The sequence below is a fragment of the Mya arenaria genome, chromosome 16 (genome assembly GCF_026914265.1).
Source record: "Mya arenaria isolate MELC-2E11 chromosome 16, ASM2691426v1".
NCBI lineage: Eukaryota > Metazoa > Mollusca > Bivalvia > Myida > Myidae > Mya > Mya arenaria.
In genome coordinates this window covers 1,277,645-1,399,612 of record NC_069137.1, presented here as the reverse complement: position 1 = coordinate 1,399,612, position 121,968 = coordinate 1,277,645, and the positions used below count along the sequence as shown (strand labels likewise).

The window sequence follows — 121,968 nt, the reverse complement described above, 5'->3', positions numbered from 1 at the left end:
ATGTACGGGATTGGAATACGGACCCCGTACACGGATGAATGTACGGACATTTTACGGGATCGACAGGGATGGTAGGGTTTGACCGTGTTAGACACAGATGATAAGAAATAACAAATACATGCTGTTGTTTATGAAACATTATTTATAGACATAGGAAAAACTACTATTTATATAAATTCATAAAATTTAAAAATAGCATGTTTGAGTAATCAATGTTAAATGTCGTTTATAATGTTGTTTGATTAAAATTCTACTGTCTTGTTAAACAACAACTTATACAGGCTGTTAAAACAAACATCCAGAAAACATTACACAACTAATATGAGTTCCATTCCGCGATTTCTTGGCTTCAGGCATTTGGTCAAATTGCGCACGGACATCAGGTCACTGAAAATAAGAAATTATACAGAACAAGCTTATGGCTTACAGACATTTGAAATGCAGATTTGATATAATACAGCAATATGGAAAAATCATCACCATGAAGTTAGAAAACACGTGATAGAAAAACCATTAGAAAATGTGACACAACATAAATATGTCTAAGTTTATACTTGTTAAAGATGCACTCGCAAAGCATTAAAAACTGTAATCCTCGGCAGTTTTTAGCAATTTACTGTGATCTTTGTGCTTGAAGGAATTTATACAAAAGTTAGCTAAATCTGAGACAAAATATTTTATATCAAAACGGTCAATCTGAGAGAGTGCAGCTCTAAACAATTAAACCAGTCCATTCCCAGATGTGATGATAATACATAAACATAAATCTGTGTTGTACATGACATTTCTATAAAATATCGTCAATGTATGCAAACTAATATTTAATCAAAGTAAATTCAATACATAGCTCGTTAAGGCATATATATTTATTATTTTGTTTCCCCTCAAAATTGTACCAGCGAGCCCAAAATTGTCTAATGTCAAAATGTCAAACCTTTTAGATTGCCATCTTTATTCTGATGTGCATTTATTCTACTTAAAAAATATTTTAAGCTCACAATGCTGTACCTTAATTAAGATAAAAAAACGCATTTCATCAGAATTATAGTTTATCCGTTTGTAAAATGGTTCACGTTAGAATTATAAATACCAATTCAATTATATAAATGAAACAAAGGCATTGATAACAAAGTCAGCAGATGAGACAAAACTTTAAAAAAATGTTAAAATTGCCAATCTTTGAATTGCATCTTTAAAGAGCATCTTTATTTCAACTCCCTCATTCCAATGGGAGGATTAGGGTATACTGCTTTCAATGAAAGGGAAGTTTATAATAGGAATCAACCTAAACTTTTAAGGAATTTGAAAAATGAAATGAATAAACATATGAAGAGAAAAGATGACGAGTTTCAAAACATACAGAGAACCCTTGAAGCCCGCTTTTTAAATCAGAGCATAACAATTGATGGACATATTCGAGCACAGAAAGAAAACGTGAGTGATGTTATGAATGATGTTATTATAGAAAAAACGCACAAACAAATCAACTGACAATTGATTTTGAAAATGCGCAAAGAAGTTTGGTTGAATATTTTACAAATCAAACTAAAGCGCTGGACTATAAATTTGAAAGACAGTCAGACGATATAGGCGAACTAAACAGTGATGTACGTAATGAAAGGGAACAACTAGAAGGTAACTTCTGTGACGTACAAAAATCACTTAACAAAGCGATAGATGATACCAAAGAGGAAACGAAGAAAACAACGTTCAATCTACAGAATACGCTCAATGAGAATTTAGAAACCATGCAAAGTGAAGTGAATTTGCGACTCACAAACGAGTAAAACATAATGAACTCAACAATTGGTTCAATTGAGGGAGGTTTGCAAGATTACAAGTTGTCATGTGATTCGATTTGGTCGGATGTCAGCAATCTAGAGTGAGTCAAATATACATTGGGAGCCTTTTCTATGTCCCTATCTCGCATAGCCTGCATAAAATCCTACCTTATTCATATGTACTATCACCTAGGTCTAGGTCTCTGATACATGGTGACATAGGTCGCTTTGGTCCCGTTTCTCGTTTTAAGGTTTTTGCACCATAACATGTTATCAATAATAGGCAAATAGGAATTGGGAGCCTTTTCCATGTACGTATCTCGCATAGCCTGCCTAAAAACCTAGGTTATTCATATATACTATCAACTGTGACTAGGTCAAGGCTACATGGTGACATATGTCGATATGGTCCCCTTGCTTGTTTTAATGTTTCCGTGCCATTACCAGTAAAAGAATATGTGGCAAATAGACATTGGGGGTCTATTCCATGTTCCTCTACCGCAAAGCCTGTCTAAAATCCTAGGTTATTCACAAATACTATTACCTAGGCCTAGTCCTCGGCTACACGATGGCATAGGTCGCTATGATCTCCATGCTCATTTTGAGGTTTCCGCAACATAGTTACTCCATTTTATGCGATAAATAGTCATTTGGAACCTTTTTCATCTCATTATTTCGCCTATTCGGCCTGAAATCCTACGAAATGTTCTATCACCTATGGTCATGTTTTGGCTATACGGTAACATAGATCGCTATGGTCCCATCGCTGATTTTAAGGTTTCCCTTGTATATGAGTTAGTGACTATATGGCAAATAGCCATTATGTGCCTATATTCAAATACGGCATTGGCGGCCTAAAATCCTAGGTTATTCACATGCAACTTTTACCTATGGTTAGGTCTTGCCCCCACAGTGTAATAGGTGTCATATCCAAGAATAAGAGACTCTTAATACTACTAGTATACTGATCTGACAATATATGGAGATACGGTGCTAGCACCTCATCACCGCGGTGACATGGTGATACGGTACTACGGTGCTAACTTCACGCATATCGTACAACACAAACAATCTTAGGGGTTAGATTTATCATTATCAAACATCTGATCAGGAGCCAATAAAATGGTTGATTTGTTTAACGAAAATCAATGATCGGCAACTCAATCTGCTGCCATCAGTAATAAAAAATATAAGGGAACCGTGAAATTGGACACCGGGTAATAAGGTAAAAGATCAGGATATAGTATCGCCCCGAGACGTACGTTCCTTACATTGAATGATGTAAATTCATGTTCAGTGATCTAGTTTTAGGCTACTTGAAAACAAGGTTGAGTATACAAATATTTCAGGCGTTCAATCGTGATTTTAAAGGTAACGACTTAGCGTAAATGCCAAGCAGCAGAAAAGAGTTTTCCCTGTATGCTGTACTGTACATTAGAGTGTAAATTAACCATACATATATTTCTAGGGTACTTAAAAAGTAGTTTATTTACGGCACGCGTATTTTTACAAAATGCGATATCTTTTTTAATTCATACAGCCATTTCATTGGATACTGAGATTCAATTTAACACGATTAAGAATTTTGCAGACACCAAATGATATTACGTATGAACGTAATGAAGAAATGTGCACTTTAACATGTTAAACTAATTAGCTCACAAGCGTATGAATTTGATCCAGTCGGCGACCTAGCTGATTTGTTGTCGTTTCCATAAACCGCGTGGGATCATTTCAGCATGTGCGCGTGACGTACTACTGTATCCACGGGTTTCAAGAAACATCCCGAGCACCTGGTGTCATATGAATCGTGAGTACAAGTCTTTCTGATACCTTGTACTGAGCCTATACTTATTAACTGGAAATTTCGCATTTTAGGTAACAATTTTTCATCATATAAAGACACTACAGGCTGGTGTGTTAAACTCCGCATAAGTTTTCTTAGGACTCCAATTCAAGTTTTTACTGAAACCAAACCTGTATATTGTAAAGACAGAAGCTTTGATTTGAATTATTTGTTCATTTCATTTTTTGATATGATTGAGTGTATGGGAATTTCGTGATATAGCCGACATCTTTCGTTTGACTATCCTTCTAAAATATTTGAAACCTTGTAGCAGTTACTTTTGCGTTATATCATGCGTGTTCTAATTATTAGACATTCCATTTAGATACGAGCTTATCTACAGTGTCTGTGTGCAGGCCACGTTTGTCATGATGAAAGGTAAAATGTTCATTTTATTACTTTGTCTCTTATTATTTTCTTTAACAATGCTTTTATGTTATTCGTAATTGTGTCAATTTACAAAAGTTAGATGTGTTACAAAGTATAATTACCGCTTTATTATTTGATAATAATACATGTACATGTAATCCATCTGTTTCAGTTTTTGCATGGTTTCTACTTCTGATGTTTTGTGTTTCCACTGGTATGTAGTTCATATATTCATTTACTAAAAGTTTTGTCTTAAATAACTAGATGTATTCCTTGCATATTGATAATTTCATTGAACATCATACGATAGTGAGAGAGCTGAAATTCAACAAACATTTCTTGTTTTATGTGAATTTGTTTATAGAGATAACATAATTGCATTGACAATTTGAACGTAAACATAAATTCATAACAACACGAGATTAATTTTTAAAATCATTTAATACTATTGTATTATTTATCAATTTGAAGTGGTTAAACCTTTCATATTTCGTTCATTTTCAGATGGACTACAATGTTTTAACTGTCAACAAGCCGGCGATGTCAAAGATTGCAACACCGTCGAAAACTGCACTGAACACCAGGTACAAACTAATTTTGCTCTTTTAAATGCTTAAGATACACAAAAAGGCAATTCTTTAGTGACGCTTTGTCACAGATTGTAATGAATATCAGGTACGAACTACCTTTTTAAAGGCGCACAATATACGCTAATGCAACAAAAAAACATATTTGAGTGTAATATCATATTTATCACATTTGACTTTTATGATCAACATGACTAAGGCATAGATCAAAACAATATTAGAGACGAATATTCCCCAGTTAAAAAGCGCCAAATTAACTATCTCTAATATTTTTATCTGTACATAAAGCATGTGCATGTTTTGTTTGGTTCAATTACATGTAATTGAAATGAGTTGAACATGATAATTCATCAAAATTAAACATTATTTGTTGCAACAACCATTAGTGTGCGTCTTTAAACTCTGAAGAAAACTATGCATCTGCATATTTATATGCGCTTCGTTGAAATTTGGTATGAAACGCCTGTTTGAAACTGTATATTGAATTAATTTAGTTATTAATAACAAATAAAGTTATTAATCGTACATTTTTTGTCAAAGTAAAAGTAGAAAATGTTTTGAAACACAGCAAATCATTGTGAAAAGGTGAAGATCTGTTTTTGTAATTCCCTATACATTATAACACAAAACAAGTCGATGAACTTTCTGAGCACAAACCAATTCCTATAATTTATAATAGAAAGCTATATTCTTCCAAATGATTATTTTCAAAACCGGCTCAAAACAAATGGATTGACAAATGACAACATGGGATAAGCTTCGGGGTTTTTCTTCCTACTGGGGCATTTAGCATCGAAAAGCCACAGCCAGCAGTGTATTATTCTATATACTCGCATATCAGTGTTGTTTTAACGGTGCCCTTTAATAAATGATATAATAGTATTAAAGTTACAAGCAACTGTAACACCACTTTCATAAATATGATAACAGATAAATAAGTGAATAAAATGCTAATGAAAAATCTTTATGAAAATAAATACATATGAGAAAAAGAGATTTAAATTTATTTTAAAGTATTTTAAAAAGCATATCGCAAAAATGACCGCCCAATAGCTCAGTGGTAGAGGGTTTTCTTCGGGTGCGGAAGGTCGTTGGACCAACACTGGCAGCGTCAAACCGAAAGACGTTAAAATGTTGTACCATTAGCCACCTTGGGTAGCGCTCGCCATTAAGCCTAAGTCACACATTCAGGATATTTACTGCCGTCCTTGATAGGACCATTTCCGATTAAAATGTGTCAAAAGTCTGATCAAGATCCTGTGAATCGTGGCTGGAAATAAAACTTTTATTGAAATTTGTAAAAACTTTTATTTAATCACGACAACATATTGTTCAGGAGGCGTCCCGATCCAGCCGTTTCCAGCAGAATTCGTCCCGATTATTCCGTTCTAAATCCGATTCTGATCCGATTTGTATCTTTGTCATGGTAAAAAATGACCGAATCTGTCACGACATAGTCACGATTGTAATCCGACTAGACAAAATCGGCTGAGTTTCCCGAATGTTACGGGACGCACCTAATTGTCGGGAGTGCTTGGCCGACCTCTCCGGACCATTCCCGATCCGTGGGACACTGTTACGAACATATACGACTGCGTTCAAACAATGATAAGACATTCCAGATCATTGATGATTGTTATCTGACATTTTCGCTTTTCGTGTCGTAGCGCTGTCTGATCTCAAACGGGAGCCATAATCGGCACTGTGTGAACGCCGCATTAAGAGGATATTATTCTGGAAAAGGTGTTCACAATACTATATAAACCGAGGTTTTAAAGCAAGTTTTATTTCGTGTATGGGTGCTTTACACCGAGCAAGTTACAGCACCAATATGTCTCTTCGTAAAGTGATAGCTAGGGTATCGCACATCATTGGCTTCATTCACTCTAGTTGTCAGTTATTATTTATTGATAACAAGTAATTCTATTAGCTTCACCTATCTTAAATCGAATCAAGAGCAATATTGATAACCAGTCCTGATGGCGTCAGTGCGGGGTCAAGCCATAATGCAGCCAATAGCAGTTGTTAAACTCAAACAAACAAAGCGTATCACAATATATCATATCACACTGATATAAATATATATCATATCATGATGTTGCGGGTCTTGTGTATCGTAATATACATCGCAATACGTTCTTTCGTTCAAACTGTACATTCACTGGACAAGAGGTGTTTAATTATAACCGATAAATTAATGTACACTTTTTGTTTTTATCAAATTTCGTTTGTCATTCATATTTCATAGGAACTGTTAATTTTACAAACTAATTCAATGCGCCCTTTGATGCTTCGTAACAATGGTATTTCTAGTAGATACACATATAATGTCATTGTCATTATACAAAGACAATGTTTTAGATACGTTACGAAGTCTTCTTTGTGCACAGTTGTTCCATCAAATGGACACATATTTCCGTACCAGTTTCTGCCCATGGCGTTTTGCAATAATGCCAAAATTGATAAACATGTTTTTGTTTCAGTCATGTCTTCTACAAGTAACGCCCTCGACTAACGGACATCTGTACACGATGTCTTGTGCCGATAACCAGGTTATATTTCAGCATAGATTCTCACTCATTGTAATTTACATTTTCTTACAGCATATATACATACATTTTTCCTAAGGTTTGTAAATTCAAATAGTGTATTTCATTATTTTCAATTGTGGGTAAAATATGAAACCCTACTGCTTATCATTTTGAATTCTGTGTAGTGATTAATCCATTCAGGCACATCACTTTATAATGTTTCCACTTTTAGTGCTACCGAAAATAGAAGTATAAACTACTTTGATAAATTGGTATATAACACTCTTCAGACAATATGCTTTGTATTGTAAACATACCTCTGCCTAAATTGATAAAACTGTAACAGCGATGCGCTGGGCCAAGTGGTGGATCTTTATTTGTGGGGAGATCAGCAGAACAAGCTTCCAAGAGGCAGACAGATCATTGCCAGGAATGCTGTTCGAATGATTTATGCAACCAAGGACTTTGCAACCACACAAAACGTAATTCCTTTTCATATGTTATGATTTCATAACGCATTTAATTCAAACATACATGAAAATTGTGAGTTCGTATACTCAACTCAAAATTTAACTTTTAAGTTCGAAAACTAATTGGTTAGTGTTTTTTTTTTAAATTTCAGTTTACATTAATGCACGTGTCATATTGAAGAGTATTTTCTGTGTTTTCGTTTACCAATAATATTCATATTAGAAGTCACCATGCGAAGAGAAGCGCGTGGATAAATTACAACAATACTTTTATACACTATACACGTATGCTTCTTATTGCACGGTAAGCTTGAACAACTTGACATTTGATTGAAACTACGTTAAAACACACTCACTACGCCCAACCCTTTAAATTGAGATCATAGCTCTCATTTTAAGTAACCCTGTAAGTGGTTACAACACCGTCAAGGGAGAGAACGTAATTTCGTTTCATGCAAACATTAAGTGAGAAAAATGTTTCATGGCTTCAAAGTATGATACAAATCACATTCCAAACTGAAAGACGCGTGATCATTAGCGATTCTTAGACCTAAAAACGTATCCTCTCAAGGCTAAACAATTGTACAGAAGTTTGTTTGTATTTCACTAAAATGTTGGTAATGTGCTTGCAATAAACATAATGGGGTTAAAGTACAAAAATTCGGCCTGGAAACATGTACAGTCGAGTAATAACGACGAAGTTTAAAAAATAGGAATATATACATGCAAGTACAGTTACAACATGCACAGATATGCCGTATTTGCCGAGAAAATACGAAAAACTGTGGATAAAATGAACACGTCTATTTGTAAACATTGCCTCCTAAGCCACAATCTGTTTAACAACTTTTTTATCTTTAAAGTTATGATACCAAACTAAGATGTCGATCGAAGAATATGATTTTCGTCACATACTGTACGCATGCATTTTTCAAAATTTAAAGAAATAGTCCACTTACCTGGCAAAAGTTGGTACCAGAATCGGTACTTTTCATTATAAATCCGATATTTTGTTTTCCATGAAACATTTTTCTCACTTCATTGTTTGCTTGAAACGAAATTACGTCCTCCCCCTTGACTTACAACTTAAGCTCAAATGTATAGGTCCACTTGAACTAGCCAATAAAATCGTAGCTTTAAACAACGCTCGAAAGAACGTCGCGGTTACAAAGGCAAATTTCAGAAGGGTTGACTCTAACAGCCCGAAGCCAAAAATTGAGCTTCTGGTGCAAAATTGCACTGCAAACGTGACTTCGTTTAACTAATTGATAAGTTTGTCTTCATCGGTTAAACAAGTGAATATGTAAAATATTGAATATTTATATAGAGAAACAATTCAAATTATGCTGATTATTGTTTAAAAGCGGGATCATTGTTGGCGATAGTTTGTGTTCTGCTTAAATACCTATACAGCTTATTAATTGCCAGATCTGGGCAGTACTTTAGCTTAACTGGGCTGTAAGAGCAATTTCGCCAATGGGACGTATCATTAAATTAGACCAAGTAGAGATTCAGCTTGCCAGAGCATTTTGTTTCTATTCAATTGCTGATGTCTAAGATATAAAAATACTACACTATAAAAAGTTCAATGTAACTGTGACTTTCCTCGCATTTCCGTACATTAAAAACAAACACAAACACACTTCAGTACGAATTTGGGAAATATAAGCTACCTCAAAGTTTAAACTAAGTCCCACCACATGTCTCCAAAATGATTAATGCATGACATTTTAGGCACACACAGTGATAGTGGCTCTCTTCATCATTATTAATGGTGATACAGTTTTTTATATTGGAAGTTATAAGTTTTTAGACCATAATCTGCTTTGACACATCTGATCAAGATTGAAAGAGTGGTGAAACCATGAAACTTTAAATGATGTCCAATGCATGATAGTTTGCTACTTTACTTCACAATATTTTCCCCCTTAACATTGGAATTAATCCCATTACATTTACGGCAAAAGTTCCATTTAGTTGCCCGTTGGAATTGGAAACAAGTTGCATATTCATTTATTTAAGTTAAGATTTATTTCCTTTGACGATAAAAGTAGTATTAACATTTTATGTTTTTAAAGTTGTTATTGTTGTAAATGGTGAAATAAGGTTTGCCAAATTGGCAAACCTAAACGGGAAACTGTTTACAGCTACTGCATGTATGGACAGCCCGAAAGTCGATTGTGCCTTGATGTCCTCTCTGTTCAACGTCTGTGGTGACATTCAACATGCCAAGCTCGTCTGTCCAAAGCATTGTGGACTATGCACGTTGGGTAATCATTTTTTATCAAACACACTTAAATATGCTATAGTCAATTATTTTAGGTGATAGATTTCAACTATTGAATTTTTCGACGATTTTATTTTCCATGGTGTAGTGTAAAATCAAAATTGATTGTTAAAATATACTGTTAGTTTTACAAATGATTGTATAGAAGTAACTATAAACTAAAATTTTTATTCAATATTGTTTAATATAAACATGTCGACTGGAGACTTGTTATAATCTGTCTGTATGTCTGTCTATATGCACATGTAAAACTTTCATCTATACGTTTTGTGACTTTTATTTAATTCAAGTCCACGGTGAGTGGAGTCTTTGGGCTACATGGGGTTCATGTTCAGTCACGTGTGACATTGGAATGCAGAGGCGTGACAGGTCATGCTCCAATCCCTATCCGTCACTATATGGCGACCATTGTTTTGGGGACTCGAGAGATGATCGCGTATGCAAAGAACAGCCATGTGCTAGTAAATGTTCTTTTTTTGCGTTTATTGTTAATTGTCTCCAAATTGTTCATTTCTTCTACAATTAAACATGTCAAATCACAAATAATAATTCAAATTCTACACAAAACTACAACTCATATTTATATACCGTTCTTGTTAAAATATATATACTTTTCTACACTTTTTTTCGCTATTATGAATTGGTGTTATCATAAATATAAGTAAAACCATAACCATTTACAATTTCAACAAGTCATCGAAGGCTGGTTATAACTTTTTATATATAGCGCTCCGTATAATGCAGCATTACATGTTGTTTTTTCAAACCTGTAACAATCGTCTGCATAATTTTAAATGTATACGTCTTATTTATTTTGTTAGTTCTTTAATTAAATCTCCATATGTCAAATGCATATTTCAATATTGAACATACAAGGGCATTACACAATTGATTGTACATTTAGATGATATACTTTGCATTTATATAATAATATATTCATATAATTAAAGGCTAAGTGGTCTTGGTGCAAAGTAAAACTTCCAGTATTGTTTATTACAGGGTAATGGTAATTTAAATGATCAGCTACCTAGAAAGTTACAGTTCACAATTTCTTTAGTCTTGGATGCATTAACATTTAGGCACCATGCAAATTAAATATAGTTGTTTCAATGAATTTGAACTTCTTTTGGCGATTTGTCCAAAATGACCATTGGCAAATAAAAACGGGATCAATACAAGGTATCATCAATATTTGAGCCAGAGATAATTTTATGTAGCAGCTTTAATGTTTAGTCCTCAACGGATCACATTGAAGTAATGGTCTAATTAAGTATCTCTTTTTAGATGGTGGTTGGTCTTCGTGGCAAAGTTGGACGCCATGTTCTGTCACATGTGAAGGTGGACTGGGGATGAAGCACAGATCCTGTTCAGACCCTATGCCGTCCCTCATTGGGAAATACTGTGAGGGCATCTCCGAAATGTTTGAGATCTGCAACAACGTCCCTTGTCAAGGTATCACCTAAAAAGTTTATGTTTTCAAAAGTGTCAAATAGAGACACCTTTTGTTCAACCTCAAAGCTAGGCGGGTAGTGAGTTTCGCTATTGTTAGGTTTTTCTCTTACAACAAATCTTTTCACCAATTAATTGGGGTAGCTTTTAGAGACATGAGCATGTACAAATGAGCTCTACTGTGCTGACATCTGTCCGCAAATTATCTTAATTCTTTAATTTGACAAAGTTGCATACAATGCAGACTACGGTTAAATATGATGTTTGTGTATTTCACATATTGTAGTACTACATTTCCTATTTTTGCCCCTTTTTCATTAACAATGTAATTTTAGATCTTAAGGAAAGGGCTTTCCCATCATGGGTCGATGATATGTCATAATTGATACTAACTTTTTCTACAAGAAATTGTTTTGAATAATTGTCTATACATTTTTACCTCATTCAATTTTCTAAGAAAGAGTTTTTTCATAGCTATGAGTTGGTATTCAATATTCAACTTAAGTTTATCTTATGGTCATACATCATTAAATTCATTTACTCTATTGGTCATTTATAACAAGTAATTCGATTAGCATCAACGTTGTTAGATACCATTAAGACCTATATTGAATAACAGCTGGTGTCGTTGTCATCACGGCGTCGTTGCACATTTCTTACCTGGGTCAAAACTAAAAATACACATTCGATATTCAAATGAAGCTCGGTACACATGTAGGAAGAGACTAGACACACATTTATTGGAAGGACAATAACTATTCGGTTCAAAATTTATGTCACCATGTTCGATTGAGAAATAATAATAAGCGTTGACGTTCGGTCCGTTGAGCTCTTGTTAAAATATTAATTGGGCGTCTTATTTCTAAATAGGGAATTTCTATGTAGACTTTTAAGTATTTTTTTTAAAAACTGAATTTAAGAATGTATTTTTCATGCGTATCAATATTGGGTTGAACATTATTTTTTGTTTCCTTTTTATCTGAGACGTCCTTCAACGTCAATGTGTCAACATATTTTCAGTTTAATGTCCTACTAAATTTCACATAGACCTGTTTTTGCTAACTATTTTGTCGAAAAGAATCAAAAACGATTATTAAGTTGTTGTTTTTTCGAATTTGCTGGGCAAAAACGCAGCCCTCGGGATCATACTCGTTTGAGTTTTAAAAATTGAATGTTTTTTTCTCTTTTAAGCTTCATCGTTCAGCATCAGTGGTGCAGCAACTGTATTTTGCGATTCGCATTACATAGTTGTTCTCGATAGGATGCACTATAACTGTTCGCTTTCTTTCACAAACATCGAACACTCATCAAATGCAAACTACAATACAACGACCGGAATGTTTACCTGTACAATACCAGGATTTTATATGTTTTCTGTTTTCATTTCTCCGCGATCAAGCCTATCCTGCAATATTGTAATAAATGGTATTACAAAGATTGGAACGGTTCCAAATACAATTGTCACACTTAATGCATACATGAATTACCAAGATAAATTAAGTATCACAAACTGTGGAACGTTCCATCCAAACGAATTGTATCCCAGTGCAAAAATTACTGGCGCCTTAATATTACCAAATTGACGAACTGACAAAGTCCAGAAGCGAGACATGGTAAAAGCTGCGATGCTTATTTATTCTGTCGTGATAATTTTGTTTTTGTGCATTGTTCATTTTCCAAAAACTATTGCTATACTAAACCCTTTGGTTGTGCTTAAACTGTGTATATCTTGATATCGTTTTATTCAAATGGTTTGAACCAAGAGCAATATTTTTACAAAAGTTTGTTATAACTATAAATAGGATTTGACTACACTTTGTAAATGCATTTATATTCATTGCTTTCTTCAATCAAGTAAAGAAAATTCGGCATGTGTTTGTTAATGATTTTGTTGTTTCAACCTTCCAAATAAGGTGACCTGATGCCGACACGTTATATATATATCGTTCAATATGTTAAACACTTCAAATAAATACACACAAAAAGCTTTTTATTTGGTAGCTCAAGTTTTGAAAGATGGCTTGCGATTAGAAATGAGTGTTTTTATTAAGTGTATTCTGTTGTTTAAATGATTTTCTTCTAACACAGATATTAGTAAAATAATTTTTGAAATTGGATAAACTCTGTTGCGTTGTGTCCATTTGAAGTGCTTGACTGATATGCATAAAATGAATTCATCTACATTAGTTAAGATATCAGCCTACTTTATACGAATAACAGCTAGTTTTGCTTTGCAGATAACGTTAAAACGTTAATATTGAAACAAATACGGCAAAACGCCACGCCTACCCCACTAATATTCAAGAAATAATCTTCAAACACACACACTTTCCATTTTGCTATCGGAATTGAAAAATACCACTCTTTAGTTTCAGGTTTTGTTTAATCGTCTGTTTAATTTACGGATAAGGATTCCTATAAATTGGTTCAGCGGTATGGCACAGGCGCTGTAAAGGATACTGAATGTCCTGGCTATATAATTTGTTTTGCCATTAAAAAGGCTAGGGCAGTCCCAAACATAACACTTCGAACATACCGTATGAAGCACTTCGTATTGACATTTCACTGAACCTGATCAGTGCAATTAACGAAAACGATTTTTGAACGTACTAGCTAATACCGAACTCATATCAAAAACAAAAATTCAGCTGAATGATATAGTTTTGATCATTCATACACAATGTATCATTGGAATGAAACGACAACCACATACATTGTACAATGGTACTAAGGTTTGGGGGCTCCGATGTTCATTGTCTATTTGTCTCTTCTGTCAACAACAACTGACGGTTCTAGACATGTATAAACATGTACATGTATATTAATAGGGAAATGTCTCCATACAAACATTCATAAATTTTAACTTTTATAAATAGTATGTACTAGTATGTCTAAGACAGCTTCCAATTAAATGTAAGAATGTAAACGTTTTGCAGATGCAGATGCCTTTTCTTCTGTTAAAAGAGGCATTTAATATTGTTTAGGGTTGTGATAAATCAAAATTGTGCTTTTCGAAACAGAAAAACTACCGCATTCTATCGCTTGATTTCTAACTAAACTTGTATACAATTTCTCATACTTATTCCCAGTAGTAATTGGTTAGAACTAGTATCCTGAAACAAAACCAATTTACAATCATCTTTGAGAATAAAACATACTTTTTAAAATAAATATGGTTGAGAATCGAATGACACTATGTGTGCGTGAGAGTGTACCGTCTCCCATGCTTTGTACCGAATGTCCAATGTCCAATGTCGTGCTAACACGACATTTCTATTTTTGAATGTCCAATGTTTTGCCAGCACGACTTTCATTTTTGAATGTCCAATGTCGTGCCAACACGAGATTCATTTTTGGATGTCCAATGTTATGACAGCACGACTTTAATTTTTGTATGTTCAATGTCGTGCCAGCACGAATTTAACTTTTGAATGTCCAATTTCCAATGCCGTTATGGCACAACATTCATTTTTGAAAGTCCAATGTCTTATGTGAAACGTATGATGGCCGATTTCTGTCCTATCGTATTTTCGTTGCGAAATTACGAATATACGCTATGTGGCGTAGCTTATATGCAATTGTATTATTGTCTACCCGCCACCTGGTGTGTTTTCGCATTTTGTATGATTTAAATCATTAACATCGCAATAAGCAATAACTGCACATACCTATGTTTCAATGAGGATAGAGCTGTCTCAATCAAAGGACAATCGGTTATATCTGCACATATTGATGCTGAAATGATGGTGAAGCTGTCCAAATCATAGTGCAATATGTGAATATCACACATATTTATGCTAAAATAAGGGCAAGGTTGTCCCAATTACACTGCATTGTGCTATCATGATTTGTTAAAACGTTGACAATCAGACTCAAATCTAATTTTTCTCCAAACCATTTAACGCAGCACCAGGTTTGATCACTAGAATGCGTGCAAGATTTACGGCTTGATTACTATCCAAACTTTATATTAATTGTTATATACTCTGATATATATTACTGGAGTATTTAACGTGCGATGACAGGTTACCATTTGATTGAGAATCATCTATAAACACGTACACGTGTTCATGATTTTTTGAGCACATTGGCTTATCGTAAAAATACTTGCAAACCTGTAAAAACACTTGGATGACCTCGGCCTGCATACATAATGGATTAGTGTTCTTGAAGAACAGGCAAGCGTATGTATTTTAAGTGTCTTAATCAATGTTACACGATGCTTATTGATTGTTGTATAAAAGGCCATTTTACCATTTTTTACTTGCAAAAAGTGCAGAAATGTGTTCCCTAGTATGGATTAATTATTTGAAAGTATCACGTATATAATTCAAGAAATTGGAACTTTATATCACCTTCTTGTGATAACGTTTATAATTATATTATTCTTATGACGCCGGCGTGTAAGACATATAGGGATCCTAATCTCCGGAGTCGCCGTCCGAGTCACAGTTTCATGTACATTCTCTAACGTAAGCAGCTTATCCAATCTTTAATGAATTTGGTTACAATGTTATTAGCATAATATCTTGACTGGGGTTCTAAATAAGATATTTCACATACAATCTCAAGGGAAATAACTCCAAATGCAAAACAATACACTTCATCCTCTCTTTAACTTCAGCATGTTTATCTAGCATATACTAAACTTGATTACAAGGTTTATGTGCATGCTATCATGAGTGTTCGATCAAATGACATATTCTTTACGCTGGAGTTATGACCGTTTTATTGTCGATATGTTACAAATTTTAATTTGTCCTTTTTATAAATTGAGCATGTGTTGCCTATCTGGGCTACAATGTTTACTGGTTTAAAGAAACGAGACTACATTTATAGTAGTAAATGACAAAAAAATCACTATAATTGACAGCTATGTCAACTGGACATGCCTTGATTTGTGTGTGTGGTATCAGAGTCCGTCTTGACTTGTCTTTGGTCAATTTCGCACTCCTCAGTTTCATTTTGCTCCAATACACTGGCTTCTGCTAGTCATTATAGCGTCTGCCTGTACTTCAAAATGTTGATTGACCGTTTTGATACTACCAGTTTGTTTACTAGGTTTCTGGACATTTTTTTGATAATACTTCGGTGACCCTTGTATAGGTAGCAACTATTATACATATTATTTATTGAGCTGTATAACCAATCATCTGCAGTGATGTTTCTTATTTCATTCCATGATTGAGATGGTCTTAACTATCATTCAAGCGATTAATCTAGAAAACACTTATATTTATAACGTTCCATCAAGTTCTTCAAACGGTTAATTGATAGCCGGGCTACTACTAGGTAGGTTTTCTGTACTTTTGGTTTTGATAATCCTTCGGTCACCATGTATAGATAAAACAATAGTTTGTACATTATTTATTAAACTGTCAAAAACAATCAACATCAACTGTAGTGAATGTTCTTATTATTTATTTATTAAGATGGTCTCTGTGAGCATTCGAGCGATTAGTTTAGAACACACTTAAATGTCCAAAACGTTCCATAAAGTAAACGTTTTAGCCAGTCCAAAATGTTTCCAGATGTCAGGTTCGTGGATTCCACTTCTTAAATTTAAGAAATATAACACTTTATAAATAAAACTTTAAGTGGAAGTTTCACCTGCGTCCAAGCTCATAATTATGCCAACAATTGTCTAAATTCAAATAATGTTACAAAATATCATCTGTCAATAAATTAGATCATCTTTTGTTTAAACCCTAATCATCTACCATTCACGTGTCACTCACTGGCTAATCGCATTCGTTTCCAAAAAAACAGTATCATCAAGACACTACTGAAAGTAGGTTGTAGCCCTGTGTTAAGCCATCAACGTGGTCAAACTGTGTGAGTAATTATTTGGTAAATCCAAATAAAACAATGTCAATCACACGGTGCAGCAATGTCAGTAAAAATCCAGTGTCTACCTCATTGTGTGTTTTTGATACTTGCACGGGAGTTGACAGTGGTGCCCGGCTTATGCTATAGTTTGCGTCCACACATATGGTGTAGGTGGCATCTGGCTGGAGCCCACTTATGGTAGCCATCGTACTGTCCCCACTAACCTCCTTTTTGTGCCACAGAACAATGGGTAAGTCAGGGTTTGTAGTGTAGAACACTTCGTAGCCCTGTAGATTAAAATCACAGGATTGATATAAGATGTTTGCAATAAATTGTTTAACAAGACGAGATGAGATATCTTTGGTGAAAATGATAATGTTGATATTGTGTTTTTTTGCTGAAAATGTTTCTATTCTAATAGTTTTCTAACGACTATGAGGTGAGTTTCGAAAGCAACTACATGTTGTTTTATTCCGCACAATGACAAATAACTAAATTGTTTTCCAATTTACCTGCTATAAAAGTTCAGACAAGTACTAGAAATTTCAAATATAAACATCTACATAGTCTAACTAAATAGTTCGAAAATATACGGCCTGTTGAAGGGATTACTAACTATTAAATATTGAGTAAAAGTACACAGTTTAACTGCCATCTTTTCAAGAAGATAAGGATTCGTGATAAATGATAACAATATTTGACATTCTCTGCAAAAAAATCAATTTACTTTCTAACAGACTCCATATAGACCATACCATACCTTGTTCGTTAAAAAGTTTTAAAATGCTAAAAAGTTGATATTGAAGGAAAGCATTTAGCTAACTGAATACTTTCCACTCTTCATTTCTGCAGACAAAACTTAGTTAACACCTCAAGTATCCTAAACATATTATGGTTTAGTTACAACTCCTTGGTTCATTGAACAACAAGGTTTTATTATTTTTATGTTTATACTCCTGTTTCAATTTGTTCTGTCATTTTGTAGTATTTACGTCTAAGTGTATTAAAGTCTGAGTCATTTGCAGGATTAGTGATTAAGTGTTTTGCAGTATTTATGATTTAGGGTTTTGCAGTATTTATGTCTGAGTGATTTTGCGTATTTATGATTTAGTGATTTTGCAGAATTTATGTCCTAGTGATTTTGCAGAATTTATGTCGGAGTGATTTTGCAGTATCTATGTCAAAGTTATTTTTGCAGTATTTATGTCTAAGTGATTTTGCACTATTGATGTCTGAGTTATTTTGCAGTATTTATGTCAAAGTTATTTTGCAGTATTTATGTCTTAGTGATTTTGCACGATTTATGTCTAAGATTTTGCAGTATTTATATCCGAGTGATTTTGCAGTATTTATGTCAAAGTTATTTTTGCAGTATTTATGATCGAGTGATTTTGCACTTTTTATGTCTAAGTGATCTTGTACTATTTATGTCTGAGTGATTTTGCTGTATTTATGTCTGAGTGATTTTGCAGTGTTTATGTCTTAGCGACTTTGCAGTATTTTTGTTTTAGTGACATTGCAGTATTGATGATTCAGTGATTTGGCAGTATTTATGTATTAGCGACTTTGCAGTATTTTTGTTTTAGTGACATTGCAGTATTGATGATTTAGTGATTTTGCAGTATTTATGTCTTAGTGACTTTGGAGTATTTATGTCTTAGCGACTTTGCAGTATATATGTCTAAATGACTTTGCAGTATTGATGATTTAGTGATTTTGCAATATTTATGTCTTAGTGACGTTGCAGTATTTACGATTTAGCGATGTTGCAGTATATATGATTTAGTGATTTTGCAGTATTTCTCTCTAAGGAACTTTGCGTAACTATCTGTCAACAAATACACGTGTGAAATGAACACTCATAATAAGCCAAAGGAACTAACGTTTGAGCTAAAAGACTACATTACAAATACCTGAATGACACTATTTCGGATTTCAGGTTGCTCCCAGGAAATAAGGATGGTATATGGGCTATGGATGAGGGCTGTTACGTTTCTGGGCGCAGATCCTAGCGCTACAATAAGCAATAATTACATCAGCAATTTAATCAAACTACATAGAAAAGTAGTGTTTTCAAACAAATCATAATTATGAAACTGAAGGCTTGATCATGCAGTACAAAGGCAAAATGTATAACATAAAATCAAACATACTGTTTAAAAAAATCAAATATATTAATTAGTTTCATGATGTACAATATTTAGAAAACAGTACAATACCTGACAGAGAACATAAACTTTTATTCTTATGTATAACTGACTACAGTATAGTTACAATGATTGCCCGGGGATACCAGTTTGTCATGAGTTTGTACTCGTGCAATAGCCAACCATGAGGATATTTGAAATAGGCTTTTATCTATTAAATTGTAAATCAAATAAATTTTCGGTAAATTATAAATATCAAATTATTTTTCCGAGGTAGATTTTTTTGCGAAAAAAAACCCATAACAAATTGTTTTCAGGATACAATGGTCCAGAGAATCAATGCACTTGAACGGTGGTCACCACGACGATAATGTTATAATGAACATAAGCGATTCTTAATATATATCTTCCCCCACTTTAAATAATCATACTATCTACTCAATTCTAAAACATACTAAGACATACACAAATAAAAAACCTTTTAGTTATAAGGCAATGCATAAAATAGAAAGCGATAACTCCTATTCAGACGGATCAGCGTAGATTAGACAGTGCCATTAGTAACAAATATGATAGAACTCACGTTTTAATCAAAGTGCTTCATGGATTTGCAAGTTTTGGGTATGCCAGTTTTTACCGTGTTTCGAGGTGAATGCTATTTTATAGGATTTTATACACAAGGAAATGGATATTTTGGGGTGCTTTTATCTAAAGAGATCTACAGGGTCTTTACCCTAATATTCGTTATATATCAAGACCGAGCAGTGTAGCTAGTGCCACTTTTTACAGGTATGTAAAGCCCTGATTGCTAACACCAGAAACAGTTATTAATTAACCTTGTCTTTTTCCAGAGAGCATAATGAATCTTAATGAAATTTTATCCTGAAAATAGGCGACCTAAGTGGTTGGTGTATTGTAACTGAGTAAATGACTTAATAAACCGCAATGTGATAAATTATGTTATATCATAGAAGAAGAGACGATGATATAGAATAAAGCGAAATGCTCCAGTTACCATTACCTATGTCGTCGGTGGGAAATGGACTGCCATGGCGGTGATCGGGAGGTTGTACAATTTCAGTTTCTTCTTGCGCTAGAACTAGTGTGTACAAGGAAAGTTATTAGCAACAGCATATGTTAAACACACGTTCATATATAGACATTTACATATTGTTCATCTCTTCATACTGGTGTATGCCTTTCCATGAAGGCATCTGTCATCCATATAGTATTATCTCAATCATATTGAATTGTAGACATTAATGGCAATGAATAATAGTTTATATATTTGGGTACATATATGAGAGATCTCTAAGAGATTCGATTGGAAAATACAACAGCGCACTTGCTACGTTATAAACAGTCATGTTAAGTTATAGAACTAAGAAAGCAACAAAAGTGTATGTTGTAAATAGGATAGTTCGTGATGATATAACATCTTAATTGAAAAAGCTAATTTTCATAGTCCTTTTTGACTCAGACAGAACGTCGCTTCGAGCTCTTTGATAAATAATATCCTCTAAGTAATATTTTCATTTGAACCTACTACACATTATTTTCACTCTGCAATGGAATTGCTTGCATTCAAAATACCCCCCCCCCACACACACACACACAAATACAGACATAACTTTACCGCACACACTTAGAGAACAAATATATTCTAATGAGAAAACAAAGACTACAAAATATAAAATTCATTTTACTATAACCTGATTTTAATTGACAGGGGAAAACAGAAGAACTCAGACAGGATGCTACCTAGTCAGCCCGATTGAAGTCTATTAAAGCATATTGCCTTATTGTTTTCGACTGCGAAGGAGACACGTAAACCTTCTGACTTTGACTGCATAAACTCACTGACAATAACTAAATCAAGTAAACACAATTTTTCTTTTCTCTTGGAGTAAGTAAGTCTTGATGCTAATACTGGCCTCGATGAAGCTTCAACTTCAAATTTATTATTGATAAATATTGGGACAAGTGTGAGTTTATGCGTATATAATCTACTTTTTAAACCTTTAGTGAACTCGCTTTTCACTAACTGCTCGAAGGCAGTAATCGTATCATTTATAAATTATGCTAATTTGATGTGCAAGTGGTCTGTTTCGGTGATTGTTTTTCTCGGTCAGTGTGGTTCGGGCTCTAGCCATGTGCTTATACACAAGCAAGTCTCATGCTTTAAATGTATGTACCAGTATTGTCATGTGATTGTTGGCTTTGTCGCAGTCGATTTAGCTTTTGCATCATGGCTCTAGGACTTAGTAAATGTTTCTTGTTTTGTACTTCCCTTTCATCGCTGTATTGCCATTTCGTTCAGAGTTTATGGCTAACCCACCATAAAACAGGCAAATTGATTATTTCCCAATGACCTGTTCCATGTTTAGAGTCTTGCTGAATTAAATCTCAAAGTGTTGTTTTGACCATATGCTGTATATCAATGTCACGCTTACCACTGTAGAGATTTTTACTACAATTAGATATTACCCATAGTGTGACAAAATCAAGGTAAATTCTCTGATATTTCAACTAATAACATCGATAGGGTTTGTGTAACGGCTCATATTTAGATTTTATATTACTCCTAGTGTGACCAAATCAAGGTAGATGATCTGATATTTCCACCAATAAACGAGTTTTGAAAAAAGTTCTCCGAAGACAGGTTATTTATTATTTTATTCACACCCAAATATTAAAGTTGTTTATTCATTCAGAATACAGATCCATTCTGTTGAAACTAAAACACGTTTTGAAAGTGAATGAAGCGCAGTTGTTCCTATTAAAACTATCGATGGTTATCTCACCACTCTATTGATAAGTGATGGTATTTGTTGTATACGGAATCTGACAAAGGTGAACAACATGTGTACATTATGTAAACATTCTGGACAAAAGCCAGTTAAAGCCATTTCAACAGCTTCCGTACTTAGAATGAATTTCAGTTGTTTCAGTTTTGGTGAGTGACTTATGTGTTGCCATCTCATTTTGAAACCAGCTATCATCAAGGGATACAAAATACATCTTGTGACAGATGTCAGTGATAAATCTAGGTTAATAATAATTTAATTATTTAGTAAAATTGAATTGACTCAAAGCATACCTTTCACATAGACCATGGCTGGAAAGGAGTATGCGACCCGTACTTCATTCTCCGCCACACATTCATACTTCCCCACGTCTCTCTCTTGGGTGCTATCAATGGTCAGCGAACCATCTCCTGTGGAAAGTCATAGATATCTTGTTAAAAATGTTTACTTTCATCACAAGGTAGCTTTGTGTCAATGATTTAATTATTTATATTTGAATTATACAATGTAAAACTGACGTATAATATCTGAAATATTGCTGTAGGATAAAGCAGTGAAGAACAAGAACTTAATTTCAATGCTTCCGAAGCAATTATCTCAAACGGGGTATTAGCTGCCAGCTCTATACACATACAAGGTATTAGCTGCCAGCTCCATCCACACCCGAGGCATTACCTGCCAGCTCTATACACACCTCAAGTTATTTATTTCATGCATAACAAGTCTCAAACAGCTTAAATTGCATAACATATATTGCAATTATATACGATTAAAAACATGTAAGAAGGGTAACGGCTATCTACTACCATTGTAATTGATTCTGATCCTTGGATCAGATAGGTCGATGGGCAAGTAGTCTTTAAGCCAGTATGTGTTGGGTCGCTCCATTCCCTCCGCGCTTGCCCCACACAACAACGTGACCGGCTGGCCCTTTTCCACACTCTTGAGCTGGGGATTGATGTCTATACGAGGATACCCCTGGGGTATGGCTGAAAACATTGAGCAGAGCATTTTCATATGGTTTCCAAGGTTACATCTTTAAATATTGTGAAACATTTATTAAACCGTTTAAAAAAAAATGAAACAATAAATTCTTGTTTTCATGTCCTTACTTGTCACAGAAATACAAACATATGAACAGACTGGAAAAAGAGACAATTGCAAATAGCGTTGTTTTATTTAAACAGGCTTTTGAAATATTCGGAGAAGGGAATGCTGTACAAAATCTAGGGGAAGGGTAAGTGACTTGCGGACGGGGTGTAAGCGTTGACATGCAGTCAGCCATTTATGAATGGCGGTTTATGAATGTCTACTACGCATGAATGACAAACTAATAGCAAGCTCAATTACCCTGCTTTCAAAATGAAGCTTTTAACAAAGCAGATGAGCTTTTAATGGTATATGTTTTATATTTTAGTTTATATCTAGTTCTATCTAAAAGTATAACTAATTGAAACTATCAATGCAATAGTGCATTGTATCTTACTTTCTGGGAAAACATACTACATTACATAAATCAATCTTAAATTATTTATCAAGCTTTAAGTTGATATAAATCTCAAGTCTGTAATCATAAGTGTTATATATTTCTGTGATAGTAGGGTGTTGAGACGTTTTTCAAATTAAATTTTGCTTCAAGGGCTGTATTTCTCAGACCGGTTCACTTTTGACTGATTTACTAATCTTGCAAAACATGTTCACCAATATAAATAAACGTTCAACAATTACAATAGACGAAAATAGCTGTCATTGACCTGGTCACCATCGTAAACTGTCTGTTTGAAACTGATAGAAGCTCTTGTTTTATCTCACACATTTAAATAATGTTTTATATTTTCTGTTTATTAGAGAAGAAGACCATGAATGAAAACGAGATAAAGCAGAAAACTGGTCAAAAACGTTACAATGATAAGGTGATACATGTCACTTACTGTCGACAGATTAGACTTCTAATGATGCTTTAGCCCGAGCCTCCCCGATGTTATTTTTGGCAACACAGGTGAAATATGTATTATCTCGTGTTGATTTTGCTGCGTCGACTCGTAGGGCGGTGCCGTATGGTGTGGAGAAAACGGCATATCTGCATCGACTCATTGAGTTGATAGGTTTTCCTCCCCTCTCCCAGTGAAACGCCGGGGCTGGGTGACCAGACGCCTTTCAAAAGAAACTCACAATCCGGTTATCCGCTACCTTCATGTTCTTCGGAGCGTTCGTAATGCATGGTGCAGCTGGAACGAGAGATAAAATGTAGCATTTGCAAACTGACAATAGTTTAAATTTCAAGCAACCAAGGAATGACCAGAACGGTGACAATACAGAACCAAAGTCACCAAAATAGAGGTCAAGGTCATGATTATTAAAGTTGCTACCTGAAAACCTTTACTATTAGCAAATTGTATTGAAAACATCTAAAATATCTAGCAACCAAAGAATGACTAGCATGGTTACAATATAGATCCAAAGTCACCCAAATTATGGTCAATGTATGGTTATTAAAGCTTCTACCCGGATGAATAATAGTTACAACACTAGCAGAGTACCATTTCCCCCCATGAATCAAAACTCTTCATTGATTTAGTGTTGATGTAGAATGTTTGTAACTATTTTCTGGAACTTGATTTATTCCTTTATATGTCTGCAACATATATCAACATCAAGGTAGGTTGTGTGGATTTTCAATAACGATAGTGAACGGATGTAAGATTATTCTAATAGCCTTACGTAGGCGGAATATATTACTTTTAAGCCTAAATTAATTTCGGTAATATTTTGCTGGCAGTATTACTTTTCAGTCGACTTTAATGACATCCGTATAAAAAGTGTGACAAATGAGTTTGGAAATAATTAAATGATTAAAAACTTTCTCTAAATTATCATAAACATATTTAATCACAACCATAAATTCGCTATATTAACCAAAGCTATAGAAAGTACACTTCCTATAACATACGTTACATACCTTGCGAATACTGCAAATGTTGAAGGCTATCTTAATAAACCCACTAGGCAGATACTCTAGACAGTGGTCATGTGTTGACTGCAAATGTTGTAGGCTATCTCAATAAACCCACTAGGGAAGGACTCCAGACGTTGGTTATAGGCTGACTGCAAATGATGTAGGGCATCTCAATAAACACTCTTGGAAGGGACTCCAGACATTGGTCGTATGATGACGGCAAATGATGTAGGGCATCTCAATAAACCCTCTTGAAAGGGACTCCAGACATTGGTCGTATGATGACGGCAAATGATGTAGGGCATCTCAATAAACCCTCTTGGAAGGGACTCCAGACATTGGTCGTATGATGACGGCAAATGGTGTACGGTATCTCAATAAACCCTCTTGGGAGGGGCACTTACTACAGACATGCTACTCTCTGATTTCCCTAACTTCAGAAACAGTTTTTTTTTATCTTTTAGTAATAATCATTTTCAGACAGCGAAATGAATCTAGTTTAAAATTCTAACTTTTACTACCGTATGAAAATCATTTTCGCAAAATGGAACTACACTTATAAAAATCGGCGACCTAAGTGGTCGGTAACAGATTATTGTAGTGGCTGGTATAACTCTTCTTGTTGTCGTTTTTCGGATAACTGACTGCAAACACTGCAATGCGATTAATGATGTTTGAAGAGAGAAGCAGAGACAATGATGGCGATGATGTTTTGCCGGTATCGAATAATCGAAGAATTGGTGCGATGCACTCTAGGGCCGGATTCTATATCTTTCCGTTAATTTCATTTCTCTCTCCACTAAAACTTATTTTCCTAGTTAAACAATGGATTCACTGTAATTGACTCAGTTGAAAAAGCATGGACGCCGATAGAGCAATTTAACAAGCGGATAACGAGCAAATTATTAAAGCTATATACGGTTACCCTGGAAAATGACGAATGATGATCGCTCAGTCGCAGTTTTAAAATCAGTTATCTACATATATAGCATTTGACAATTTGTCAGAGGTGATTTTCATTTCCTTGCGATTGGCCTCAGATTGTGTTCTTAACTTCCCGTCCTTGGTACTACTAGTCATTATTGATGATTTTATGCAGTTATAGTCAAGGACTTGTATGAGTCACAAGGTTAATCAAATGTTTGTTTTTGATTGTTTTGTTGACAATATGACATAAAAGTGCTCAAACAACATGACTAACTTTATTATATTATTTCATATTTTTAAACTACTTATATGCAATAATTGTGAATTTGTTCATCAGTTCCTACTAACTAGATGCGAAATGACACTAAAATAAATCATTTTTATTCGTTTGATAGTTCAATCGACTAATTCAATTAAACAGTGGATTACCATTTCCGATTTATCGATTATGAAAGTCCTGCCGATTGCACATCAGTAACAATTAGGAACATTATATCTTTTACATCTGATTGAGAAATAAGGGGGACATTTAATGACAATAACAGAGTCAATTATGAGGAACATTAGCAGTTTAAAACATCATATTATGGCATATCGTTAAGTAAAGGCAGGAGTACGTTATGGGACAATTCTGTTAACGGATTGAGACGTGGTCTTTCTAGAAGTTACTTATACTTAGATTTCTAAGCGATTATGTTGAAATAATCTTAAATACCGCAGATTTTTATAATCAGCAATTATTTAACAAACCCTGTTCTCAAACTCAACTCAAAATCAGTGTTATTACTTATTCAGGTTGCATAGATATGCAACAAAATGAATAAAATAATGTTGTTAAGGTGAAATACCTCGTAGGATAGTTTGTTTTCTCGGGTGTTTGAATTTTTATTCTAAAGATGTTTTTTCTCGGGTCTAAGGCGTAAAATCTCGAGTTAGGTAATTGACGCTCGGCCATTTATTTTATTTTCGTCGACTAGGGGTAGTAAATATTATTCGAGAGTAAGATATTTGCCTCGACATGAATTAAAAGATATTCGCGAAATTTTGATAAACCCGCAATTTCTAATATGCCGAGGACAAGACATCTGGCGGAATGAACACGGATCCTATTGGCCACCATACATGAGGGCACGATCACACATCTACTAGGAATCACTAGTGTACTTTCAATATTTGTGTGCTATTAATTTGACACCGTCTGAAGATGCGGTAAACTATGTGCTATTAGAAGTATCTCCCTTGAGTGCTGTCACAATATAGCTCTATAGATCTATGATATAAAACAGAATACTGTTTTGAGGTTATTGGAAACGAAACATTTGGTTGAGATATTAATCAAAAGTTAAATTCATAATGTTAAATCGATATATTCACAGTGCAGCAGTTTTCTTTTCACTTTAAATAACTGAAATACCTTTAAAGATGTTGTTGCTATCTTCGACGAAGCAAATATATCCCAAAAAAGAATACAAAAATGGCAGGGGCTTATAGTGGAAATATTGTTCATTACATATCGGAGATAAGAATGTAAATAATAAGTTAACCTGACATCACAGGTGTATTATTTTTATTTATTTATTTATTCACACTTTGTTTATTAGACTGCTGACATCCGACCTAATTGAATCCAAGGGCGACTTGTAACTTTCTGACTGTTTCGTTATGATGTTGGCCATTGTTCGCTGAATGTTTCTTGTTATTTCGTCCTGCTTGGATTCGTAAGTTTTCTGTGTCATTGTAATATGTTCAAATCCTTCTGCTAACTGCATCTTAAAGTCCTCAAGTGAGTTTCTGAATTCAGTCTCAAGGTTACCTATCCTTTTCTCAAGCAATAAAACTTTAGACTCTGTTTGCATCAACACTCCATTAGCATTTGCACCTAGACATTACACTAAATACCGTGTTAATATCACACATAACATTTTTGGCTTGCACAGAGCCATGTTGAAACCAGCTTGTATGATGCGAACTCAAATCACAATTGTGACACACTGGCACTCGGATGAAATATATAATGAACCTCGCCGAGCAAACAAGACCCCAATAGAAAGTTGTACATGTTCGAAATGTATGATGTCACGGTTTCCAGGGACTAGAAACCAAAGTTTGGCGTTACGTATTCTGTAGAATCCATGTAATATTTAAGAAGTGTTTTATGAATAACTTCTTTGAGTTGTTCTCAGCCAAAAATTGATGATTTCAAGACCCTTTCTGCATGTTGTTGTTCTACACTTATATTGACTGATCGGTTAAGGAGCATGCTTGAATCAATCTCAAATATATATGCCTAATCTCGATTATGCATGCCAACTTAAGTGCCCTCTTAAGGTAATATAAGTGGGCAGTTGTAAAAAAGAACTTGAAGCACTTGATGGATTAATGTCTTACTGACATTTCGCGTCATAAACAACGCAGGCAGACCAGATATGCATCCACGTATCCTTATAATTGTATAGTGGGCTTACCGCCTAGAAACGGGCAGCGAACCTTAAGTTAACTTATGGATAAACTAGATTAGGGGTCCAACCTCAGTGACAACTCTTGGAATCCAATTCGTTTTCTTTAAAGCCTAATGTTTCCTCTATATATGAATCTTGATCATTGTATACTCTCAGTATTTACGAATTACCAGTAGCGAAACATCGCCGCTTATAAATGATTGTAATGACATCCTACAAAGTTACACCTGTCAATACGTTCGTGATGCCCATAATTGTAACGTATTAACAGAGTATTGAACACATCAGGTAAAAAACGATCACATTTCTCACATAACTATTTTAAAAAGTTTCTGAAAACTTGTGAGAGCATGTACAAAGTATTCACAAACAATGTGTTTGATATCGCACGAAAGATGTCAGTAATGTATCGTACTTATACAGATTGTAGAATAATTGTTCCCTTGCTGGACAAATTGAATCTCAATATACTTAGAACTAAAAGAAGACGGCGCTGTTGTTATTCCAAACATTCAATGGATTTCTTTGAAGACCTCTGACAACAATAAGAAGAAGCTGTGCTGCTATAAGCGTTATTTTAATTGGTTTAAACTAAATTGTTTTTCTTCAGTTTCAGTCGTTTCTTCTTAAAGTCATGCCCTCAACCAACACACACCTGTTCATGGACTGTGCAAAAATCAAAGACTAAGTTATACTTTTGAATTGATAATCACCAAACATTTATTACATTTTCGTAAGTCACAACCAAATATGAAATGAAAACTCTTTAAAAGTACAGGACAAACTTTTAGCATGCGCGCAGCGACAACAAACATTAGTATATAGCATTTTTTAACGGCAAAAAAAAAAAAAATACGCCGTGAAAACAAATCTCATATGAGAACACAGTAACTGCGACTCCTCTCAAAGCTGGATTCCCGACTATGGCAGTTGTCTTCTATAAGAATTTGTAGATCCGTCTCCTTTCGAAGCAAGTTCCCCACTCAAGCAATTGTCTTCTATAAGAATATGTAACTCCGTCTCCTTTCGAAGCGGAATTCTACTCTAGCAGTTATTTTCTTCGAGGCTATGTAACTACGTCTCCTTTCGAGGCAAGTTCCCCACTAAGGCAGTTGTCTCCTATGACTTTGTGCCGCATTATTTTTGTATATATGGCTTATGATTTTGATATCTCAATTGTTTGAAAAAAAAGATTGAATATGAAAATTTTATGTCGGAGCTAGTTTCAGTATTTTGAAGCAAGAACATTATCTTCGTGCTACATGGACGTGGGCCCACATTATTGAAATTTGTTATTTTTTTTAAGGAGTTGCATGAGCCTATAATTTTGAATAAATGGAGCCTATAATTGTTTTATGAAATCTTGAGATCCCTCGTTAATTTCTAGATTTTTGAACATTATGAAGATTTGATTTTTTTTCATGAATTATTGTTTGAAATAAAGTCTATAATTCGTTTTTTGAAATCTTGAGATCCCTCGTCAACTTCTAGATTTTCACAATTTTCGATGCATATTTTTTGTTGAAAGCATGAAATTACAATTCAGAGTTGCATTATTTTTGTACATATGGCTTATGATCGTCAGATTTAACATGTTTGAAAATAAAAAAGAAGCTTTTTCATACAATCTCATGTTTGATTTTTTAAATTTCAACACAGCAGAATTTGTGAATTTGCTATTCATGTTTTGCATTATTTTTTGTACATCTGAGTATTTTTTTTGGAAAATGAAAAATGCTGCTGACAAAATGTTGAATGTTCGTGTGATATGTATTGCGAGCCATTTTTTTTTAAGTATAACGCCAGTGGCTGTTATCTTCAAACATTAAAAGGGAAACCTAATTTTCATCGTAACCCTATTTTCGTAAATTCATCTCCATTCGAAGCGGATTTCCCTCTCTAGCAGTTGTTTTCTTCAAGACTATGTAACTTCGTCTTCTTTCGAAGCGGAATTCCAATTCTAGCAGTTGTCCTTTATAAGCCATTGTTACTTCGATTCTTTTCGAAGCGGAATTCCCCCTCTAGCAGTTGTTTTCTATGTGACCATGTATCTTCTTCTCCTTTCGGAGCGGAATAATCCCTATAGCAGTTGTTTTATTTGAGACTCCAACAGTTACTTTGTCTCCACTCGAAGCCAAATCCGCACTCTAAAAGTTGTCTACTATGAGACAATCGTAACTCCGACACAACTTGAAGGGGATTTCCGACTCTGAAAGTTGTCTTCTATGTGACTATGTAATTCCGTCTCCTTTCGACTTCCCCCTGTAGCAGTTGTCAACTAAAGAGACTTTGGTATAGTATAGTTTAATGCTTCACATTTCCAAAATTGTCCTACTTTTTACATTATATTATCTCATATATATATATATATATATATCTTGAATTTCCAAACTGTTTTGATCCTGTGTAAATGAATAAAACAAGTTTAAATCTTTTTTTTTCTATTTTCACCTTTGAGCATAAATTACAACGCATTTATCTTAATAATCATTTAATATAAAAGAGCACTAATATCCACATGTCCTTTTTATGTCTGCGTGTGTGTTTGCCTTTCAACCTGTTTGTTAAAACAGAGAGCATGTAAAATTGTTTGTTTTTTTCAGTAGGACTAACTAAGACAGGTATAAAAATTGTAAGTTATTTTGTTTTGATTTACTTTGTAAAGTTAACTGACTTACAAATTAAACATTTCTACCTTTGCCTACAAAAGAAAAAAAAACTTCCAGTCTTATTTTAAAACAAAATGCACATTAGCGTTACATTAGCCTTTAAACCTTTTAATCTACATTAAACCATTGTTTTATCATGTAACCTAAGTTAGTATATTAATTTTCCCACTCCCATTTCTAGGCATTCCACAGGGGAACACTTGTATAGACACCAACCCCCCATTGAAGATGGTGTAGAAGGGCGAGCCAGTCTCGTTGTTGTGCGGAGCAAGCTCGAAGGGTCTGGAGAGACCTAACACATACTAGTTCAAATATCACACGCCTGTCGCCTTCTCGAACCCATGACGGTGTTGTGCGGAGCAAGCGCGAAGGTTCTTGAGGGACCAAACACATGCTGGCTTAAAGATCACGTCCCCGTCGACATCTCGGACAACTGGATGTGGTTGTGCGGAGCGAGCGCCAATGGTCTGGAGAGACCCAACACATACTTACTTAAAGTTCACTTTCCCGTCGACATCTTAGACCCCACGATCAGTTAAGATGGAGGAAATAAATGTTATGTTCTTTCAATGCTTATTATTATATATGTGTGCGATTGGGGCTATTTGACACTTTCTGTGCATGAAGGAATTCTGTTGAATTTTGTAAAGAGATTGTTGCCTATAATTTTTACAAGGGAGTTAATTGCTTCCGAAGCAGTAAAATGAATTTATATCTCTTCACTCCCATATTCTGCTGATAAGTGTCGATCTTATATATAAGATTTCCATTTTAAACTTGAATTTCATTGACTTTCATTGAGATCGGTCCTTGACCATTGATAGAACTCAAGAGGGGGCATAAATGTGTGGTTGTAGACGCATGCTCCTTCCCCAGCCATTGTCTATGTGAAAGTTACACTTGGGATCATATATAGACAGTCAGAGTACAGGGGAATTCAACTTTAATATTTAGAATTATCTGTTTGCACATAGGAAAAGAAAAAAAGTGAATTCATTTAAAAAAAAGACTGATGCTTTTAAAGTTAAAACTGACTTTTATTAACTGCGTTAAAGAAGTTTCATTTCAATGCATTATGCACTTGTTTCTGGTCATGAAGCTTTATTTGAACATCGATATTATTTTTACAAATAAAACGTCTGCTTATCAAATAAATGCACAACATGCAAAAAAGTGATATCATTAAAATAGTATGTATGTACAACGTACTGGCTGCAACTTGTAGCACTTTATATCTTTGCATTTCATGTTTACCTTTAATTCAAACACCTTTTAGAGCAAAATTGCAGGGAAATAAGATAAGCACAACTTTACACCGAGCCTAATTATTATCGTATTTGAAGAAACATATCATCATTAAACCTGATAGCACAGAAATATAGCGGTAAGATGGAAACAAAACCTTACACTAGGAAGTTTTGAGCTTAATTTACTTTCAGAATCTTTATATATTTCTTTACTGAACACAATATATTTTTTTTTTGAAAATGGTGTATATGAATGCACTCTTTTTTTCGTGGAAATATCAGATAATCTTCCTTGAATTCTGCACACTTGTCTTTCATACGTTTTTTTTAAACAACATTTGGCCAAAACAGACTATACATGGAATAGATCACGGAGAAACAATCAATTTGTCTGGTAAGACTCTAATAATAGAACAGGTCATGGGGAAACAATCAGTGTTGCTTATATCAGTATGAAGTTTACATTCAGGAATAAATTATACTTATCATCAATCACATGATGAGCGTATCTAGCCAACAACCTTATTTATTATGGGGTAATATTGGTTTCACATGTGTCAGATAAGACCGTTTACATTTTAAATATAGGTACGCGCATATCAGGAAACATCAAGTGCCTCAAGTTTTCCGCCGTTGAACACTAACAAAGAATAAAGAGAGCTCTTAAGTTGACGTGCATAATCGACATTCCTTCAAACACGTTATGCAAATTGATATGTATACGTACGCGCATATCAGGAAACATCAGTTAACAAACTATCAAGTGTCTCAAGTTTTCCGCCGCTGAACACTTACAAAACATTAAGAGAGCTCTAACGTGCATAATTGAGATTTCTTCAAGCACGTTCTGTAAGTACTCAATTTATACTTACAGTCAAGTATTTGTCCACAATAAGCCGAAAAGGGGTCTAGTTGTATTACTTTGCTTGTTTACCAGTGCCTTGATTATCATGTGTTGTGTATATTTTGGTCCACGTAATGATGTGTAATGAATTGGACGTAAAGATATACCAGCTTTGAGTTGAGTTGATGCTATTTCAAATCGCCAGTGTTTGGTTTTGGTCGCCTCAAATATGTTAATAAAACAAAAGGCCAACTTACTTAAATTTGCTACGAACAAAATACGTAATTCCTTGTGTGCCGCATATCGGTTTTAGTCACAGTAAATCATAACGTAATATTTTCCTATAACATCAAACTTACTATAAGACTCTGTTTTGCTTGACGCGGTTGATGATAAATTCAGCTTGTCTGAATTTAACTCTCATATCAATAGAAGATTTCACCATGGCTGTGTGTAAGGCAAATATGCTATTTGTGATATTAACAAGTTACACTGTGCTGTTAAACCAATGCGCAAATACCAATGAGTTGTTGATGCAAACATTTTCAAAAGTGTTATTGCTTGATACAAGGATGGATAATATAGAGATAAAATTTGACACCGAATTCAGGAAGTCCCTTACAGACATAATCTCGCTTGATGAAAAAATGGACACTCTGGAGATTAAAATTGAGAACTCGCTGACAGACTTGCAGACGCAGTTAGCGGAAGGGCTGGAACGTATTGCAGAGACACAAAAAAACTGCGAACCTAAACAAGGTGGAATTACAAAAAGGATTCAGTCAACAAATCCCAACAACGTGACACAAATGGTAAAGTCCCAATACAGTGCAATAAATACTGCAATGAAGCGGGAAAAAGTGGCTTTAAGGAATTTGAAAAATAAAATGAATAAACATATGAAGACAATAGATAACGAATTTCAAAACATACAGAGAACCATTGAAGTCCGCTTTTTAAATCAGAGCATAGCAATTGAAGAACATATTCGGGCACAGAAAGAAAACGTGAGTGATGTTATGAACGATGTTATTATAGAAACAAACGCACATGCAAATCAACTGAAAATTGATTTTGAAAATGCACAAAGCAGTTTGGATGAAAGTTTTACAAATCAAACTAAAGACCTGGACTCTAAGTTTGAAAGACAGTCAGACGATATAGACGAATTTATCAGAGATTTGCGTAATGAAAGGGAACAACTAAAGGGTAATTTCGGTGACGTACAAAAATCACTTAACAATGCGATAGATGATATCAAAGAGGAAACGAAGAAAACAACGTTCAATCTACAGCAGACGCTCAATGAGAAATTAGAAACAATGCAAAGCGAGGTGAACTTGCGATTCATAAACCAGGAAGACATCATATTATCCCTGAACTCAACAATTGGTTCAACAGAGGAAAGTTTGCAAGATTACAAGTCGTCATCCGATTCGATTAGTGCCGATCTTAGCAGTCTGGATTATAGGTTTGAAAAACAGTCAGATGAATTCAGGGAATTCCAAACAAATCAGGAAAACAAAACATCATCCTTGAACTCCAGAATGAGCTCAACTGAGGGAAGTTTGCAAAGTTACAATTCGTCCTGTGATGTGATTAGATTGGATGTCAGCAATCTAGAGACCCGAGTATCCTCAATCGAAAAAGTACTTTCAGGTAAATTAACATCGTTATTTTAAATATATGATGCACAGTCTTTCATTTATTCAGTAACAACAAACGCCCATGAACAATGTACTGGGTTTTGCACATGCCGTTATTTAGGAGACTATTTCTTACTACTCCGATTGTATTTGCTTAAACGTTAAAACCAACAATCATAGCAACGATATTTCTTCTCACGTAAAATGTTAATGTTGTACTATGACTATGTCTGTTCAGATTATTAATAGAACTTCAAAGAATTCAAACATAAAATAATATGTTACGTTTAAAAATAACCTAGGGAAAGTCATTGTTATAATGCCATAAACATACACCGTTCTGTTGTGACGTTACTTTAGGAAAACATTTCCAATGGTATCCTAGAGTTTGCACCTTCTTCTAATTGTGTCAAATTATTGGCAGCGCACCAGCACATTGGGATATATGTAACAATGCCCTCAAATACGGCGGCCGATAGCGTCAATTTTCATCCGCGATACGTTCTGTCTTAATCAAAAGGACGCTGGCTGGCCAAAATCGCCGGAGCACTTTACTCCAGACTAAGGCAAATGTCGCGGTTACAAATAGGTGGATGATTGCGTCCATTAGTTCCCTTTAGATCTAACGCCTAATTTTTTAACAAAAATCGAGGAACTTAGTGACATCCTCGACATTTTAGACTATTAATTAACAGAGTCGGAAAAACAAACTAGCAATATATGTTATGCCTTACCGGGAAGCTTTTGTCACGCTTTTTTTATGCTACACGAAAGTAGTTCCTCTATTACTCACTGTACTTGCATGATACAGAATCAGAAAACGACAGTATGGTGATACGGATGTTTAAATTCGGCGTTCTGTATTTTCACTGTTGGATATGGACAGGAAATTGATAGGCATATTATAAAGACAAATAAGTGATGGTTATTTTGAACAATTTCTATTTTAAACGGGACACAAGGTATAACAAGAGCCAAATAGAGGATACGCAATTCGTATTGAATGATGAAGAATGTGATATTGCATTTATATCTAAAATACTAATTTGATGATTTACAGCGCATAATACATACAACGTTGCAATATAGCTCGCAGTTTTTCGACGTTATTCCTATATGACGTCACATCAAAAGTTAAAGTACTATATATACATGTAGTACATATTAGGGTAACCTCCTTATAGTACGGTAAACGACACAGTATTTCACTCGGGAGGGGGGAGGGGGGTAAACTAGTTTATCTGTATTACATATTTCGGTTCCCGACTTTGTACGGTAAACAAAACAGGTGCTCACCATGGTTAAACTAGTTTATTTGTAGTTTATATATATATATATATATATATATATATATATATATATATATATATATATATATATATATGAACGGTTAACGACACAGAATATCACTTGGGGTTATACTAGGATATCTTTAGTACATTTTGGGGTAACTGATTTTGAACGGTTAACGACATTTAAGTTAACTGGGAGTTAAAGTAGGACATCTGTAGTACATATTTGGGTTACCGACTTTGAACGATAAACGAAACAGGAGCACACTAGGGGTTTAAACCAGTTTATCTGTAGTGCATATTCGGATTACCGACTTTGAACGATAAACAACAAAGGAGCTCACTGGGGTTTAAACTAGTTTATATGTAGTACATTTTGGGGCTACCGCCTTTGAACGATAAAGGACACAGGAGTTCACTGTGGGTTTATACTAGTTTATCTGTGGTACATATTTGGGTTACCGACTTTCGACGGTAAAAGGTACAGGAGCACACTGTGTTATCAAACTAGTTTATTTGTAGTACATATTTTGGTAACCGACTTTGAACGGTAAACGGCACAAGTGTTCACTGGAGATGAAAGTAGGGTATCTGTAGTACGTATTGGGATAACCGCCTTTGAAGGGTAAACGAAATAGGAGCTCACTTGAATTGAAACTAATTTATCTGTTTGCACGCTGACAACAAAATTTATCAATAATTGCGCAGTTACAAATATTAGCCTGACAAATGCGCTTCTACTAGTGGACGGACAATGGGGAAACTGGCTGGGATGGACGAAGTGTGACACCCGGTGTAAGAAGGGAAACCAATTTCGAACAAGAGAATGCAACACCCCTTCCCCGCGATACGGAGGCGACAGTTGTTCCGGAGATGGAACAGAAATCCGTGGTAAAAATCATGCTGATTTTTTTAATATGACATAACAAAATAACGCATAATTGATCTTTCACATGTATTGAGCCTTCTTAAACGAACCTGACATCAGTTGATTTAATTTCAAGAAAAGAAATGACATTTGTTGTAACAACGCATTGAATCTTACTTACTGATCTATCACATCGCTTACAACACATGTGTCTTTCACATTTTTTTCGCATATTTCCAAATTGAATTTACTTGGATTGTTAACAACGTAAATCGAAGTATGTTTAAAAATAGCATCGGTATAATTATCTGTACTCAAATGATATTAAACCTGGGAAACCATAATGCGCAACAAGTACTGGGAAACTCAAATGAGACAGCAGTGTTATGTTTACCTTAATTATTTTTATTATGTAAAATGATTTATTATCGACCTCCTACTAGCTTGCATTGACAATTCAAGGTTGTCTTGGGTAATACAGTTTTTGCCGATTTTTTAACCATCTAGCGTCTAGTCCTTTAATAGTTATCAAATTCATTAAATACACTTTAAGATAGCCGCCGTGTCCCTGGTAATGGCCTTCCTGATATTTGAAAATTTCATTACATCACTTTCATGCAAATCTCCATTGCCCTTGTAAAGGTCTTCTTGGTAGATTTCAAATTCATTACATCCACTTAAACCTAGCCTATGGTGATATGCGGCCATTTCTGGTAATATTGGGTCCTTCCTTATAATATGGGAGGCGTTTTTTGTGGCGTTCCACATGATATGCGGCAGGTGTAAGAATTATGAATTGTGTGCAGGTGATAAGTGGGCGTTTCCGATGATATTGGGGACGTTGCTGGTGATAATTTTGAAAAACTGCTAACGATACATGGGCGTTGCTAGTGATCTTGTGAGGCGTTGCTGGTAAATGGGTCATTGCAAGTGATACAAGAATTTGGAAGTGATATCGGGGCGTTGAAGGTGGTGTGGGGGATTCGCTGATTATGTGAGGCGTTGCTGGTGATATGATGGGTGTTTGTTGTGATATTTTCACGTTGCTGGTAAGATGGGTGCATTTCTGGTGATAAAGGGACTTTGCTGGTGATCTTGCGGCGTTGCTGTTGGTGCAGGGACTTTGCTTGTGATACAAGTACGTTGCTGGTAAAATGGTGACAGTTCGGGTGATGGGCGTCTGTTGGGGTATTTGGGCGTTGCTGGTAACATGGGTGCATTTCTGATAATAAAGGGAAGTTGCTGGTGTTCTAAGAGCGTTGCTGGTATATGTGACATTGCAATTGATGCTGAATTAGAAAGTGATAATCTGCGTTTTTGGTACAGAGGCGTTGCTGGTTATATTGAGACGTTGTTGGTTATATGGGGGCGTTGCTGGTGAGGTGTTTGTTGTGGTGTTTTGGCGTTGCTGGTAATTGGAGGGTGGGCGTTGCAAGTGATGTTTGGTTTTTCTGGTGTTATGAGGGTGTTGCTGGTTTTATTTGGGCTTGACTGTTGATTTTTGTGCGTTGCTTGCGAGATCAGCAAGTTGTTGATGATAAGTGGGCGTTGCAAGTCCTATTGGGTCGTTGCTTGCAACAAGGAGGCGCTGTTGGTGATTTGAGGGCGTTGCTGATGTTTTGATGGGCGTTTGTGGTGATATGAAGGCGTTGTCATAGGAACCTCACATAGCGGGCGTTACAGTTCAAATGATGCCGTTGATAGTGATATGGGGAAGTTGGTGTTGATATTGAGGCGCACCATGTGGAATTAGGGCGTTGTGTGTGTTTTGAATTATATTCTATGGGACCGTTGTTGTTGAGAAAGGGCATTGAAGGTGATATGAGGACATTGATGATTATATGGGTGCGTTACTAAGGTTAAGGGTTTTTTGAAAGATATATTGGGGAATAGCTGGTGATATGGGAGAGTGGCATGTGGTACTGGATGTGGAGACGCTATAGGTGCAAAAAGGGCATTGGTGGTGATATGGAGCGTTGCTGATGATGTGTGGGCGTTGATAGGATTATTGGGGCGTTGCTGATGATATGTGGGCGTTGATAGGATTATTGGGGCGTTGCTGATAATATGTGGGCGTTGATAGGATTATTGGGGCGTTGCTGATGATATGTGGGCGTTGATAGGATTATTGGGGCGTTGCTGATAATATGTGGGCGTTGATAGGATTATTGGGGCGTTGCTAATGATATATGGGCGTTGATAGGATTATTGGGGCGTTGCTGATGATATGTGGGCGTTGATAGGATTATTGGGGCGTTGCTGATAATATGTGGGCGTTGATAGGATTATTGGGGCGTTGCTGATGATATGTGGGCGTTGATAGGATTATTGGGGCGTTGCTGATGATATGTGGGCGTTGATAGGATTATTGGGGCGTTGCTAATGATATATGGGCGTTGATAGGATTATTGGGGCGTTGCTGATGATATGTGGGCGTTGATAGGATTATTGGGGCGTTGCTGATAATATGTGGGCGTTGATAGGATTATTGGGGCGTTGCTGATAATATGTGGGCGTTGATAGGATTATTGGGGCGTTGCTAATGATATATGGGCGTTGATAGGATTATTGGGGCGTTGCTGATGATATGTGGGCGTTGATAGGATTATTGGGGCGTTGCTGATAATATGTGGGCGTTGATAGGATTATTGGGGCGTTGCTTATGATATGTGGGCGTTGATAGGATTATTGGGGCGTTGCTGATAATATGTGGGCGTTGATAGGATTATTGGGGCGTTGCTGATGATATGTGGGCGTTGATAGGATTATTGGGGCGTTGCTGATGATATGTGGGCGTTGATAGGATTATTGGGGCGTTGCTGATGATATGTGGGCGTTGATAGGATTATTGGGGCGTTGCTGATGATATGTGGGCGTTGATAGGATTATGAGGGCGTTGCGGATGATATTTGGGGGGTCACTCTGGTGATAGGAGGGCGTTGCTGGTGTTATGAAGGCGTAGCTGGTGATATGGGGGAATTGCAAGTTGGGAGCATTGCTTGTAAAATGGATGCATTACTAGGAGTATGGGGAAGCTGCAAGTAATATGGGGGCGTTGCTGATGATATGTGGGTATGATGGTGATAAGGGGTTGTTGGTGAAAAGGGGACGTAGCATTTAGGTATGCACGGATCGTTTCCATCAATGAACAGTATATATAAATTGTACTATAGAAGTCATATGATAATGCAGGTGCTGCTTGTGACGTAACATACTTGTAAACCGTTTCAATTGTGCTTCGTCCATAGTACAGTTACAGGTAATACGTTTTTGGTCTTTCAGGATCATTAAACACGTCATACTGATTCTTGAAAATTAAATTAGCCGATGATTAGAGGCGCAAATAGTAGTAAACTTACCACATTTCCTTACCAGCAGTTTCAATCAAAAGGCTTATCTTGTTTATTCACTGCAGTTCTGTAGTATTCATCAACATATTTTTCTTTCCAGCTTTTCCTGACTGTTGGGAAATAAGGCAGAACCTCGGCACTATGCCCTCTGGTGTCTATCATATCACAACATGGAAAACAAACCAGACTGCCAGTGTGTTCTGTGATATGGACACTGATCAGGGAGGCTGGACCGTGAGTGTGTATATTATAGTCCATATAGTATTTACAACTAAAAGACGATCGTTGCGTTATATATAGTATAATATTTATTCAAAAGACATCGTGGTTTTACCTCTTTTACCTTTGTAGGTGTTTCAACATCGTGTGGACGGAAGTGTGGATTTCTACCGTAACTTCTCCTCTTACGAGAATATGTTTGGATCTCTGCAGGGAGAATTCTGGTTGGGTAGGTCAGCTTAGTGATTGATATATATGTATATATATATATTATAGTATTTTTTTATTATATTATTTCGTTGAGACTGTTGATGAAATTTTGATAAAATGTTTTACCTTCGGAATCGAATATTGTCTTAACGTTCGAGATGTGTTTAAATGACGATCATCAAAAATCACATGACGTCGAAAAGAGAAGTGGATTGTTTGACAATATGGGTGCTTTATAACATATTGCTGATTTGATATAACATTGAACCGTATTAATCTTCATACATTTTTCTTCGGAGTTGTAATAGTTTCAATAAAACACATAACGAATTAATCATTAATGAGTTTACATAGGCTACAATTTACACTGACCAATATTGATTTATGGAACTGCAAAGTTAACGTTTAGTTTATATTGAATAACTCCCAATCGAGTATTATAATTATAGTGTTAAATATAACAACACATAACTTATACAAAAGGCCAATTGGCAACTAAAATATCTGATGCAGATATATATATATATATATATATATATATATATATATATATATATATATATATATATATATATATATATATATATATATATATATATATGTTTCTCAGGTCTGAAAATGATGCATGAGATGACATCCCGGAAAACACACGATTTAAGAATTGACATCACCCACGCGGATGACAGCACCGCCTTTTCCGTATACGCTGGCTTCAGTGTGGGAGCCGGGTCTAATTATACCTTACATGTAAGAGATGCACTGTCAGAAAGGGGACGTAAGTATACTTGAGAAAAGCATGGATATGTGATTTACATGAGTTTTGTGAACAGCTTTGAAAATAACGTGCTAGTATAAAACTGTGGCAAAATATCGAAGCCTTATTGTGCCGAAAAGCATTAGTAGCTAGATAATCTAATTGAATATTGGTGAAGACATTTAAGTATTGAATCAATACCAATATTTAAAAAAAAAAAACCGGTTTTAAATTTGCCAAATATTTACGTTGATAAGTCATTCCATTGGTCGCTAGCTTTATATGCAAACAGTGATTTTAATTGACATAGAACTATATTATGTGCTACTACCAAAACAATTTCAACTCAAATTTAAACCAAAAACAACTATGACCGACATAGCATTGCAATACTGATTTAACGTAAACGTCAACAATGCCACCGTCTGGTATAATAATTAACAATTTCAGTACATATACAGACAATTACCAATAATTTATTTAATCCATATATAAATGTTTAGTTGCTGTGTTTCCGAGTTGGTCTCGACAGTTTAACACTTACGCAAACGGTTCTGCCTTTACCACATTTGACCATGACAATGACGATTGGCCCGCAAGGAACTGTGCCGTTGAACACAGGGGAGCATGGTGGTACCAACGCTGCACCTATTTGTCAAACCTGAATGGCCTCTACTACAGACCCGGAACTGTTGATAGCAGCAGATGGGCTATGATATATGATGGCTACGAATCGTTAAAAACTAGCAATATGATGTTTAGACCTTCCGTGTAGCCATAATTTGACCAACATGTGTTTTTCTTATTCAATTTTAGTAAAAGTTAACACTCAATTGAGAAGTGCTGTTCACGTATGGCCAGCATATCTAGGCACATATCGTTTGATTGCTTTTTAAATAAATATTTCTTAATTATATCATATTTATATCGATATTATCGTTATGTTTTTCGAAATAATATTTCAAATATTGTAAAAAAATCGAAATTGACAGATCTATCAGTCAGTTTAGAGAAATATTATTTGACATTAGTGTGCATATCGAATTCATAAAAAGGCACAGATCGTATGATAGCTTTCTTCGGAAATTTTAAATATTGTAAAAATATCAAAATAAACAGATCTCGTATTGGTCAGTTTAGAGAAATATTATTTGACTTTTTTTGTGACACTCGCATAATGTTTGACTGAAAGTCTTGAGATTACCATAGTTTTTACGTTTGTTAATAAATGATTATATTGAAAAGTAAGCAGTGACAGGGTGTGAACAGGAAATAGCACATCGCGTGGTTAATAATGTCTGAAGTCTTGATATTATGATATGTTTTTCGAACGCTTGTTGATAAAATGACAACATAGTCTATATTTAAAGCAAGCATTGACGGTTTGTTAAAATAAAATGGAACACCGTATGGTTAATAATGCAACTTAAATATATTCATCATATTACTGTCCTTATAAAGTTCACTTACCTTTTCCCAAAAAGTGTCATACTCAGCCGGTCCATAGCATTTGTATCGCTATATTAATGAAGAAATGTGTTCTTACCGTTAATCAGCCAGAAAATAATTTATGTAAAAATGTTTTAAAATAATTTTTAAAATAGCTTGTATGTTTCTGCAGTGATAAAAATAACATTAAGATATGCTAAGATTATCACGGTTAAAGATAACATTTATTTTATTTTTACAATTGATATATGCGTAGGTTATTACGGCAACATATGTTTTTTTGGAAGCTATATATGCCATTTAAGTCACGATATTCATTATTATTTTTATTCATACATGTTTCATTATTATATTGATTCATACATGTTTCATTATTATATGTATTTATACATGCTTTAGTACTATATGTATCCATACAGGTTTCATTATTATATGTTTTCAAACATTTTTCTTTATGTATTCATACATATTTCTTTATTATATGTATTCATAGATGATTCATTATTATATGTATTCATACATGTTTCATTATTATATGTATTCATACATGCTTCATCAGTATATGTATTCAAACATGTCTCATTATTATATGTATTCCTACATGTTTCATTATCTTACAGATTTACACATGTTCATATTATATGTACTCATACAAGTTTCATTATTATATGTATTTACACATGCTTCATTATTATATGTATTTACACATGCTTCATTATTATATGTATTTACACATGCTTCATTATCATATGTAATTATACCTGCTTCATGATTATATGTATTCATACATGTTTCATTATATAATGTATTCATTCATGTTTCATTATTATATGAATTCATACATGCTTCATTATTATACGTATTCATACATGCTTCATGATTATATGTATTCATACATGCTTCATTATTATATGAATTTATACATGCTTCATTATTATATGTATTCATACATGCTTCATGATTATACGTATTCATACATGCTTCATTATTATATGAATTCATACATGCTTCATGATTATACGTATTCATACATGCTTCATGATTATATGTATTCATTCATGTTTCATTATTATATGAATTCATACATGCTTCATTATTATACGTATTCATTCATGTTTCATTATTATACGTATTCATACATGCTTCATGATTATTTGTATCCATACATGCTTCTTTATTATATGTATTCATTCATGTTTCATTATTATATGTATTCATACATGCTTCATTATTATACGTATTCATTCATGTTTCATTATTATATGTATTCATACATGCTTCGTTATTATTTGTATTCATACATGCTTTGTTATTATATATATTCATACATGCAACATTATTATATGTATTCATACATTTCATTTTAAAATTAAATGTTTTAATGCGACGCAGTCTTATGGCTTTCTATTTTGTGTTAGTACATATTGAAAACTTTCAACTTTTAGTGGTTATTATTTATTTGTGTGTACGACCTACAAAATGGGCCAGCCACTGTTTCTATCTATCACTTCGCATGATATAAATCAATAACGGCTGATTACTAAGAGAATTGTATTGGAAAACTTACGAAATACTGTTTTCTCATTGGACAAAAGAAAATGTAGACCGCTTAGCCGAGACTAAACGCTTTTTGTATCAATTATTTGGATAGAAGCTTAATTTGGGTATGTGCATTGTATTTTAGTTTTTATGCATTTAAACGTTTTTGATATTGTTAATTTTGTAAATTACGACTACATATTCGATTAGCATACATACATTGTACATTGGGAATTACATAATCTCACCATTTTGATTGACCCAACTTGTGTTGCTGCTGTATGCTTGTAAGACATTTAGTTTTGTATGCTGTTAATTGACTAATTGTCTAATAGAGATTCATTGAATCACTTTAAAACATCATATTGTATATGTATTTGTTCACATGGGCTTTATGTATGCTTTGTAAATAAATCTCGAATCTTGAATCTATAATCAAAACGAATATACGTATTGTCAATATAAGTGTGAATACTTGCACGAACACTGGACGACTGTGCATAAAAAAAGACCGCTGTAAATTGTATTTGTTCACATGTGCTATGGCCTTCTGTATGTTTGTAAGTCTTGAATGTTGAAGCTTAAATGTATAGAAAACAACTTATAAAGGTTATATTTTGTAAATATAAGTGTTCATTCTTGAAAGAACACTAGAAGACCGCTGTAAATAACGTCCTTACTACTAAGGCTGTTATAACCATGAACCATATTTGTTTACAGGGACACAAATCTATCGGAGAACCTTGGCAATGTTCCTCCGAAAACAGCCTCGGATGTATATGGATGGTGTACCCTCGATGTTGTTTTCGCAGAGAAAAGCTGCGGTGCTACAATTGACAATATTGTCGTACAGTTCGATAATTTACACTCGATGCTGTTTTCGCAGGGATATGCACGAGGTGCTACACTTGACAATTGACCATGTGTACGTCAGGGGTCGTTTCAATAAAAGTCGATTTCAGTCGTTAATTGAAATTATCTGAATGTCATAGTTTCGTTAATTTGCTAAATATTTGTGTGATTTTAACGTTAGCCAGCATTGCAAAAAAACACGAGATTAGGGAAATGGAAATATCGATTAATTGCCATTTAAGACGTTTTACAATATTTAAGTTAGTTTGTTTACATGCTAAAATAAACGACGCGTGCCGTTCATATTTTTAATAAGATTGGATGAATACTTAAGACAGTATTGTCCGACAGTTTGAGACTTTAACGGAATAATACGCATACACATTCTGACCAAAATTGGTGATGGATTGACAATACAGAGATTAGTTAATTTCTATAGTTTAAGGGCAAAAACTCTTCAGTGACTAAAGCAATGAAAGATGAAATTTCACTTAAATCTAAAAGATTCGGTATTATAGGATAAGAAATAAGGCAATTTGATTATAATAATTATTATTATTATTATTATTTTAGTAGATATTTTCCCCGCAGAAAAGTGCACGAATACTTGATGGGTGATCTAAAAGGGCAACACATCCAATTCCGCAGAGTTTTAGTTGATCTAGGTGCTGGACTCTTTGATGTGTGATCCAAGCAGGCAATATATCAAATTGTGCAGGGCTTTTGTTGTCTCTTAGTGCACGATTCTTTTAAATGTGGTCCAAACAGGCAAGATATCCAATTCTGCAGAATTTTAGTTGTCTCTAAGTGCACGACCCCTTTAAATGTGGTCCAAACAGGCAACACATCCAATTCCGCAGAGTTTTAGTTGTTATTGGGTGCTAGTCTCCATGATTGGTGTTACAAGCAGGCAATACATCCAATTTTGCAGAGCTTTTGTTGTTTCTTAGTGAACGACCCCTTTATGGGTGGTCCAAACAGGCAATACATCCAACTCCGCATAGTTTTAGCTGTCTCTATGTTCGCGACCCCTTTATGGGTGTTTCAAACAGGCAACACATCCAATTCCGCAGAGTTTTAGTTGTTTTCAAGTGCTTTACTCCTTAATCGGTTATCAAAGCAGGCAATACATCCACGTTTGCAGAGCTTTTGTTGTCTCTTAGTGCTCAACCCCTTTATGGGTGGTCCAAACAGGCAATACATACAATTCCGCATATATTTAGCTGTCTCTGAGTGCACGACCCCTTTATGGGTGGTCCAAACAGGCAATACATACAATTCCGCATATATTTAGCTGTCTCTGAGTGCACGACCCCTTTATGGGTGGTCCAAACAGGCAATACATACAATTCCGCATATATTTAGCTGTCTCTGAGTGCACGACCCCTTTATGGGTGGTCCAAACAGGCAATACATACAATTCCGCATATATTTAGCTGTCTCTGAGTGCACGACCCCTTTATGGGTGGTCCAAACAGGCAATACATACAATTCCGCATATATTTAGCTGTCTCTGAGTGCACGACCCCTTTATGGGTGGTCCAAACAGGCAATACATACAATTCCGCATATATTTAGCTGTCTCTGAGTGCACGACCCCTTTATGGGTGGTCCAAACAGGCAATACATACAATTCCGCATATATTTAGCCGTCTCTGAGTGCACGACCCCTTTATGGGTGGTCCAAACAGGCAATACATACAATTCCGCATATATTTAGCTGTCTCTGAGTGCACGACCCCTTTATGGGTGGTCCAAACAGGCAATACATACAATTCCGCATATATTTAGCTGTCTCTGAGTGCACGACCCCTTTATGGGTGGTCCAAACAGGCAATACATACAATTCCGCATATATTTAGCTGTCTCTGAGTGCACGACCCCTTTATGGGTGGTCCAAACAGGCAATACATACAATTCCGCATATATTTAGCCGTCTCTGAGTGCACGACCCCTTTATGGGTGGTCCAAACAGGCAATACATACAATTCCGCATATATTTAGCTGTCTCTGAGTGCACGACCCCTTTATGGGTGGTCCAAACAGGCAATACATACAATTCCGCATATATTTAGCTGTCTCTGAGTGCACGACCCCTTTATGGGTGGTCCAAACAGTTAATACATACAATTCCGCATATATTTAGCTGTCTCTGAGTGCACGACCCCTTTATGGGTGGTCCAAACAGGCAATACATACAATTCCGCATATATTTAGCTGTCTCTGAGTGCACGACCCCTTTATGGGTGTTCCAAACAGGCAACATAATGTCATCCATTTCCGCAGAGTTTTAGTTGTTTATAGGTGCTGGACTCCTTGATAGGTTATCCAAAAAGGCAATACATCTAATTCGACAGAGTTTTAGTTGTCTCTAAGTGCACGACTCCTGTATGGATGTTCCAAACAGGCAACGCATCCAATTCGACAGAGTTTTAGTTGTTTCTAGGTGCTGGACACCTTGATGGGTGTCCAAACAGTCAATACATCACCTTCTACAGAATTTTAGTCGTCTCGAAGTACACGACCCCTTTATGGATGTTCCAAACAGGCAACATTAAGTTGACTCTATGTGATGGACTCCTTGAAATATGATACAAGCAGGCAAAACATCCAACTACGCAGAGTTTAAGTTATCTGTAAGTGAACGACTTCTTGATTGGTAATCCAAACAAGCAGCACATCTAATTCCGCAGAGTTCAAGTTGTCACTAAGTGCTGCACATTGGTGTAAAGGCCGATCCCTAAATCATTTATTTGCAAAGGCATTTCAATTTAGCCAAAATGATTGAAACATTTGATGTCACTAGCCAAATATTGGAAACATTACAACGGACTTTCTATAGTAGACGACGTTTGTCCCTAGATGACTCGTGTTTAGTTTACTGTTATCACATTCACAACTCTGGCATTAGGGGACAAACGTTGTGAAAACAAGACAAACGACTGTATACGTCCACAAAGTTGTGGGCAAAATCATTATTATTCTATTTATTCAACAACAAAAATCGAACATTCGAATATACCTATTTTGACATTCGAATACCAAACGTTTGATCGAATATTCGCATAGTCCTTTCCATCCCTACTATTTTGTGAAACACAGTAATTAATTAAAGTAGACACATAACAATATGGCTCGAATCATTTAGATTAGCACTGAACAATACATTGAAGACAAATAAACGTTGTACACAAAGACATATATGCGGTACTCAAATAGGCACAATGCAATTGCATGTAGGCAATAATCATACATACTTAAGCACTCTCCGACAAATATAAGAAAGGTCATAAATCAGCACGCATTAACCTGGCGGATAACCACTTCCATACTGAAGGCCTAAGTCGAAAAAAGCACATTAAATCATTCATGACTATCAGCAATTCTAATAGTTATACTTAAATTTCAGTTTAAAGTTCAGGTAGAACATACGACATATATGTCAAAACGAGAAAGAAAATATGTGAAAGGGTATGAATAAAGAGGCATATTTATTCTCTAAATAAAATTAACAAATTTACCTTACCTGCTCGCATGTTTTTTTATTAAATGTATGCAATGATATGTATTCGTGTATCTGTCGAAACTCGTTATCATATTGACCAGATATAGCGTAATTGAGATTAAGTAAATACACTGTTCTCAAACGTGATTATTTTTATCGCGTTCAGTGTCGTTTATAAATGGCACTTGTGAGATGTGAAGTATATTCACGAAAGATAAGAAGAAACATACACGTCGTTTATAAAAAAACAGAGGTAAATTCGTACGAAATGATTGAATTATTTAGATAACAACCAGAACATCAAAGCAATGTTATCTGTAAACTTCTTGGTTTGAATACTTATGTGAAAAAACTACAGAAACAAGCGGTCAGTAGAATGTAAATTTACAGGGTTTACTTGCACAAACGTCACTCTTATCCCAACAATCCTAAATAAAGAAATAAACGTAGAATAATTTTATAAAAGCATGCATTTACTTGAGGAACCTTAGTGATAAAACAAATAAAAATAAACTTATAGGTAAATTCCATTTTCTTCTACGGAACACTCATATTATAAGATTTCAACCTCATACTATGCACTACGTGATTACAGTGTGTAATGAAAACCTACGCTATTTAGTTAGTTAGTCGGAACGTCGATTTAATAATTTCACATACTCGAAATTGATTTTTACTACAGCAACGTGAGATTTGCAGTTAAATATTTTCTATAAAATGTCGCTATATTACGCTTTTCGAAAACAAACCGAAAAGGAGACACCCGATGCTGCCCCAACCGTTGTTTTATGGAAAGGCTTACACATGAAACGATACAAATAAATAAAGATAAGACTATTTCTTGTGTTATAAAAACCTACGCATTTAAGTTAGTCAGTCGAAATCAGTATTTAAGTACTTTCATTCTCGAAATTGACGTGAGATTTGCAATCAAATATTTATCATAGAAGGTAGATATATGCCGTTTTCCCAAGAAATCGGGAAAGGTGACACCCGATACATCCCAAACAGTTCATTTAAAGGAAATACTTACACATGAAACGATAAAATTACATAAAGTTAAGAATATTTATAATACCATTTTCATCGCTTGATAACCTGATAATGTTTAAGCATTAACGGCAAAATTCGATGTTAAGTTGGAACTTTTAGTGTGTTCAACTTTCACGTGTACTTTATATGATGTCTTAAACAAAAAAGAAACACAGAGGAGAAACTCGACATGCTTCTTATCGAATCAAGCATTCATTTTAAAGCTTTATTAGGCAGCACTTTTGCAGAGGTTCTACAGTACTGTAACAATTTTCATCCTCTTGAAGTAGATCGACTATTTGCAAAAAAATCACTTAAACTGACGTCCCAAACATTGCCCGTCATAAAGTCACCCTATTGCGCAATTCAGATTAAAAACAAAATTAAAATTAACATTGAATTATACTACAAATGCATTTTAACAGCTTGTGATTTGACATGACTTTCTAGTAATATTAAGTATTTCAATTTAACATACATCTAAAACGGCTTAAGTTGGCGCGCTCCGTTGGAACTTGATTACTCTTATTTTACTATCTCGATGCATTCACCAAAATATATTATAGATTTGGCCTCATGATCGATATAAAGGTATACTATTAATCACTTTAATCAGAACGATAACGGATAGCCCCAAGGCAAGGCACTTCTGTATTCGCTGATAAAGGAATGAGTTAAATATTTCGCTTGCAAAATCTACTTTATAATGGAAACAGGTAAGGAAAATTTATTTTCTATACGTTTGATTTATGTTTTTACCGATATTTTTGTTTAGAATTTATTTTGACTGATTGTTGAAGTTTTATCTTAACAATAAGTATGTACATGTTCTCACCCCATTATTTGTCTTGTATTTCAAATCTTGACAAACCAAAACAAATACTTCCATAATAGTAAATACATTTCATCGAAATGTACAGCATATATAAATAATTAAGAAATATAACACACCACTGTGGGTCATATGACATCATAAGGACCAGAAAGTCAGCCCCCCAGGGTGTATATGACCCGGGGCGTTAGTGGTGTGTTATATTTCTAATGTTATACCGAACACTTTTTTACCATTTAATAATTTTGAAGCGCATTGATGTGTTTTATAGAACAAATCTAATAATGTTTGCTTTCGAAAATAATGTCGATGTGGAAATTGCAGACAGCACTCACCAGTTTTATGACGTCAGAGGTCCATATTATATAACGTCAGCGGTCCATATTATATGACGTCAGCGGTCCATATTATGTTTTGGCGAGGTCCAGACCGGCCAAAAACATGATATGGACCGCTGACGTCATAAAACTAGGATTTTTATTAAAATACATTGATAAACGGACCGACCAACTTAATATACACACAGAAGGGACACATTAATGTAAGGTATATTATTATAAAAATAATGATATTTGAACGCCATTTTAAGACTGCAATAAAATTAAGGTTTATTCTTACTCAATTTTCACAAGATAAAGTTTCGCTATCGCGTCAAAAATGGGCCAGATTTCGAATTATATGATTTCATGTGGAATGTCAATAAACTACTCGTAACGATGGAATATCGTCAATAGAAGTTTAAGTCAGAGTTATTTGCTGTGTTTGAACATGTAAAAGAAACCTCATAGTTTTTAAAGTATTGTATAATGTTATTAAAATAAGACGTGTTAGGCTTGAATAAGCGTGTTGATGGTAAAAAAAAATGTACATGTTCATTAGGATCAAACACTCCATTCAGAGCCATTAAATAGGTAGAATCGTACCTTAAAATAGGCGTGTTAGTGTTTTTTTTTTTAATATTTAATACGCAGACTCATAAGTGATTTAATAGTTATTTAAACAAATATAATATTTCGGTAAATTAATATTTTGTAAGACAATTCATGCAGCATTCTTTTAATAAATTAAGTCAATGGAAACAAGCAGCGTCCATGTACACCGCTTCAACCCTATTGATGTTGTATCCTTGTTGAAGCCAAATTTATGACAGTTAAATGTGTGAATCAAACTTTCAAGCGCATTTCACGTAAAGTCAAATTTCAAATATCCTGTAACACTTTCTTACCATTCCTAAATACACTTTTTAAATGATCTTGAATTACCTATTTATTACCTTATAATCCTGCAGTTATTTATACAATGCAACTCTCTGTTTACAAAAAAAAACAAACAATTAGCAAGTTTAACACCATGCAATTTAATTCTCGAAATGTTCAGCATCATCGGTGTACAAGTTGCCTTGCAAGACACGGTCACATTTCGCATGTTACATATTGAGATAGTTGAAAAATAAAATACGATTTAGGGCACTTCTAGTTTTGGTTAGATAAGGTGTTTATTCATTTAAATGGTGATTAATATGCCTATATATGTAAGCATTACTAATACAATTTAATTATAGCAACTAGATGATAATTATTTTCAGGTTTTCATGTCATATCCTGATAGTTAACGTAGTAAAGATATTCTAAAAGTATTATTGTGCTATGTTATTCTTCAATAAGTCGTGCCATGTGCGTCAACGTGGTAAAACAAATCCTAAAATTCCCCTTATCATATGAAGTTGATAAAGTGACATTTATACATTCCTTGCGTGTTAGCGTTTTTAAAGCCCAACACTGATAAACAAATATAGCATTTTATTTGAGATCCTTCGTACTTTAGGAATACACCGGGAGAAGCGATAAAGAAAATTAAGCTGTTAATCATGACATGACATCAGGGCTTTATAAACCTAATAACTACCCCGAGTCAGCTAACCATTTTGTTTTGTATCACTGTTGAATTGAAGCGCATTCAATGAAAGCCAAGAACAAAATCGCCAACATAAGCTGCAAAGTAAAACTTAACGGACCTGCATGTATACTTTGACGCAAAAGATTGCGAAAGGTCAAATATTGATTAAAAATCTTTCAGAAGTTTCGTTTTGAATGGCTGATTAAAAAGCGTTCATTTTCAGTATTTGACATTTTTACTAACGTGTTGTTGTTTTTTTTCGGTTAATATAAACGTATTTGAGAACAAAACTAAATATACAACAAAAACATTGTAAGCATCAGTTCCTGAGCTATTATTTGTTTGGCTAAAAAAACAATGTGTTGAATACATATTATATTCTACCTTGTATTTGAAATGGTAAGAAACGATTGTTGATTCTGAAATATATCAGATATTATATAAGTTTGTGAGGTCCGAACAATTGTTAAAGGACACCATGTATATTGTTCGTTTAATGTTTTAGTTTGCAAAGACTGTAGCATGGGTTTCAAATCCATTCGTTTTAGAAGTTGTATTTCTGGCTGAAAAAATCATACTGAACAAATTGTTTTGGCCATTTTTAAATAAGATATCCAATACTGGCGATACAAATGAGTGACGCTTTCCAAATGTCTCACCTTGTCAGCTTTATGAGGCATAACATGCAGAGAAAACATCACAATGCCCGGATTTGTTGTTTTTAGTGATGTTCACATTGATCTGGTTTTTAGACTAAATTTGGCATACATTTAAGAAAACATTACTTTCCTTTCTAAATGTGATTTAATAATATCTCGTTAAGGTGTAAGTGTCGATCAAACGAACAAGTCTGAATGGTGTGACTAGCACCTTTATCCTCATGAAATATCGGAACCTGAGCTGCATTTCCAAAATTCGAAAAATATCTTAAACTAATATAAATGATAAATATAAAGTTGCATTTTCCGAACGACTACTATTGTGTTCACACTTTTTAAAAATCTGACTACGACTTTTTACTATGCGGTCCTGATTAATTTGACATTCACAAAGTAAACATTATATTGTTTGAATAATGGAATTTAACTGTGCCTTTATGATTTGCATGCTTTATGAGTCATCAAATTGTTCAGATTTTCGCACACTTTTATAATCAATGTATTTATAAAAGGTATTGCGAAATTATGTGATAAATTGATGATTTCCTTGTGTAAATAAATGATTGAATCATAAGAAACATGATAATTAATTCGTGTTCTCTTTCGAATTGCACATAGAAATGATCATGTGTTATATCTTGTTTTATTTTTTTTAACAAAAGCTGCGTAAACATTTAATATTCGGCGATGCATGAATCATCAACATATCGTTGAAAAGCCATTGAAAATCAATTATCATGGTGAAACATGGAATTAAATACAGTGGAAGACAAAATATTCATGATTATTTTGTTTTGAATGTGATTAATATTTTAGAAGTACTGGGGTAATAACTTTTGCAAAGAGGGTATGTATCAGCATTTGTCATAATTGGGAATTGGATATAAATAGATAGATAAACTGCTTAAAAAAAGAAAAATACGTTCAATTTGTTTTTCTATTTAAATATTCCATTTCCTTGCTTTTCAATACCATACAATACTCAGGTAATTTAATAATGACAATTTGTATAAGTATATAAAGCTTGGTGTAAGTTACACATTACAAATGGAATAATTTACATATAGGGTGATGCTAACTGTATGTTATTGACAGAGGAGGGTGGCTGTATGTTACGTGCTGGTGATGTTCTTAGTATGTTACACATAGGGTATTGTTAGCTATATGTTATTGACAGGGGAGGGTGGCTGTATGTAACTTACTGGTAATGTTCTTGGTATGTTACAAATAGGATAATGTTAGCTGTATGTTATTGACAGGGGAGTGTGGCTGTATGTTACGTACCGGTGACGTTCTTGGTAGTTTACATAAAGGGAGATGCTAGCTGTATGTTATTGACAGGGGAGGATGGCTGTATATTACGTGCCGGTAATGTTCTTGTTATATTACATATAGGGTGATGCTAGCTGTGTGTTATTGACAGGGGATGGTGGCTGTATGTAACGTACCGGTGATGTTCTGGGTATGTTACATATAGGGTGATGTTAGCTGTATGTTATTGACATGGGATGATGGCTGTATGTTACGTACCGGTAATATTCTGGGTATGTTTCATATAGGGTGATGCTAGCTGTATGTTATTGACAGGGGAGGGTGGCTATATGTTACGTACAAGTGATGTTCTTGGTATGTTACATAGAGGGTAATGTTAGCTGTATGTTATTGACGGGGGAGGGAGGCTGTAGAAAAAGTACTGATGATGTTCTTGGTATGTTACATATAGGATAATGTTAGCTGTATGTTATTGACATGGGAGGATGGCTGTATGTTACGTACATGTGATGATCTTGGTATGTTACATATAGGGTAATGTCAGCTGTATGTTATTGACAGGGGATGGTAGCTGTATGTTACGTACCGGTGATGTTCTGGGTAAGTTACATATAGTGTGATGCTAACTGTATGAAATTGACAGGGGAGGGTCGCTGTATATTACGTACCGGTGATGTTCTTGGTATGTTACATATAGGGTGATGCTAGCCGTATGTTTTAAACAGGGGATGATGGCTGTATGTAACGTACCGGTGATGTTCTGGGTATGTTACATATAGGGTGATGTTAGCTGTATGTTATTGACATGGGATAATGGCTGTTTGTTACGTACTGGTGATATTCTGGGTATGTTATATATAGGGTGATGCTAGCTGTATGTTATTAGCAGGGGATGACAGCTGTATGTTCATAGTGGTGATGTTCTTGGTATGTTACATAAAGGGTGATGCTAGGTATGTGTTATTGATAGGAGATAATGGCTCTATGTTACGTACCGGTGATGTTCTTAGTATGTTACACATAGGGTGATGTTAGCTGGATGTGATTGACAGGGGAGGTCGGCTGTATATTACGTACCGGTGATTTTCTTGATAAGTTATATATAGGGTGATGCTAGCTGTATGCTATTGACAGGGGATGGTGGCTGTATGTTACGTACCGGTGATGTTCTCGGTTTGTTACATAATGGGTAATGCTAGCTGTATGTTATTGACAGGGGAAGGTGGCTGTATGTCACGTACTGGTGATGTTCTTGCTATGTTACATATAGGGTGATGCTAGTTTTATGTTCTTGACAGGGGATAATGGCTGTATGTTACGTACCGGTGATGTTCTTTTTAGTTTACATAAAGGGTGATGCTAGCTGTATGTTATTGACAGGGGAGGATGGCTGTATATTACATGCCGGTGATGTTCTTGTTATATTACATATAGGGTGATGCTAGCTGTGTGTTATTGACAGGGGATGGTGGCTGTATGTAACGTACCGGTGATGTTCTGGGTATGTTACATATAGGGTGATGTTAGCTGTATGTTATTGACATGGGATGATGGCTGTATGCTACGTACTGGTAATATTCTGTGTATGTTTCATATAGGGTGATGCTAGCTGTATGTTATTGACAGGGGAGGGTGGCTATATGTTACGTACAAGTGATGTTCTTGGTATGTTACATATAGGGTAATGTTAGCTGTATGTTATTGACGGGTGAGGGAGGCTGTAGGTAAAGTACTGATGATGTTCTTGGTATGTTACATATAGGATAATTATAGCTGTATGTTATTGACGTGGGAGGGTGGCTGTATGTTACGTACATGTGATGATCTTGGTATGTTACATATAGGGTAATGTCAGCTGTATGTTATTGACAGGGGATGATAGCTGTATGTTACGTACCGGTGATGTTCTGGGTAAGTTACATATAGTGTGATGCTAACTGTATGAAATTGACAGGGGAGGGTCGCTGTATATTACGTACCGGTGATGTTCTTGGTATGTTACATATAGGGTGATGCTAGCCGTATGTTTTAAACAGGAGATGATGGCTGTATGTAACGTACCGGTGATGTTCTGGGTATGTTACATATAGGGTGATGTTAGCTGTATGTTATTGACATGGGATAATGGCTGTTTGTTACGTACTGGTGATATTCTGGGTATGTTAGATATAGGGTGATGCTAGCTGTATGTTATTAACAGGGGATGATAGCTGTATGTTCATAGTGGTGATGTTCTTGGTATGTTACATAAAGGGTGATGCTATGTATATGTTATTGATAGGAGATAATGGCTGTATGTTACGTACCGGTGATGTTCTTAGTATGTTACACATAGGGTGATGTTAGCTGGATGTTATTGACAGGGGAGGTTGGCTGTATATAACGTACCGGTGATTTTCTTGATAAGTAATATATAGGGTGATGCTAGCTGTATGCTTTTGACAGGGGATGGTGTTTGTATGTTACGTACCGGTGATGTTCTCGGTTTGTTACATATAGGGTAATGCTAGCTGTATGTTATTGACAGGGGAAGGTGGCTGTATGTTACATACTGGTGATGTTCTTGCTATGTTACATATAGGGTGATGCTAGCTTTATGTTATTGACAGGGGATAATGGCTGTATGTTACGTACTGGTGATGTTCCTGCTATGCTACATATAGGGTGATGCTAGCTTTATGTTATTGACAGGGGATAATGGCTGTATGTAACGTACAGGTGATGTTCTGGGTAAGTTACATATAGTGTGATGCTAACTGTATGTAATTGACAGGGGAGGGTGGCTGTATGTTACGTACCGGTGATATTCTTGGTATGTTCTTGGTATGTTATATATAGGTTAATGTCAGCTGTACGTGATTGACAGGGGATGGTGGCTGTATGTTACGTGCTGGTAATGTTCTTGGTATGTTACATATAGGGTGATGCTAGCGGTATGTTATTGACAGGGGATGGTGGCTGTATGGTACGTACCGGTGATGTTCTTGGAATGTTACATATAGGGTGATGCTAGCTGTATGTTATTTGCAGGGGATAATGGCTGTATGTTACGTACTGGTGATGTTTTTGGTATATTACATATAGGGTGATGCTAGCTGTATGTCATTGAAAAAGGATGATGGTTATATGTTACGTACAAGTGATGTTCTTGGTATGTTACATACAGGGTAATGTTAGGTGTATGTTATTGACAGGGAAGGGTGGCTGTATGTTACGTACTGGTGATGTTCTTGGTATGTTACATAGAAGGTGATGCTTGCTGTGTGTTATAAACCGGGGATGATGGCTGTATGTTACGTACCGGTGATGTTCTTGGTATGTTTCATATAGTGTGATGCTAGCTGTATGTAATTGGCAGTGGAGGGTGGCTGTATGTTACGTACCGGTGATATTCTTGGTAAGTTAAATATAGGTTAATATCAGCTGTACGTGATTGACAGGGGATGGTGGCTGTATGTTACGTACTGGTGATGTTCTTGGTATGTTACATATAGGGTGATGCTAGCTGTATGTTATTGACAGGGGATGATGGCTTTAAGTTAGGTACAGGTGATATTCTGGGTATGCTACATAGGGGGTGATGCTAGCTGTATGTTATTGACAGGGGATGATGGCTGTATGTAACCTACCGATGATGTTCTGGGTATTTTACATATAGGGTGATGTTTGCTGTATGTTATTGACATGGGATGATTTCTGTATGTTACGTACTGGTGATATTCTGCGTATGTTACATATAGGGTGATGCTTGCTATATTTTATTGACAGGGGGTGATGGCTGTATGTTACGTACTGGTGATGTTCTTGGTATGTTACATATAGGGTAATGTTTGCTGTATGTTATTGACGGTGGAGGGTGGCTGTATGTAACGTACTGGTGATGTTCTTGGTATGTTACATATAGGATAATGTTAGCTTTATGTTATTGACAGGGGGTGTTGGCTGAATGTTACGTACTTGTGATGTTCTTGGTATGTTACATATAGGTAATATCAGCTGTATGGTATTGACAGGGGATGATGGCTGTATGTTACATACTGGTGATATTCTGGGTATGTTACATATTACAAGTTACGGAGCTAGTAGGTGACCCAATATGGGATATAGGGGGCAAAGGACGCCATATCTGTTTTCACGTTCAAATGTTTAACTTTTTAATCGGAATCAGAAAATAGACGTCATTTTGGTACGATATAAGTTTGGTGACCCAATATGGAAAAATATGGGGTCACCACGTGACCAGTCTCGGAGAAATCGCGTTGCGTCAATTATGTTGGAGGCATGATATAGACTGATGCTAACTGTATTTTATTTATAGGGAAATACTCGGGGTATGTTACTTACTTACCGGTCATGTCAACTTAAAAATGTCACGTCAACCTAGAATGTCACGTCAACTTGAGGATATCACATCGAAATAAGAATGCTAATCAACTTAATATTATAAGACGGTCATATCACAATACTGATCAATCCATAAAATCAAAATATATCAAATATATTGAATTTGAGCGACTGTTTCTTGAAGTTCGAAACTTCAATGAGAGATAGTAAGAATAAGTTAAACATATAAACAATATGTAACAAACTCTTTACATTGTAAAAACTTAACATATCAAGAAATATCCAGTAGTTAGCTCACTTTATTTTATTTCATTTTACAAAATGATAGACATTTACACGCAAACTAAATGGAGTTGTCGATTGTTCTCACTATAAAAAAGGATTACCTAATTGGTTTAATGATCTGTCAACTTAAACCAATATGTTACTGTCATCACAACAAATATGTGATCATTTAGTTTGGGAGCATAAGATATGGGATATCCAGAATTGAATCATTTTACATTTTACGACTATTTCAAATGAATTTCGACCAGTCTCAGGCTCACTTATTTTCAGTTTTTATGATTTTTCCGGGAAAACTAAGATAAATTTGTTCCATTATTCAGCGATGGATGATCAAATAAAACAAAATACGAACAAAAAAGTTGGTTTGCCCTTAAAAAAAGCAAAAATTGGATGTTCATTCCATACTGAGAAAAGTTATTGTTACCTTTTTTGAAATATCTTAACTGTTTAACGTTGTGTGAAAACCATCACAAGAATACAATCTGCTCTTCAAATATTTCTCTAGCAGGATATGTAATAATAAAGAAATAGAATGAATAATTGTAACATAATGACCAAATTGCATTTCCCATCTACACACACATGTATATAGCTCCCATTAAAAGAGGGAAATTAAATGAATAATTATTAACGACTGCGCTAACCGTACAGAGATAACGGTTAATTAGTATATGTTTATCTTGTTAACAAGCTTGATTTGTGTTAGTCATCCACACAATTCAACACACCTATAATATATTTCAGTCATTTCATTTAAATATTTATCTTGTAAAAGCTACATGGGAGTAAATTGCTTCTTTGATCAATTTGATTATTACATTTTCCTTGACGAGTCTTATAGCGTTCGAAAAACGGTTATAAAACATGTCGACGTTTGCTATTCAGCATTGACAATACATGTATGCCCCCACACCCTTCAATGAAGACGGGGTATATTGCTTATGCATATGTCCGTCGTTCTGTCAGTCGGTCGGTCGTTCTATCGGTCGGTCGGTCCGTCGCTAGATCAAAGCTTTTCCGAGTGATAACTCAACCATTACTGGACCCATTGTCATCAAACTTGACATGAAGGTTGGGCCTGACCATTTAATTTCCCCTTTAAATTTTAGGGGTCATCGGGTCAAAGGTCAAGGTCACAGTGACCTTGAACGCAAAAAGCTTGTCCGTCTGATAACTCGACAATGCCTGCCCCGATGGCCCTCAAACTTGACATTTGACAATTGAAAGTTGTGGTGAACAGTACATGACCTACACAAATTATGAGGTCATTGAGTCAAAGGTGAAGGTCACGACTCATATTGGTCATTAAAAGTTCGTAATATTAACTTATTCTCTGCTGATAATAGGATACATCTGCAAATATCAGTCACCGTGTGAACATGATAAAAAGCTGTGCCCACTATCCTCACACTTTGAATGGTCAAAATCTTAAAACATCCTCAAAGGCAACCAATGTCAATGTCAAAATCAGCTGTCATTTCGGTCAAAGCATAGTTTATTCAATTGTCCAAATATTCTTGACAACATGGCGCTCTGGGTCGTAATTTTATATTGTATTATATTACTGAGGTATGAACGCTGAACAAGGCTATTTCTAAGGAAATTTAGGATCACATGTGGATACGTAATGGTAATCATTTAATTGTTTCAAGCTCGTCAGGGGTATATCCTAGGATATAAATAGTTACACACATGACCAAAAGGTCAAACACATATATATTTTCTCATTAAGAGTGATAAAAGCTTGATTAGAATTCCATTCTTTCCACACATCAGAATTTATCACTGTAAATTTAATTTGTTTTCAATGAATCATCAATATGCTCTTGCTTCGCTGAGCGTTCGAATATTTATATGAAAAAGAACCGAAACGAATCAAGCAATCGAACGCCTAAATATAAACCCCGTTCATTGGCATAGATCTAGAGCCAGAAATACACAACACCATTGCGATAATCGTCTGACGTTTTGGTTTAAACATATTATGAAAATATACAAGTGACAACATATATTATATTCTAATATTTAAGAATTTGATCGAAAGCTAAAAGCTTATCAAGATCATTTTCTTCTGACGTACGTTGTGTACTCTCGTTAAGTTGTTGGGCATAAGCCGTGTGTTTTTAACATGATCTTTGTTTGAGTACTTGGCTAACGTGGTTTTTTTTTATTTCAGATTTGGAAGTTTACGAAAAAGTAAGCCAGGCAACCAATTCAATAGAATGGGGAATATGTTGAGTCGGAAGAGGAAGTCAAGAGGAAACAACAAATGTAAAGCTCGATGTAATGGGATGAACGGTTTGTATATTACATTTGTTTCGATTACTAATGTAGTCTTACATAAAATTTCAATCTTAAAATGATCTCAATCTCAATCGCCAAATCACACAGCTCAGAAAGGCAATGTATTTATAGTTCATTAGTTCCATCTCGTCATAAGGTTTCATTTTTATTTTTAAGGAAGCATAATTGGCGGATATTACCCTGATAATTATTCAGTTCAGACATATAATTCACATATTTTAATCGAATCAACGAACCTCAGTCGTATGCCTCGACATTCATTGGAAATCCTCAAGATTTTCCGTTTGTTCGGCTTCTGATCGTTTAGGGTTCCTCAATTGCTTTTTTAGAATTTTTCATTGTCAGTGTTCAAGGGATTTTGCCATTCGCATATCAATAAATCGGTACTGCTCTTTATATTATATTTCAAGAGTTAACAATGTGATGCTAAAAATAAAGGAATTTGCTTACGACACACTTGAATTATATATTATATGTTTGTTTACTTCTGGTTAATGACTAGAGCACGAATATGTATTAATTCAGGCCTTTTGCCTTTTGTTTAGTCAAAAATGTATTTCATAATAAAAAACATATAAGATACAAATAACAAGAATCTTTATTTTAAGTCGTGTATATGTACCTCAGTGAGCTTTTTCCGACAAGATTAACAAACAAACATAATGAACAGCAGGTAACCTGGATATAAAAGTAAATACTTTAAAAAAGGGTACAATATAAAAGCAATGATTTACAAAAGCCGTTCTTTAATATGTGTATGCATTTAATAACAAAAAGTAATATTAGAACACTGTATACAGTGGTAACGCCAACTAGTTTTCCCGGCTGTACGGTCAATCCACACGAGCACGGTTCCTCTAGTTGAAATAACACTGTAAAATGGTTTGTTCCTTCAAGAGAATAAAACCAAGAGTAATTGTATATATTTAAAACAGCAAGTTTAAGACGCATTATGTACATGGGAATAATAGCATGGTACATTGATGTGTAGTTGCTATTCAAGTTATAATCTCTAGCAGACTCGTCAGAATCAGACTGTCTTAGCGCATATTTTCAAATAAGTTCAGCAGTGATTTCACAAATCTATCAAGCAGAACAGACATCGTTTTCGAACGATAGGTCTCATAAAATACTATGGTTTGCAAAATAACTATATGCTGACAGTTCATGAAGTATTCAAATGAATATGAATATTTTCGCAGATAACAACAACCGTACAAACAATGACGAAGATGAAACACCGGGAGAAGAAAATGCAGATCAAGCAATAAATTCAGTCGGTGGAATTGATGAACGATCAAGTAAAATGCTTGTTTAACTGATGTATTCTGTTTCGGAAATACTGGTTAAATAATATAAATCTTGTGAGGGATCTTTCTTTGTTCGTAGACACGTTTAATTTTATCCCAGACCTGCCCATATGCAGTAAAATTGCGTAAGGACATCTCGATTATTCCGCATATGTATCTTACAATAGCGGTTTCATACAGTGAGCTCGTAAAGAAGAAAAGGAACCTAACCAATTATTCGAGCCTGTCATGTTATTACAATTTACGAATTAAAATGATTTCGAGCATCTACGCATTTTACTTCTGTCATAAAGAAAGTAATACAACTCGTCAAAATCGTTTCGATCCAAAAGTATACAAGTGGTATTCGGGTAATTTTCCTTAAAATGATAACTACGTTAAAACATTCAGCTCTTAAAGTAATAAGGCATTACCGATTTAATTACGGCGGAAAAAGCTTTAAAGATTGAGCAGTTGGACTGGGGATGTTATATTTACCAAAACAAACCATTTATAGCATCCTCATTCCTACAACCCATAACGTTAGCCTTGTATGATAATCCGTATGACTTTAAATATTCGGTAGCCTGATACCAACTTGTTAAAAACCTACAGGACAGATATCGGCACAATAACAGCTATCATAAATATCAACATATCGGAATATTCACGCATTTGTGAAAACAATAATCTGTTCATAAGTCAGTTTACTATGCGTGAGTCTGTAGTGGGGTATTTGGAAGGATTAGAAACGGGCTAAGAATAACGCTTTACATCTGTCCCAACACAAGGCATGACATGAACAGGTCATTCTGAATTTGTACAAATAACAGGATAACATAGCGCACAAAATGTAGTCCACACAAATAGTGTTTTGCAACCTCTTTAATAAGAATTTAATTAAAAATATAAATTATACATGAAAAACTTATCATAGACAGCATCAAAAAGACTAATAACACTAATTAAATCAACTAATACAACTTAAGTTCATGTTCGCCTTCAATTATGTAAATGGAATAACACTAGGCAAACGTTTGTTAAAACTGTGAGCTTGTAAATATGAAAAAAACTAACCTACGATTTGAGTATGACATTTTATTGCAATTGCCAAGGAAAGATGATTTTTTAGCGTGTTCATAAAATAATTACACTTTGTTGTACACGGAAATGATAAATTAATCATAAAAAATGATAAACCTTCTAAACATTACTCAATTAACCAAAAAAAAAACATAAATTAAACTTAAATATTTAAAAATAATAACGATAAAAAGTTAAATCGATTAAAACGTTTACAAAATATCCACGAGTTTATTTTCTCACAATATCCAATAATTCTTTCAATCGATCACAGCAGCGATCTGATAAACGGTTGTTATTAGTCCTTATAGCCTTAAAAATGTTCATTATGTACGTTTCTATGTGACATTAACGATCATTGATCATTGCAAAATATACATAACGTACAGTTTTCGTTTTAAAATATTGTCATCTTGTATGCTTCATCTAGCTAAGATTGTTTGTAATCTGTAAGACTTTTTATTATTCGTAACTATCAGATCTTTGACAAAGAGAAAAAACACTTAAATCAGCTGAGTCGTTAAAAACATATCATAAAACTACCATAGAATACTTATTATAAAAAAACAAATAAATATATACAGAATTTGTATATTTTTGTGCATTTCAGCTAAAAAATCTACCGAAATCATCGATGACAGTAAATTTCACTATCACAGAAATACACAAACAACGCCTGCTCACATTTCAGAAGATCAACGCAAAGAAAGCAGTGGGTTTGACATTTGGCAAAGAACAGTTTGTTTTGAGTGTTTATGCCAATAAGATGATTCTGTTTTCTATCAAATGTGGTTATACACATTTCCCAAACTGTAGTTATGTCGAACATATTGATTTTCTTTTACCTGAAAGGCAGATTATAATAATAAGTTACAAGAACCCAAGATAAATACCGTAAGAGAAAATACGTCTTAGAAATATATCACATATGATTGAGATGCGGAACAATGACTGTGTACATGTTATGATTGTGTTGGCGATCATAGACCACATACACTTTAAGCTTTTATATATTCAGGCGTCAACGATACATGTAACCACGAAGATTTGAAAAATACAGAATCGAAAACTGTTGATAAAACCGAAAAGGATCAATTCCGGAAAGAAAGCGATTTTTTAGACAGCCATGGTTTGTCTGTTTAAATATACATATACATTTTAATCATTGTAAAACCTAAACGTTTTAGTCTGCTACCCAAGCCTCTTACATTAATCTTTTATAATCGTAAACATTTAATATCAAATTCCATCTTATAACCAGATCGAACGTTATGTAGTACCCAAATATGACCGTACAGTTTTAGTAATTTTGTCAATAATATTATTGTCTAGTTCGAAGACTAAATATACCTAGAAATGTTACACATTACACGAGGAATCAATGGCACACGCAAAATAATACAAAGAAAGAACGAAAACAAGAAAAAGAAAAGCAAAAACACGATTTGCAAACAATTTGCATACAAAGTAACTATCCTTTTTCAAATGATATAGTAAGTAAGTAACTGCGAATGCCCTACACAGCGATGCTTTATATGTTATATCACATCAATACATTTTAATGAATACAATGGTATACAGCGGGATAAACTAGGAATTCTGAAATTCAACAAGTGAAATTTAATCGACTGTTTCAGCAGATGAAAACAATCGTGCAAACAATGACGACGATGAAACAGAAATGAAAGTCCAATTTTCTGAAGAAGACAATGCAAATCGATCAGTATCTAAGCACATTGATACACATTCAGGTAAATATGTATGTTTATTGTTTTACTCCTTTGATTAACAAGTATTTTCTATATCTTCTTTCTAGTATTCTAACTAGACCTGCGCATTGAATGACCTGGTTATGAGGTTTCTATTGTTTGAATGTTATTTAAACAACCTTGGTCATTTGACAATACCATGAGCTCATAATTAGGATATGGTACCTAACATAAAAGAGTAAATCGAGTGTGCAATTAATTGCAATGTTTAAAAGAAGATGGTTCGAGCAGATGAACGTATCACTTATATATGTTGAAAGAGCTCTCATAAGGTTAATCCTTATTTGAAGTTGTATGTATACTATTGCATTATAATGTTCTCTGAAAGTAAAATGTTTAAACCTATACAATGACTATATGTCTTCAATGTATCATAATATGAAATAAAACGTTTTTTTTTTTTGCTTCCTTTAATATTAATTTCAATTTAATTACCAGATCGAACGTCAAATCAAATGTTTACCCAATAATAAGCAAGCATTTTCAGAAGTGTTACCAAAAGTAAACCTGTCCATTTGTAACGTTTAACACACGCTGCAATGTTTAACATTACACGAAGAAACAATAGCACAGTCAAAACACAAAGAAAATATAGAAAAACAATTACAACTAAAACAACAGTATGCATACAAAGCATCACATTTCCAACTACCTACTACACAAACTGATAAATCCCAACAGGGACATGCTTTATTTGTTATACAATACTTATTTATCTCATGAAATACACTGAATTACAACGTAGCAATATACTAGCAATTCTGAAATAAACCCATGACCATTGCATCGACTTTTTCATCAGATGAAGGCAATCGTACACACAATGACGACGATGAAACAAAACTGAAAGTTCAATTACCAGAGAAAGACATTGTAGATCGATCAATATCCAGATTCTGCGAAATTGATACACATACAGGTAACTATGTATGTTAACATACTTCTATTTTTTTGAAAAAAAAAAATTCATATTCCGGAAATATCTGGTAGACCAACAGAAATTCTCTACTTGTTGACAGGTCTAGTAGTCTAACCAGAACTGCCAATGTGCAGGGAAGGACTTGGTCATGAGGTTTCTATTGCTTGTATGTGACTTCAACAAGCGTGATCAATCGGCAATGACTAAAGCTCTTAACTGAGAAATGATACTCGCTTGCATGTTTGACCTTACGAATTTGTATTCATTAAATGGCGATCAGCATAATAGATCGTGTATTCATGAAAAAATATACTCGTGCAATAACTGTTTAAGTAACATAGATGCCTTAATAAAAATCTGTGATGAGCAGATGCACTTAAACACGACTAAATTACTTGAAAATCGATTTCTCCACGAGCCGATGTTAAAATGACAGCTATGTAATCAGCGACCAAAACATTGTGTAAGGGATGTTTACATCTTTTTTTTATTTAAATACCAATAAAACAAAAAAGAGCATTAAAAAACAGAAAACAATGATTTAAGTGTAAGAGTATGAGGTTAGTTTGTTTCACTCGTGATTGTAGATAAACAAACACTATAGTTTGGCTTCTATTTTTCTATGACACTTGTGAACGAACTCTACTTCGGTTATGTTTTTCCGTAAAATATTGAGTTATATCAATTAAAGAAAAGGCAGTAAAATTACTTTCAATGAAAACTCAGGAATAATAATTTCAACATTAAGAATTTCTTTTAAAAACAAATTATTTCTGTTTAAAATTTAATCTTTTAAACCTGTAAATTACAGTCAAAATTCGTTATGTCGAAATCGTAGCGACTTCGGGAAACAATTTTAGATAACGAAAAGTCGTTGTAACCGAAATACCAAAGCGTACTACTTAACCAAAAATACTCGAACAAGGTTCTACATAACCAGAGCAGCGAGATTACAGAGTTCGACAAAGCCAGTTTCGAAATTATGTAACAATTAAGATATGATCTCAAAAATGCATATGTTTGGATAAAACGGTTTTGGAAATAAACGTAACTGACCATTTATTAGGGAAATGGCAATCCCATTTTCCAAACGATTTGTTGAAGCTGGATGATAAATTGGCTTTAATGCAATTACAATACCTCACCATACGGCATGTGAAAAACTAAGCTTGGCTTTTATCCATCTTGCAAAAGACAAGCGGATAAGACTGATAATTAACAGTTCCGGTGATTGTATATACATGTGTCATGAAACAATATATATCATGAAGTACCTCTAAATCAACTAGGAAATCCAATTTGTATCCACATTTCTTTTGTTTGCACATTCGATCTCACAAAATGCTTGAACTTAAAAATGTAAATAAAACATTAATATATGATTGTTTAAAAACTGTTTGCACTTTAAGACGAGAAAATGATATCATATAAAACACTGTTTCCACGTAAGATCGACATTATACGTTATCAGCGATTAAAATCTTTTAGCAGAGGATTATTGAAAGGGAGGATGTCTGGCAAGATAATTTATATTACCTTGAATGTTTGAATTTGAAAGAAAGAAACAGAAAAGGTGTTAATTTTAGAGTAAGATATTACCTTTATTTCACTTGTGATCAAAGAAAACTATCCAATGAAAGTTTAAAACATACGTACATTATTGGCTTCATTATTATATTTTAAATGCTATAACGTGTTTTTGTTTTCCCTGATGACTGATGACCTGAATAGGTTTAAGATGCAATCTTACTCCTAATTAACTCGTACCACAATTAATACTGTTGTTTTAATATACAAAAATGTATGAATAAATATCGAAAACAGTGGTGTTGGGAAGGTTACCGAGTTTAGTTTAGATAAAGATGCACAAAACACGGTGTCCGTACCCTAAGAGACGATAGTAGATCACATTAATGTTTTAGCACTCACCCATAATTTAATATTTTTGCGCTTTCAAATATTAAAACATGATTACAATGTTGTTACAGTTATTAAAAGTTTCCGTTAATACATAATTAAGTAAGTAGTTTATTGATTTATCATTAAAATTTATGTTTGTTATACATGTGTTTTTTTTTAATTTTGAATGCAAGTTTCACTTTAAACATCTGTTTTAATTCAAATAGTTTTCACAAACATTAGCACTAAATCAGACCTATAAAGAAAAATGTATGATCAAACATGACGTAGTACAAAAAATATTTTAAATATGACTAAGTTTAGAATTAACTAAATTATATCATTCAAATGACGTCACAATAACGCGGGAAAAGAGCTACCTGACACCATTTTCAAACGTAATATTTAAACACGTATGGCAACAATACATTTAACATATCAAAAATAAATACTTTCTAAAATGTTGATTTTCGTACGGGAACTGCTGACACATTGCAAATAATAACAAGATCAAGACTTTTCATGTATATTGTTATGCGATGAATTGCGATCCGAACATATCCGAAGATGTTCATCGGATTATAACAGCAATTGCCGAATAGCAGTTCATTTTAGGAATGGAAGTCGAGGTGTTAATATAACGAGAAAATATGTGTGTCGATATTGTGTGAATTTGGCACAGAATACTGTGAACTAAATGACACACCTTCAAGATGAACGTTTTTCATTGGTTGCTGCTTTTTTGCATCATTCTACCATAAGTTAATAGAATGATCAACACATATTTACACTCCTCAAATTCTATTGCGGTGTGGCAGCATGTTGTTGAGGTAAAACGATGTGACAGCTGTTTAATTTGTTGGTGACAATCACGAAACGTAGTGAATTGAGAATTATCTTCCATAAAAACTTGGTATATAGACGGATTCGTTGTGTCACACCTTTCACTCTGTGCCTCAGTTTATTTAGGAGATTTTATGAAGATTTGCCCGTCTAGTGTTTCTGTTGTGACACTGTCTTGACCAGAAATGTTGTAAATCACCACGAATTACTGAAAAAGAAACAAAGTGAAATACAACGATATCTACGGGCGATACCCTACTTTCGAATAAACAAATGTTGTCATCTGTAAGAGTACTTCAATTTTTCAAATTCTACCCACCAACATTGCTATGCGTCATGCTATTTAGCTACTGGTATTTATTACATACATATTTCGGTTTGACGCGGTTCGGGGTCAAAAACTGACGCTTTCACATTTGTATGGGTTGCTCTACCACTGAGCTATACATTTGACAATTTGATCGGAATTAAAAACAAAAGGAAACACATTGCTAGTTTGAAAATAAAAGAGTTTCCATTCTGCTACTTTGTTATGGCTATGTCAGAATCAAAAAATACCTTAATGCAGCCCTCTTAATATTATGACATTCATTGAACGTGTTTTCTGCTCCGTTTCTATTGATGTGATGAAAATAACAATCTGTATTATTAAGGCTCATTTAATTTTCTTTTTTTTTCTAACTGAGTTTTGACAGTATTTCCATGTTAGTGTGTAGGTTCAACATTACTGTATCGTACTGGAACCATATTTACATTTGTATGATATAAACAGTAACACTAAAGAAAGCATTAGTCATTGTTATTGAACATTGGACTTATGCTACAGAACCACGGCTTGATCGTACCTCTAAACATATTCGCCCTTTGATAGACCTTTACAAAAATCAGGGGTCAAGGTCAAATGATTATATTTGTTATACATGCTCAATAAACTGTGTTTGATTCGCACTACCATTAAATTATTTCCAATTTAAAAATAACCAAGGTATCGCGAAGTCGTTTTCTTCCATTTCAGGATGGTTGTCGGACTGTAAAGGACATGAATTTGGAGCAATTTATAAAGAAATGCCAGGTAGGAAGACCTTAACTCAAAATCAGTTTCATTTCCATGTCTTAGTAATTGTTAATTAAGCATTAATTCGTTTGTTATTAACTCGTACCATTGTACAAATTACGACCAAGACCTAATATGCATTATATAAACTGCCTCTCTGAAATATATCAACAATGTATGAAAGTAAAGTTAACGATATCTTTGTTCAATTAAGATGCACGGCGACGCTTTACAGTACAACTTGTACAGAACTACGCCTGGTTAAAAGAAGAGATGGCGGAATCCTTGGCCCGGAATGTTGCACAGACCTGTTTATCTGCGCGTCATTTAGAATATCTACAACTCAAATGCAATACACGACCACAATATGTTGGGCGTTTTCTTAAAATGGTTTGTTTATTCTTGTAGATATGTAAACAAATAATAACAAATAACATCTTATATCACCCGCATAACATATTGTTTTCAATTTGTAACACTATCTTATGATGCTATTTCATATTTTTCTCACGTTTAAGGTTCTTCGCTCTGGTAAACAACAGATAGAATACGAGTTTTTAAATGCATTGCAAACAGAAGGAGGGGAGGGTATTCAATTTGCGAAAGAAGTGAAGCAATCATCAGTTTCTAGTGAGAAAATGAAAGGTAGGCATAGCTTTGGTCGTTTATTAAATGTTGCATAAAATATCTTCTTTATATTTATAAGTTTATTATTTCTGTTGTAGCATTTGAAGAATTGCAAAGGGAGCGGACTCAGTATCATATCAGTGAAGATAGGCTGCCAAACGTCTGCTTTCATAGTTTTGAATTTGACCTTGTTAATGACCATTTCTTTTCAAGACTTCTCTTCAGCTACAAAGAACATTCCGACATTGAAGAATCCAACGCAAAAAGTTCCTTGTTTTTCGAAACATTTCGTAAATGCCAGAAACCCATCTTTGATGAATTAAAATGCATTTGCGATGCAAATGACATTTTCCTTGATGAAAAAAAACTACCAGGTATATAATTTATTTATTTGATAGACAAATAACATGCACGCAATCAGATGTGAAAAAGCCCTAAGAATAATTAATATGTTATTTTTGCAGGTTATATTTTACTTGTTAATAAAGACACAAGCAATTACATAATCCATAACGTATGTTCATTGCATGACCAACTGTCTGAGATTAGAACATTTTTGTTAAATATACAAGTGTTCCGTATAAAACATACTTATGTTATTCACATTAGTAAGGGTATCTTACAATGCGATGTAGGCCTCAGATGTTTTATTTGAACAACTTGGTAAAATACCATCACCAACATTTGTTTTTAACCAGCCATGGATAAAACTATTTACTCACTAAGATGGTAAAGGCGTAAGTCTAAAATTATGTTTTAAATGTTGTGGTATATCGAGAAGGTCTTGATTTGAGCTAAACTGCACTGACAATAAATCTGTATTTGTTTAAAGCGTTTGGCCACCTTGACTCATATTCTAACAAGAAAACTTTTTTATGTTTATACTTTAAGATACAGGGGCTAGTTCATTAACCAATACTTTAAATATACCCTTTTATTTAGGTTCATTTTTTTCATTTTTTTAGATAATAGTACAATCACTGATGTCATCATTGACGAGCCTTCTACTCCATCCTCATTACAATCAATCGGTAAGTGCATTCAAGTATTATTATTTTTTTATTGATAATTTTGAAATGTTAGAAGACCAAATAAATTGCCAAAAGTGCAGAATTAAATCTCATAATGATCTTATTTTTATGAATATGATTGAACAAAAAAAAAAAAAAATCTACGTCGAAAAATCTTCCTGGAAAAGGTTGTTTTGTACTACAGAAAAAAATGTAAGTGTTACAAAATAAAGCTGTAAAGCTATAAAAATCTACGTCGAAAAATCTTCCTGGAAAAGGTTGTTTTGTACTACAGAAAAAAATGTAAGTGTTACAAAATAACCAACTGACATCGACAAATAAAATTCCACGGACAACCCGTGTAGTAAAAACATGAATATTAAACCTGTTAAACGCAATTTAAGGGCTCATACAAGATACACAAACGTATAAGCACCGTAATGAAACCAAACAATTATTAAAATAGCTAACAAAATACACGATGGAATACCGCCTTGGGAAGGTCAGAGAAACACTGTAACAGTTCACTGTAACACTCATTTAAATGGGGTTTAACTGGTTAGTACGCGCATAACCTCACACATGTATGGTATTAATTACACCTTTGCTTTAATTGTAATTAACATACAGTTTAGTATTAGTTTTTAATATGTGTTATAACCTGCTTTTGGTTTCATATAATCGTCACGTATTTTTTGTATAGCACATGTGTAATATGGAGTTGGTCAATTCACTTTGGTCAGACAATATATCACTTCGCAACTTTGGGTACAATGTTATTGAAATAAATGCTTAATCGGTTATACATATAAATATTTTGTTTTGCTGATAATTTTTATCTTGCATAAAGTAGTTATTTTCTTTCTAAACGGTAAAAATAAAACGTTTTATTTCTTCTTAGTTTTATATACGCATTCATTAAGAAACTATTTCGGTATTTAAACAGGAATGACGTAACGGAATACAACAAAATGTATGATGTCATATATTAAGATGTGACACCATTATTATTATGGTAAACAGTAAATCATTCATGTTAAAATGTATTTCAACAATATTCATTCGTATTATAAACGGAATTAAATCGACCGAATATGAAGGTCGTTTTGAACTTGTTGTTTTGCTATTTTTCTGGGAAGAAGAATGTGATGAAACGAAATTGACATTGTTATCGTATAAAACACACTTTTATCATACTGGCGTCTCTGATTCCGTATCATGCGAATAACGTGCGCAGTCTCGAAATTACGATAGCCTTGCTAAAAAAGCGTGACAAAAAGCCTGTCAACTCTAAAATACAGAACATTATCTAGCTTTACTCACACTCCAGAAGCATGTAAATATACAGGAACTTGGTTCTTCAAAGAAACATGAGGATACGCACGAGGCAGAGTACACTTCCAATCTATCTACTAGACAACTAGTTGTTTGCCATTTTGAAGTTCATGAATTCTAGCATTATCATAAACATGAGCAGCTTGCCAATACAAATTGGAAGGTGAATTCGAGTCATCAATAGAAATAGCAAATGCCTCAGGAATTTCCCCCAATTCTGCATATAATGATAGTCAAACAATTCTACGAATGGCCATGTATCGTCTATAGGAAATTATTTAGTGAAAAATAAGGACCGTTTTTTTGTTGTTGTTTGTTTGTGCTGTGACGTCTAATAATTGTTTTCGTATTGGTGATTTGAAAATGTTGCTCTGATATAAAATTGCCTTCTTATTTTGCTCAGTAAACTGAATTCTGTAACTTCTGCCTTCGTTTCGCTGTCGTTGCCTCCGTTGACTTTAATGCTCAAAAGTATGTACGTGCAAGCCTTTCCGTATTTTGACATTTGAAAGATGGCGGTAAATTTAAATCAAATCGAAACCGAAAACTAAAAGAGGAATAATGAAATGGGCAGGTATATAATAAATGGAATATTACGATAACATGCTTTTCTTCCGAGGCCTGCATCACGTCTCGTTCGTATTCGTATCGATCTGCGGTCTCGACGGATACGTGTTTACACACCGAACTCTACGTGATACAGGTCACAAGAAACGCGACCTATCATAATATCCCTTATTTATCCAACTCATATATAAAATATATGTAAGTAAGCTGTCCAAATACTCCAAAACTTAATCGTTTCCTTATCTGGTTGAAAACAATATTTAATAACGAGTTATGACAGGTCTTACAGAAACGACAATATAGACGGCTGTGAGCCTCTTCATCGATACATACCCTTCGCGGAAGAGTCCAGGAGTCTCTTTAATGTTGTGGTGGAAACATAAACTCAGGATTCTAAAAACCTTTGTTTTGGCTTAAAAGGACGTAAAAACTGTTAAAGCAGTAACAATTTATAACATGTTTGTTCTAAATGTCACTTCAGTACAATAATGTGAATACAGCACTAACACTTTTTTCTGTCAGGAATTGAAACTATCCACGCGAACAAAGGATCGCTTGTAATGATCTTGAAACTTACGGAGGAGCACTCGCTTACAAATCTCAAAGACAAATGTGAGGATGGCAGCATCGGCGATGTCTTGATCGATCTATTACAGCGGAAAGATGTACGGGAACGACTGATTCGTGGCACGTACGATTTTAAAATGAAACTCCATGCAACTACAGAAGGTAATTACACGTGCTTGTTCATGTAAAGTACCCAACGCGTCAGTTTATTCGTAAAGCAAAATGGGATGTTTAAATTGGACATTGCATCGCAGTGTATAGCATACTGTAATTGATTACGTCGGTCAACTCTCTAATACAACAATCTAGGAACAACTCAAGATATTGTCGATGGCGTATATGACAATTGTGTTTAAAAAACGGTATCGTGATAATTGAGCTGTCATTTTTTAATCATAGGTGCTGATATGGCCTTCAAACTGAGGGGATCAAGTTGACATAAATAAACAAAGACCCTTGGTGAATTTTATATTTACAATTATAGCATGTTTGTCATCATGACAAATTTCGAATGGACCGCCACAAATTTTCTAAGTTTGGGTGAAGTACTGTTATATTTAAAAAAACAGTTGCGGTCTTTTCAGACCCAATAAATGCTAAATTCAATTAATAGTTAAAACGACTTTTAATCTGTCTGGCCAATGTCCCTTTTTATTGTGGATAAATTAAATTACTAAATGGTAGAACTTTCCCCCTAAAATACAAGATTAAACAGAGTTTTTTTTAATTATGAAATTAAATTCATATCATATGGAACAATTTTTCCTAGATTTGTTGTGGACGAAGCATTGTTTCAGCACACGGCAATTTTAGTATTCTGTGTATCTTTAGCATGTGAATTCATTGTTCAAACAGGCTTACAAAATGCATTAAAACATACTCATTATAAGATCAAAGCTTAATTTTTCTCAATGTGAAGTGTCTACCAATTTATAAATAGATAAACCTCCTTATTCGAGCAAAAAGTGTCCCTAACCACTTTTACACTTTTACAAAACTAGTAATACATAAGTGACGGTTTTAAAAAACGTATCAAAATCTAAGTTTATCAAAAACATTTAAATTATGTATTTTTTTTCAATAGAATGTGTATTTACAATCTGTTTAAAATATGTCCAAAATTAAATGAACAAGATTACTGCAAGTAAAGCTAAGCATTACATTGAGGGTATACTATTTTGGTGTTTGCTACATTTTCTCACATTTTCTGAAGCTTAATGTGAGTAATGAAAAAGTCGTGATACGAAGATATAATCAATAGTTGCATTATTGAACTGATATAACGAGTTGATATCATTAATCTGAACCAAATGACATAACGTTAATTCAGGTTCACTTGTTTTGTGATTTTTGTTACAACTAAATATTAAATGATCAATTCTGTAAGTTATAAAATAGTGTTCACCCTTAACGTAACCTGAACCCTAACCCTATCTATCACACCATTTAACTTTAATATATATATTTCAGATGCCCCCTACGTTGAAATGAAGATTGAAGGAACCATTTTTGACAAGAAAGGTATGATCAAAAGTCTCATTAAATAATTATTTAAGATTCATGTTTAGCGAATTTTATAATCGTAAATTGAAGAATAACTCTTTAATTTAAAGCTGCACTCTCACAGTTCTGCCATTTTTTCCAACTTATTTATGTTTTGTCTTAGAAAGATTTTTTTAACTTAAATTTAAGAATCTGCGATCTATTTTTTATCAACAGTCTTATTTAACTGGTTTCCATGGATTTTCGCAAATATTGACTAGTTCCAATACAAAAAATAAAAAAGCTGTTTAAACGTTCAATCTGTGCGAGTGCAGCTTTTAACTTAATCCATTACAATTTATTTAAATTTCCATTGCCTTATTCAGGGATATTCTCACATTTTTATTAAACCAAAACAATGACACAAAACGAGCAATACTCTACATGGGTAAGTGTTAAAGTGTCACTGTTGTTGACAAGTATCAGTAAGAGTCATTGTTTTCTGAGAAAGATAACACAATATTTAGATTTATTTTCACATACAGTAACAACAAGGCACAAGAATTTCATTGAGTACTCCTTCTGTGTAAACGGTATCGTTTAGGTAAATGCACTAACCCGACACACAGTGCCCGACAAACAATTTCGAGTCTCATTCAGAGCGGCACACAAGCAAATTTTATGTACTGTCAAATCATCAGTGACCAAATCACACAAGTTATATTGTAATTTGAAGACAGCGTGTCGCTGATTACGAATATTACCGCCTTACATAGGGGAGGGAATTGTGTACTGGCCTCTGATTTAATCCCAAACGCATTAATATCCCTTACACATATTAATAGATACATAACGATTAAATTTTCAAAGTCTGTATAGTCGTTTGCACGATGTATGACATACATTTCAAGTATATTATTCCAAATTTGCTTTGATTGAAACGTTCCCATGCAAATATTATGAGAACTTTCAGATCATACTTTGCAAGAAGTTTTTGAACTTCAGGTACAAAACCAGGCGTTTGGTTATCGTATTGCACATATCATGTTAGTCTATTATTCAACTCATTTTTGGCTAGGTACTTGTTACATAGACTGCATAATTGTCAGAGGAACTGTAATTCATTGAAATCAATCAGAATTCTTATATTATCAACTGTACTTAAAATGTATCCGTAGAAGTGTTTCGTGGTCTTTTCAGACCCAATAATTGCTAGGTTCACTTGTGTACAATATTCTCATTTTTTCTCTCAATGAATTGAAAGACACTTAGTTTATAGAGTGTTTCGGGGCACGCATTGTCCTCGCACAATAAAAAGGGACAATGGCCAAAAATGTTTCTCAAAGTTTTACACAGGTTCTGCTTTATTCAAATAATTGCTTAAATAAGCATTACACATTAAGACACTAACGTGCAAGAACATACATTCGCCTAATACAAATGACGCCATCACCCATAACAGGCCGTCAATATAAAAGCTGTACAGTTCAATAGGGTGATTTTAACATGGCATGTACATTTGAAAGAAGATCATGCATTGATTAGATGTCACCTGAAGCTGTATACCCACTATTTTGTCATCTTCAATACAAAGTTTCGATATATAATTTTACAAATGTTTGTGCCACATTAGCGCTACGCCATTTGTATTAATCTATCTGGAACTCAATAAGTATAATATGCCCTTGTTACATATGAAAACAAAACAGTATTCGGAAAGAATGCGTTTTGTAAAAAAAAGAATTATATAGAAACAACCAGTGTTCCGCGAGACCACACATGTCCGCCCTATTTTTGTGCAATAATTCAGTAAAGTAAGACACATTGAAAAATATCCACGTTTTATTACACGTAACAGTATTTAAATAATAATAAATAGACACAACCAGTACATTATGAAATCTTAAATGTTGTAGTTTATCATGCTATGTGTAGATATCAGTCTATTTCGTGCATTGTGGCCAAAAAACTAAACTTATTTGTCTAAATGCCTAAGTTGGCGGGTGAATGTCTATAATTTCCAGTATGCGCATCATGGTTTCATCTGTTAATAGTGTGTGGATTCTGGCGATCTTCCTTTCTTGTCCAATGTCTTTAAAAGTTCGTTTGTGTAGGACGAAAGCGTGGTCTCAGGACCGTGCGACTGCAAACTTCGTTTCCCCTCTCAAACTGATGAGCGTTCTGGGTCACCCCTTGCTTACATAAAATGAAGCATTGGTCCAAAACCAGTGTTAAACACGAAATCCCATTTGGAAGCTGCCTCAACGTTTAATTTTATCACATTTTTATTAGATTTCTACTAATAAGAAATATACGCCCATGTGTCACGGATGGAACATGAATGGTGACATAAGACGCCAATACATCCACTGTTATTGAGCGACAGTAGCGGCCTACAAAGTATTGTAAGGTTGTACGTCGTCTAGACGTAACAAAGTCTATATCGTCTGCCGTAGCACATTCAGTGTTGGGAACAGTTACCCTCACCGGATTAGGATATGTTTTGATGATGCGTCGTTGTATGCACCATTCATACCATAGAGAGTACGACGTCGCGACTGGACGTTATTTCCGGGTAGCCTGACGATGCTGTTGGTTACCTGGGTCGACATGGCACATATATTTTCTGATTCACAATGGCCGTTGGGTGCGCCCCATCCGCCTATTAAGACATTGTTTCTTGTGTTTCCAGAGTGATGTTACGCATGCCCGGAACTGCCGGGTTTTTTTCAGTTAGGGTCGGGCAATGGTTGTATCTTTGAAAAATTGAACACCTAAGCTATCAAGGAACTGTTACACTTACAAAACCCTGCTTTGTAGCTAATAAAAGTTACTAACCACAGAGGCAAGCATCCCCTTGTCATTGTATGGATTTTAGTTCAGGTTAGATACGCAAGTAGAAAATGTTTCGGCATACTCTGTCAGTGTTTCTTTGATTCCAGTGGCACATTACACACCTTTTCTTATTTGGCCACCTCTGAGTATATCATTAGTTAAAATTGTTTGCTTGCCTTGTAGCACATCTGCCTGTAACGCTGCAGTGGTGTCTTTGAAACAGTTTCATAGAAAACGGTTCGTTATGATTATCTCTAGCAGCCGTTCTGGCTAAAGTCTCTGACATCGAGCGTTTGGATTGATTAATAAGCTCATACCCCTAACCCTCGAAAACAGCAAATAACTCATGAAGGCCATTTCCTATTTCAACGTACGGTTTTTCACCTCTGCGTATTTGGACTCTTAGTTTCAGCTAAGCGCCCTCCTGATATGGAACGTTATAATGCACTTTCATAATGTCATTATACAACATTGTCTGGTAACCTCGTTGCATGCGTATTCCCGTTAATGTCTGGAACATGCCTCAAGCCAAACATTATATTGTACTCTTTATAATATATGGCCACTTGTAAAATTTCATACATATTAATCTCCTTATCGGTGTCCTTAATAAGTGGGCTATCTGGACAGTTAAGGTCGATGGATAAATTATCCGCCCTTAAACGCACAAACGGTACTTTAATCTCTGTATTATCCCTACGGGCTCAAACTCCACGGCATCACCGTTATCCATTGATATCCAAAATTATATAACAATCCACTATATTGAATTGTTAAAAAGGTTCACTATCAAACCGCCAGTTTAATATAAACAAAGAATACATTAAAAATTCAATCAAACTATACTTTTACTACAGATACGTCACTTTTACACTAGTTTATCTTCAGGTTATAGCACAATTATCAATAAAAATCCTTAGATCAATTCCTTAGAAACATGATTTAGCAAAAAATGTCTCCATAAACTCAGCGCTAGTAGCATCTCACACAATTGCATTCGAGTGGTCAAGGTCAAAGACAACAATCTTAAGAAAACTTTAAAACGGTTGTTCTTCGACATAAAACTCATTGGTAGGTTGCACTTGACTAACATGATGTGGAAAGTATGTCAACGGTTAATGTAAAGTCCAATAATTTATGAAAACATTGTCCTTACAATAACTCGAGAACTGTTTGACACCATGATATTTCAGCGGTTGATTGCCGTTGACCAGATGCCAACCAAATAAAAAGATAGGTTAGTACGTCTAAGGTCAGAGATCACATCATTCCGAAAACATTTTGTTCCTGGTTTTATTACATATGTATTAGCAGTATTTTATTGTTTTACTGCATTTGTGGTTTTATTTCTAGAGCGAATGTGCAAACATCGAACCGAGAAAGACTCAACCGCATATTCTTCCACCAACCTATCTCGAGAGCACCCACGCCACATTTGCGAAGAGCTTGAGATTTCTGATCATTTGTTGGATATCTTACATGAGAAAAATCTTGTTCCACTTGACATAGCCCGCAAACTTCGAGTAAAAGTTAACAGGAGGGATAAAATACATGAGTTGCTTCGCCATTATAACGCATGCAAGGAAAAAGGGTATGAACTATAATTGTTTTTAAACCTTGTTCCCTCTTGGGGTCAAAATAAAGTGTTACTAAAATTCGCGTGTTTCCGAACACCGCTTAAACGTGCAGCAATCTGAATCAGTACAAGGTACGTTAAGACTTAATGTCGCTTTAAATCTTTCCAAACAATTGAAGATTCAATGTCTGTTTTCCATTTTTATGTTACGGACGGAAATAGTATATTTTTGTACTCATAAAGCCGAAAGGATCGAAACCAATTAAATGTAGGTAGGTTTTGGAGGATTTGAGGGCTTAAACACTGATTATAATTAGTCTAATATATCTTAATAAATCTAACAACTTGATCTGAATTTTAATATGTATTCATGCATAAGGAATTAAACATATTAGAGAATCAAGAATTAGCGAAACAAAAAAACATAAGGAAGACATTGCGGTCTTAGTCATACCTGGTTGTTCAATGTCGCCGAATTCAGAACGCATTGGAATACATAGTTTAAAGTAGAACTGAACCGTATCTGACAACTAATTATCACATAACGGTGTAAAAGATTGATAATTGTTAAGTTTCATACACGATACTATTGGGTATAAATCATTTTCTTTAGCTTGTAGTTTTGTAACAAATTGCCAAATTACTCTTCCTCATTTTCTAAAAAAAACGACTGACTTGCTTCCTTTTGTGTTGCTGTACATAGATGCTTCCCTTGGTACTGGCTTTTGCTTTTGATTGAGAGAGTGGAGATGAAACACGAACAAGTCGTGTTTGCGATAATTCAGTAAACACATGGATTTTCCGAGTTTTTTTTAATCCAATGGCATGGTTTATCACCAAAATAACAAGTGATTTCGGAATATTGAAGTGATGTTTGTAATTTGAAATTAAAAAACAAAATAGCCGATCAATATTTTCAACCAAGCCAAACAGTTTTCAAATAACGATAATTCCTTTGTTGCTAAAGTCTGAATACATGAATAAAGAAGTGTTCTAGTTCCAGCATAATATGCAGGGACGTTTGAAGACAAGACAAAACTAATCTGCCTGCAATCAAAAATTGAGGACAATCTGCTAATGAGGATAACGTTTCTATGAAATGAAAGGCTTTCTTTATACTTCGGCTTGACTGAAGAGTAACATCCCTAAATTATAAAATAGCCATAAAATAGACGATTTGCTTGTCAAAGGTTCTGAAGGTCAACCAAATTTATTAGCAAGGTTTACAAGATATAACCTGAACAAATATTTAAAGTCATTTAGCAGAAATATCAAACGTATGCATCTAAGCAATTCGCAAAAAAAATCTAAATGTTAAATTCGCAAAGAAGCGCATATGTTGATAATTCGTAAGAACTTCATGCTGGTTTTGACAAAGGCATTTATTCTCTAGATAGAAATTTGCAAATTGGTGATAATTACTACAAACATCTGAACATGAATAGTATGCCATGAATGTACTATGCACTGGCAGTTCCAAACCAGTGCATTTGTAGTCTATGGGATGCTTTTTCACAATCTGCGATTCACAAAATCTGACAGAGATATACAAATAAATTTGAGTACAATTTGTATAAGTATATTTCTTGGCGAGTGTAAAGGAGGTTCATCCCGACCCAAGCGTAGGGTGTTTTTGCGGAAACGAGGGGTCGCAAAAAAGGCGCGGGTAGGGATGAAACGGCGTGGTATGCTCAGTTAATTGAAATACCTTGCTAGTGCTCTTTGGTAAGTTTACTTTGATGTAAAATGCAAGAGGTTTCTTGATAGGTCTTTAATTAATGGGCGAGGGGTGACATGTGTGTGTACCCATTAAAGCACATGGGGTAACTGTTAAAGTGATCATACGTTTGAGCACACTTTTTCCTCACAGATTTTCTGTTATTGTGGATTGCCTTTGATTAAATAATGATCAAATTCACTCACCTTTATTACTCTCCTTTTATCATCTAAAGTAGAGTGCAACACAGCATACCATTTAATATGCTTGCTTCAAACAGCCAAACGGAAAAAAATATAATGGAATGCTGGTAGTTCCAAATTCCTTGTATCAAAAACACTCAATGTACAAATCGTTTCAACCTGCTGTTTTCTTTTTCATACAACCTGTCCAAAGTCATCGCAAGTAATACTATGGCTATGCATTTTTAATAGTAATTCAATCCATTTCAACCAGCTGCTCTAACATACGAGCACCATTGCAAAATTTTAAGATCGTCTTCATTTCATAATCGCTTATGTTGTGCTACTGACTGATATAGAGTCTGTCATTTACGGTTTCTGCCAAGGCCTCAATTTTAAATGGCTTTTTCAAGCAAGGAAAGTAACACCAGTATGTTCATCGCAAGTTTACAGGCTGACTACATAATGGACAATTGCATATCACCATTCAAACCGACACCGAACATTATGTATGTTAAGTTCGTTTTTAATATGTTGACGATATCACAAGCCCAGAAATATCTAACATTTTCGGGAAATTAAAGCAATGCATTGTGGTAACTGGTTCGATGCATTGTGGTACTCGCTAGGCATGCGCACTATAAAAACAAAGGGAGACAACAAAGTATGCACACATTTCTAGGTCATTAATTCATCTAGCAACCATAGGATGGGCAGAACAGAGGCCGGATTCCGTGGAAACGATAGACCGTATAAACGAAAAACTTGGTGTGTTAAACTTGGACACGTTTAGTAGAAATTAAGAAATATAAATTATGGTTCAGTTTATTTTTAAAGATTAATGTAAACACGCAAAAACACTGTTATGACAATACAAAATACATACTTACAAGTTCCATTAACTTTCAAAGACTTGCCTGGACATCTTTTAACAAATAAAGGCTCGTCTTCATAATTTTACAATGACTACACAAGAAAAATATTTATATTCATACATTTTGTAAACCATCAGTGCGATGTACCTGATGGTGAATTCATTGACCGTCCTTTCAACAGAAATGAATTGAATAACACTTTCTGATTTCTCGATTGTGATAGGCAAGTGGAAGATAGTCATCAATCTTCCATTTGCATCTTGTTGCTTCAATGAGTGTGAACGCAGTGAAAAGTTTTTACAAATGAAATAATTTAATATTGAATTCACGTTTAAAAAAGTGTATGAACTAGTCGTAAACAACTGATGTCAGTAGTCATATCTATTTTATTCTACAGGAGCAGGTAGGAAATTTATAAGTTGAACTTATACCAAATGCAGACAATTTTGGTTTGGAAAGGATTTACAAATATAAATGAACTTGTGCCTTTTATGCAAAACTATAAATTATTAAATTCTTTGGAGCAGTTAAACGCGAGCTTATGTTTGATATTCGGACATATTTTATCATATCAATTGTAAAAATACAATAAGTATAAACAATAAAACACAAGAATGATAACAGAAGAATAAGTATAAAGACATCATTTAATTGGATAACAAAAAAGGATGATCGAAGTGACTCTTTAGCGGATTTTTTTTATTACATTCGATTGACTAGCAGTTACTATCCCAGACTGCCTTTTACTGTTTCTATGACCCACTTAGCGAGATGGTGTCTCCGTACTCAAAAGGCATGACAGTCATAAACTGCAGTTCGTATCCAATTTTAGACTTACATTTTAATACATTTCTAAGAAATACTGTAAATAATTTATGTGCACGCCACATTTCATTCTTTTTTTCCAGATTCAGCACCCTTTCTAAATATATACAAATGGAACGAGAGTTGAGGGGAAAAAAGGCATATCCACTTAAATTGTTTGAAGGAAAGTTTCGCACAAAATATGGTAAATTAGCAAATACTATTACTTTAAGTGGGAGCATACTGTTTCCAATATTCCAGTTAAAATTAAGCTACTGTGATCAATACGTGTCTCTTGTCCACTGTCCGTTGTCAACATCTGTCTTCGTTTTTCGAAACCACTTTGCTCAAACGTTAACAGGAACATTTAGGCATTGGTCTGTATAAACAGGTCTCAAATGGTTGCCAAGGGCAAAACGTGATCTTGGCGTCAAACTGGCCGCCTACGTACCATTTTGATAAAGACTGATAAAGATTGAAAATCTGTCTATATCACTGAATGAAGGAACGTTAAATGTTTTGAACTAACTTACGCATAACAAATGTCTATTCGTAATTAGTAAAATACTGAATGTTAAGTAGATTCCAAAACACTTCTTATACTTGAGCGTGTATTCTATATGTTAGGGCGAATGTTAGAATTTAAATTTAAATTTCGTTGGCTGCATGAATTACTTCTTGGTTTTATGTACATTTTTACAAAGTTCACATTCCTTAATTATATTACAAAACCAAAAAACGATATTGTAACAAAGAATATCTTACAATAGGCTTGATATGTTGTTGAAGTTATACATTAACGTATATCTCCTGGTAAAAAGTTGATGACGTACTGCAAACATTCGGGTTCACACCTAACCATTTCCGTTCAAGTTGTCTAATGTTTATTTTCTTTGTTTCAATCAGTTGAGGATTCCCACCTATACTGAAAGAAGATATGAAATAAAACGTAAATTTGTTTTTATCAAAGAAACAAACCTTTAGCATACGCATGTTTAATAGTAAAACAGCTATATGAATTAAATGACTTCAGATGGAAGCTGCTCTAGAATTGTTCATATAGGACTTTTTGATTCCTGGGCTTTGTCTAGTGTTGCTGAACAATCAACAGGTAAGGCTATCGTCTTCAAAGTATCAGTTCTATAAAATATAAAGACAGTGTATACTATATATTGTGGATTTATGGTGTTTTCTTCTTATTTGCGAATGATGTGGGTTCAAGTGAATTCAATTCGATATTTTTAAATACGTTTTATATTTTCAACGATGTCATCAGACCCATAACACATTGTTGATTAGTGTTGAAGTTAACGTCTCAAAACTATTCATATTGTCAAAACACTTCTCCGTTTTATCAAATATTTATTGATATTCTGCTTGCATTCAAACAATGCGATCAAAAATATTTCGGTTTTATGAATATAATGTGTGTCAGATAATTACAATACTAACAAAAAACAAACGATCAAATTCAATTATTCAAATACTGTAAGAAGTGACATAAATAAATTGTGAGGGAGACCTTTCCAAATAATGTGTCTCTTGTTTAGTGTTTAATGCCTATTCCATTTTTCTCTAATAGTGTCTTTGTTTACTGTTCCTGCAGTATTCAGGTTTTTTATATTCACCTACTGGTTACAAATAAACTTCTTTTGGAAAAAACAAGCAATCACCACAAAGTCATGTAAAATTGTTGATTGTTTCATGCATTTTGGAACCTGGAACTGTTCCTAATCGTGTAGAAAGAAAAGTATTGTTATATTTTTTAACTAAATTATGTTCACAAAAGAACTAAGCAGTGCATCAAATTATACAGTTGTAATGTTGTTGATTAATATTGAATGCTAAAATGTCGTTGTTGTTATACAGGTCGCAGTGAAACATTACAAGGAGCTGTACATTTAGTCTACTGTGAAAACGACATTTTAAGTACAAGACAATTCTTAAAATGTTTTGCCATGTCCGGATTGCAGTGTCATGCCACTGAAATGACATGTATTCAAAAGATATATTCGAATGACTCGTTTGTCATTGTGATACCTTGTAGCTCACATCATGATCATTGGCAGGAAGATGATGGTTTGTTCAATGTGCCCTACCCTTTCGAAGTCGCAGTTATTCACGATGATGAATCGAAGAACGACGCGGTCGTTGATTGGCTTAGCAAAAATGTTCGAATGCCATACAAAGTTCATCATGTAAACCTCAGCGACATGTACAACCAGACAAGTTTTGATCACTTTATTTATGGTAAAGATTGGTCAAATATTTTTTTTGATATACGTAAATGTTTTGCAAAACTGTATGGGTGCACAGAACATCACATTCATTATATTACATATTCCACTTTCAAAACGTGAAAAAACGTGATCAAACATTCGAAAACGATCAAGAGACAACTTTGAAATAGCTGTTTTTATTGAGTAAACTTAGTCGTGGCCACAGGTTACTTATTTTTGGCCTTAAGTTACTAGGTTTTGGACTTAACATACTATGTTGTGGCCTCAAGTTACTAACTTGTTTCATAAATATTAATAGTGATATTACCTTTGCGCCATCGTTCTTAAGACTGAGACTGTATACATATACATACATATACATAAAGAACTATGTAGGCAAACATTGCACGTAAAGTTTGGAAATAATTACTTAGATGAAATCAACATTTCGTTATATTTTATAAATGTTGTAAATGTGTATAGTATTTTTAGATAGTTTGTTAACATCACTTGTTTTAAACCATGTATACTCGCCTCAATTGGATGAAAAACTCTCAGTTGGTCTTTAAGGACGGTATGTGGAATACATAGTATTATACAAACTAGAGGGATAATAATGTAAATGTTTGACTAAAACTTTAAAATATTGTGTCCCTTGTGTTTACAGAACTGAACAGTTCAAAAGGACTTGATGAGCGACACGAAAACATCATTATTCGACATTTAAAAGGAAGTTATGAATATGACAACAAAATATACTCAGAGGTAGTAAAACAGGGTCTCCGATGCAGAATTGTTTCGGATATATCCGAAGAAATGCGATTTGAAGAACCGAACACGGTAAAATGTGTTGTTCTCCATCAAGGCTTTAACTCTTACAATGAAAGGCTAATGAGTAATTCAAGGAAGGTATGGCATATATTGTTAATTGACAATGACAAAATGGCTGTGAAGCACGTGCATACGATGATGATAGGTTTGCGGTACAAATTGCACGCTATCAATCTTCAGGAATTTATGTGGTCTCAAAACCCTCTGCAGCAGTTGACAGGTTTGTATTATATATTAACAACTACATCATAATATTGGATAATGTTGTTTCTCAAATCGGGTTACGTTGATAAATTGTTGCAATAAGGGTTTTTATTATTGTAAATGATTTATATAACTTACGGAACCTGACTATCTGTCTTACTTCCATTTTCCATTTCAATAAACAATATTGGAATCTTAAACAATAGGTGTTCTGCACAAGAACATATTTTCTTCAACGAGTGATAATGTAAAGTTACAATGTGCATTACAATTTAAGGTTAATGCTGCTTTAATGTATTTAGTTGTTATATGTATAACATAACGGAATGATATTCATATAGACTAAGAGAGCTATTACATTGAACGGCCAGACAAATTTGCCATGCAAAAATATCGACGTTCGCTAAATTGTTTAGTGCAGCTTTGCGACTCTCGCAACTTCTGAGTGTTTAAAAATATTCATACAGATGCCACAGATCAGCACAGACATGACATATACAAAGCAGAAATGTCACAGATGCATCAAAATGTATCATTAACAAAGGCAACACTCTTTGAAACAAAGTTACCTGGGGACTTAAATTAGTTTATAAGTGCTCTACTTCACTCTTACTACACTTATTATTCATGATTGTATACAAAAAGTATACGTCCAACTTTAGCATACATAAGCTAAAAGGCAATACAGTATGATGTAAAAATATATTTACAGTTATTTCAAGAAGTCAACAAGCAAAAACAGTGCACGAAAGAATCATACATCTAAAAAGCACCATTCAGTAATTTTAAGGTTTGACCATAGTTTGATAAGAATTTATCTCTTGAAAACAGGAGGCAAAACAAATAGAAAAAAAGAATAGAAAATAAATACTTTAAGGCATGTCAATTATCCTTTGTTGATTGTTCAAGCAAGCATACAGTATAAGCAGTACTGACTGGCATTATGTAAGAATACCGGGAATCCAAAGACTGTTAAAACGTACTAACCAGTACGATTGTTGAACCTATATATATATTTATAAAACCTTTATTTATTCCATAAAAATCAATACCAAATATACTGTTGACAGTAGTATTACAATTAATTAATATAGCAATAATGTTAAATATAGGAAATTCAAATGGTCGGTATAATATAATATCTAAAATACAGCCTTGGGATATGTGGTAGTATAATGACCGTCCAGTCTGCCCATAAGAGGAATTGACCTCGTCTATCGCGTCAGTCCATTTAAACTCTCGCGGACTGGTGGGTGTGTATTCAAGAAATATTGCACACCACTGATAATCATATGCCATTATAAAAAACGGCAATTCAGCCCACGAAAGTTTATTTGACCCGAGGCTAAAGCCGAGGTCTTTGCACCTTCGGTTGCTGAATGGCCTGTCACAAGCCGCACATTGTACTTTTATGACGTCAGCGATCAATATAATATTTTTGGCCAGGTCTGGGCCGGCCCAATTATAGAAAAGACCTCTGACGTCATAATATTTGATTTCATATTTAAATGCATTACTTCACGGACGATCGACTCAGTGTATACAAAGAAAGCACACATTTATGTAAGGTATAATATGATACTATCTGCACCTCAGTGATGTTAAATAGTGTTTAGAATGCAAATTCAACATTTGACAATATTTGAAATTGTGTTTAATAGTTATATGAAAAGCTACAGAAACAAGATACTCACATAAAACTAAGTTAAACAAATGTCTTTAAAATGTTTATTTTTTACCTCTTGAATTATTGATAAACGGAACCTGCGAGTTTTGTCAAGTTGTTTGTGACCAGTAAATGATCGCTATTGTGTTTAATATTAAGACATTTTCCGCAAAGTAATTGAATACTGGTTTAAACTAAGCGCATGCATTTTCAGTGGTAGGTCGCCGTCGCTTAATTTTGTTAATGGAAATATATCAAGACTGCACCAAAACCTATCATTGTCGTCCAAATTTAACTTATCATAGAACGATACTGTAGTGTCGCCACATTCTATACTTTTAGATATTCCGATAAGAAATAAAGACGGCACAGCTTGCGAAGTTTGCATTTGTTTTGATCTTCCATTTGTGAAATACGCCAATATTGTGTACAAAGGACTGGAAAGTATCGGGATTCGATGTATATACGCCCAAGAATTGTTTCCTGAAATGGATTGTCAACGTAATAGTGGCGTATGGCTAGAAATTGTACAGTGCAAAGATATCGAATCGGATTCGGAATATGTTAGCAAAGAACGGTTGCACGTGTGTGTGATCGACAGTGCTTCCAAAAAGGCTATCGCTCCAATCAACGATCATTCGATTTCAATATATCCTGAGGATACAAAGTGGCCTCACAAAGTGAAAGCTAGGCTTGCAGGTGTGTATATTAATGTCTTCATAATTGTCTGCTAAGTAATATAGACAATGTTTGTGTTTACAAATACAATTTATTCCATGAATAATAATGCAAACATGTAGGGGTTTTTTACTTAACAAAATTTCTTTGCAATTTTTGTCAAGATACAAGTACAGATTGGATTTGTTTTTATATATACATATGTACATTAAATTAAAAATGCAAGGAAGGTATTACGTAAGGTGTCGTCTTGTGCAGACAGTAACATTTTTCGGGATTATTAAATCATGACTTTTAAGCATTGTTTGTTAACGTCAGAAGTATTTATTTTCATATCGTCGTGCTTATGTTTGTGTTAAGCATGAACTACACGTTCTGATTTCGTTCGTTATCAGCGTCGTCGGTGTCAAAAAGTGTCTTCATGACTGATGTGTACATAAGTCATGATCGGTAGAAGTTGGTTTTTTTCAAATTTATTTACCAAAACATACATTGTAATGTTTCGCTCAGTTATTTTAAAGCTCTCCAAAACTATATTGATATAGTTCCACAAGAGATTTTATTTTTTACTGAATTTCAGTGCACGTATTTGATATTGTCTGCACGTTATCTCCAGAATAACGTGGGACTGTTTTCTTTTTGGAACGGCGCAGATTCTGAACAGCTATTTGCCTTACTGAAATGATTTTCTTCTTTTTTTTAATCGCATTTAAGATAAGTGACTATTATAATAATAAAAGTAATAATAATAAAATAATAATAATAATAATAATAATAATAATAATAATAATAATAATAATAATAATAATAATAATAATAATAATAATAATAATGATAATAATAATAATGAGAATAAGATAATATTAATAATAATAATTATTATTATTATAATAATAATAAGAATTATAATAATAACTATAATTGTAATAATACTAATATCTTAATAAAGAGGTATTTATACACACTATGACATAATTACAGATTCAACCATAAAACATCATATTTACAATGTGAACATCTATCAAAACAAATGCAATTGTTAAATCATAAAACATCTGCAGTGTACTTATTTATTGGTAAACAAGAACTATTGATGATTTTAATATAATTATTTTATACATATCATGTTTAATTAACATAACAGTTAAAGTCATTTCAATATACATAATGTACACGCCGAAATACACTCAATAAAACACAACAATTTATTAAACAACAGTAATTTCAATCTTTATCATAATAAAAATATAATATACCTTTTTGTAACTAATGATAAGCACATTTTAAGAGGTGCACTTTGTACTTATGCTTGAGTGATGGCCATCTTTTGTGTGCAGATCTCTACTTCTACATTATTTGTTATGCAGCATCATCTGATACTGTAATAAGCAGGCGCGGTATCTGACAAAAAGCTCCGATTTTAGACAGCTGACTGATGGTCATATTGGATAGATAGATAGATAGATAGATAGATAGATAGATAGATAGATAGATAGATAGATAGATAGATAGATAGATAGATAGATAGATAGATAGATGGATGGATGGATGGATGGATGGATGGATGGATGGATGGATGGATGGATGGATGGATGGATGGATGGATGGATGGATGGATGGATGGATGGATGGATGGATGGATGGAGGGATGGATCGATAGATAGATGGATCTAGATAGATAGATAGATAGATAGATAGATAGATAGATAGATAGATAGATAGATAGATAGATAGATAGATAGATAGATAGATAGATAGATAGATAGATAGATAGATAGATAGATAGATAGATAGATAGATAGATAGATAGATAGATAGATAGATAGATAGATAGATAGATAGATAGATAGATAGATAGATAGATAGATAGATAGATAGATAGATAGATAGATAGATAGATAGATAGATAGATAGATAGATAGATAGATAGATAGATAGATAGATAGATAGATAGATAGATAGATAGATAGATAGATAGATAGATAGATAGATAGATAGAGCGCGCATCAAATACCATTTTGTTTAAGATAAATGGAAATTAATTAGCTGGAAGCATTACTTATTTGAACAAATTAATGTACCGTCATTATGATTTCGCATTTGTCAATGTATGTCACCGTCTAATCACCGGTGCAATTCTTCTATACAAGTAAAAATACAAGCGGTTTCTAAATAAGTTATTCCAGCTCATGGAATACTTACTCCATAACCTTTGGGTGAGTTTGATTGATATATAGATCAACGCTCATCAGTATAATAATGATTGATAGCACAACAACTTCAGCTACATTCGACACTCATGTATGTATTCCGTGCATAGGTTTCATAAATCAGCACACTCATATATCAATTAAATTTAATTTAATTCATGAACAATAAATGATCGACATACAACCGTTTTGAGATACACACGGACTTAATATCACTTTGCTGTGATATACATAATTCACATTCAAATATCGCAGAAGTATAACATTGTTTTAACTTTTTGTGTTTTTTCTTAAACAACGTCAAAGTAGTCCCAACAATCAAAGGGAAACCTGCTTCGTCGGGACTATTCCGTCATGTATATTGATCAGTTAGTGATATTACAATACATTTGACATGTGTTTATCGTTGCAAACGTTAATCGATGAAAAGTGTACGTATATCGAACGTATATTCACTTTCTTAAGTCAGTTTAAATAACACTTTGTTTTGTATTTATCAGCCTTTCAATCATTCGAGGGACCAGGGCCTCAATATTTACAAATGGATGATTTCTGGTGAGATTACATTCCCTTATGTTATCGCATGATCATTGCTTAAGTTATCGCATGATCATTGCTTATGTTATCGCATGATCATTGCTTTAAAACTAGAGGACATTTTTCAGCAGATAAAACATAAAGATTTGTTTAAACTATTAAGCATTCTTTTTTTGAACGACTAGTTTTTATTGAACAACATACTCTGTTGTAATATAAGAAAGTGTGTGAAGATTTGAACCATGAAACAAATTTTAATTGTTATTTTTTTTAAGGAGATACAGTCCAGACTCGCTATTTCGACGTCGGATATCTCGACTTTCCGATTGTGTTGACTTCTTTCTCCGGTCCCGAATTTATTCCATCTTATTCTACATAAAATAAATCTGCTTGTGTCGATTTTTCTATCTCATTTTTTTTCGCTATGTCGACCTCCTATTTCAGTCCCTGTGGTCAAATTTCACACGTTTCCCTTGTTCATTATGGCGAACAATAGGTCGAACTAGGTGCGAAAATATTCCTGACTTGCGGCATGTCTCTAAACTACCGTGCGTATCAAAATAACAACCTGTCATAATTGGAGGTTATTTGATAAGTGTGAATAATAACAGTTGTTTGTTTATGTTTTTGATTTAAGAGACATTTAATGTACAAGAGACCTTTTTTGAAACGCACGGGGACGCAGGTGATATCATGGGAAAATTCCACAACAATGAAAGTTACGTGACGAAGATATTTATCTACACTGCATGTAGAAAGCAAACATTTTTAAACCAATTAATTGAATTGTATTAAGTAAATTTGACACAAATAAATCTTCTTTTTTCACTTTATTTTTCAATAATACGTTTCCTGTTATCACGACGGTTATATGTAACAGGACCGTTTAATTGCAGAAGTCGGACATCGGACATAAATTGAACTCAGATATGTTGGGTTTGGTAGGTTATTTTTTATAATTCGGATGTGTCGAATGTTCGTTATGTCGACTTTTTTCCCTAGGTCCCGAGAAAGTCGACTTCACGAGTTGACACTGTATATAAGCAGCAGTGAAGACGAGGAAAAGCGAACACCGGGTTGGTAAAGTTTTTGAATCATTCTTTTAACTATTCAACATGTGTATGATTGACGCGCTTACACAGGAATTTTTCAGTTCAAAGTAAGTAAAATGTTAATTTTAAAAGTTTCGTATTGTCGAGTGACCACTCAACAAATGTCAACCGATAAAATGATCAAAGCATGAATGCCAGATTGTTATCTCACTATATAGAAGTGGCCTGACTCGGCATTCCTTTGCAAGGATGTCAGCAAATGGCTTCATGTATGATTATGAATGTTGCCGTACATTCCTTTTCTACATTCAGTAATATTACGTACTATTTCAAATAATGTGTTTTATATTTCAAAGGCTTCCAATCAAGCGAGAAACCAAAGCATCAGAATTCGCCATCGGAGAAAATGTTTGCCCAATTGCGGTGAGATCACATACGTTTTTGTTAATGCGCTGTTTTGTTGAAAACTAATGTACATTTTTACACAAATAATACATAATGTTTGATTTAAACGATTAAATATCATGTCTGTTGTTTTGAACGACTTGCATTTTGATAAATAATATACTGCTATTGGTTTAAACAGTATTTATTTGATAACAAATTAACATTTACAACATACACAATATATACGATTGAGGAGAAAGCCATTGGCTTGTATGAAACCTCTTTTCTAACATACTGTTATTATACTTTACTTTATCCGTTTAAACACCAAACGAACAACAGTCGAGATGACAAAAATGTGCATTGACGTGTACAAGGCCCATAGATTTATAAGTGAAAATAAGTATTTGCCTTGATTAAAAAAGCATACAAAAACAGATGTTCTGGCATTTTCAAAATCATAAAATACATAATGCCATGTTTCGATTGTATGTGGTAAGAGATAAAACAAAAGTCCTCTGAATGTGATAGTTAGTCATATCAACAAGATACTCAGATTTTGTAAGATATTATACCGAAGAAGTAAATTATTATAGCAAAAATCAAATATGTTTAAACAAACAACAAAGGCATAACAACGAAAGTAATTGTTCGAATATATGGATTTATTCAAACACTTGCGTATCCCTCTACGTGTATTTAAATCGTGTTATGCTATTTTCTTGCCGAACAAAAATATTGTTTATTTTAGATCATTATGCTTTAAATCATGCTAAGCGTAAGTAAAGTGATTGAATGTCTGAACACCTAAACAACATTAATGTATTATATATATTTAAGGAGGCGTATCAAAAGCAAAAAACACAAGGAAACACGATCTTCTTCATCAAGTTTGTATAGTTTTTGAATCCTTTTTTAACTATTTAAATGTGTCAGGATAAACGCGCTTATAAGGATGTTTCTACTTAAACATCTTTGTTATTGTTATAAAGCGAATACGATTAAAAGCTGAATACAATTATAAACATACTATTCAAATCCTCTGTTAAAATATTTGTGCCATTACTCACGATGTCGCATTGTATAACTCTATTGTTATATGTGCCGGTTTACCGGAAGTTATCTCATTAATGAGTTTTGCCACTTAAGCAGGTGTGCCAATCATGAATAATTGTGAAACTGCTATAACTGTTGAGAAGTCAAGACAGAAATGCCATAGTTAAATGTTTCTATTGGAAGTTCCATATTGGAGATTGACTGCCAAACAAATGTCATTTGATAAAAATGATCGAATCATGAACCCCAAAACACTATCGCACTGAATGGGAGTGTCACGACTGGGCATTCCTCTACAATTGGTCTAATACACATGTACATGGTTTTGAATATTAGCCGTCCATTTTTTCTACATTTAGCATAAGTACGTATATTGAAAGCATTTCAAATACTTTGTTTTATATTCCAAAGCCTACACTTTATTTCATGAATTGACGTATCAAGGATTGACATCGAGGCGAGTGTCGGACACATCAAGGTGAGGTCAAAAATGCTTATACTAATGCACGGTTTTTGGCTTTAAGTGAGTGAACTTTTTTCCACAGTAATTACATAATGCTTGTTTTAAAAGGAGTTAGTCTCGTTTTTTTCGTGCTTACAATTAGTTTATTAACATTTTACTCTGCCATAATAATTAATACCTTATCCATTTAATCGGCCAAAACAAAGTCAAGTCGTGGTAACAAAACTGTGCCTTGACTTGTAAAAGGTCATTTGAGTAAACCAAGGTATTGGTAAAAAAAAATATTTACAACTTTCAATATTTATATAAAAAACTACCGAAGCAAGTCAAGTAGCCAAAAGTTTAAACCTAAACCCCGTTTAAGGCACAAGTTATTTCAAAAAAAAGAAAAATACACAATACCTTTTAGGTTTTGAATGGAAATGTGTGTTGTTAAGATTAATATAATATTCCCCTGAACGCGATAGTAAGTCGTAAATTATAGATACTTAACTTGTGTTAGAAATTTTACCGAGGAAGAAAGGTCTTATAGCGAAACACGAATATGATCAAACGAACATTTCAGGTATATCAAACGACGGTGGTTGGTTGTTCGAATAACATTAATTAAATTAACTATTGCATGATGCGGATGCTTTTTAATACCTCCACGTGTGTTTATGTATTTGGCTCTTTGTTTGAACCCCTTAACAAATGTGTTGTATTATGTTAATAATAGGAGCGGTATCAGCATCAAGATGGCCGACGATGAATCTTCTTCAGCGGGTTTGTGTAGTTTTTTAATCATTTAAAAAAATGTGTGTGTCATGGTTTACGAGCTCTGAAATTTAAACTTTAACGAAGTTTTAATAATTATCAAGTTGATGATAAAACAAGGCAACCGAGCATACATAAACAGTTAATACCGTATATTTTTCACGAGACATTATCAGCAATGACACAAATTTGCACTCGATTTGATCTACAAATGTTTGTACTGTACATCAAATCGAGTGCAAATTTGTGTCGTTGATGACAATGTCACGTGGTGAATCTACCGTGTCAACTGTTCATGTACGGAATTATCTTATTATAGAGTTTTGGTTAATAAGAAGATCTGACCATAAAGCGATGGCCTTGCGAATTTATAGCCAATTTCAGTTGTATGCTTTATTCATTTTCAATAGATGCTGCTGATGGAAAGTTATCAACCAAGCGGTGTCCACTCATGTGAATTATTGGTGGGATACCAATATTGGTTGGATATTAACTGGCGGGATACCATAGGCGGTTTGATACTGACTGATGGGATACCATTGATTGTTAGATATTGACCTGTTGCATACCATTTATGGTCGGATACCATTGATTGTTAGATATTGACTGGTTGGATACCATTTTTGGTGGGATACCATTGATTGTTAGATATTGACTGGTTTGATACCATTTATGGTGGGATTTGGACTGATAGGATACCACTAATGTTTTGATATTGACTGGTTGGATACCGTTGATGGTTTGATTTTGCCTTGTGGGATACTTTTGATAGTTTAATATTGACTGGTGGCATAACATTTATAAGAAGATTTTGACTGTTGGATTAACTTTTTTGTCGGAATTAGTCTTATGGGGTACCATTGACTTGTTTGATACAATTTGATATTGACAAGGTGGATACCATTGATGGTTTTTACAGATTATTTACCATTTATGGTTTGATGTCATGTGTCTGTTGCTATTGTTTGTTGTTTTGTTTTTCATTGTATAATCAGTTTACTTAAACATGTTATATTGTTGTTAATAAGTTGTTATTTTGCTTATTAAATAGCAGTTCACTATTTCACTTACAATCAGTTCAATGTTTTTACTAATAAGTTTCAGTATTGACACTGATACGTTAATTCGTTAAAACTGAAAGGAAAAACAACAAAAGCAAAGTTGAAGTAAATGCTACTGCATTTATACAAACAGTGAATTCACAGGAAAATATTAATTTATCATATAAAGCGGTGATTTATCAACGAAATATATAAATATTTCACAGATTGAATCTGTGAAATATTAATATATTTCGTTGATAAATGACCGCTTTATATAATACATAATATATATTTCTAAAATTGAAATTGACTGTTTAATGAAGAATATTTTACACTAACTACATGAAAAATAATATATTCATTAAAAATGAAGAACCGATAGATTCATTTAAGGCATTTGTTTGCGAATCCTTCCCATGAGTGAATCTTTGCAATTGGAGGATTCCCATATTCAAAGTGAGAAAGTATGAACATTGGAAAATTCCAATTGGAATATTTGGTTAATGGGAAAACTCCAATTGGAGAATAAAGTTCAGTTTTAAAATGGGAAATTTCCAATTGGAAGGACATGTAGGATTTTGTAATGGGAACATGTAGGAAATGGGAATAAAGAAAAATATTGTCATATTTAAAGCATTAATTACCAAAAAGACACTTCTTACAATGTCCTTACCTGTCAACTGTCAACTTATCCATATTTCTCATCGCTGTTTTACTATACAATGGTTAGCATGACGTCTAACCATCGCATTGCTTCATTAACCCTGTATCAGATACTAGTACAATTTTTTATCCGATTGAAAAAAAGACAAACAAAAAATCCATCTTTCATCAATGTCACAAAAACGCTGTCGTTAAGCTTCATTACAAACATCTTGCCATTTAACCGATTATTTTCAAGGTTAAAGGCAACTAAAATTTGGTCAAGAATTAGCATTATTGAAGTTCTTTGAAGTCGAAGATATAAACTTTTTTACACTTCTATCTTTGTTAAAGACTGTTGCAGATTCTAGAAACAGACTATACTTTATAGCTTTACCCTTTTGCATGCAGAATATTCCTGGTCAGTCTGTTGGTGTACATTGCGTAGTATAGTTCATAATAAATAGTTAGAGCACACTTGTGTTTCTTATTTATTAAATCACATTAGTGAACATAGAACACGCACACTACAACAAGGAAAACAAAACAAAGACCACATGATTATGTTCATATATTTACACAAATTATTAAGGAGTCGGAGAGGTGATGGAGATATATTGTATGAAAAGGCTTAATTTGTGGTATTTATGGGTAAAAATAGTGAAGGAATGACTCGCCATACTGTCATTGTTTCATGTACATCGTGCTATATGAAATTATTCTCGTTCACCAGAGTAATGGTCCATGCGTTCCACATTTGATTTATCACTATCAAACCTCTTGTAAATGAGAATGTGTGAATACGGTGTTGATAAATCAATTAATGGTTTAGAAAATAAACATTTTGAATTTTGAATATAAGAAGCCTGAACTTGAAGAATACTGCCATGACTGATGAGATGCAATGTTCAAGGCCGCAAAAGTTTTATCAGTGAACATATTAACAGACAATTAAGATATTATCCTATTCAACTATCGCTGTCGCTAAAGTAATGCACCAGTCAATGGTAAGCATGCCCCCTCCCAGGTCCGGAGGGACAGTCGGTGGTTTTGTGTTCGCGCCGAAATAGCGGGGAATTGGCCTTGGACCGACTGTGTAGCTCAAGGAATTTGGTCGAAGCACTAGCGGTTTAAGCGCCCGGCGTGCGCCACCTCTAAAATAATCGAAGTTTATTGTTTTTATCAATATCGGAGAAACAAAGGTAATAAAATACGCTCATAATGCACCATTTCCGACTTCATACATGAGGGAGTAACCCCAAATTCCCGTAAAACACTTTATGCCATATACATTCGGTTCTGAGGGAGGAGCACATGTCAAAAGTTGCGCCCCTAAGTTATTACCCCTCTAACATCAATTCCTGGATCCGCACCTGCGATGTGCCATGTTTCCGCAACCTGGGAGATTTAATAAAAACGCTTCTGTTTCTAGGGCTGTGATAACGAAGTTCGTAATCACTGCTTCTGCTGTAATAAACCAAGATGATACTTGACTTCTACTACTACAAGTTACCTACATTCACGTGCATTATTTAGCACGTTATTGCTATGTGTTTCACAAGATTTATACCCTGTGTACTGCTAAGATTTAGCATTCTCAAACATTTATTGTTGAATAAGTATTTAGCTGATTTTCTATTTGTCTGAAAATGATGAAAAACATAATCTTATATATTCAACCTCAAGTCAGTTTCCTAGTCTGAATTTTGAGAGGATACAAAAAGTATTCCTGGTGGGTACAACCTTTAAGGTAAATGACAGACACAAATACATGCATGCCATATTTTTGAGAGGCTTTGCAGTGGATTTTAGTCTGAATTCCAGGGAATATTGGTCTAAAGTCCATCGGATTTTGATCTTAATTCCAAGAGATTTTGGTCTGAATTCCAGGGGATTTTCGTTTAAATTCCAGGGGAGTTTGGTGTTAATTTCAGGGGATTTTGATATTAGACCAAGGGATTTAATGGGACTAAGCGCAATATTAACATTTATTATTTAAGACTAAATACAGAAATCTGAATGCATATTTACTTATATTTATTTAACGATCTAGAATACATACAATAAAAGAATAAATAATATATTATGAAATTATAATCAATTGTCAATGTATATGATAAATAAATAATACATAAAAAAAGACAGAATTTTTACCAATTTTACTCAGCACATTTACTTTTAATAAGTGAATGATTATAGCACTGCGCATAGTAATATACTTTTCATTATTAATTTATTAGGTTTGGGATCCCCCCCGGGGAATATATGGCATACACAAACCAAACTTACACTCTCAATTGTTTCAAATGAACATTATTATTTATTAACTATTTTGATTTAATTAGCATTCACATTTAGTCAAGTCACCATGATTTGCATTTGAATTTATGCTATTTGTAACATTAGACATACCTTATATACATTATTTGTACCAAAATTAAACAAATAACGATCTGTATTATAAGATAGCACAATTTGAAAAAAAGAGAAAAAAATACTATTATTACTTAATTAATTGCTTAAACAATAAACCTACATTTTTTCCATCCTTTTCTTTTATGAAATTCAAAAGCCATTGCATTACTCTTCATATTGACAAACAAGAAATAAAAATAGTTCATGAATGTAATCATCTATTTTATTTAATTTAAACAATCATTTGATATCAATATAATTTAGTTCTTACAAATCATGTAAATAATTTCACATCCAATAAATTGAGAGTTAATAAACAGTCACATGCCAAATTCCTTTTATTGGACCTTGTCAGATGGAAAGCTATTCTTAAGGACCCTAGTGATGTTTTTCCTGCATCTGAACTACCTAATTGCAGCCAATTAGAAATTTTGCATTGAATGTTACATATTTGGGTAAATTAAGGGCTATAGTCCCTGTCCCGACAATTTTGAATACCATTGTATAAAGTCTCAATGCAATACATCAAGTAGTTGCTGAGGTATTATCCTATGTGTGCTAACATGCAAGACCTTAACCAGAATTTCTAAGTCGCATAATAAAGGGACAAAAATTATATAATATGAAAGATAGAGTTATCTTACTTGATTAAATAAGAAGGTCAAATGGTTGGGAGCCTGTGTCTGTAAAGTTTCAATGCAATACATGATGTATTTGCTGAAGCATTGACTTAAAAGTGGTTACATGCAAAACCTTAAACAGAATGTTGAATAAAAAGGGGCCATTATTTGAACTTAATGCAAACTAGAGTTATCTTACTTGGTTATTTAAGTAGATTGGATGATTGAGTACCATTTTATAAAGTCTCAATGCAATTCATCCAGTAGTTGCTGTGATATTAACATATGTGTGCTTACATGCAAAACCTTAACCAGAGTTTCTGAGTCGAATAATAAAGGGCCATTATTTGCATTAAATGCAAACTAGAGTTATCTGACTTGGTTAATTAAGTACGTTGGATGGTTGAGTACCATTGTATCAAGTCTCAATGCAATACCTCAAGCAGTTAATGAGATATTAACCTATGTGGGTTTGCACGCAAAACCTTAACCAGAATTTCTAAGTCAAATAATAAAGGTCTATTATTTGCATTAAATGCAAAGTAGAGTTATCTAACTTGGTTAATTAAGTAGGTTGGATGGTTGAGTACCATTGTATCAAGTCTCATTGCAATACCTCAAGTAGTTGCTGAGATATTAACTTATGTGTGCTTGCACGCAAAACCTTAACCAAGGGGTGACGCCGACGCCGAAGCTTGGGTGAGTAGTATAGCTCTCCTTATTCTTCGAATAGTCGAGCTAAAAATGATTAACAGATACATATTTAGACTTATCGACGTTTTACTTAATATCAAAAGGTTCTTACAAATTATATATAATATTATTCTTCATATATATACACATTATTTAGTAGGGATGGCAACGAGTAGTAAAATTAATACTCGAGTACTCGGACGATCGTTCGATCGAGTACTCGGGTACTCGATTACTCGGAAAAATTGAATATGTGTTCGCGAAGACATGATTGTGTATATACATGTATCGTTAATGACGTATATTGTGCGTTGGTCGTAATTTTGTTCATTTTCACCTTTTAAGGAAACTTTCATTACGTATTTTAACAATAAATGATATATAAAGAAAACAAATGTTGTTTCAAGCTTTTCATTTGTCTTATTCGTTTCATTTTATACAAGTACGCACTGCAGAAATCAGAATTACAATGAACAAAAATTAATAGCATACATAAAAATAGTGAACGAAATTCAATACGAAGTTCGGTTGTTCAGTTGTTTACTCTACATTTTTTTTAAATGATAGTTTTTCGTACTGTGTAATTGTTGTTTACCTCATTAATATTCATAATTCTTGATTTAAATTATCAACCAATTAATTGTGATAATCATTGTTAAAATACGCCCATTAGGAAATCAATTCTCGCAACGGTCGATACTCTTTCGCTCGTTAGCGTCCATTGTTTGGTGAAAGGTTTGGTATACAATAGAATTGTGTAGGTGAAAGTACTGTCGCGACTTTCGCGAGTATTCCGCCGGATCATATCCGACGGATATATAATCCTGTCGGATTGTGCACGTTTTTCTCGGGCGTTTCGTGCCCGAGTGGTGGGAAAGAAAGGTATATAAGGAACGGTTTGAGAGGGCTATGAGAAGTTTTTCATTTTGGACAATGGATTATTAAAAACGTCAGTTAAACGATTTATTGTGTATTATTTAGGAAAATCATTTAAGAAAACTATATTAAATTTGAAACAAATTAAAAACTGTAAAAATTAAATTGTGTTGTTTCTTGTGAGAACATTCAAAACCAAACCCCAAATGTGGCAATTAAATCTCAGGGGGCAATAACTCAACTAAACTTCGCCACAAGTACCGCTATCAAAACTTCGCTAATTGACATCAGTGCTAATTTGAAATAGGGGTCCTTTGTTGACAGTTTGCAACTATCACTGTCAACTGTCAACTAATTTATTGAGGTCAATTGTGTACAGAGCGGGGATTAGAGGGACCGTAAATTGTCCTCTTGGCAACTAACCAGATCTGATATTTTATTTGTAAATCGTATATTTGGTGATTTTTATAGATTTTTTTTCCGATAACTCGAGGAGTGATTTTGTACTCGAGTACTCGGACGTTCGATCGAGTACTCGGGTACTCTTTGCCATCCCTATTATTTAGTAAACAGTATTGTTTCAACAATTCAAACAAATACATAGTTACAAATCAAATGTTGCTGTATTATGGCAAACACTTGGTGTTCCATCAGTACTTTAACTGAACTGGAACCTCAGATCAACCCATAAAGAAATGGAGTCTAGTAACTTCCCACTCGCCTGCCTCTTGGAACAACTGGGCCATGATTTTACCAGTTACGAGTAAGTGTTCTTTTAGACCATCATGTTGGTCAGAAATGTAATCAAACAAATCAAGACTGTCCGTAACTGGAATGTTGGACTAGTGTCAATACATAGGCCACACTTTTTGTATCCAACTCCTTCCAAATGATGGGTAGTGACATGGACATTCTTCAATCTAACTTCTGCAGTGACTTCATTCATTCCTTTAGTCAAATACGGACAGTGTGAGCTGTTGAGATAGGCAGCTCCTGTGACATCACATTTTATTGTGAAGAATGTCCAGCATAGATGGCTTGTCATTTAATGTCGCTGGCAGCCTGCTCTGAAGCTTGTCCATAGCCCCATATGTATGGCCAGTCATCCATTATCCCCTTTTTAATGATTATCTGAAAATAATCCCAAGCACACTTATATGCATATTTATTATATCATATCCGCTTCTTTACACTTATCTTCTCTAGGATGTTCAAACAGCCTTGATGTGACAATACAAAATATGAAGACAAATTAACAGTGAGATACTGCAATGATATTGAATTTTCTGTCTGATTTAAAATGATTTGTTATATAAACAGGACAGGTGAAACTTCCTATTCGACAAATATCTTTCTTTATTGTCATTTCCAAGCATTTTTTATGATTAGATTATTTAATATTTCACAACTTAAATACTATCAGGAAGTCATAAGATTAGCCATCTATATATATAATCATAATATATATTTAATAGATAAAAACAAGTCATTATACAATTGATATACACAAATTAAAAAGGTATTTATACTTCTGAAACACTGTTGCACAAGCTACTGGGCACAAAGAGGTGCTGAAGGTTTTCCTGATGCCCTTTGAGGTTTCTCCACAATAATGAGAAAGACGACCCCTGAGAGAGATGGTGGTTATTTCCTGAAACATGAATATTTATACATTTTGTATATAATTTTCAAAAAAGGACACTTGACAATATACAGAATGCTGTACATAAAATTTATAAGTCCTATAAATAAATGCTTTGGAAAAATCCCAGAACGTATAAACAGCAAAACCCAAAACCTCTTGATTTTGTTCTCAATTGGCCAACAGAGGAAGTATTTTTTTATTTTTTTTTCAAGAATCCATGAAAACCAGAGATATGAAACTGCTGACAAAAAATTAGATCATGCATTTATCTTTAACCGTTAGTAATAGTTTAACCCACGAAACATTTTAACCGTTAATAATAGTTAACCCACGAAACATTGGCTTTCAAACGAAAATATGCAAATCTGCGATATGATCTATGTCAGCAGTTTTTTATCATTGGTTTGCAGATACTTACCCCAAAATTTGCTCTTTCCAAGACAAAAAAATAAAAAATGTTGCAAAAACTGTAAATTTGTGAAAGTGCAGCTTTAATAATAATTAATATATTCTTTTAATGAAACTGTTATGTGCTAAAAATAGAACTCAATGAAAAATAAGCATATCCTAATAAGCCTAGCTTTATATGAAGTATTTACTGAATCAAATAGACATATAGGCAAATGACTGAAAAGCTTCCATAATTAAAGCTGCACTCTCACAGATTAAACATTTTGACAACTTTTTAATTGTTGTCTTGAAACAAGCCAATTTTTGCTACAGTCCATGGAAAATAGTTATATAAGACTGCTGACAAAAATTTAGATCGCTGATTTTTATATTTAAGTTCATAAATTGATGGTTTATGGATTTTTCTTAAACCGTTAGTAAGGGTTTAAGCTCTAAAACATTAATTTTCGAAAATATGAAAATCTAAGATCTGTTTTTTTTATCAACAATCTTACATCAATGGGTTGCAGATATTTACACAAAAAATTGCTCTTTCCAAGACAAAAATAAAAAAGTTGTAAAAATGGTAAATCTGTGGGAATGCAGTTTTAAGAGTATTTTTTAAACTTATAATGAAAGTTATTTGCATTTATTTGATATAAGCATGACAACTAATGTGTTATTTATTCTAAACTCCTTCATAAAAATGTAAGACAAAACATCCCATGTCATTTTTACTAAGGGGACAAAACATATCCAACCCATTTAGACAGGGTTGACAAAACAACCCAGATCATTTTGACATAGTGGACAAAATAACCAGGAAAATATTGGCAGTTCAAAAAGTTAAGACCCCCCTCCCATCCTACCAACACTTGAAAGATTAAAACTAATTGGTCATTATCAAGATGTGTTTTATTACCCACAATAAACACCCTTTTTCACTTAATTTATTAGGTTTAGAAATGTTACTATGGAGAGCCTTAGGAAGGATAAGGAAGACATAGTGACTTTAATCATAAGGATTTGCTACAAAGCTACAGTATAATATTAAGTTCAGCATTATGATAATCCTTACTTCAAAACACTCTTCTTAAAAAGGTGTTCTAGGCCAAATTCTATTATTCATATTCATTAAAGGCTGCTTTGCATGACAATTATTAATTTCAGATATTTGCTTTAAGCAATTTATTTTTAATTATATAAGAAACAGTCCTTCTCATAGTTTTCAGTTTTCATCTTCTTTTTGATATTGACATGTTAATATTAAAGGGGCCTCATGTGTTTTTAATATTTACGTTAGTCTTTTATTAAAGCTGCAACTTCACAGATTGAACGTTTTGACAACTTTTTTTTAATTGTTGTCTTCGAACAAGCGAAATTTTGCATAAATATCTGCAAACCAGTGATAAAAGACTGCTGACAAAATATCAGATTGCAGCTTTTCATACTTCCGTCCAAAATTGATGTTTTATGCATTTTTCTTAAACTGTTAGTAGCAGTTTAAGCTGTAAAACATTAAATTTGGAATGGAAATATCAAAATCTGAAATCTAATCTTTTATCAGCAGACTTTTATCACATAAGCAGGTATTTACGCAAAGAAATTCTAATACATCAAGTTTAAACAAAAAATAAACAAGCATTTTCAGTGAAAAGATATCCCCCGCCAAGGATGGCTTGTTTGTGCTTGATGGCTTGTTTGTGCTTGAAGGTTAAAACAAATCTCAGAAAGAATAAGATAAGCACATTGGTTTTACTGAGAAACGGCTGCACACAATGATTTTTTTAATAAATCAAGGGCAATAACACTAAGGAAAATTGACCAATCCAAAAGAAAAATAGACAGGCATCATCACAGTATGTTGGTTCTAATTTATTCCAAGTGTCATGAAATTCTACCAGCTAGTTGCATAGAAAAGGCTGCAAACATGGATCTTTTAATAAATCAAGGGCAAATGACTCATATAGAAATTACACAATCCAAAATATAAATGACTCATATAGAAATTACACAATCCAAAATATAAATAAACAGGCATCATTGCAGTATGTTTGTTCATATTTATTTTAAGTTTCAAGAATTTCTACCAACTAGTTACTGAGAAATGGCTGTAAATGAGAGTTTTTCAAAAACTCAAGGGCAATAACTCCAAGTACAATTGACCAATCCAAAAAAAAAAAAAAACACAGGCATCATTCCAGTGTAATAATTCATATTTATTTAAAGTTTCATGAAATTCTGCCAGCTAGTGACTGAGAAATGGCTGTGAATGTGCATTTTTCAAAAAATCAAGGGCAATAACTCTAAGGAAAATTGACCAATCGAATTATTTTTTGGACGGGCATCATTCCAGTATAGTGATTAATATTTATTTCAAGTTTCACGAAATTATACCGGCTAGTTACTGAGAAAACACAGGTGACGGACGGACGGACGGACGGACGGAAGGAAGGACGGACGGAATGAAAGACGGACGGACGGACAACGCCATTTCAATATCCCCCTTCATATTTCATAGGCGGGGGTTAAAAAGTTAGAAATCAATACATACACAAGTTGACTAACATATTTTTGAATAATAAACCTTAAATTACTTTCCAAAAAAATGCATTTAAGGAAAAGTTACTTACTGAAAACAAGACTGTAAAAATGCATGTATTTAAAAGTGAAAACGCACATATTAAATGACTGGTGGATTCTTAAAAATAATGAGATTATGTCTTTTAAAAATGTAATCCTTTATACCTTTTACTCTTTCTGTTTTTAAAAAGGATGTAACCCTAACCAAATCATTTTATTTTTGGCCCTACACAATCAAGAATTTGGCCCCACATTCCAGAATGCAGGGCTTAAATATTGTGTTATCATTTTGATTACTGACATGACATCATTGACAAAATAAGGATTAAAAAATATTTGTTTCCTTCCAACTGACCCTATTTTTATCCTTCTGATTCTTTTTTGTTTTTGGTGTTTTAATCAATATGTGCTTTTTTAGTAAAGACCTTAATAATACCCTGATATAGGTCAGTTTGCTAAAGAAACGTTATGGTCCTCTAAAAAAAAACAGTTACCGTATGCCTACCTTTTCTTGATATTTGAATGGAAACTATGAATACTTTTTTTGGCCTAAGCAACAATTTTTTGTTTGAAACCAGAATGTGCATACTGTGATTTTTTACTTAATTACATTGTATTGTCTGCGAATTACCAATATCAAATCCATTGTCCTATTTAACAGGATAATGGTTTTGATATTGGTCCCATGTATTATCATTATTAGAAATGTAGGAATTTTATTCAAGACCATTTGCAAGATGTGTCATTTTTGGTGTCAATATTATGCTTGAATTATCATATTTTATATTTGTCATTGTTAGTTATTTAATTTGTATAAGAAAATGAGGAATAATAAAACCTTTAAAGTTTTTTCCTAAGTTGGTAAGAATTACACCTGTTGTTGTTGTTGGGTTAATAAAAGTCTGCTTGCCTATGGCTCCATTATGGCTTGACCCTGTCACACCCCCTAGTGTAACTGAAACATATTTGTGAGGCCAAAGGGGGATCCACCTTAATGGTGGTGTTAGTAGTTTATACTCCGGGTCCCGGCGTGAGCACATTGAAGGGTCCCAGAGTGACAGTTCGACCACCGCACACCTTTCCTGGGCAGAACCAGTACTAGGTGCCTTCACCTCTGCAAGGAACTGACAACTTCTGTACATGCCATGGGCAGTGGTACAGTGCGAATGGTCGTAGAAAGGATTTCATAACCAATCACAACAGAAGTGACCTGGCCCGCCCGGGAATCGAACCCGGGTTGTCCGATTCAGAGTCCAACGCTCTACCGATTGAGCTAACCGGGCGGACAGGGGGGATCCACCTACATTGAATGTCAGTATTTATTTTGACATCTGATTGGCTGAATGAATATGCCTTTTAAAGGTTTCCTTATGACTGACAGCCCCCACCCCCCACAGAGAAAGACTGGTCATTTGAAACAATTACAATCATATTTTGAAAAGGGGGCTATATGCATGTCTATGAATTGGCTTGCAATTGATTTAAGATAATGATCATTATCTGCAGTTATGCACTTAAATTCATAAAAAAAGTCATGTTCCTTATACTATGAAAATTTTGGAAGAAATACATGACTGTTAATTTAGAATTGAACTTAATTTCCATGTAAATATCCTTATATTGTATAACATGTCAAAGGCAAAATGTAGATTTTCACAGATTGATACAATTGCTAAAAGGCATGTTCATCATCAAGATAATGCCATTAATAGAAGGTTTCTACTTTGTGTAAGGTTTTCTGAATTTAAACATTTTTTTTTGTCTTCAAGTCTCTTAACATTACCAAATAAAAAGAACTGTTCTCCAGTTTGTATTATGTAGAATAAGATGTAATTTGGGAGTAACTGTAATTTGTTACAAAGATGATTTAACCAAAACTTAATGAAAATCCCACATTGATTTCGTGCATTTATATATATATATATATATATATATATATATATATATATATATATATATATATATATATATATATATATATATATATATATATATATACATATATATATATATATAGCCCGGAATTATAGCTACAGTCAAACCTGGTTGAAAGGTCACCTGCTTTAAATGGCCACCTGTATTCTGGTTTTCCCAACCTAATTCTACGGTACAAACAAAATTAAACCGTTGTAATATATGCACGTTACTTCAGAAACAATAGAGTCATTGGACTGTTACATGAATTCCAATAGCTCGAAATTCACCTTTTGTTTGTTACCGGCATGGGAAAACCCAGATATGTTAATTCCAGGCTATATGCATTATCAGATAACAGGGTTTTCCCATGCCGGTACAAATAAAACGTGAATTTCGAGCTATTGACAGTCCAATGACTCTATTGTTTCCTAAGTAACATGTGTATATTACAACGGTTTAATTTTTTGTATACCGGAGGATTAGGTCGGAAAAAACAGAATAGCTATAAATCCGGGCTACAACTATTAATAGTATATACATATACTATCACACTCATCTGATATATTGGGGATTAAATTTATGTACCAGTACATTATCTTACAGAATGATATAATAGTCATTATCAAACAATTATCCTGATTTATAAGTAAGTTGTTGAGTGAAAACTATTTTTTAAAGTTTAAATTGAGACAATAAGGTGGATGATATGTTAAGTTATTGAAAGCTTTGAAGATTTTATACAAAAGTTATAAGTTGTCTCAATTTATGATTTCGAAAACCATTGAATTGGCAGGCCTAACATCATAAGCCACTCACAGACTTTGATGGAATTGGTAAAAGACAAAAAAAATATTTACTTTCTTAGTGTTGCAATGCAAAAGATACTGGGCCTACTTTCTATCGAGTAAAACATTCTTAATATATATAATCCTTTTTCCATTTACCAAATAATGGAAAATTATTTGAACTTGATTTTGAAAAATTATTTTTTATCCTGACTATATAATTATTTAGTCTTTAAAACAGACTCTCTTCCTTTTAATTAATTATTTAAACAGGCCAGTCTGCACTGCTTTTTCAGTAAGGATTTTAGTCAAAATCAAATATGCGAAAAAACAAGACAGTATGCCAGGTAATTATGACCCCCCCCCCCCCTCCCATAAATATGCATATTATGCATATTTGTATACATGTATTAGCTAGACAATATACAACGATAAGTGTATTGTATATATTAGTGAGCAAATAAATGCATTAATAAATAAATAAATACAGATTTATACCGGTAAATAGATTTATAAATATAAATATTTTAGGAAAGATAAACATTTGATAAAAAATATTATCAAAGCCTTTCTAAATAGCCAAATTGTATTGGCTGGTGGGGTTACTGAAAATTCCCGTGCATGGTCCGCTTACAACCAATTAAAGATTTTCAATAGCTCTGAGAATGATTCATACAATCTTTGATATGATGTTTTTTTTTACATGGCATGGCTTAACTTGATCAATATAAATTTTATATTATATGACTTGCACCAGTCACACGACTTTTCATATATATTCTTTAAGTTTTGTGTGATAATAGATCTTTGATCTAAATTTGTGATTCAAAACTTAAAGATACAATATATATATATATATTTACTGCTTTGGAATCACACTTTACACACAAGACATGTTAAAATGGATTATTGTACTCACTGTTTTTTAATTTAAGTTTATTCATCAAACTCTGTCACTCTAGCTGTCTCTGTATTATCAGCATCACACATCAACTAAACAAATAAATAATAAGAATTATAACAAGAAAAGTTCATGTAGTTAAAAAAGTGGTACGTTTAAGTCCGCTGCAAGTAGATCGCGTAGTAATATTATTTAGCAGTTAAACTTTGTGACTTAACTCTTGGGATTCTTCATTATGTTTGCTATAATGCAATTCAATGACAATAAATTTAAACTTAGATCAATAAATACTACTCTAAAACACTACATTTAACTAATGATATAATTCAAAATTTTACGAACTACTTCAACAGATGTACCGGCATACATCCGAGGTTGTTTTCGTTAAAATGGCCGAGGAGTTCCGAATGCCGCCTAACACATCCTCGACATCTTAACGCAGATGGTATTGATTACTGTGACATGTTTGTGTTAAACCGGTTTGAAGGTACATTCACTCGAGTAATAAAGATACACTCTTAAGTACTCCCAGATAAGGTTTACCACAATTAATAATATTGTTTCAATATTCCTAAAAGGATGAATAAATGTCGACAAAAATGGTTCTTATGAAGGATATCGAGTTAGATTTGAAAGAAATGAGCATCACACACGGTATTTCTACCTTATGAGACTATAGTAGACCACAATAAATCTTTTAGCATTAACCAATCATATTTTTTGCGCTTTCTGCTATTAAAAACACGGTTATATTCTTGTTATCAGTAATAAATATTTTCAATAAATGCATTATTTAGTATGTAGTTAAAGGTTTATCAGTCACAATTGATGTTTGTTATATATGTGTTTGTATTGACTTTGAATAACAGTGTCACTAAACAAAAATTAATTAAACAAATTTTCGCAATTTCACAACCTAAAAGGTTGCCCTGTTTTTTCCAGTTCTTCTGGATTACCCTGTATCCCTTACCTCGAAACGAAAAGTTAACTTGAACGACATCGGTACGTTGTGGTTGGGGGGGGGGGTCACCCCCCCCCCTCCTTCTGGCCACTAGTGCAATTGCAAAATTAATTTTGATGCGTGAGGGATATACTTAAGTAACGATGTTAACCATTGCTTATATATTTATGCATGCATATGTACTTGTTGGCATTTTGGGTGCATGTTCTACCTCAAAATGGCTCAACCAGGTATGAGTTTATCGTATAAGTTATAGCTCGTAGTATGTAAAATGTGGTTCTTTAGCAGATTTGTTTTAAATACGAAATAAAGGTGTTGCTTCCAAGGCATGCATGATCAAAATATCCATAAATTATGTATGAGTCCCTTTTGCTGAGTGGTTATGCTATTTATTTGTCCTTGACATAACAAGCGTAGGTTCACCCCTGATTAAAACAAGACTTTATTTTCATACTTTCATTGTATTTTGTTCTGCAATTTTAGTATCAAAGAGTTAACTAATTATTTCAGACACATTACCTGGAAAATGATTATTTGGTGCCAATGAGGTACGAGTCACTTTAAGAATGACAGTGTTTTTACAATCAGCTAGATAACAAGTTCATTGTTTTCCACATATACAAGATGATTTACAAGTAATCATCATATGTGTATTTTTGCTTCACTGCTATCTTGTAGGATGACTGGCTTATATACTACTACCGGGTATGTAGTAAAGTTACACCATGGCATTAATTACCAATAGCGTTTATTTTGTAATTCAAAATTCACCAGCCTTATATTTTTGTACAGTTCGATATTTTTTTCTTAAACATATACTAGTTTTACTGTTTGATGAAGGCATTTCATGGGCACATGATGCATGTTAACATTCTAAAATGCCTTCCAGCATTTGTAATGGTGTTTAGCTTGGACCAGCTCAAAACCAAATAATAGGGATTGGAAAGTCTTTAATATGGTTATTAAAATAATTCAACTAGTGGTTGAAAAGTCTTTGATATAGGAGTTAAAAGTCCAAACAGGTAGGGGTTGAAAAGTCTTTGAAATAGGGGTCTAAAAGTCTAAGGGTTGAAAACTGAAAAGTGTTCTTTTTTAGAAGGGTTGAAAAGCCTCTTTGGGTTGAAAGGTCCTGCCCCTCTGCAGAACAGTGTGTATGAAATAAACTATTATCTTAGGTAAAACATTTCACATGGATTTCCATCAATTAATTACATCTTCATTAAAAATCAAGAAAATGGTACATTTTTGCGTAAAGGTACTGGCAACCGAAATAACATTTTTAAGCGTAAAACTGAGTATACCTTTGGTCCCAAAATGAATAAGTTCTTAGTCGTTTGTAACCACAACTTAATCGATTAAAAATGGCGTCTGAGGAGATGAAACTAGTGTAAAGATATTTAAAAAATGGAATTTGTGTCACTGGTTGAGTAAGAATACTTCAGGTAATTTTTGATATGATTTATTGCATTCAAATTCATTAAAAGATGCTTAAATCTTATCGCTAAGATATCAGCACAGAAGTATTAGCTTGGAATTGGATGGATACAATGTCAGGACACAGGTTAACAATAAAACAAAACTTCAAATATATTCCTAAATAAATAAATAGGTGTTCTTTTAAGAGATTTAGGAAAGTTGAAATATTTTCCCATTAAAATTTATTGCCAGAACCTCCAATTGGATAAAGCCCGTTGCCAATGTTACCAACTGGAAGATTCCAATGGGACAATGTGCCAATTGGAGTTTTCCAATTTCCTGACTTTTCCCATATTGAATTGTGGGAAATAACCAATTGGAAAAATTGGTCGACGGGATTTTTTTTTTACAAAAAATGATAAAAAGTACTATAAACGCACTTTTTCTAGATAACATTTTAACCATTAATGATAATGATTGTTATTTATCACTAATTCCTTTTTTGAAAATGTGGGAGTATTTTCCAACAAAAAATGTTGGGCTGATTTTCCAATTGGAAAAACCATTTTCCAATGGGAAGGCCTTTTTCCAATGGGAATCCCATTGGAAAAAATTACTTTAAATGCAGAAAAAACATATTTCTAAATTAAACTTCAGGAAACAAAAATATCTCTTATTAGTATTACCTTACACATTTTAAAAATACAAAAATAAAAAACATTGGGTGATAAACAAAGAAAATAAGTTTGCAAAAATTCCGGATTTGCAAACTTAATCCGGATTCTGTTTTTTTTTTTTAAAGTGTTCTCAACATGTCCCACGTTTTTCCAATGCTTTCATTTATTTTCCAAAATTTTCTCAATGTTTTCCCCTATCTACCCAATTCATTTTTTCCAAACCCACTCACTTGACTAATGGTCTGTTCAGGTCAAACTGTAGCAGATCCAACTTCACCTGCATGATGCTTACGTTTTCAACTTGCCCACTTGTTACCATGGCTACTAGTCAGTCCTCTAAACCGGAAATGTATTCAAAAATGTCAGGTGAGATGAAGCGAAGTATGTCAAACGAAAATGATTGGGGAAAATTCTCAAAAGTTTCAACATAACAAACTTATAAATCTAAAGGATCACAAAATGTGTATGCATCTATTAATTGGTCAACTATGGCTTAACTTATATCTCTTGGATAACGACACGCACAAATGGATCTCAAAGAAACTAAGCGGACAGGCACAGTAATCAGACGATGCATTTTCTAGTTTTTTAAAGATCCGTATGACACTCAAAAGGAAACACGAATCCACAAACACCATATACAGACCACACATAATTTACCGATGAATTAAGGGTTATCGCTTTAAATCTGACAATGAAACTCAAAATTCCAGCATAATCACCCATGTACCACTAGGACGGCTTAGGTTCCTCCAATACATGCATATCTACCCTCGTTCACATCATAATCCCCTATCACTTGGTAGGCGTACGTTCCTCCAAAACATGTATACCTACCATCTTTCATAGCATAATCTCCCTTGTACCATTTGGTAGGCTTAGGTACCTCCAATATATGTATACCTATCCTCGTTCACAGCATAGTCCCCCATGTACCACTAAGTCCCCTTAGGTACCTCGAATACATGTATACCTACCCTCGTTCACAGCATAATTCCCCATTTACCACTTTGTAGGCTTAGGTTCCTCCAATACATGTATACCTACCCTCGTTTACAGCATAATCCTCCATGTACTTGGTCGGCTTAGGTTCGTATAAGGAAACACTTCAGAAGTGTCTTCAGAAATGATTGAAAGACGATAAAATTTGTAATGTTTTCCTTATTATCATAAACGAACACTTTCTATAATATATAGAACATTACTTGTAGATACTTCAAATGTTGTAGGGTACCTCAATACATCAACTTGGGAGGGACTCCAGACATTGGTCGTATGCCGATTACAAATGGTGTAGGGTATCTCAATACATCAACTTGGGAGGGACTCCAGACATTGGTCGTATGCCGATTACAAATGGTGTAGGGTATCTCAATACATCAACTTGGGAGGGACTCCAGACATTGGTCGTATGCCGATTACAAATGGTGTAGGGTATCTCAATACATCAACTTGGGAGGGACTCCAGACATTGGTCGTATGCCGATTACAAATGGTGTAGGGTATCCCAATACACCAACTTGGGAGTAACCCCAGACATTGGTCGTATGCCGATTACAAATGGTATAGGGTATCCCAATACATCAACGTGGGAGGGACTCCAGACATTGGTCGTATGCCGATTACAAATGGTGTAGGGTATCCCAATACATCAACTTGGGAGGGACTCCAGACATTGGTCGTATGCCGATTACAAATGGTATAGGGTACCTCAATACATCAACTTGGGAGGGACTCCAGACATTGGTCGTATGCCGATTACAAATGGTATAGGGTACCTCAATACATCAACGTGGGAGGGACTCCAGACATTGGTCGTATGCCGATTACAAATGGTGTAGGGTATCCCAATACATCAACGTGGGAGGGACTCCAGACATTGGTCGTATGCCGATTACAAATGGTGTAGGGTACCTCTATACATCAACTTGGGAGGACTCCAGACATTGGTCGTATGCCGATTACAAATGGTATAGGGTATCCCAATACATCAACGTGGGAGGGACTCCAGACATTGGTCGTATGCCGATTACAAATGGTGTAGGGTACCTCTATACATCAACTTGGGAGGGACTCCAGACATTGGTTGTATGCCGATTACAAATGGTCTAGTGTATCCCACTAAACCCACTTTCGGAGGGAATCCAGATATTGTCATGTGCTGACTGCAAATGGTGTAATTTATCTCAATAAACCTACTTGGAAGGAACTCCGTATATTGGTTATATGCTGACTGCAAATGATGTCGGTTATCTAAAAAAAATACTTGGGAGGGAGTCCAGACATTCACTTTAATTCATTCACGTAGACCAACAATAAGATGATTATGATGTTACACAAATTAGGTGCGAGAACCTTGACATTAGTATATTTATCTTAGATTATAACAAACCAAACTTATATCGGAGAGCAAACTTTAAGTGTCTTTTTTTGTGCGTTGTAGATCTATGGTACACTTTAACATGGACAATTTATGACATACCGGAGACAAACACTTGTGTGGTTACTACCATAAAACATATGAAAAGGAGAATCGGAAGAGGGAGTTTAACTTTAACATGGAAACACTTTAAAAAGCTATATATCTAAACAAAAGTCTTAAATGTCAGCTGATGGATAAACATGTAAACCGAATATAAGTACTGAAATGTGATTCTGCCTAGCTTTTCTAAACAAGATTAATTATAATCACATTTTAATATTGATGATAAGGCTTCATAAAGATTTCAATTGGCGTGGGTATCTATTACGTCACCGATCAAGCAATAAGAACTATATTTCAAGAGAGAAAAGTTAGTTTATATCTTAAAGGTGTAATTGCGAATAAACAAATATTAAATTAATACTTATGTTGTCAATAGTACGGTTTCTGACGGTTTAAGTAGGTTCAATAGTATTTCAAAAGCTTAAAAGGGATAAATGTCAAACACAAGTATTTAAAAGTACAGTGTTGTGTTTATGAGCGTTTAGAACTGATTGTGCCTATGTTTCTAAAAACAGATTGAAAACTACAGGGGAAAACCCGGTAGTCAAACCTTTAAACAGAAAACAAACATGCAAGAATCCAACCGACCATGAACTAGAGACACAAACTTATACTCATCACATACACAAATGCAAACACAACTAACAGATCAATCACGCCTTAACATATCTTGACCAATAAATGATTGAATTATCGCCTTCGAACGGTCAAAAAACACAAGGTCACAAGAACACGTGTCTACTGGCGGCTTGAACTAGCAGTATGGCCATAACTGCATAGGTAGGTGTGTTTTTGTTAACAACAGTAACACTATTAAATACTTATCTTCATAAAACTAAAAATGAAATAAGCCCAATACCATCTACAAATTACCATAAAAAGCAAAATTCTAAAATCTAAAAACCTTTGCATCTGCATAATTAATGGAATAAATAATGCTTCAATTTGGCAAAGTATTTTCGTTTTTTGCATCGCGGGAATCGCCATTTTAAGGAAGAGACAAAACATGACTGAACCAAAGTAGGGGGAACCAATGAAAACACGTCATACTGGAGCAAAGCTGTAGCATTTTACACATGCACAGTTTAATCACACTGTCTTTATTAAAATACTAATACTATCCAGAGAAGGCATGGAGAATATCGTTTTTCCAAGGCAAATACCAAAACACATTAAATACATATTAAAACTCACATGGTAAATAACGCGACACCATCTGACCCACAGGGTCAATGACACTACACCATGTGACACACTCGGTCTATTACGCTACACCCTATGACACACCCGGTATATGACGTTACTCCATCTGACCCACACGGTCAATGACGCAACACCATGTGACCGACACGGTCAGTGACGCTACACCATGTGACCCACGCTACACCATGTGACAAACACGGTCAATGACGCTACATTATATGGCCCACACGGTCAATGACGCTACACCAAATGGCCCACAATGCAAATGACGTTACACTATCTTACCCACACGGTCAATGACACTACACCATGTGACACACTCGGTCTATTACGCTATACCCTATGACCCAAACGGTATAAGATGTAACACCATCTGACCCACACGGTCAATGGTGCTACACCATGTGACCCACATGGTCAATGACGCTACATTCTATGGCTCACACGGTCTATGACGCTACACCATGTGACCCATACGGACAATGACGCTACGCCATCTGACCAACACGGTAAATGACGCTACACCATATACCAACACGGTCAATGACGCTACATCCTATGACCCACACGGTCAATGACGCTACACCATGTGACCCACAGGGTCAATGAGGCTACATTCTATGGCTTACACTGTCAATGACGCTAGACCATGTGACCCACACTGTCAATGACGCTACACCATGTGACCCACACTGTCAATGACGCTACACCATGTTACCCACACGGTCAATGACGCTACACCATGTGACCCACACTGTCAATGACGCTACACCATGTTACCCACACGGTCAATGACGCTACACCATGTGACCAACACGGTCAATGACGCTACATCATGTGACCCACATGGTAAATGACGCTACATTCTATGGCTGACACAGTCAATGACGCTACACCAAATGGCCCACACGGTAAATAACGATACACAATCTGACACACACGGATAATGACGCTACACCATGTCACCCACACGGTCAATGAAGCTACACCATCTGACCCTCACGGTCAATACAACTACATTCTATGACCCACACTGCCAATGACGCTACAAAATATGACCCATACGATCAATGCCGCTACACCCTTTGACCCACAAGGTTAATGATGCTACACCATATGACGCACACGGTCAATGACGCTTAATCCTTTGAACGACACCGTCAATGACGCTTCACCATATGACCCACATGGTCAATGACGCTTCACCATGTGACACGCACGGTCAATGACGCTACACCATGTGACCCTCACGATTAATGAGGCTACACCATATGACCAACATGCTCAATGACGCTACAACATGTGATCCAAACGGTCAATGACGTTACACCATGTGACCCACACAGTCAATAAAGCTACACCCTATGACCCACACGGTCAATGATGCTACACCATAAGACCCATAACGTCAAATACTCTACATCATGTGACCCATTTTGTCAGTGACGCTACAACCTATGACCAGCACGGTCAATGAAGCCTTTACCATATGAACTACACGGTTGATGACGTTACACCCTATGACCCACACGGTCAATGACGCTACACCATGTGACCCACACGGTCAATGACGCTACACCATGTGACCCACAGGGTGAAATGCTCTACATCATGAGATCCACTTGATCAATGACGCTACGCCCTATGACCCAAACGGTCACTGACGCCTCTACCATTTGAACCACACGGTCAATGACGCTACAACATGTGACCCACACGGTCAATGACGCTAGACCATGTGACCCATTCGATCAAATACTTTACACCATGTGAACCACACGGTCAATGACGCTATACCCTATGACCCACACGGTCAATGGCGCTACACCCTTTGACCCACACGGTCAATGACGCTACACCCTTTGACCCACACGGTCAATGACGCTACACCATATGACCCACACGGTCAATGACGCTACACCCTTTGACCCACACGGTCAATGACGCTACACCCTTTGACCCACACGGTCAATGGCGCTACACCCTTTGACCCACACGGTCAATGACGCTACACCATATGACCCACACGGTCAATGGCGCTACACCCTTTGACCCACACGGTCAATGACGCTACACCCTTTGACCCACACGGTCAATGACGCTACACCCTATGACCCACACGGTCAATGACGCTACACCCTTTGACCCACACGGTCAATGACGCTACACCATATGAACCACACGGTCAATGACGCTACACCCTTTGACCCACACGGTCAATGACGCTACACCCTTTGACCCACACGGTCAATGACGCTACACCATATGACCCACACGGTCAATGGCGCTACACCCTTTGACCCACACGGTCAATGACGCTACACCCTTTGACCCACACGGTCAATGACGCTACACCCTATGACCCACACGGTCAATGACGCTACACCCTTTGACCCACACGGTCAATGACGCTACACCATATGAACCACACGGTCAATGACGCTACACCCTTTGACCCACACGGTCAATGACGCTACACCATGTTACCGAAACGGTCAATGACGTTACACTCTATGATCCACACGGTCAATGACGCTACCCCCTATGACCCACACGGTCGATGACGCTACACGATGTTACCCACACGGTCAATGACGCTACACCATGTTACCCACACGGTCAATGACGCTACAACATGTGACCCACACTATCAATGGCGCTACATCTATTGCCCACACGGTTAATGGCGCTACACCCTTTGACCCACACGGTCGATGACGCTACACAATGTTACCCACAAGGTCCATGACGCTACACCATATGATTCACATGGTCAATGACGCTACACTATGTTATCTTCATCGTATCAATAATACTACATCATGCTATCTACATTAAATAAGTTTCACTACACCATGTGGCCTATATAGTATCAATATTTCTAACCCATTTGACTTGTTTAGAAACGAGATAGTGCTTTAAGGCAGAATATTTGTTTCATATTATACATATCACGCAAATTAATGAAAGTAAAAAACCCATTTCCTACCATCGTTTGTGGTATTCACATGTGCGGTGATAGACAATGGGCCGTTGCCCAAGCTAGAGTATGCGAGCACACATATGGTGTAGGTGGCATCTGACTGGAGCCCACTTATGGTAGCCAGCTTAATATCCCCAGTAATCTTCTTCTTGTGCCACAGGCCAATGGGTAGGTCAGTGTTTGTGGTATAGAACACTTCGTAGCCCCTGTTGTTAAAAATGGTACAGCTAGGTGATATTTTCAACAAAGTGATTACAAAGGAAAAATAAAGATCTACGTATTATCCACCAGTCTGTCTTTGAAGTTCAAAGAAAAAGATGATTTACTTTACCAAACTTTCTCTCTGCGGGAAAAAAGGAAATACCTCAAGTACTCTGAAATCATTGTTAATAAGTTGTAACTCATTTGTACATTTAACAACATAGTTTCATTTGTTACTGATGACTCAGTGTGAGGTGCAAGTTTGCAGCTGTTATGTCTACGGGATTTTGCATAAATATTTGTCAACAAATACGTTTGTGAATTAACACCCTTGTTTAAGACAAACAAACTTTCATTTGAACTCTAAGACTGCATTGCAAATACCTGAATGACACCATTTGGGATTTCAGGATCCTCCCACTCAATAAGGATGGCCTGGGGACTGAGGATGCGGGCTTGTACGTTTCAAGGCGTTGATCCTGGTGTAACAATGGCTGAAACACAATTTGAAATGACATAAGCAGAACTACTTAAACTATTAGCAACTACAAATAAAAGGAAGGCTCCATTGGTGTCAGAAATCGGTGTGGATATTAAGTTGTCATACATGTAGGTGTTCTTCTAAATAAAAGCATTTGTGATCACAACACTGATTGTCTCTAGAAATAATTTGATTAGCAATTGCGCAATTAATAATAAACACAATACATACTGAAGTACAAGTAATGGTGGGTCTACTATCGACGATAGCCGAGTAATCGTGGCCGTAGGCTAAAAGACAGCGTGATTTACAATAAGGAGTGGTTTAATTATCGGCGATTGTCCATAAATCGTCGCCGTAGGTTACAATATGTATGCGAAAAACTACAGAAGCAAGGTCAAAAGCAAAAAGTTTAAACATAAACCCGGTTTTATGGCATTGGATAAACGCCAAAGACCTTGAACATAAAAACAAAAAAAATCACAATCAAGAAACATGGAAGAACAGCACAAAACTCCACATACAAGTCAATTATTGGCGACGAGGTTTTGCCGGTATCGAATCATAAAATAATTGGTGCCGTGTATTCTAGGGCCAAATTTTATATCTCATCGTTTAATTAATTTCTCTTTCCGCTCAAATACGTTTTGCGTAATTGAACAAGATATTCTTTCAAATTGACTCAGTTGAAAAAGCATGGACGCCGATTTAGCAATATAACAAGCCGATAACGAACAAATCAATAAAGCTACATACGGTTACCCTGGAAAATGAGGAAGCATGATAGCTCAGCTGTAGTTTCAACATCAGATATCTAAATATATAGCCTTATGTCAATTTGCCACGTATGATTATTTCATTGCGATTTCCCTTCGATTATGTTGTTTATCTTCCCGTCCTAAGTACTTCAAGTCATTATTGCCTAAAGTCTAAATGCACTTATGATTTTATGAGGTTGTAGTCAAGGACATTGAATGTCAATAAAAGAGTCAATAATAAGGAACATTAGCTGTTGAAAACAAAACATTATGGCATGGACGGCT

The 121,968-nt window shown here is 34.5% G+C and overlaps 4 protein-coding genes across 9 annotated transcripts; 3 read left to right on the top strand and 1 right to left on the bottom strand.

Annotated features, from left to right (window-relative positions):
- The first annotated feature begins 3,974 nt into the window (after positions 1-3,974).
- LOC128222317 (properdin-like) lies at positions 3,975-11,334 on the top strand. The gene is made up of 6 exons (XM_052931298.1): positions 3,975-4,005; positions 4,169-4,210; positions 4,501-4,580; positions 7,067-7,135; positions 7,461-7,596; positions 11,156-11,334. The coding sequence occupies exons 1-6, from the start codon at positions 3,996-3,998 to the stop codon at positions 11,332-11,334; spliced, it is 516 nt and encodes a 171-aa protein (XP_052787258.1). The 5' UTR covers positions 3,975-3,995.
- Positions 11,335-16,843: 5,509 nt separating this feature from the next.
- Positions 16,844-28,126, bottom strand: LOC128222415 (receptor-type tyrosine-protein phosphatase S-like). 3 transcript variants are annotated; one of them, XM_052931398.1, is made up of 8 exons: positions 27,401-28,126; positions 25,063-25,208; positions 24,035-24,331; positions 22,910-23,092; positions 22,397-22,513; positions 20,318-20,395; positions 19,063-19,163; positions 16,844-17,436 (listed from the first exon to the last, which is right to left on the bottom strand). In XM_052931398.1, the coding sequence occupies exons 4-8, from the start codon at positions 22,989-22,991 to the stop codon at positions 17,164-17,166; spliced, it is 651 nt and encodes a 216-aa protein (XP_052787358.1). In that variant the 5' UTR covers positions 22,992-23,092; positions 24,035-24,331; positions 25,063-25,208; positions 27,401-28,126; the 3' UTR covers positions 16,844-17,163. The 3 variants fall into 3 exon arrangements, with proteins under 3 accessions (XP_052787358.1, XP_052787359.1, XP_052787360.1); XM_052931399.1 differs by having other exon boundaries at positions 25,063-25,173; XM_052931400.1 differs by having other exon boundaries at positions 27,531-28,126.
- Positions 28,127-33,307: 5,181 nt separating this feature from the next.
- LOC128222238 (fibrinogen C domain-containing protein 1-B-like) lies at positions 33,308-64,992 on the top strand. 4 transcript variants are annotated; one of them, XR_008259105.1, is made up of 9 exons: positions 33,308-34,864; positions 36,888-37,034; positions 40,462-40,595; positions 40,713-40,809; positions 41,401-41,565; positions 61,389-61,510; positions 62,719-62,817; positions 64,499-64,600; positions 64,907-64,992. XR_008259105.1 is itself a non-coding variant. In XM_052931189.1 (6 exons), the coding sequence occupies exons 1-6, from the start codon at positions 33,595-33,597 to the stop codon at positions 42,317-42,319; spliced, it is 2,082 nt and encodes a 693-aa protein (XP_052787149.1). In that variant the 5' UTR covers positions 33,308-33,594; the 3' UTR covers positions 42,320-45,256. The 4 variants fall into 4 exon arrangements, 3 of the variants coding, with proteins under 3 accessions (XP_052787149.1, XP_052787148.1, XP_052787150.1); XM_052931189.1 differs by lacking the exons at positions 61,389-61,510; positions 62,719-62,817; positions 64,499-64,600; positions 64,907-64,992 and adding an exon at positions 42,048-45,256 and having other exon boundaries at positions 36,888-37,031; XM_052931188.1 differs by lacking the exons at positions 61,389-61,510; positions 62,719-62,817; positions 64,499-64,600; positions 64,907-64,992 and adding an exon at positions 42,048-45,256.
- Positions 64,993-70,916: 5,924 nt separating this feature from the next.
- LOC128222624 (uncharacterized) lies at positions 70,917-97,205 on the top strand. The gene is made up of 18 exons (XM_052931714.1): positions 70,917-71,017; positions 71,098-71,373; positions 71,965-72,030; positions 74,434-74,640; positions 75,949-75,999; positions 80,149-80,386; positions 84,054-84,154; positions 84,983-85,060; positions 85,819-86,199; positions 86,836-87,219; positions 89,212-89,568; positions 92,258-92,312; positions 93,297-93,370; positions 93,703-93,769; positions 94,574-94,623; positions 95,234-95,267; positions 95,971-96,017; positions 96,419-97,205. Exons 1-18 carry the CDS (start codon positions 71,011-71,013, stop codon positions 96,463-96,465), a joined length of 2,520 nt encoding a protein of 839 aa, XP_052787674.1. The 5' UTR covers positions 70,917-71,010; the 3' UTR covers positions 96,466-97,205.
- Positions 97,206-121,968: the final 24,763 nt, after the last annotated feature.

Bases quoted from the DNA above. Each gene is read 5' to 3' on its own strand.
- LOC128222624 (XM_052931714.1), top strand. The intron at 89,569-92,257 runs GTGTGTATATTA...TGTATTTATCAG, and splicing joins AGTGAAAGCTAGGCTTGCAG to CCTTTCAATCATTCGAGGGA. The intron at 93,770-94,573 runs GTGAGATCACAT...TATATATTTAAG, and splicing joins AAAATGTTTGCCCAATTGCG to GAGGCGTATCAAAAGCAAAA.
- LOC128222415 (XM_052931398.1), bottom strand. From the start codon at position 22,991: ATGGAGCGACCCAACACATACTGGCTTAAAGACTACTTGCCCATCGAC. The intron at 22,514-22,909 runs GTAGTAGATAGC...GACTTTCCACAG, and splicing joins GATCAGAATCAATTACAATG to GAGATGGTTCGCTGACCATT. The intron at 17,437-19,062 runs GTATTTGTAATG...TTTAATCTACAG, and splicing joins TCCGAAATAGTGTCATTCAG to GGCTACGAAGTGTTCTACAC.
- LOC128222317 (XM_052931298.1), top strand. The intron at 4,211-4,500 runs GTATGTAGTTCA...GTTCATTTTCAG, and splicing joins GATGTTTTGTGTTTCCACTG to ATGGACTACAATGTTTTAAC. The intron at 4,581-7,066 runs GTACAAACTAAT...TTTTTGTTTCAG, and splicing joins AAAACTGCACTGAACACCAG to TCATGTCTTCTACAAGTAAC.
- LOC128222238 (XM_052931188.1), top strand. From the start codon at position 33,595: ATGATAAATTCAGCTTGTCTGAATTTAACTCTCATATCAATAGAAGAT. The intron at 40,596-40,712 runs GTGAGTGTGTAT...TTACCTTTGTAG, and splicing joins CTGATCAGGGAGGCTGGACC to GTGTTTCAACATCGTGTGGA. The intron at 40,810-41,400 runs GTAGGTCAGCTT...TATGTTTCTCAG, and splicing joins GCAGGGAGAATTCTGGTTGG to GTCTGAAAATGATGCATGAG.